This window comes from Trachurus japonicus, chromosome 20 (assembly GCF_045865225.1).
Source record: "Trachurus japonicus isolate A0001 chromosome 20, Traja_1.0".
NCBI lineage: Eukaryota > Metazoa > Chordata > Actinopteri > Carangiformes > Carangidae > Trachurus > Trachurus japonicus.
Window position 1 is genome coordinate 12,147,110 of NC_140926.1, and position 144,113 is coordinate 12,291,222.

At 41.1% G+C, this 144,113-nt stretch overlaps 3 protein-coding genes across 6 annotated transcripts; all 3 read right to left on the reverse strand.

The window, feature by feature from the left end:
* Nucleotides 1-18,192: 18,192 nt before the first annotated feature.
* LOC146966513 (uncharacterized) lies at nt 18,193-27,731 on the reverse strand. The gene is made up of 5 exons (XM_085763640.1): nt 27,389-27,731; nt 27,049-27,148; nt 26,256-26,415; nt 22,732-22,864; nt 18,193-20,529 (listed from the first exon to the last, which is right to left on the reverse strand). Exons 2-5 carry the CDS (start codon nt 27,066-27,068, stop codon nt 20,309-20,311), a joined length of 534 nt encoding a protein of 177 aa, XP_085619766.1. The 5' UTR covers nt 27,069-27,148; nt 27,389-27,731; the 3' UTR covers nt 18,193-20,308.
* Nucleotides 27,732-29,244: 1,513 nt separating this feature from the next.
* On the reverse strand, nt 29,245-31,005 carry timm21 (translocase of inner mitochondrial membrane 21). The gene is made up of 6 exons (XM_085762860.1): nt 30,386-31,005; nt 30,106-30,168; nt 29,927-30,024; nt 29,728-29,801; nt 29,449-29,554; nt 29,245-29,350 (listed from the first exon to the last, which is right to left on the reverse strand). Exons 1-6 carry the CDS (start codon nt 30,747-30,749, stop codon nt 29,258-29,260), a joined length of 798 nt encoding a protein of 265 aa, XP_085618986.1. The 5' UTR covers nt 30,750-31,005; the 3' UTR covers nt 29,245-29,257.
* A 1,350-nt stretch (nt 31,006-32,355) lies between these two features.
* On the reverse strand, nt 32,356-98,150 carry neto1l (neuropilin (NRP) and tolloid (TLL)-like 1, like). 4 transcript variants are annotated; one of them, XM_085762858.1, is made up of 12 exons: nt 97,440-98,150; nt 96,598-96,654; nt 96,357-96,491; nt 95,714-95,962; nt 55,672-55,713; nt 55,252-55,379; nt 48,617-48,699; nt 47,419-47,564; nt 41,027-41,140; nt 36,514-37,141; nt 35,562-35,636; nt 32,356-32,524 (listed from the first exon to the last, which is right to left on the reverse strand). In XM_085762858.1, the coding sequence occupies exons 1-11, from the start codon at nt 97,465-97,467 to the stop codon at nt 35,576-35,578; spliced, it is 1,671 nt and encodes a 556-aa protein (XP_085618984.1). In that variant the 5' UTR covers nt 97,468-98,150; the 3' UTR covers nt 32,356-32,524; nt 35,562-35,575. The 4 variants fall into 4 exon arrangements, with proteins under 4 accessions (XP_085618984.1, XP_085618985.1, XP_085618983.1 ...); XM_085762857.1 differs by lacking the exon at nt 32,356-32,524 and adding an exon at nt 33,377-34,542 and having other exon boundaries at nt 97,440-98,143; XM_085762856.1 differs by lacking the exons at nt 32,356-32,524; nt 35,562-35,636 and adding an exon at nt 34,304-34,542 and having other exon boundaries at nt 97,440-97,525; nt 97,763-97,898.
* Nucleotides 98,151-144,113: the final 45,963 nt, after the last annotated feature.

Genomic DNA, 144,113 nt, shown 5'->3' on the forward strand with positions numbered 1-144,113 from the left:
CAAAAAAAAAAAAACGTAAGCCGCGCGCCTGTCGTCTTTTTAAAACCGCCTGTTTGGGTTTTGGTCATTTTCTCCAAAACCACCGGCCCGATTTCAACCAAACCTTCTGCGTTGGACTCCCCTCGGACCCCCAGATGATATATCCGAGTTTGGAGAAATATTAATTTTTGGTCAAAAAAAAAAAACGTAAGCCGCGCGCCTGTCGTCTTTTTAAAATCGCCTGTTTGGTTTTTGGTCATTTTCTCCAAAACCACCGGCCCGATTTCAACCAAACCTTCTGCGTTGGACTCCAACTCGGACCCTCCGAGTTTGGAGAAATTTGAAGAAATTTTAATTTTTGGTCAAAAAAAAAAAAACGTAAGCCGCGCTCCTGTCGTCTTTTTAAAATCGCCTGTTTGGTTTTTGGTCATTTTCTCCAAAACCACCGGCCCGATTTCAACCAAACCTTCTGCGTTGGACTCCCCTCGGACCCCCAGATGATATATCCGAGTTTGGAGAAATTTTAATTTTTGGTCAAAAAAAAAAAAACGTAAGCCGCGCGCCTGTCGTCTTTTTAAAATAGCCTGTTTGGTTTTTGGTCATTTTCTCCAAAACCACCGGCCCGATTTCAACCAAACCTTCTGCGTTGGACTCCCCTCGGACCCCCAGATGATATATCCGAGTTTGGAGAAATTTTAATTTTTGGTCAAAAAAAAAAAAACGTAAGCCGCGCGCCTGTCGTCTTTTTAAACAGCCTGTTTGGTTTTTGGTCATTTTCTCCAAAACCACCGGCCCGATTTCAACCAAACCTTCTGCGTTGGACTCCCCTCGGACCCCCAGATGATATATCCGAGTTTGGAGAAATTTTAATTTTTGGTCAAAAAAAAAAAAACGTAAGCCGCGCACCTGTCGTCTTTTTAAAATCGCCTGTTTGGTTTTTGGTCATTTTCTCCAAAACCACCGGCCCGATTTCAACCAAACCTTCTGCGTTGGACTCCCCTCGGACCCCCAGATGATATATCCGAGTTTGGAGAAATTTTAATTTTTGGTCAAAAAAAAAAAAACGTAAGCCGCGCGCCTGTCGTCTTTTTAAAATCGCCTGTTTGGTTTTTGGTCATTTTCTCCAAAACCACCGGCCCGATTTCAACCAAACCTTCTGCGTTGGACTCCCCTCGGACCCCCAGATGATATATCCGAGTTTGGAGAAATTTGCATTTTTGGTCAAAAAAAAAAAAACGTAAGCCGCGCGCCTGTCGTCTTTTTAAAATCGCCTGTTTGGTTTTTGGTAATTTTCTCCAAAACCACCGGCCCGATTTCAACCAAACCTTCTGCGTTGGACTCCCCTCGGACCCCCAGATGATATATCCGAGTTTGGAGAAATTTGAATTTTTGGTCAAAAAAAAAAAAACGTAAGCCGCGCGCCTGTCGTCTTTTTAAAATAGCCTGTTTGGTTTTTGGTCATTTTCTCCAAAACCACCGGCCCGATTTCAACCAAACCTTCTGCGTTGGACTCCCCTCGGACCCCCAGATGATATATCCGAGTTTGGAGAAATTTGAAGAAATTTTAATTTTTGGTCAAAAAAAAAAAAACGTAAGCCGCGCGCCTGTCGTCTTTTTAAAATCGCCTGTTTGGTTTTTGGTCATTTTCTCCAAAACCACCGGCCCGATTTCAACCAAACCTTCTGCGTTGGACTCCCCTCGGACCCCCAGATGATATATCCGAGTTTGGAGAAATATTAATTTTTGGTCAAAAAAAAAAACCGTAAGCCGCGCGCCTGTCGTCTTTTTAAAATCGCCTGTTTGGTTTTTGGTCATTTTCTCCAAAACCACCGGCCCGATTTCAACCAAACCTTCTGCGTTGGACTCCCCTCGGACCCCCAGATGATATATCCGAGTTTGGAGAAATTTTCAGAAATTTTAATTTTTGGTCAAAAAAAAAAAAAACGTAAGCCGCGCGCCTGTCGTCTTTTTAAAATCGCCTGTTGGGTTTTTGGTCATTTTCTCCAAAACCACCGGCCCGATTTCAACCAAACCTTCTGCGTTGGACTCCCCTCGGACCCCCAGATGATATATCCGAGTTTGGCGAAATTCTAATTTTTGGTCAAAAAAAAAAAAACGTAAGCCGTGCGCCTGTCGTCTTTTTAAAATCGCCTGTTTGGTTTTTGGTCATTTTCTCCAAAACCACCGGCCCGATTTCAACCAAACCTTCTGCGTTGGACTCCCCTCGGACCCCCAGATGATATATCCGAGTTTGGAGAAATTTGCATTTTTGGTCAAAAAAAAAAAACCGTAAGCCGCGCGCCTGTCGTCTTTTTAAAATCGCCTGTTTGGTTTTTGGTAATTTTCTCCAAAACCACCGGCCCGATTTCAACCAAACCTTCTGCGTTGGACTCCCCTCGGACCCCCAGATGATATATCCGAGTTTGGAGAAATTTGAATTTTTGGTCAAAAAAAAAAAAACGTAAGCCGCGCGCCTGTCGTCTTTTTAAAATAGCCTGTTTGGTTTTTGGTCATTTTCTCCAAAACCACCGGCCCGATTTCAACCAAACCTTCTGCGTTGGACTCCCCTCGGACCCCCAGATGATATATCCGAGTTTGGAGAAATTTGAAGAAATTTTAATTTTTGGTCAAAAAAAAAAAAACGTAAGCCGCGCGCCTGTCGTCTTATTAAAATCGCCTGTTTGGTTTTTGGTCATTTTCTCCAAAACCACCGGCCCGATTTCAACCAAACCTTCTGCGTTGGACTCCCCTCGGACCCCCAGATGATATATCCGAGTTTGGAGAAATATTAATTTTTGGTCAAAAAAAAAAACCGTAAGCCGCGCGCCTGTCGTCTTTTTAAAATCGCCTGTTTGGTTTTTGGTCATTTTCTCCAAAACCACCGGCCCGATTTCAACCAAACCTTCTGCGTTGGACTCCCCTCGGACCCCCAGATGATATATCCGAGTTTGGAGAAATTTTCAGAAATTTAATTTTTGGTCAAAAAAAAAAAAAACGTAAGCCGCGCGCCTGTCGTCTTTTTAAAATCGCCTGTTGGGTTTTTGGTCATTTTCTCCAAAACCACCGGCCCGATTTCAACCAAACCTTCTGCGTTGGACTCCCCTCGGACCCCCAGATGATATATCCGAGTTTGGAGAAATTCTAATTTTTGGTCAAAAAAAAAAAAAACGTAAGCCGCGCGCCTGTCGTCTTTTTAAAATCGCCTGTTTGGTTTTTGGTCATTTTCTCCAAAACCACCGGCCCGATTTCAACCAAACCTTCTGCGTTGGACTCCCCTCGGACCCCCAGATGATATATCCGAGTTTGGAGAAATTTTCAGAAATTTTAATTTTTGGTCAAAAAAAAAAAAACGTAAGCCGCGCGCCTGTCGTCTTTTTAAAATCGCCTGTTGGGTTTTTGGTCATTTTCTCCAAAACCACCGGCCCGATTTCAACCAAACCTTCTGCGTTGGACTCCCCTCGGACCCCCAGATGATATATCCGAGTTTGGAGAAATTCTAATTTTTGGTCAAAAAAAAAAAAACGTAAGCCGCGCGCCTGTCGTCTTTTTAAAATCGCCTGTTTGGTTTTTGGTCATTTTCTCCAAAACCACCGGCCCGATTTCAACCAAACCTTCTGCGTTGGACTCCCCTCGGACCCCCAGATGATATATCCGAGTTTGGAGAAATTTGCATTTTTGGTCAAAAAAAAAAAACCGTAAGCCGCGCGCCTGTCGTCTTTTTAAAATCGCCTGTTTGGTTTTTGGTAATTTTCTCCAAAACCACCGGCCCGATTTCAACCAAACCTTCTGCGTTGGACTCCCCTCGGACCCCCAGATGATATATCCGAGTTTGGAGAAATTTGAATTTTTGGTCAAAAAAAAAAAAACGTAAGCCGCGCGCCTGTCGTCTTTTTAAAATCGCCTGTTTGGTTTTTGGTCATTTTCTCCGAAACCACCGGCCCGATTTCAACCAAACCTTCTGCGTTGGACTCCCCTCAAAAAAGTCCTCTACTTACTTGTTGTGGCTAATTTCTGCACTTTCCTTACTTTTTTTTTAAGCAGAAGCCAGTGATCCTCTTATCAAAGGTTTTCTTTGCCCCTCACATACTGTCTCTGTCTGTAGCCTAGTGGTTAGCTTGCTGGTCTGAAGACCTTAAGGTTGCTGGTTCAAATCTTGCCTCAACAACAATTATAGTGAATTATTTTCCCAGTCGTCCTCTGTTGACTTCTGATAACTTGCTTCATGTTGAAACTGCTGCTCTCAGCCTGAAATTCACAGAAATTTTCATTCTAAGTCATTCAAGCTTGACTCTTAAGCTTTCTTGGTGTTGACACAGTGTGTTTCCAACAGGTGCAGCTTTGGGCTCGTTAACTTCAGAGTGAAACAGAGTACAGCTCATCAGCAGACAACAGTCTTTGCAACTGTGTGTGCACTGTGGCCTAGAGGCAAAGTCAAAGTCTTCTGATCATGAGGCTCTGGGTTCGATTCCTACCTCGGTCAAACATTTGTATGGTGATCACTGCTTGCACTACTTGCTAATTCTGCAACAGCGTTCAGCTGCTTTCAGCATTCACACCATTTCCATTCTTGGAAATGCTTTTGTTCTTCTGTTCGGCCATTTTCTTCCGCCTTTTTACGGTCTTCTTCTAGTCCTTCATACTGTGCTATTTCAACAATTCATATATCAAAACGTGCAGCTTTTTTTGAACTTTATCTGCATTACTTTTCTCTTTTTAACTATTTATACTTTTTCAAATATTTAACTTTTTCTGATTTTTTTCAGCTTTATAATGTGTGTGTGTTGCGTCTAACGAGCAGAGCTAGACTGGTGCTAGAGTGGAGAGAGGCAAAAAAACATTCTAGAGTTTTTCTGGCTAAAATGTCAGCATGGCCACAAATTAAACTCTAGACAAATTATTTTCTCCAGTTTTGTAGCCACACTTGTCTTCTGGCTAAAATTCTGGTCAAAAATGCAAAGAGACTTATATAATAATCTAAAATATTTTTTAAATGCAGCCAGGGAGCTCTCTGCTCTCATTCAGCCCAATGCATTTTTTTCACAGCAGCAGGAGAAGGAGCTCAACTTTGTAACTTGCTGTTAAGTGCTTTTTAAATCATTTTAATTCACCAAAAAATAGTCACAGGTCACAAAAAAGTCCTCTTCTTTCTTGGTGTGGCTAATTTCTGCACTTTCTTTACCTTTTTTTTTAAGCAGGAGCCAGTGATCCTCTTATTAAAGGTTCTCTTTGCCCCTCACATTCTGTCTCTGCCTGTAGCCTAGTGGTTAGCTTGCTGAGCTGGAGACCTGAAGGTTACTGGTTCAAATCTTGCCTCAATAACAATTATAGTGAATTATTTTCCCAGTCGTCCTCTGTTGACTTCTGATAACTTGCTTCATGTTGAAACTGCTGCTCTCAGCCTGAAATTCACAGAAATTTTCATTCTAAGTCATTCAAGCTTGACTCTCAAGCTTTCTTGGTGTTGACACAGTGTGTTTCCAATAGGTGCAGCTTTGGGCTCGTTAACTTCAGAGTGAAACAGAGTGCAGCTCATCAACAGACAACAGTCTTTGCAACAGTGTGTACACTGTGGCCTAGAGGCAAAGTCAAAGTCTTCTGACCATGAGATTGTGGGTTTGATTCCTACCTTTGTCAACCATTTGTATGGTCATCACTGCTTGCACTATTTTCACAAAAGAGTCCTCTACTTACTTGTTGTGGCTAATTTCTGCACTTTCCTTACTTTTTTTTTTAAAGCAGAAGCCAGTGATCCTCTTATCAAAGGTTTTCTTTGCCCCTCATATACTGTCTCTGTCTGTAGCCTAGTAGTTAGCTTGCTGGTCTGAAGACCTGAAGGTTGCTGGTTCAAATCTTGCCTCAACAACAATTATAGTGAATTATTTTCCCAGTCGTCCTCTGTTGACTTCTGATAACTTGCTTCATGTTGAAACTGCTGCTCTCAGCCTGAAATTCACAGACATTTTCATTCTAAGTCATTCAAGCTTGACTCTCAAGCTTTCTTGATGTTGACAGTGTTTCCAACAGGTGCAGCTTTGGGCTCGTTAACTTCAGAGTGAGACAGAGTGCAGATCATTAACAGACAACAGTCTCTGCAACTGTGTGTGCATTGTGGCCTAGAGGCAGAGTGGAAGTCTACTGACCATGAGGTTGTGGGTTCGATTCCGACCTCGGTCAAACAATTGTATGGTGATCACTGCTTGCACTATTTGCTAATTCTGCAACAGCGTTCAGCTGCTTTCAGCATTCACACCATTTCCATTCTTGGAAATGCTTTTTCTAGTTATTTTTCCACTTCCGGCCGACTTTCGATCCGCTACTAACTCTTCGAGTTGCAGGACTAGTAGCTATTATATATCAATTATATATCACTATTATATATCAAAACGTGCGGCTTGATCGGGATCGGTGTGCTATTACTTTTCTCAACAGTTTACGAATTTTTCGCGACATAAGTCGCGAAAAACTGCGCAAAATTTTTGCATGTAAGTCAATGGGACGGGCGGAAAAAAAAGAGCGAAAAAGACCAATCATTGGAGTTTAACAAACGTCTACTGCTCAGGCATACTTTCACCTAGAGACTCCATTTAAACTTTAAACAGTAGACACAAGTCTTGTGTATTGTCGTATTACTCCACGTTTTGATAGGTCATATAGTTTTTGATCAATCCCTGTTCAATGACCATGATCATTTTTGGAGAAATTATTAGATTATAATGGGTGTGTATTGCACGGAATGTTCGTGTCAGAGCACGTGACATCATCGGTTAGAGTGGAAGAGATGCCAGAAAAACTCGAGAATTTTTCTCTATCCAAACTCCAAACGGCCACAATTTACACTCTACACACATTATTTCGGCCACGGTTGTAGACGAGCTCATCCTTGATCTCTTAATCTGCTCAAAATATCAGAGAGACTTACAGAATTTAAACTCTGAGCCTCTAAGTGCGGCCACGTCTGTCTCTGCTCCTCATTGAGTCCAATACAAATATTTTCTGAGAGAAGCAGAACGGCCTGATGTTTTAAAACTGCCAGCGTCGCCAAAATATTTACTGTAGAAACACCAAATCGTACCGAAATTTTCAGTAAGTCCTTAGAGCAACGTTGATCTGTGTTTTGTTCTGATAGGAGTTACCGTTTTCTCACCCTAAGCCTAAATGTGAGACCGGTGCAGAGGCAGAAAATGGCTCTTTTTCTCCACGTTTCTGTCTGTCTTAGCCTGCGGGGGCCCCTATCGCTGTGGTAACCTCTTTGATCCTCAGGCCAGCGCTCGTTAACTTCATAAACAATCCACCTGGCGCTCGTTTAAATGTTTATAAACAGAGACACAGCTAAATCAGACTGACACAGGATGCAGCTACTAACTAACTATGTGTCAAGTCAGTCACACACAAAGACTCTAGAGCCAGCTTCATGTGATTACAGTCACACAAACACACACACACCTTCATGTGATTAAAACACAGTTAACGTGCAACAGAATTTAAACGTAAACCATGATTTAATCTGGTTTTAAAGTTAAACCTTGTTGGTGTCAAATGCGTCAAATGCCTCTCGTGGGAGCAGCTGATAGAGTCCCCCCCCAGCTGAAAGCAGCCCACCCCACCAGCCAGAGGGTCCAGGACCATAGGGACTGCAGTGGAGGAAGACTGCCTTAACACCCTGCACAATGGCACCCAGTACACAGAAGTTAGACAGGACCAGTCAGCCCATCACCTGGTCCGTTCAACAAATCAGTTTATGCTACTGTGATTTATGTAGCCTAGTTAAATACTACAGTAATCATCATAGTGTATTGGCAGGAAAGACCATTTAAATCTGTATCAAATATCGATTAATGAATTAATTGATAATTTGCATGTTGGTCTTGGTTAAGTACCACCTTGAAAAAAAAAACAATGTTTTGTTGCTTAAAGCTGGGGTCTGTAGTCCTGTTCAGAAGCACTTTTCGTTATACTGGGGGAAATGGCCCGTCTAATTTCAGAGGAATCAGTACATTATGTCATCAGGAAAAGGAACGGAAAAAAACAGAGCTTTGTGACAGCCGCAGGACTGAGAAAACTCCGCCCAATCCGTGCTCTTCAGACCGAAGGGCACGGATTGGTCGAAGTTTGCTCGGAGAGTAAAGAACCAATCAGATGCCACCGTGTCTCGTTCTGCACCCGTCCCCCTCCTACGCGCGCGTGCACAGTCTTCACGTCTCGCTGTTGTTGCCCGGCTGGAAAAAGTCAGCACTGCTCTGCAGAAGAACGGATTTCATGCTCATTTCTGAGCAACGGCTGAGAAAATGCAGCCCAAATCACCACTTCCACGGTTACTTGTAACGACTCGCCCTGAGAAAAAGGCAAGGAAGAGAAAGCCGGAGGAAGAAAAGGCTGGCTGCTGACAAAACGGCTCGGGATCAGTCTATGCTCTGGATGCAGCAAGAGGCTAAACCAGAGTACATCGGTGTAGCTTCAGGTCGGTGGAAACAACGGAGGGATCTGGGCCTGAAAAGTGATGCCGAGGTTGCTGTCTTTCTGCTGGACAGGTAATTATTTGTTTTGTTTCGGGGAGGATTTCTTATTTTCATGAAATATGTAGGCTAACTTTTGCTAACGTAGCTATTGTAGCTTGTATTAGCCAAATGCTAATATTAGCTTCTCTGTGGGTTTAAAACTGGTCGGTGACGCTAGTATTGAATAGATTCTACCATTGTCGTCAGTGTCTGCATTATTATTGTGATAAAAGACGCACATATGTTGGCTTTTACGTTTTACAACTGTTGCGTATTTATGTTTTCATAGTCATGACATGAGAAGGATCGATCAACCTCGACGCCATCTAAACACGGATTGATTAGCCTGCTAGCTTCAACTACTGTTTCCAAGTCTCTGTCCACGGTGAGTTCAACTTGCTGCTGCTGCTGCTGCTGCTGCTATTGCTATTGCTATGAATATGAATTTGACCAACGTTGTCTTTGGTGTGGTGTAAAAATCTGTCTTTCATATCTAGCCCTTTCTGTTTTATGTGGCTCAAAGTGCTATTTGAGGTACTTCAGAAAAGTATTATTGCACATATAGTATATATACATTATATGAAGTGATATCTGCCGTATCATTATACAGACATTGAGTAAATGTTAGTGATTATCTTTTGAGAAATATGATGGCCTGAGGATAAAACCTGTCCTTCACCTTAGGAGGCCCAGCACTCCACACAGAGTTGTTAACATCAACTACAACAACCACCAACACTAAAATAAAACACAGCTACCTTAGGTTGTACCTCTAACTTTGTGTGGTGTTGGTGGAGTAATTGATAATGTTACAAGCTTGTCTATGGACTATACTCTGTTAGCTGCTGTGCAGAGAGGATAGGGGAAAACTGAGGATCTTCTCAACAGTTTATATCAATCTTTATGCCTTTTTGTTCTGTCAAAACATCTTCCTTTCAACTGCCAAACCCAAGATTTCTATTTCTACATATAAGCAGTTCTGTGTTTTGTGCTCTATGAATGAAGGGTAAATGTATGTTGATGCTGCACTGACAGTATTCTCTAATTTTGCAATCTTCACAGAGATGATGACTTCTCAGTAGCTGGGGTTCAGGAATCAAGACATTAGCTGCCCAGAGGAGACAGCTCTTCAGCAATTGGATGCAAGGTATGTTACTGTGACGACCATCCCTGCTGCCTTGCTCTCTTCTCTCCTCACAGTAGCAGGGTGGTCAGTGGCCGAAGCTGCACCTGGGCTCTGGGGAGGCTGTGGTCTACAACTCCCTCCTGGAGTCAGCTGCTCTCCCTCTCTCCTGCCTGCAACACCTCCTGCTCTTTGGTTGATGTTTTGGTTCTGTTTTTACACTCTATAACACCCCACACACACATACTCTTCCATCCATACACCCACTTACATTACTGATCTTACAGTCCACACACGCCATGCTTAGTTTGTTCTTTTTCAATCCTTTTTAATCAGGAAAAAAAGGGGCAAAAAATATTATTGGCATTTTTGAAGAGGACACTTTTGTCCCTAAATGATAAGAACGTATGTTTTTCATAAGGGTGTAGGTTATAGGTTGTATCACAGCCACCACACTAGACAGGAGTTACCTCCTGCTCCTTATGATGTTGCTCCTTTCAGACGTTGTTCAACTGGGGCAGAGCTTTATGCTTCAGACCTTGACGCATAAAACTCCACCCCGAGTAAACTGTAAGCTAATATGAATGTATCACACAAAGCTTATTATCTTTTCTCTTATTACAGATACAGCAAGGTGTACAATAAAAAATCGAAGAAGTGGAGCCTTTCCACAGAAAAGGTGGAGATGGACTACAGTTACATTGCAGGCCAAAGGAGCAGATCAACAGAGCTGACAAAACACTCCTCACACACAGCCTTACCTGTCTGCCTTCCCTGGAAACACCTTTTCCATGTAAACACCTTCTCCAATGTGTAGATATACTCATGTTGAAAATGTACAGATACTTATGTAACAATAAAGGGTTATACCAACTTTGTTGTAATTTTTCTGTAATCACTTATTTTTGTTGTGGTGGTGAGAAAATGTATAGCTTCTTTTGCAGAAACACTAAAATGAAAGGCATTCATCACTTTCAAATTTTTATTAAAAACAATATAAATAACAAAAGACAAAATTTAAATATAAGTCAAAAATATAAATAAGAATAATAAAATAACTTTGGAATGTACAGACTGTAAACTTCAGTGCAAATTTGACAGGAATCTAATGTAGAACACAGTATAAACGGCAGGGCTCTAGTAAATCTTACAGTGTGTTTACACTCTACAAGGGACAAAACCTTTATACTGTCCATGAGGATCTGGGTAGCGGTCTCTTTATTTTCCAGACACAGGAACTAGGTAGACCTGAAGCTGGAGGGCCTGGTGGAGGAGCATCTCCTGATGCTGACATCTGCAGGTATCAAACAGGAGGTTTGGGTTGATGAGATTCTTCCAAGCTCAAGTCGTTCATTTCTAGCCTGTAAAGAGAATAGTTCATCAAGGAGATTAGACTTTGTCATGATGTTGTCCTTTATTATTACTAATATTACTGGAATTTCATTTATTATTTTTTGTATGTTTATATTTTTCCTTTTACAGTTTATGAATGACAATGAACTCTCTAACAGAAATGTTGTGTTCACAGTAAATGGCATGTCACTGTTTACAGTTGTTTACAGTTCTTGATTATGTTGAGATCAAGAGAAAAAAAAAAGGCTCAGACTGTAGCTCGGTCTGAGCCAGTGCTGTCATCGTGTAAACTCTAACAATCAAACAACAAAGATATCGTTATCCTATTAGCATATCTGCCTAACTAATTTATGTAGCCAAATTGAGATATTGGCCTAAATTTACTTTCCTAACACTTCTGCATCACCCTGCATAATTTTCAATGAAAAACTGAGTTAGGCAGATATGCTATGTGACTATTAAAAACACTAAATACACGTTTGTCAGTGAAAAACACATCACAATCAGGCAAACTGTTACAATGTAATTTAGCTGATGGGTCTGAATCCAGCCGGATCCTCGGGAAGATTCAGCAGATTCAGACCTTCAGACCCGACCTGCCCCTGGGTCTGCACAGACTGATATGCTATAAAAAAAACAAAAATAATAATAATAATAATATAGTTTACTTACAGGTACGGTAAGTGAGACATGACTGTTTGTTGTCGTCCAAAACTACTCCTAGCTCGTTAGCTCGTAGCTCGTAGCCCTTAGCTCGTAGCTGTCCTCTCCTCCGTGCTGCTTCTGTGCTCGTGCTAGTGTGTGGGGGCGTGGCTTGGACGGACTCGCTGACGGGAGGGGGAGCAGGGGGGAGGAACTTTAGGAGGTGCTTTTTTCAAATCTTGCTCGCTCTCTTGCTAGTTTTCCAGAATTACAGACCCTAGCTTTAAGCTATTCAGTCATAGCCTCGTAAACCCGCCTCTCCCGGAACTGCATTTCATTTCATTCTGAGGGAGAGTCTGGCCTCATCCCCATTCTAAGCGTCTGGGGTGGGCAGGAGCTGGGCGGGAGTAGTAGCAAAGACGATTTTAATATCTTTGGTAGTAGCGTTGACAGACAACCCCATTCAGCCAATCAGCAAGTTGGTGTAGTGACGGGGCGTTACACCAGTCGGTCCCTGATTGGCCAACGTGCTGTGTCAATGACAGCGGGCGACGCTGATTGGCTCGGCCTTCTGAGGGTTTCAGTCCAAACGCTTAGAATGGGGATGAGGCCAGACTCTCCCTCGGAATGAAATGAAATGCAGTTCCGGGAGAGGCGGGTTTACGAGGCTAATTCAGTCATTCAATGGTATACTAAAATCCATGTGAAAAAAATGCTTCTCACTGTTCTCAGGTCAAATATTTATATGCGATTAAAATGCAATTAATTGCGATTAATTAATTACAAAGCCTCTAATTAATTAGATTAAGTGTTTTAATTGAGTCCTGGCCCTATTACACAAGATAAACACACACACACGCACACACACACAGTTAACCTAATGTGGTTACAGCTCCTCCATATCAGTGCTTATAGAAAGATGATCATGTGTCTGTCTGATCAGCTCTGTCTTGACCTTAAGATCGTGGGTTTGATTCCCATGTTGACAGAGATGGCACAATCGGCAGTAGCCCCGTGGCCCATTCAAAATTTCCCGAGAGGAAATTTTCTAGTACATATTTAAACTCTGAGCGCTCTGAGCGCCGCGACAAATAAAGGAAACTCCGACAGCTTTTTTCCGAGCTCCATAGGATCTGAATGGAAAGTAGACGGTGGACACGGCCCCTTTGCATATATAAAGAGAATGTATTCTATGAAATGTCAGAAGAGGTATTTTTTTCACGGCACCCTTGACGCAGTCAGACGGCACCCCAGTGTGCCGCGGCACCCACTTTGAGAAAGACTGCTATAGGACAATCTAGATGGATCATTTTGCTCTTACATCCTACACAAATACAGAAGTAGTATCAGCTAAAAGCACTCTCTTGATATATTGTTATATATGACATTGAGATTGTTAATGCTGATCCTACATTCCCTAAGTAGTATTTTAGTGGAGCTCATTACACTGGTTGTTTTAGACCTTCCAAAGGGACACAAGATAAACCTGATGGGCCATGAGATGATTTGTGGGGAAGAAGAAAGGGACAAAGAAAATCAGAGTTCTGCTGCTCAAACCTGGATTCATTTCCCCCAAAAAATTATTTTCTGTCTTTGCCTTTTTTCTGTGTGAAACAATAGGGAGTTACCCCTTTGAACCTCAAAGAGTTATTCAAATGAAACAATGTGAGACATTCGGAGGAGAAACGTCTCCTCGGTGAAGCTGCTTTGCAACGTGACACTGAGCTCCAACCAGACACTAATTTTTTCTGGCAAAATTTTATTTCAGGCACAGTGAGACAGAGAGAAAGAGAAAGATGGATGAGTTGGGGAGAGAAAGAAAAGAGGGTGACATGAAGCAAATGACCAGGGGTCAAACTATGTTTTAACTGCCACAACTGAAATTGTTAAAATTCGTTTCTAAAATAGATTTTGCTTAAAAAAACAAACAAAAAGTGATGTGATTTCTACACAGTGCAACCACCGACAGAGGAAAGACTCAACTGAATGAAGACATCAGACTCCAGTGCTGACATAATGCACACACTCTGACAATATTTGAGCAGATGTTAAGATCTGGACACCTTGGGAGAGATGCATGGCAGGCAATCAGCCTCTCTGTACAGACCACAGTAGCCAATAAACATACAAATCGCTTTACTATTACACCCACAGACTATATTTCTGAAACAAATATGGTGTGAAAGTGGAGGCTGAATACCAGAGGACCAGCTGAAGAACTACCGCTTATCAACTCAGCTCAGTTTCCCCACATGTAATTATAACGGAAATGATCCATATCATTAAATTGTTTGCATATTCCAAACTGTAATTGCCTGGATATACGGCCAAATAAAAAATGAACCAAACAAATAAAGAACAGATGAAGATGGGGAGATGGAGAGGAATGCCATCAGTTAATAACCTGCTGAACTCATTATGGTCCCTTGTGTTTGTGTGTTTTGATGTTTGAACTGTCATTGCACAAGCGGTGCGGATGTGCAGCACGGATCTGAAGCGAGATAAAAAATTTAAAGAGTGTTGGTCAGACTGGTGATGGGTATCCTCCTCTGAAATGACTTTGAGGTGGGAAATCAATAGCAGAGGTATTTTTGACATCTTATCCGTCCTCACCCATGTCTGGAATGCGCTTTCTTGCCAAATTTAAAAAAGGTGTGGCTTTTTCCAATGGCCACTGCAACACATACCGAGCCTCCGAGTACTTGTCATCTGATACTGCACCTGAATGCAGGACGGTGAGGTGCGATACATCTCTGACAGACAACACACAGTAATTGAGCTATCTGTTCTGTCTCTGGAAAAAAAAAAAACGGCCTCCAAGACCTCAATAATCTTGAAAGAGGCTCGGTGAGTATCCTTGAGGAGAGTGTTTTGTGGTATATGCATTAAACAGCTGTTTATACCAAGATGTAATGATTAGTGAAGCGACTTAAATGATGGATCGTTGCCTGTATCCAAATATGCAAATATTTCCCCTGAAAACATCAATTACTCAAAGCAAAACCAGCGCCATGAATACAGCTGTGACAAACAGACACTGACGCAGGATACACGCTCGCATGAATACATGAATCAGTGAGAGAAGGCTGGAGTCTTTGTGGATTACTTTCATTTCAATATTTAAAGTGATTTTTGAATAACAGCTTCAAAAAACTAAATATTAGACTAAGCAAATGTGTACAAGGCTATTTTGATTACTAATTAAAATTTATTTTTCTAATATTCATACGAAGAGTGGATGAGAGTTTGACCAGTTGCCCCACAATGACAGTAGTTTTACTTTATTTTTTCTTTTGTTTCTTAATTTTTTTTGCCTTTCCTGGTAAATTTCCATTAATCAGGTGAAAGGCACAGCCAGTATTTTTCTTACCGCAAAAGCTCTATAATCAAGTGTATACACACAGTGAATTGTTCATGCTCAGCTAATTTGTATGCAGCTTAGTGAAGCAGTGGCTGAGAGGCTAAGATATGAAAAATGAATGTCCTTGAGTATCTGCGCTGCTATACATTCCACAAGAGGGCTGCACAATTGATCTTGATCGAGCCCAATTATTTTTTCCATCTAAAGTGTAAAAGTTTGGAGCAGAAGTCAATGCCATTTTCTGTCTCTAAGATATGTAATAAAAGACATCAATCTACACTGAGGCGATATCAACCGGCAGCAGCTTCTTTCTTTCTTTCTTTCTCTCGCCAGCTCAGCAACAGGTAGCAGGAGCCTTTTAAAACATATGGTCCTGCTCATCAGTGGTGCAACACTGCTCTCTAGTGGCTCAGTGGTGGAAAGAAAATAGGAAACTGCCTCAAAACGATACCCATAAGCCCATTTGTAGAGTTCAACAACTTTGCCACGTGATCATCCATCCTGTCTATAGTATCTGTGAAGAAATGTGGCCTCAGGCTACAACTGCACAGGTTCATCCAGAGCTCATATAAGGCCTGAGCAGTTTCACTTAAACCTATCACGTTACTCTATTTATAGTTGTGTATCATTCCACTGCAGCTCAGCAGTAAAACGCGGTGAGTAAACGAAAGAAAATACACAGTAAATGTGGATATGGTTTTGTTACTGCTCTGGGCAATTAGACATTTCTCTAATGAGATGGTTGATTGATTAATTAGGAAAAGAAAGAGGCAGAATTCTCTACAATGAAAGCAGTGATTGTTTGCTGGGAATTAGGTGTCTTGTGATCTATAATTGATTACACTGATGAGATGATGTCTAGGTTTGGACTTTGAAGGCAGATATTTTGCCCTCAGAATTTATACATTCATACATGGCAGATAATTAATTTTGTGATATATAATACGTTGTTCTACAGTTGGTTACACATTAAAAAAAAAAAAAAAAAAAGGTTAATTACAGAGAGTGTTTTGACACTCTGGATGTGAGATCATCTGTGTTGTAAGCGAGGTGGAGTCTGAGGCAGTAACATGACAGGCCAAGATATGAATAAGAATGACTGGAGATTTCTGGAAATCTGAGTCAATAAAGAACAGCCACAGCTTTGGACACATTGCAAAACAAACAAAAAAAACAGAATATGCAGCACTCCTGCAGGATCCTGCCTCTCCAGTAGATGACACACCGAGTCTGACTGTGGGTAACAAGCATCAACATGTAAAAGATAGAAGCAGTAAGAATACTTAAAGCAGAAGTAAGCGATCCGGTCGTTTTGGCTAATGCTGCGTTCCAGGCAGGCTTTTGAAACCGTAAATTACAGCTTCAAGTCACAACTTACGACTTTGTAGCGTTTCAGGCAACCCACTCGTGTTTTTCCGACCTGTTTTACCGGTGAAAGTCACTATAACGGCCACTCGTAACTTCTGACCCATGAACTTGTACCAGATCGAACTGGTATGACTTCACAGGTCGGAAAAACACGAGTTACGAGTTTCCTTGAACGCACCATAACAGTCCTCGTCCCTACGTCGCCACATTCACAGCGTCCCTTGGCTGCACACACAGCCCTGCATGCCGTTCTCTCTCCTCATTGGATAAAAACTGTAGGATACGATAAATGTTTTCTCCTCGGCTCAGAGCAGAGCAGAGTGACTGACAGACCCGTGTTTCGGTCCAAACACTCTATGTAAGTGATTGCTGTCGGAAGATATAACTATTTAAGACTTATATTAACACAAATATATCACTTACTTCTGCTTTAAAAATGTGCTGCTTTCGAAGGAGATGAAGATGGCATTTTCTAGAGGCTTCCTAGTGCCCATATGGAGCAGTGAGGGTGTGAAACAACATAATCTATCACATCTGAATTACCGAAACAAGACGTTACTGATCTATTGAATAGAAATGGCTCATTGAACACCAAGATGTTCGTCAATGGCCCCTCTGCCACCAGTCAGAGGACAGGTTGAGAGATTCAGCCGATTGTTGGCACTGAACGCCACGGTTGTCACTGCATGTTCCCTCTACACCGTCTTCCTTTTTTGACAACTTTTCTCTGGAACAGCAAACATCTTTTCAAGGCAGATGGAATTTGCCTCAATGAGTTGGGAGTAAAACTGTTTATCTCCAACCTATTTTACTTCCTGCGTCGCCCATCCACTCTCTCTGCCAAGGACGGGGGAGACAAGATGCATCAAAACAGCGATAAGACGCAACGCAGCGTGCCAGAAACCTTGACGGAGAGCCACCTCAGCCCCCACCTGAACTCAGTTTAAAACATGAGGGACATCGGAGCCAAGAGAGACAGTCTGTACCCCACACGCAAACAGCCATCTGTGAGGATTTGTTTTTTCTATCTCCTGTACCACATCCAGTTCTTGGCAAAAAAAGAAAAGAAAAGAAAAAAGGTAGAAAGAAGAAAACTTGATGAAAATGTAGCAGTGGTGATATTGATGGAGCTGGCATGGCTGCCCCAGTTTTGTTTAACATAAAGGGGGTGGGAAAAACATGTCATTCATTTCTGCCTAGTTTACTCCACTTTCCCTCTTCCCTGATTTATAGTGACTCCTGAAAGAATAAAAACGCAGTCCAGCTCAGATCTTTTTAGGAAGCAGTCAACTGTTCGTCCCTCGGGTCAGAATTTAACAGGGTGAAACTGCTTTTAGATACAAAGCTGCACACAAAGTCCTGGTGATCTCCAACGCATCCCAACTCCAGCCCCTATCACTTTTAAATAAAAATGCAACTTTTTCCAAAGCCATTGATTGATGAGTTTCTATCTACAGTCATTTAAAAAATAATATACAATATAACTGCACTAGCTAACTAACTTACTTTGACTTAAGTTGCATTTATTTCATTTTGTTGATTTAAATTTCGTTCTCTGTACTAATTTTTACTACATTGTTTTTGAATGTCATTTCCTTTACAATTTTCATCTGTTTGTCAAGTGCCACATCAAAAAAAAAGCTGCTTTGCGATCAGTCGTGCATGCTGTTTACAGGAACCAGTTAAAAGCTACAACAAAACATGAGGTATTTGGTTATTTTGACACACTTTATGATTTGACCAATGCACTCAAATATGCATTTTAAAGGGGTGGTCTCTATGATTTTACACATCGAGTTCATCCAGTTGAACGATAAATGTGAAATATACAACTTTATACCCAAGCCACAGTAAGAAAATAACACTTTCAATATTATGAACAACAGTTTAATACAGGAAACATATTTCCTCCAAATCAGACAAAAAAAACAACAAAATACTTCCTCTTCAGTCACAAAGCTACTCACTGGAGAGATCTGATGAGTCACCCACCACGGGAATGAACATGAAGTGAACAAACAGGACGTACGTTACTGTTGAGAAGCCTGTGACACTAAAGTTTAGTTTGTCAATCGTCATCGTGCTGCTGCTGCTGCATTTGAGGCTAAATTCATATTTGTACGTTGCAGCTTCTCTGTCGCATCCTTCAGATTGTAAAACCACAGGAGATGTTTGTGGGAGACATCACAGACAGATGCTCCACGATTTGTCATCACAATACAAAATGATTATCATTGTAACACATTACATTTGACATTTCAAATTCTGATTCTCCACAAAGACCTTTTTATACTTGGACCAAGAAAAAATGCATTTATACAGCATTAATCGTTTTTCCCCTTTCTCTCTCCAAATTATTTTTTCTTTTTATCAGAAACTGTACACAGGTTATATTTTTGCTGACACAAACATGGAGGTTGATTACCTGGGTTTATCATCTTAGAGTGTTATTTCCAAGTTATCAACAACAAAAAAAAAAAAATGCTGTGACACAAAAAGCAAAATGCACAGTAATAACCTTTCCAAAAGCAATACTATAACAGAAAATACACAAAGATGGCTGACTTCCACCAGCCTGTGGCAGGTTAACATGAACATTACAAGGAACAGAAATTGTTTATAAAAATAAAAAAAGACAACAACTTTTGGTTAGTCTTCATTCTGCAACAATTATCATTACTGAATGGACACGAATGGTGATGATGATGATCCAGCATGTTCATGTTTGGAGCCTTAGCTCACAGCTGTGGCACTATTTTTTCAGGATTGTACCACTTAATTTAAACATTTTTCACCTTATTCCACAGCTCAGTGTTAAAAGTGAATAACATCACATCTGATTATCTTACAGTTGGGTTCAACTACTTAAAATGTAGTTGAGTTGCAATGCGTTTTAGGGTTAAATTTGGGTTTAAGTTACATCTGAAGATAGTTCATCAAATTCCAGAAAGACACAGACATAAGATGAACATCGATACCGTTTGCACAGAAACTTGCGACCAAGCATGTGGAGCAGAAACAGCAGTAACGGTGATTACCAACAGAGAACGATCTCTTGTCGTCTGCTGTGGTGTGTTCATTTATTTCATCCACCCTTTTTCTGCTCGTCCTCACTCACTTCCATTCACAGATGCGATAGGCACTTGAGTTGCCTGATGTCCCCATATAATCACCATGATATATTAAACAAGAGCAGTAATGCTAATGAGGTCGTCATTTAAGACAATTAGTGCATTCATTTCTAAAACAGATCTCCACATGACAAACTGCAAGAGAGACAAGAACACACTTTGAAGGCATTAACAATTAATCTAACATACACATGTACATCCCAAAAAGACCCAATATCTACCAATTAGACACTACAAATTTCTCATTATGGCCTGTTACTGAACTACTGTGTTGTATGTCTATAGATAGACACAAAAAGATGAAATTATGTCCCACATATTTATCACAGTAGCAGGAACTAAGAACAAGCATCTGCTCATTTCCCCAATCATACTTCTTCAATGAGTAATCTGTGAAAGGAAGTGGCCTCAGACTTACAGATGAAGGCAAACTTTACATAAAAATAAGAAAAAAAAAACTGAACACACTCTTGAGTCTCCATCTCTCTCTGCTTATCTGTATCTCACAGATTCCCTTTGAGCTTAGAGGTCAAGGGAATAATCCTCATTGTAGCCGGGAGGCAGGTTCTGCGGTCGTGACTGAGGCACACAGGCTTGCTGATGTCATCTGTTATTGCCAAACTCATCAGATGACCATCACTACTTTTTTTTTTAAACAATACAAAGTAGAAAAAATATCTTGGTTCTAAAAACCACCACACACACGACTCATGCGCACACGCACACGCACACGCACACGCTCGCATTCAAATAAAACATCTGCTCTCACATGATGAGAGTTAGGCTGGCAACGATCACTGAGGTTGAATGTAGGAAGGCAGTGCATGGAAAAAGGCAAACTGGCATCAGGGACTGATTAAGTGGACCTGCTCTCTGACTGGGACTCACTGTGGCTCACGGGGCCGTCTGGTTGACTGACTTGTGTGGGGGGAGTCGGCGTGTAAGGGGGCGGGGCTTCGTTTACGCAAGTCGAGTCTCCGCCCTCGGAAATGACAGGCGCGTGACGGGAGGGACGGGGAGCGTCGGCCTCGTCGCCGTGAGCACACTCGCTGTAGGGAGGAGGCTTCAGATCGTCCTCTGAAAGGAGAGAGCAAGTCAGGACAACCAGTCAATCAGCTGTCAAGAAATATATATTCAAGCACAAGGACAAAAACAGCTGCGCGGCCAAACCGAGATCGCAATCTGGATCAGGCCTCTGTACAATCTCATTTTTATGTGACAACGATTCTGCTGTGTTTGCACTCGCGGCATCCACTGCATCAAAAAGACTCTCCCTGATTCTCCTTTCTGCGGCAAATGACAGGTGACAAATTGTGTGCTAGAAGGAAGGACAACACATTGATCTGAATAAGTCTCTGTAATGAGAAAGATAAAGCTTGACCAAAGATGGCGAGGAGGAGCTCAGCAAACATCCATTGCAAGGTCTGACATAAATAACTGATCCCAGAGCAGTGGAATCACCTGAAATGACCCTGTAGGATGTTTTTTTTATTTTTTATTTTTAAAAACATCAGTTGCCACACTTTTTGATCTGGAGATTTGATAAAGACAGCATGCACAAGTGTGTCAGCACAGACGGGATGATAAAGGTTGAAACTCACATGCATTAGCAGAAAATACATCTACTGCCCCCTCAACCCCCACCCCCCACCTCAGGATGAGAAAAAATAAAAATGTGAGAGCGAAAATGCGTCTGCAACATGATGTAATACAATTAGTGGTGAACCCATTTCCACCCTCTTGAGACCACATCCTGCTGTCAGACGAGCACTTCACATCAAATGAGACGTGGCTTACAAAAGAGAACACCGAAACTTAAGTAGTCATCTGACATGTGAAAAGACACACAAAGTTAGAAGCATAATGGAAAAACAACGACAAGCTTTATCCTACTTTAAACATTACTGTTGAGAAGCGGGGAGACCATCAGAGTGGTGGTGAGGGAAATAAATAAAAATGTAAAAATAGAAATGGATTGGGGAAGGCGTGGGGGGGAGCGCAGAGAGAATTAATTGAGCAAGAGGGCAAGATGTGACAGCTCCCAAGGCATCAGCTGCGTGTTGGGGACGCGAGTGCCCCTTAATGGAAACAAGTTAATGATAATAGTAATAAATGTATTTATACAACAGCACATTTCAAACACAAAGATTACAAGGTGCTTTGAAACACAAATCAAACGCAATGAAAGTCAAAAGCAAGGCAGGGATAAGTCACAGCAGCAGGGTAAACAACATGAGGTCAAATAGAGGGAGCAGCCATGCACACTAAACACACACACAGACACACTGACATGCAAACACAATAAAAGCAACAGCAGAGCGATATGGAGATGATAAAAAGTCAACATCACACAAAAGCAAGTCTATCAAAATGAGTTTTAAGAAATGATTTAGAAGAAGTCGCCTCAAGTTACGTTTGCAGTTTCCTCCATTTGTCCACTGACCACGGAAATGAGTTAACTCTGACTGACTCACTGACTGATACATGAGGCGTTGTTATAGAAAAAAAACTTTGGAAGTACTGTATTCATTATAAGTTACTGACGCACACAGACAACGTACTCTTTGTGCGTGTATCAAAATTTCAAACAGAAACGCTCCTTTACACGTGATGCGTTCTCCAGAGTCGTGCTTTAAACTCCATCTGGAGTTAGTTTCCTGGTTGTAGCAATGACCCCCATGATCAGTTCTGCTCATAAATCTCCGGTCTTGCCCTCATGGTACTGATTCTGATGGAGTCCTGACATAGCTGGGTAATGAGGTAGCTGGAGTTTGCAGACATATGTAGGTAGCTGGATTAATAAAGCGCACTCTGATCCACATTTGACCTCTGTGTGGTTAACGGGGAAGGAAGGAGTAGCAGCAGTTGAGCGCAGAGCCTGAAGTGACCAACATGATGTGGCTAAAGCAGCAGCAGATAAACCACAGAGGGAGAGCAAGAACCGTGATTGGCGAGAAGCCGGTCTACATTATTCAGACAGTGTGAGTATAACATGAGGCAAATTAAAAAAGACAAAAAAAGTCTCACTTATCATTGACCTCAACGCTCAACTATTATTTGAAACCCACGGTGTCTGCGTTTATAATTACAAAATAATGTGGCCAAAAATTCAGAGTTAAAGGAAGTTATGTAACAAAAGAGGAAAAAATAACAATGAAGAAGTCTCCCTCGGCCCGATGAATGAGGAAGCAGCAAGTGCACGATTAAATATTCTGTGTACTGTAGTGTTTAGCTGTGTGTGTGTGTGTGTGTGTGTGTGTGTGTGTGTGTGTGTGTTACCTCCAGAGACTGCCTCATATGGCGGTGGCATGTCCAGGTGGGAGAAGGACGCGGCCGGTGGCAGGGCTGTGGAGGGCTCTTCTATCGACAGGTCGTCCTGAACGCCATACCAACTAGGCCACACAGATGTTTGCTGTGGAAACAGAGAAATGTAGAGTTACTCATGAGTACGCAAGTATACACAATACACAATGCTTGTCTTTCATGTTGAAATTTAAGCTTAGTTCTAGCTTAGTCATCTTTTTACAGAAGGTTAAGAAATCTGTCACGTTAAAGCAAACTAACTCTGTTACTACACATTTGAGACATTATCAGGGTAATACTGCACTGCAGGTAGTAGGGCTGTGTCTGTATCAAAAAGCCAAACAAGTACGAGCAGCGCAGTCTCTCCAGAACTAAACCCTGGAGCGGGTTTAGTTTGAAGAATTGGACGGAAAGTCAGAGCAAAGAAACCTGCAAGTGCAACACACTCGTGGGAACCTCTACAACAGTGCTGGGATGAACTCTGAAAAGCTAACAGTGTGTGAGTCAACACTGCTGGCACTGCTGGGATACTAACTGGGCTGGTTTGACTGCACACACACTTCAGGAAAGGACGGTGCTGCTGCTGGTTGAATTTATGTATGTGCTCCTCCAGTGTGCGTCCCTCTGAAACGCTCTGCTCCAGGCCAACACTGACACACACAAATCTAACCATGATGACGTACAAACGTCAACAGTAGGACGATATTCTTAGAGAACAAAGAGACGGCGTCTGTCTTCCACCTCTTTTCTGTGTGCAACAAGTTTTCCAAGAATCGGCTAACCCAAACCTGATATGAATGCATTGTTTATACAAAATGCAGGAGTGTGACGGCTGCCAGCTGATAACATAAATAAGCAGTGGTTGTATTTATGATGTTAGCCTACACTGTTACTATCGTTTTTCCAACTTAAATTTTCTTCTGAACAAAAGCGTCAAGAGTCTGACAACAGCTGACGAGGAGAGCGAGTGGCTACTTGTCAGTTTTAGGGCTGAGCTCGAATTACAAGTCACGTTTGTTTTATCTCCACAATCTCCTCTGGAGATGATCTCAATCCTTTCTACCCTTGTTATCCGACTAATTGCAACGGTAACAGGAAGAAGGCCCATGCAGATCGAGCAGGGAGTCCAGCGATGATAGACTGATGACCTTGGAGATTGATGTCTTAATTAGTTCAAAACTGCCATCCTGTTGTTGTGGGTGTGATAGAGAGAGATGGGGAAAGATGCAGCGCACAGACAGACCATGCAGAGTTCAAGGTGATTAGCACACAATTAACCTAAAATAGTTCATAAAGTAACAAGGTAGTGAGCGCTCTGCGGCCTGGTACCAGTCTGGAGGATTTGTATTGGAAATCACCACATTAAAAGAAATTAAAATTCATCTAGGAAATAAACAAGAAGCCAAAACTAATTAAGCCAAGGTCTTATAATTTGTAAACTATCAATCTCTCCCATCTTTCTCTGTGCAGACAACATGCATCTATTTAGCCCATAGCTCTTCTGGGTTCATTTTGTTTCTTCAAGTAGCCATGAGTAAAACTGTCCAAGAGGCTTAGGGAGTGATACTACATCAAGACTTTCCCCTACTGTGTTTGATTCATTTAAGCCCAGGACTCGAGATGTCTTGGCGTCTCTCCAGAAAACTTTCAGTTGCCGGGTTATGGATGACCGTGGGGCCTCCCTGCTGCACATTCCATTAAAATCTAAACAGGGAACATTATACAGCTGAGATGTCAGAGGGAACAAGGCAAGAGGGGGAAAGGAAGAGGAACAGTAAGAAAGCAGAAGAGGAGAAGAGAGAAAACTGCATGGGAGGAAGTGGGAGCTGACCGAACGGTAGCAGGACAAGGTGAACTCAGGTCCTGGTGGAAACCGAAGAGGAGAAAAACGTCTCAGACACAAAAATAGAAGCTCAAATGCAAAAAGGAAGTGGAAGGGGTCACTGAGCAGACACTGGACATGTAACCACTAACTAATATATGCATATCTCTGACACCACAAAGTCTCAGGCTGCACTGGACATTCTCCAGAATAAAACACTTTAGATAACACACAGGATGTCGCAACTGGTCCGGGGAAACCCAAGGTCAAAAACCACGGCATTTCTTAACTTTCAACTGCATCGTTTATTTTTGTAGCATTTCCTGTTGCATAAATATTCCAAACGTAGCTAAAAAATATCATTGTATGTTCCTCTTGAATGTATCAACCACGATTAAAAGTGGGTGAAAAGGAGGTGCGCAGTCAAGATCATGATGAAATGGCTACGCTGATGCAGAAAGCCATGCAAATGAATCTGATTTTGGAAGCGTGTGTTGTTATCATTGTCATTCATGCAACGTTTTGTAAAAACTACAAAGAAGTGGGCGAATGTTCAAAGAGCATTTCTGTGCAGGTTCTGAATCGTGGAGATTGCTTCCAGGTGTTTTAGGGAGGCAGTAAAGTAGGCAGGTCCTGGAGGAAGCACGAACAGGATGACTGTCTACACCTGTGGCGTAGCCCAAAGAAAAAGCATTATTATTCTAGATATATCTCTGCGAACACCCGGGGGTGGCAATAAAACAGAAACCTGCATTTTACAGCCAATTTCAAAATATATATGGATAGCACAAATTCCAGCAAAATGGAGAAAGTTGCAAACCAAACAGAAACACAACTATGAAGTTCATTTCAGTGCCAGCCGAAACAAACTACATTACATAAACTGTTCACAATGTCAAGCTAATTAAATATTGGAGGAGACTATGCTTGTTGTTCTGTGGCTTATGATTTACATGGGACAAGAGATAGTAACAAAACTAATTCAGTTCAAGAAATGCAGCATCAAACATAGCATGTAGCACAGAAAATATCTGTGTCTGACATTTTGGACGTTGGGGAATAAATAATATAAGACGACCTCTGGAGGGACACACACTGCTGTCTGTAAATCAGTCTCCTCCTGTCTTTCTGTCTGTATCTTTGCCGATCATATTTGCACAAAAACCTCACATGCAGGGTTAAAATTTGACAAACTTCCACTCACACACTCACAGTTTCTGTCTAACCGAGGAGCTGTCAAACCTGTGACCTGCCCTTCCAGGCCTCGAACGTCAACATGGTCGAACAAATTTCACAGAAGTTTGTCAATGTACAAGTGCATGCAAAAGCAGATGCATGCACCAATTAAAGGCAACCCCACAAAGTGAGTATGTGACTGAAACTGACACGTAGCCCGTCTTGTCATTTCAGTGAAAGTGACAAACTGAAAACCACATGTCCTCTCATGAGCGCAAACAACTCCTCTGCAGAAATGTAACACGGCCATGGCCTTATTTGACTTTCTCTAGCTCACTCTTCTTGTGTGGTGTGTTGTACTCAACTCTCTCAGCTCTTTGATACCAAGAAAAAAAAGAGACACAAACCACAATAGAGATATGTGCTAAAGGGGCAGAGCCATGTCAGCTAGATAGTGAGTTTGAAAATAATACTTTGCTGTGGTCACATGATGTGTACTTACACTCTGTCTCTCACACATCTGATGAAGGTATGCCCTTCCTCCAACAATGACTATCTGAGCATTGCGAGGGTTGCTCAGGTATGCTGCCAGTTGCCTCTGTCTGGATCGGTACCAGCACACATAGAAGAATATCTTGATGATGATGAATATGATGACAACTCTGTAGCGGGGAGAAGAAAGGCATAAAGAATGGGGAGTATGAGAGGAGTGGACTATGCATTTCAGCTATGCTTCTATTATTAAGGAGGATATGTACAATGCATGCAAAAGTTTGGACACCCCTAGTCAAAATTTATGTTAATGTGAACAGTTAGGCTAGTGGAAGATTAAATGATCTGTGGAAGGCATACATTTACACATGAAACACACTTTTGCAATACTTTAAGCAATATCAGTGTATAATTTTTGTTTTCTACAATTTTGGAGTAAGCTAAACAAAACAGCAGCCTGCAAAACAATGAGAAACCCAGGGGACTTGAGCTCTCAGATAACTTTGACCAAGGTATCAGACAAGCTATTCATTATTTACACACTGTGATAGTTTCCAAAGTGCTACTAGGTACTAACCGTGAAGGGTGCCCAAACCTTTTCTGTAATTTTGAAAATGTAAAAGAGGAAATGAAATGAAATGAAAAGGTTAAGTGTAATCTGTAACTTTATGCCTTTTGGAGATCATATCATCTTCTGCTTACCTATCTGTTCACACATTAACAGAAATTTTGACCAGGGGTAAGGGTTAACCCAAACTTTTGCATCATGCCACTGTAACTATAAATACATGAATTATACTTACATGTACCAGTACAGCTCCATTTTTTGTGAGATGTCACTGAGCAGATGTTCTCATATCTGAGGGGGTATTTTAGCTGGTCCCTCCAAAAACACAACTTGCCCTGAAAACAGTAACAATTATCAGTACTTATTTATTTTATATTTATATTATATTAAATTCTTTGTTTCACATTACATTTGTAAATCCAGAGGCATCATGTATCTAACCATCAGAGCTACGACCGAGTCAAATGTACTTGCACTTATACACAATAACTTAAAACAGATGGTAACCGACGTCCTGATCGTTTAACTTAGCTACAAAATAAAATAAACACATTAACAGGATTTTGTGAACTTACGTCGTAGCAGCTCCTTGACTTTACCAGTTAGGTGACAAGATGAGCCGCTTCCCGTGTCATTTCTGGGGGTTGTGATGCTAAAGCTACTTTAGCTGCTAAGCTAACGTGTAGCAGCAGGCCACAACGACAACAACAACAGCCGTTACTCTGTTTTACCCACGCGGGGAATAAAAAAACAACAACCGCTGTCGACCTGTTTTTATAAACATACCCTCTTGTTTTTGGTTTTATCTTCACACTCACTTTGAAAGAGCTGCTCGTAAAACTCCAACACGGAAGAAACAACTAAACTTCAGTAAATTAGCTAGCGTTTACTGAGTTAGCACATCCCTGACTGCGCTCATCACGACGGCGGCGGCGGCGGCTGCTGCTGCCTTCGGTCGGTTTCAGTCTCACAGAGGTGGGCGGCGTTCACGGGACGGGTTGCTTTCGCTGCTTCCCGGAGAGCGGCCACTCCCACACCAGGGTCGATACATTTAATCTGATGGTTTGGTTTCATGAATTAGCTACATCCAGAAATGACGCTTTGACTTCCGACCGTTGACAACAACTGTATGGTAGTTTATGCCTTCACGGAACAACGGAAATTAGAAAACCGACAACATCACGTTGGTTCATGATGTTTTAAGTCAGAGAATAAAACATTTCAGCAAACAATACGATTCAGGTTTCGATTAGAAATAGTGATTAAGTTACCTTCCTTTATGAATATCTATCAGTTAAAAAAAACAATCTCCGACTTATTACTTGAGCGTTTTAAACTGTGGTGTAGCATAGACTGCAGTATTTCCGAGGGTCTCCAAAGGCAGCATAGCTTTTGTCAGACAAAGGGCTATTAATGGGACCAAATATGTACATAAAATGTCAGTGTTTGTACACGATTAATATCAATACACGAAAAGTCAGAATAAAAACTATTTTTTTCAGAGTGATCCAGGTGATCATTGTTTAAAATCAGATTCTTAGTAAATAATCAACTCAAAAGTACTTTATTATTCCGTTAGGAACTTCGTTCGTCTTCCTCCTGGTACTACTATTACTACTATAAAAACAACTGCAAAAAAAGATAAGAATGAATGAGGGTTAATAAAATAACACAAAAGGTCGTATGAGGTTGCTGCCTCTGTTGAGTCTTTGCTTCCATCTAGTGGCCATTGTTTTGTATTGCAAACGACTGTTTCAGAAAATAAAACCAAATGCAGAATTTTGCATTAAATAAATACTAAATTAAATATGCAAATTTTAATAAAGTAAATCTAGGAAAATATATAGAGAAAGGGCATGTGACTGAGATCATGTCTGAGCAGAGTAAAAGGGATTCTCAATTACTTTTTGGCTGAATAGAGTGGCCTGGCCTATAGTATGCAAGGCTATTTTTGTGCATATAAAACCAAAAATACCACCAATGTGCAAATCCAACTAAACATACCATACAAGAAGGATAAATTATAGTGACATACGTACATCATTTTAATTCAACTCTGTCAAAAAACATAATTTTGTTGTATGTGACCAACATTTTATTACAATTTAAAAGCATCTTGTATTACACATTGCTACAAGAGTCATCAAAAAATAAAAATCTGAAACCAAACAACAAAATATTTGTAGTGGATCTGTACATTTTTAGAAAACAGAAACACTTACAGGGTCATTTATCTGTGAAGAGACTTTGATTTGCAAAGCTCTTCACCAAATGCTGACCAATGTCATAGCAAAGTCTAAATCAAGGGTGTCCATTTAAATCAGGTACATTGTTTATGTTTGACATAACAACTTTTAATCACAAATTTGTCAGATGACTCAAACCTGACTCTTAGAAGCACATTTTTCACATTTTTTCATCCTTCCTTCCATCCATCATTTCTACTACCGGTTATCCTCCACAATAATGGTCCGTCTTGGGTAGGTGTCGATGTCCACAAATATGTAACGAAACTCATACTTTCCAGTTTCATTATTCTGTAAAACAAAAGGAAGTTATTTGTTTTTGTACCTAGTGCCACCTTTGTTCTGGTATTTTAAGTTGTCTTTAAACAAAGAATTAGAAAAATACAAACCTCTTTTGATTCTGAGTGTACGGTTCCTTTGAGACCTGGTTCTGAGCCTTCGATGTAAAACTTGAGTCTCATATGCTTCAGTCCGTCCTTCAGATACTCCACGTGACTAAGTAACAAACACACACACACAAATAATACATTAATACCAGCACCACACAGATGTTTACCAAGTGACTTATTTTAGGTTCAGCTCCCTTCCTCATATTTTCAGTCAGGGATTATTGGACACTAATGTTCAATTTATATACATTTGCTATTTCAGAGTAATTTAATTCGTACCTGACTTGCTGCCTCCTTCCTCGGCGGGTGGTCTCACCGTAACATTTGATTGGCTCTCCAAATGCACCAATCACCTACATTTTCAACAACACCAAGTATGACACAAGACATATGAAGCTGTATTTGTCCTGGTAAATCTACACAATCTGTGCAGCAATATACAGTGATGATGCTGTTTGCCCTCGGCAGTCATTCTTACCTCTGGGTGTGACTTCACTTTGTCGAAGGCTTTCCCATAGACTTTATTTGGACTGGAGGAAGAAAACAGCTCCTGAAAGACCACATACAACAGCCCACCTGACACACAAACACAGGTCAAAACATTTACAATCTGATTTGATTTGACATGACATGAGAATCTGCTTGATTATCTATCACCTGTCACTCCAAGTCCAATGAGTACAACTATCAAGTAGGTGAAGTCTCTGCCAGCGTCCTTCACTGCAAAACACCATTGGATTAGTGATTTAATTTCCTATCATTTTATATTGTAACATAGCTATTACATATGAGATCTGGCATTCTTCCTCTGGCCATTGAGGTTGGTCGATTCAAAAATATCCCTAAGGATAACAGAATATGTGAAATGTGAAGAATGATGAAGTTTCTTTGGCAGAGCTGTAACTCCAGAGAGGACAGGACAGTGTGTCTTGCTTACCTTTCTGAGCAGCTGATGGCTTTGGACTTCCCCCCTGATACCTGGACACTGACTGGTCTCTGTCCCCGGGGCTGCTCTTGTTTCTGGCTGAGACGGTGAGACAGACCCCTCTCCGTGTCTGTGCCCCGCTGAAGCAGCTCAGCGCCGCCGGCGGCAGGACACACGCAGGAGGAACCCGGGCTGTCCTGAGGCTGAGGAGGGTCCCACTCCCTGTGGACACGGAGGACACTGTCCTGTGCGTGTGGACGAGCAGACTAAACGTGTGCGTGTGTTTGTAGTGTGTGTGCGCGGTGTAGTTTGTCGTTGTTGTCGCTGCCTGTTGCACATGTCGGTGCAGGGCTTGGAGTATCCGTGTGTAAATCATGGCTGTGTCCTCTGTTGGGTTGTTAGCTTCAACTCCTGTCACCAGCCACCGCAGCCGCTTAGCAGCTTAGTTTATCTGTTGGCACGAAGACAGACAACACGGATAAAGCCGAGTCAAAGACCTACCGCGGACAGTGAGGACATAGATGCATAATTTTCAACGTTAACTACTAAACTGCAGCAGCTTATCAAGCTACATGCAGGACTGACTGTCAAACTAATATGTATCCCTGAGTCGCATTCTTATGTCGTCACTCATCCAAAGGCTTCATGGGAGATTGAGTTTTGTTGATTTACACAAAAAACACCATAGTACGTTCACAAAAAGAATATAGGCTAGTAGCTTCTTTTTACAGTCTATGGCTAGTAGTTTATTGATGTTTGCTAAAAGCTTGTAAAAGCTAATTTTAAACAAAATAAAGACACAATACGTTTAGATCTAAGAGTATTTTTGATTTTTTTTTCAAAAAATATTCCAATATTCACATTTTATCTATTGTTAGGCTATTGTCACAACATCCATTAGAGCAGCTTTAAGTAGGATGTATGGATTTGTACATTTTATGTATTTTGTAACTTTATCAGATATGTTTGAGTATAAAGTTAGTCTAAATCTATGAAGGACAAAAAGTGATATGAAGTAGCCTATAAAAAGACAAATAAACACAGAAATAGCATTTTTAGCTAGTTATTTTTTGCATTTATTTAGGCATTTTATTATTTATTTCCGTATTCATTTATGCCTCAAGGTCTTCACACATGGTTTGGACTTCTGGTGAGAAAATACAAAATCTATTATCTTGTTTCTATTGGCCTGAAAACAGTCACATTCACATGAACTAGGCCTACCTCAAATTGTACCATATAGTCTAATTGTAGTCTAAAAGTGTTGTGTGTATTGTTGAATAACTGAAATTAGTTTGAAAAAGAAATGAGTGAGTGTTAGTCCTAAACAGATCAGAATAGGAAATTAGACACAAGTAGCAAAATCACAATAAAATCAGTAAACATTAGTTTATTGAAAACATTGTGTCCAGCATTTTCTTTATGTGATATCAAATAAATGTTCAAATGGGTTTAAAAAATACCACAGTGCAATGAAACAAGGGAAACAACATATAAATAAGTCATGTTCAGATATCAGTAAAAGTGGGAATAAAGAAAAGTTAGTTGAAGAGTCATGTTTGAAGTTTCACATCACTTTATTTCATACATCCTGTTCGTTTTTCTTCTCAACAGGGCTCTCGGTAATTCTTATATATAAAAACAACCTGATACTCTACTATAAAGACATGACATAAAAAATAAGAAATATAATGTAAATTCAGCAGCTGAAATGTGCAATTTCATATTTTGATGGTTACATGAAAATGTTTAAAAAAGAAAACCTGATTCTGTTTTTTTTGTGTGTTTTTTTTTCTCTCAATGAACAACTTTACATTAAAGGTACTCTATTTCTCAATAAAACAAACTTTCAGTCCCGTATCTGAAATGATCAGTGTTCCAATGGCTCCTCAATTTCCAGCCAGTCGTGGAGCACCAGAAGGGAAAACGCACCTCTGCGGTCCAAAGCAAAGAAGAAAAACTTGATGCTTACATCACAAACCTTTTATTTTTTTTTATTCTTTGTATTTTTTTTTCTCATCACAACACTCTACATTGGTAAAGTTGCTCTGGGCAACAGTTCACTCAAGATGCACAAGGGAGAGAAACCTTAGCTCCAAATGCTGTCAAACTTGGCAAGATGCAGAGGAATGCTGCATCTGTCTGATGTATCTGCAGAGAAATGAAAACACTATTACTTGAAGTCTCTTCTGGGCCCTACACTTTTCATCTGCTGCCGGGCCGCGTGTGATCAAATTGCTTCAGACTTACTTAATTACTGAGGTGTCTTCCTCCATCTATATACTGGCAGATGATTTGTGACTTAGTGTGTGTGTGTTGAACGAGTAAAAAACACAGAATCAGAGATAGAGGAGTGAATGTGTGCATGTCTGAATTTCTGTCGGCACAGATGTGAAACGAAGAGACAACACGCAGGGCAACAATGTTCACATAGAAAAGAAAAAATATATATTTTATTCAGTATCTGCAGGAACACAAGTTTGTGTATGACAGGATCTGAATGAAAGTAAAAGAAAGTGAAAAGTATGGATGTAAAGAATACATAATTCATAGATATATATAATACTAAATAATGTATACATAATGGAAAAAATACTCACTGATACATGACAGAGCTGATGAAAAATGTGCATTATGGAAGACTGTGTGCGTTGTATGACTTTATGTTATGGTGCTCAGCTCTGATCTACTTTTATAACTTTCCACTTAAGATTTTTTTCTCAACTTATTCCTACAGAACCAGTCTGCAAACACTGAGTGTTAATGGAGTATTAATATGGTGCTGATTCTTCTTACTTATGTACTTAGATCAAATTACACTTTTTTTTGTCCTGTTTGGTGAAATAAATCTTTTCAGTTTGGTTTTGGTTTCTTCTTCTGGCAAGAATCAGCCACAACAAATAGACAGACATCTAAAAACATGACTTTGAGAAAGATGTGGATGAAATGTGCTGACGGTCTGAGGACGCGCTAAATAGAGAAACTACTGACCAAAAGACAATAAAACAAAGAAAAAAAGTGAAGCTTTATTGTTATTTATTTTTTTACAAAGCATCAATAAAATCAGCCCTGAAAGATAAATTTGAGTAACTGTAAAAACTGTCATCCTTTCAATTTGCCCTTGTAGAAAAGTCTGTTTTTAATACAAAGATATGAAGCTCTTACAGTAGAAGAGGGTTAGAAGACAAACAGACTTGAAGTAAATATGTTTGCCAAAAACAAACATCAACAAAAAACAAACACACAAATCAACAAAACAACAACGACAACAAGAGAGAAACAAAAAGAATACTCCTTGCCGAAATAAAGCTGCTAGTCAAAAAGTTAGTCAACATATTTCAAAGGGAGTTTGACTTCAAATGAAAATGGTGATATTAATTTGCATATTTCTCTTTATCTAATGATTTAGCTAAGCAACTGCATGCAATGCAATTAATGAATTTAAGGATGCTTTTTTTTAAATCGCTTCTTATGACAATATGACTAATGTATTAGTGGAGGGGGCCTTTTGTACTTTAACGTTAGTATGTTAATGTTTCAATGGATATAAAGGAAGCATGCACAAGCCATACAACTGGACCTCGAGTGGTTATTCAGATTAAACGGCTTCTGGTTATTCCAACAGTATTACATTTTTACTAGGTTAGTAATTAATTGAGTTTAATTCCAATTTTCACTAATAAAGTAAATTTCCCAACTTTGACAAACTGCAAGCATCTACATTGTGCCATTGAAATCATAATATGTATGCCACTAATTTGAAAAACACATGCTACAAAATGAACTCGAAGATGTTGGAATCACATTAATTTTGTTATCAGCGAGGAATCTATGATAATGACAGGTAAGTTTTCTGACTAACGTTCAAAATTGAAATTTCAATAATCAATAATCATGTTCATTTTAAAGGTCCATATCTTTCCATTGAGACAAAAAAAAAATCTGGACTGACTACAGTACGTAGAGCACAAAGCTGACCGAATTTTCCTCTCAACAGCACTGCAGCTGTCCACTGTGTTCGTCTTTGCACATGAACACATATTCAGTATCCTTTCGTCATTGTGTCCCTTCATCATCAGCATCATGCTGGTGTAAATCTCCGCTCCGCTTTTTCATATGTCAGTGACGCCCGTTCGTACTGATCCAGGATTTCACTATTCTCAAGAAGTCTACATGATGGAGACAATGCAACATAATGTAGAACATAAGCAGACACACACACACACACACACATACACACAACAGGACAGCACATTTTTCACACCAAAAGACACAACAATGGGTAACACTTCATGTGACTGCTCCATTATATGCTGGCACGAAGCTGCAAGCAGGACCTTATATAGCTCTCCACTGATTATCTTTGTATTTAATTAAGTTCCAAAATGAAGAATTGGAAGAAAAAAAAGGTTTCTTATTAGTTCTTTGCATTTTTGAGTTTATGCAACTAATTTGTAATATTAATATCCTAAATTGTGCTTTACAACAACCTCATGAAAGCATAGTTGTGGAGCATGCACATGAAATGTTACACACAGGCATAAATACTATGCTTCACCATTAACCAAACACAAAATCAAATACTACAAGAAGTGACATCAATCATGCAGAACTACAGAGGAATTCTGTATGTGTGTGGTCAGTAAAGATCTGTGAATTACAAAGAGCTTAATAAAGTATTTAAATAATCTCAGTGTGCTTTGTTTAATGTGTGCAAAAAAATCCCACTGATGTTATTTAATGAAAAATATCTGGGACTGTGTTTGCTTTTAAATCTGTGCTTTGACTTTTACATTGTTGATATAAATTATTTGCTGTGGGCCTTGTGGGAGAAAAAGAGGTTAGACATATAAACTGATAACAGCTTCAACTAAAAAGTCCATGCTAATGAATATTTATGATCAAATGTATGTCCTCAGGAAAAGAGGACATACAGTAAACTTGAGCATCACAAAGACTTCAAACAAACTCACTATAGGAGGACAAGATGGCTGCAAGCAAGAAAACCATCTTGGTGAAAATGAACAATTAAAAAAACATAAAAAAGAAACAACAACAAACAAAATAGAAACTTGTGCAAAAATCACAGAAAGGAGGAAAAAAGAACTCACATAAAAATATATACTGACTGGGCAAATGATGACTACACAACATATATAGATGTTGATTGTTGGATAGGGGTTCTTACCTTGAGATTGTCTCTTAGACCCTAGTTGTGTTGTACTCTGATTCATGTTTGCTCAAAGAGCCAATGAGGCAGAACCTGAAATGTCACGGCTCTTTCATTTAATATCAAATTCCTTTTGCATAGAGAGGTCAGAATGCATACTGTGCTACATAACAGCAACAAACTTCATTAGTGCTTTGCTAGTCTCTGGGATCCTTGCATGCAGACTTGTAGAAAACTAATAGTCAGTCAAGAACACTCTGGAAAGAGCACATAGAAAGTGCATGCAGGAGAAAGTATTTTGTATTCTGATACCTTCACATATATTTTTTTCTTTTTTTGGAAACATATACAGTTACTTTTCAAGCAAGGTGCAAGTACACATTAAAATATATATATTTTTTCAAATATAGAAAATCCTGTTCATGCCAAAATATTAAGCTATATAGAATATAAGTCATAAATATTTTCAGTATCACACTTAGGAATACAACTGCATATTTATGATACCAGGCACCAGGTTAAGCCCTTGGGTTAACAGTCAAAACTGGTCTGATTATAGAATTAACTAAAAAAAATATGAGGTCTGACTTTTTAAGATTTATGACAAACCTCAAAGTAGGCTACAGTAGTGTTTATAGATGCAGGTATGTGAGGGAAGCTAGCAGCTACAGTAGCTTGACATGTTCAAGGATGAGCATGCAGGAGGGGGCAAATTTATCTGTTGTAATTTAGCCCTTTGTGGAAAAATTGAAAAGGTTTTTAATGATAGAAAGGGAACAAAGAACAAGGATCAATGCAAAAAAAGAAGCTTATCATAACCTTAAAAAAGTAATGAGGGGAAGAGGAAGAACAAAGCTAAAATAAGAGGAAAACTTAAATAAATGTAATTATCCCACACACATTTCAAACATCCCCATGGTTAACTCTAGGGTTGTTGTTCTTCCCTCATCAGAAATCTATAGATACTGACCGCTGTACTGCCTTTTCGTGGCGTGAAAGCCGGTGGCTGGTGGTGGGAACTTCTTCCAGGTCGTCGTCCAGGTCGCATCCATTGTCCGCTGCCTCTTGCGAATAGCTGTGCTTCATGACCAAGATGCTCCTGCGGTTTCCTGTGGCCGGCAGCAAGGGCCGCACTGCCATCGGCGGCTGCGGAAGGTCTGTGAGCAGCGTGGCGGGCCCCCCGTCCCGAGCGCTCAGGTTTCCGCGGCTTCCTCGTCCGCTGAGGGACAGCTGGGATATGTGGGCGGAGCCGGGATTGGAGACGGACCCGCAGTGGTGGTCGTGGACGCAGCGCGAGGAGGCACGGCGGAGGGCGTGGTAGTTCTCGAAGTCTTCCGCCAGGTCCACCAAGTCCGCCGTGGCCGCCGCGGCCGTGGTGGCGCTCCGTAACGTGCACAGCTCGTAGTGAGGCGGCTCGAAAACCTCCTGGAACATGGTGGGGTCAAAGTCCTCGCGCCGCAGGATGTACTTTTTACGTGGCTGCTTGATCTGGACGATGACAGAGACGATGAGGAGGATGAGGACGATGCAGCACGTGACACCGATTATGGTCCCGTTGGTGTTGTTCAGGTTGTCGAGGATGTTGGCTTTCCTTTTCTCTGTACAAAGCAGAACAGAGAGAGAGAGAGTTTTCATAAGAAAATGACCTGAGTCTTTATAAGATACGAAGATAATTATCACTATCACAAAACAAATTACATCTGAGAGTGTGATTTTAACTGTGATTGCCAATGCCAACCGTTTCCTAGTTAATTGAGCATTAGTAACCATAGGTGCAGCAGACCTGTCCAGCTCTGAGTCAGTCATTCAGTCTGTGATGCTTCTTCCACTGTGAAGAAGCGTTTCCTCATCAGAGTCTAAGGGTGTATTCAGACCTGTGGCTCGTTTGCTTTGTTCCATTTCAAAGGCTAAAACGATACAATTGTTGTTCTTGCTGACTCTCAGTTGTTGTTCAGCAATTGTTTTTCTTTTGTGTTCACACGGTAACAGTCCCAAGCGGCTCAAAGTTGTAAACAAATGCCATGTGTTCTCTCATCGGTCAGAAATCTTACCCAGAAGGATGGGATAGAGTTCTCAAAGGGCATGAAAATAAAACCCGACATGACCCCAACTGTGGTTGAAGCCCAGACCTAAACTGATCTGAGTCATATATATAATGAAAAGTAAGCCAACCCGAGTCATCCTATTTATTTTCGGCCAAAACCCGGCTCGAACCAGCGTACCGTTTGGGCCGGCCTGGCTCGTTGAGAGCCATGGGACATCATCAGCAGGTTGCATGTTGTGTCGGTTGCTGAGTCGATTACGTTCTCACTGCAAAGAACCACTCCAGGACTTGAATGGAAGCGAAACGAGACCACCCCTTCTGAGCAATCTTGGCCCGCTTGTTTTATCCCACATCCAAGTACCATTGCTGTTTTCACATATGCCCAAACAAACAGAGGTTTTTTGGGGGGGTTAACCGCTCCCTGTTTGGGAACAACTGCTCCAAACGAGCCACCCTAAGATAATATTACCTACTTTATTCCCTGCTCAACTGGATTTTGTTTACACTCCAGAAGGTCCAGTCAATCTGTCTCTATCTAGTCTCTCTTCCCCAAGATAGTGTTCCGTTCACCAGTCACATGATCGATTCCTCATCCTAAAAGTCTTTTCTCTTGTTACTGTCAAGTGAACCAACCATTAGGTTCATTAGGTAACTTTTATGAAAACAAATTCCCTCTGGCTCCTTCTTAAACCCACAAACCTCATTAGCCAGACCAAAAACAACCAATCAGAGCCATGACCTCGGTCATTAAACACTGATGCTTTGGTGGCCAACCCCAAGTGTCTAAGCATCTCCTGCACCTTTAAAGAATCTGACCTCTGTTTTTCTAGCCAAGTATGGATCAAACAGGGTTATGTTAAATCTGACCTCACAATTTACCTAATCATACTTCGACTATAGGACAAATACTTGGACTACTTGGCTCTAAACTACAGTACAGGTCCTGTGCTCTCCCTTTTGTTCCATATCTTCTACATAATGTAATCACCAAGTGCAGGTTCAGGAATATTTTACAGATTTCTTGTTTTATTTTAAGTCAGGTCCACTTAAAAAATTAAAATGTCATGTAGAGACTGGGCATTCAACCAACTCAACATTAGTTTAATTAACTGCCATTGATATTATAATTCCAGCCAGTAAAATCAGCTGTCACTGGCTAGAAACGAGAATTGTAGTCTTCTGTCGTAAAAGGACAAATTAATTATAACATTGCTCATACTGTATTACTAATATTTCTATTGAACAGTAGCATAATCTGCAATTATCATTATTGTAAACTGCATAAGAAGACACTTGACAGGCACGGCAACTGAAACTGAAGGGGTGGGACTTGTAAATGTAGGGAAGGTGTCCTTAGCAACAGCTCACAGACTGAGACCAACCACAGCTCACACGGAAAGATATCTCTGCACAAATGGTTCTTATGATGTACAAGGTTAAGGCCGCGACCTTCATGAGGTATCAAACAGAACAAAAGGTCATATTGAGTCTCAGCTAGAGTCTATTTATCAGCGGAGAAACCACGGAGGGTAGCGCGGACCAACGGTGTGGAGAGAGGCAATCTGCGGGGAGATCTGTGACATTTAAATGCTGGATGAACTTGTAGCACAGCACGCTGAGCTTCAATGACAGTCGATGGTTACATTCTGAGATGTAAAGGAGAAGGGAATAAAACTTGACATTTTACCACTAATGAGGACAAATGTGGGCTCTGTGGTGGACCTACGCGGTACTAGAGCGGAGAGTAAGCAGAACAGGCCGAGGAACAAGGCCTCCACTTGCTGAGATCTGCACATTTTCAAACACGGCTCAGACCGCAGGGTGGAAAGGTATCTCGGTCTGAGTGAAGAATTGGCTGTAAAGGATTTATTTAATTGATTCAATTTGTCATTGCCTCTGTTTAAAGCTTCAGAGAGTTACAGTACAACAGAAAACACTTTTCCGTCTGATTTGAAGAGCTGTGGTTGAGTGGAGCCGGAGGTTTAGTGTAAAAGCTTAACTAGGTTAGAGAGAGAGAGAGTGTGTGAGTGTGTGTGGAAACAGTGTACATTAATGATCATCAGACACACATTGCTCCTATTGATGTAAGAGGGCCCAGGGGAGCTACAGTGTTGATCTACCCTATGTACTTGGATTACAGTGATGGGTCAGAAAAAGGTCGAGGGACAGAAGACTAATTAATCGGCAATATAACGCAGAGGAAAAAGTAGCTTATCCCAAGAGTCTTAACACATCACAGATAATTACTGGAAAAGCGTCATATGAAGATGCTGCATCGAGGAAATCTCAAGTCAGAGGTGTGTATAAATTATGAAGCTGCCAGTACTGTAGCAAAACACCGGGGATCGATGTATAGATCCAGTGGCTTTAAATTCTGAATGGGGAAGAAGAAATTGATGGGATCACAAGTACGCAAGAGTGCACAGGACCTTGTCTGCCTCGAGGCAGAGAAACAAAGGTAAGGTGAGGGCACCTTCAAAGACCATAACACAAAGCATCAGTCAGGACCAAGACCTGGATCTGAGGTTGAACTCAAACTGTCACGTGTCTCATACAAGTTAGATTATAATGGTGAGGGTTTTTATAACTTCAATACCATTTTTATTTCTGAAACCATCTCTGCAATACAAAATATTAACACAAAAACTTTACATTCCTTAAAAGACATTTGATCTGAAGTGTTAAATTAAGTTTTTTGGATATTTAGATTTTTAAAAAAAAGGCTAAATGGGAGAAAAGCAGAAGAGTTGTGAATTGCACTAAATGCCTGATCAAAACTCAAGTGGATGAGATTTTTACAGTCCACGGTTGTTGCTAGTTTGTAGTTGTCACTGGGGAAATAACGGTGCCTATGAACCTTGGCTGCGCTTGAAAAGTAAAACTAATCTCCTCTCCTACGCACTATTTCTTGACCTTGATGGAAAACGTCATGAGGTCAAGGAAAGATGTGAAGGAGACCTCATAAGGAAACCCAGGAGAGAAGAAGAAAACCCAACTGCTTTAAAACTAACTTTAACTGAAAAGTTGCTCTGTTGTGGTGAAACTACATTTGTGCATTTAAATGTTGCTGCAGTAAGGAATTGTGGGACAGCGTTTCTTCCTCTCTTTCATCCAGGAAGGCCCAGTGTTCCCTATGCTAAAGGAGATAAGATAGGAAGCACTGAAGCTCCTTTTCCTTATCTTTGAAAGACTTCGACCAGCTCTTATCATGGCTGCTGCTGCTGCTGCTGCTCACAGACTTCTGGGTAATTTCCCTCAGTTTGGGACCTTCCTCAGTTAAAAAGACCCACACAGACCCGGTGGCTCACTATCTGTCGCTGTCCGTGGTGCTGAAACATTCAACCTTTGTTTCTTCTCATGTGCATCAGCTCTGTGTCATCAACTTACAACCTTCAGTTCATGCGGGATAAACGAGGAAGGCTGGAACATCACATCTTACCTTTGCATTGGTTCTCATCCCAGGGGTACACGCAGTTCTGCATGCCGTTACACACCAGTGTGTTGTTGATGCACATGTTACTGTGACAGAAGAAGGCATCTGCATCGCATGGAGCTGGAAGAGAGGAGAGCAGATTAACACAAGAGTTGTAAGAGCTTATTATTTATTAATTAAGGGATTACAGAAATCTGGAACAGTTTCAGTTTTTCTTTTTAGTGATTTTCTCTTAATTAAGAGTAGTGAATGAGTAGGACACTCGCTGCAGGGATAAAATCAGTACTTGAGGTGCAGCTGAAGAGTTTTTCCAGTGTGCCAGATTTTGAAGAAATAAGTCTGGATGGGCATTACTCAAATCAGACCTGTTCCCCTTGAACCCATCTGTTCTTCATGAATTTTCATCCTCATCCTCCCTCTTCAAACATTTGCAGAGACAACTCGTGGATATGAATGGATTTCTTGAAATGTGTGTGCAAGTGTGTGTTTGCTGTGTCTGGAGAGAAAGAGAGCCATGACATTTCACAATCATCTGCATACACAACAACCCCCCGAACAAATCCTCTCTATTTATGCAAGAAGTTGTTTATTTGTGCACAGCACTTGTCAACACAAATCAAAAGCAGGTAATAAACATGAGCGTGTCCTCAAGCACACAATCCATCATGACACCTGCCCCCCCGCCCCGCCCCAACCTCCACCTTTCCATGACAACAGAGTGAGAGTTAGAGCCACGCCACCCATCAACGAGACATGGTCATAAAGTCAGCGTGGTAATGTTACAGGCTCCGTCCTCCTATAGCCACATAATTTAAAGCCAAGGTGCCCTTGCTCTCAGCTACCAATCATACTAATGCATAAGCCATCTGATTGGCTAATTCATTGCTTCCTGCTGTCAATCACAGCAGGAACAATGGCACTGCAAACTAACCACAGGCTGTAACAGCTTGTCCTATTGAATTGAACTGAAAGTTACTCACAGAGCTCTAGGATTATTACATGATTTATACAACACGACTTATTTCAGAGGCTGATATAGGGAATTTTGGGATCAGTTTAATGTGATGTATTTAACTAGATTGGCTGAAACCACATTTAACTTCTGAATTCACACTGTAGTTAGGAAAAAGTATCAACAACAGACTGTGAAATCTTCCTTCTTAGTCTTAATATTATCAGCTAAATGTATTTACACATGTTTAAGGAGGTCGTTTGAACTATTTGATTAAACTATAGTACAGTACACTACCAGTCCAAAGTTTGGACACACCCTTTCATTCAATGTTTTTTCTTTATTTTTATCACCTTCTACGTTGTAGATTCAAACTGAAGACATCAAAACTATGTGGGAACATATGGAATTATGTAGTAAATGAAAAAGAAAGCAATAAAAATAAAGAAAGACCATTGAATGAGAAGTTGTGTCCAAACTTTGGACTGGTAGTGTATACGTGAATAGAAACATGCCTGCTAAAATTGTGGCACTTGAATAAATGTACTTCGTTAGGCTCCACCATTGTGGAAGAGTATTAAGGAGCGAACCATGTATTATCCGCCTGGGGGGAAACATATAGCCACGATAAATTCCCCACTGTTCCCAAAGTTGCTTATTGTGCCACTAACGTGAACATAATGGATGGCTCTATTTCGTTGCTAGCAGTTTGGTAGAGGGGGAGGCATCCTTCCCTCTCTCTCTTCCTCAGCGTATGTCTCTCACTCTGTCTCTTTATCTCCCACTCTCCCCTCTGTCACATACAACACTGGCACTGCGAACAAAAGCAGCTTGCCAGTGGTATGGCAGAGCTGGGGACTATTTGACAGTGTTACCACTGTGATGTATAGTTGTTTTCATCCCTGCACTCATCCCAAGTGAAAAATAACACACCAAATTAGAGTGACTTATCGCCATCTCTCTCTGTATCCCATCCTTTCTGGGCCTTTGCCAGCGTTTCCTGAGTCATACTGGCTCTCTGTGTGTGTTCTGACACTCCTCTCATTTTCTCCCCCTACCTCAGTTTCTGTTCTTGCCCCCCCTCCCCTTTTTTTTTTCTTTCATACGCTATCTGCCAAAAGTGCAACATTTATCTAAGTTAATAACCACCAGAGGGAGCTCACTGCCTCTCGTTCTCCTGGCTCCCTCCACACACACATACACACACACACACCACAGGGCGAGACCAGACGTTATAAAGAGCGCGATCCACACTAATCTTCTGCAAAATTAATTCCAAGACATTCTGTAATAAAAGTGCCCTCTTGCCCACACAGAAACATTCACAGTCACTGCTGGAAGCATAAATTAACTCCTAAATGAGTGGCTGATGAAAATAGTCTGGGTGTCTCTGCAGAGGGGAGCTCTAAGAGCAAAGAGGCTTCTGCAGTGAAGCACTGGGAGCCACACATCAAGGATGCTTCAACTCAAATAACCGTTACACATTTGTCTTGCATTGTGTGGATGACGTGTCTATGCCCTTATTTTGTCTGATGCTATCAATGTTATTCTCATTTTTGCAATAATGATAGTAGTAATTATCCCTCGTTACACATTTTCTTGCTATCACTGTGTAATTCGGCGAACAATTAATTAACAATTCAAATGGATGATAATAAACACTGTGTGAGAGTGTTTATTATCATCATCTATTTTGCCTGCAGCAAGTTCAAAATGCAAATCGCTGCTACCAAATAACGACAGCCCATCTGTCTGTTTGATGAAACTACTGGTCTCCCTTCGCAGGTTACCGCGGTGACAAATAGCGTGGAAAGGATTTTAATATTATTTTATGTGCTTTTACAGCACAGCACAGCAAAGAGCACCAGATTGTATCTCCTGGACACCTCACTCCATGTCCATGTCCAGATGCCTCTGACCTTTAAAGTCCAAAGGTGAACGCATCTTCGTCATCGCTGTCTCCAGACGGTGGAGCAGTTTACCTCCGCTTTAAAACCCAAGCACATTTTTACAATTGCCCCTTAGAGGCACTTTTATAATTATTACTTTTTAAATAATTAATATATCCATGAGCCTGGTTCAATTTTGTCTGTTCCTCATTCATCCCATATTTTCTGTCTTCTTCTGTCTGTGTTTTCTGACTTACTCTGGCTCATGTGACATGTACAAAATTCAGCTTGTATTCTGCTTGACCTCTGTTGCAGAGAGAGTTAATCTGCAAGTGTTGCCACGGATTACACTACATGTAGTAAAAGAAAATGTGCAAGCCAAAAACAGTGGGCTTTGTCAGCAAATTGAATGGATTACATTTACCTAGTGCGCAGTATTCTGCTTAATCCCAAAGCTACCGAGATAACAAGGGAGTAGAGATGATGTAATCTGATCTAAGGCACAGTAAAGTCCCATATGTTAGCAGACATCAGCATATTATGTTGGCCTCTAATGCTTTCATGCATACAATAAAGAGGCTTTACAAGAAACCAGAAGTGATGTGTGTAGTGAAGCCAGAGCAAATTTCCATCTACAACCCCAGAGACTGGTATCCGTTGATGAGGCGTAACAACGCTGACAGCTGAGACGTCACACGAGCAGATTCATCACCTGAGACATAATTGCTCTGTGGGTAAGGATAGGTTTCACTTTCTTCTACTTCACATAGCTAATCTCACACTGTAGCCCTGCATAAGATTTTTAAAAAAAACGAAGCAAGACCAAGACCAGTATCAGTAGGCGTGAACAAAGCATGGGCGATAAAAGTGGATGTGAGCATTTGGGAACGTCGGTCTCTCCCATTGGAGCAACTCGCTGGGAGTCAGCAGCTGTGAACGGTTCTCTAAAAGCTGCTGGTCCCACTGGGAACCAGCAGCTGTGAAAAAAAATATAATGGCTCAGGATCTACTGCAGCAAGGGAACACTTATTGTAAAAAAAATGGTCTATAAGCTGCAAACCCAGCTAGTGCACCTGTAACAGAGCGCACCCACACACACACGCTTACACACACTCGCTTGTAGTTGTATAACACCTTCCTTCCACCTGAGTGAGGGGAGCAGTGCTTTAGTCCTACAGCTGTCAAGGAATCACATACTGTCATACTGTCAAGGTCCCCTTACTACTTCTTCCAAAAGCTTTTAACAGCATCTCATAACTTAAAGTAAGTTCAGTGAGTGCAACATGTGACTTCTTAATACTTACATACTTATTGAAAAACAGTGCATTTTACACAGCAGATAGATAAAAGGTTTGTTTTTATCCTTTAAAAGCTTATTCACATAAATGTCAGGTGGAATCTAGTTCTCTTAGTTGAGTCATTAAAATACTTTGGTGACCTTTCAGTCCCTGAGGGAGGAGCAATGTTGCCAAATTTAGTAAAACCATCAGTCTGTACTATGTCTGCCTAAACAATTGATTTCTCAGTTGAAGATTATGGCAGTTAAAACTCACTTTACTAGAATAATAATTTAAAAAAGTCAGTGCGTGAAGAAAAAGAGAATAAACTGATGTGGGATCTAGAAGACATCTACAGCTCAAGGCTTCTGCCCTGTTCCTTAAATATTGTAAATGAACCTACAGGGCATCCTGCTGCCAGTTTTGTCCTTCTTCCCTCTGGCAGACAATATCTCTTCATGAAATGCTGTAGCTCCTGGTACGCTGGTATCTATCTATCTATCTATCTATCTATCTATCTATCTATCTATCTATCTATCTATCTATCTATCTATCTATCTATCTATCTATCTATCTATCTAGTCAATTTAATGTAGTATTCTTTCTAATAAACCCACTGTACTTTCAGCCTGTTTTCTTTAAGCCAGATGCTGCTCCATAAATGAGCTGCCACACTTCACAAGCACCAGTAAAGTATTGTGATCTACTCTTACAGAATCCATGAAAAAAGTTGCTCCGTCTGCACTAAAAAACAAGTTTCGGAGTTGGTAAGAGTGTGGACTGGACTGAATTAGCTGCTCTGCTGTGTCTGCTCTCCACAGCTCTGATACACCTGTTCATTGACTGTTGACAGGTTTGGTGCAGTGCTGCTGAGCTGTGGTGGATGTTGCTCTAAAGGCTGAGGTTTGGCCGGGGTTCGCCTGAGTGACTTAGACAGAAGCGTTACCCCGGCAACAGCACATCTTGGCTGTGCTTGGTGAAAAAAGGACTTTACAAAAGGGGACACTGACTTCACAACACAAACAACTGAGCTGCCGGTGTCACCTATTCTGAAGAAACTGGTCCTTAGAGCTGAATCTTATCTCATCGCTGCAACATGCACATACAATCCCCTGTAGACATGTTGTAGTTATGTAAGCAGCATCAACTGATTGTCCCTCAGCGTTTGATGGTTCCTTATTGGTGTGGGTGTACTTTTTGACATTTAGTAAATCCAATCAACCATGCAGGATGAGGGAAAAGCAAATTCAGCTCACTTTCAAATAACCATTCTCTGTACATGCCTTAATCCAAGATGCATTATTTCTGCTCCTCTGTAGCCATAATCCCAATATGACACAGTGTGGCATTAATAGAGCATTCTGAAAGGAGGCATCTCACATAGAGAGTCCTTTTGTCACAATATAAATAAAAACCAAAGCGCCTCTTTCAAATATCAGTGGAACAGTGTTTCTTAGGAATGCATTGAAAAGATTTAACCCGACTCCTGTGTTTGTATCAGTTTGAGAGATTTCACTTAAAGCCGGGAAGATGCAACGTTCAACAGTGGAGTAGGTTTGTGTGTTTGTGGCACTGAAGGGCCCTGAATGATATTGACGTAGCGTGTGCGCACAGCAAAGCCTCAGACCCTCTTCATTCACCTCACTAGTACAAAGAATGCCCTCTGCAACCCCTGTCAAACTACAAGCTCCATCACTGAGAAGCCAGTGAATGAGAAAGAGAAAGGCTGTGTGTGAGCATTTGTGTGCGTGTGTGTGTGTGTGTGTGAATTTTAATCTCTCCTATGGTGTTTGGCTCAAAGATGCGAACAAACCGTAGCTCACCCTGATATGCCTTTGTCTCAGGCTCGCTCTCTCCCTCGCTCTCCCTTCATCTCTTCACCTTTTTACAATAAGGGAATTAACCAGTGCAGATGCCCCCACCTGTGGTGTTTCTATAGAGTCGAGCTCAAATCCACCAATAATGTCATTCACAATCACCCAAAGGCAATGCTCATTAGAATGGAAATCATGTTCCTTGGTTTCCTGCCTGCCGCAGTTTAGATGGTCATAAAAATAAATGGAAACCTGTGACAGCACCTTCCCAGTGAATGACATCCGCTAGAACGCACCATAAACGTGGTCACTATGGCTCCATCTCCGTGTCTACCACCCCAGACTGAAGCCATTTTATTTGGGCCGTCAACGTGTGGTAGTAAAGCCGATAGCTATGCCTCATTAGGTGGATCATGTTTCAGTAAACATCTTTACGATAAAACAGTCCGAGTGCAGTGTGCCTTACGTTCTTGGTAGGTTGTGAAGAGGATGCGGAAGCGGCTTCTGCGGCTGGCCTCGTCCGCCCACATGCGGATGACGCCCAGCGTGGAAACCAGCATGATGTCGTTGGCCACCGTGGAGCAGAACTTGCTCTTCAGGTCTTCCACCGAACTGGTAGGAGTTGGAAGGAGAAAAAAAAAAACATAGTTTAATATCAAGTGACTTGGAGCTGATATTTTCTATGTGCATTGTAGTTAATGATCACATTACATAACATATGTCATCATATCAAGTGCTATTTTCTTTAAGCATGATATTAACATGAGTCTCCTGCATGGAAAAACAAAGTTACTGCTCCTCCAGTGAACTTGTTAATGTGTATTCTAGCTGTTCTATTAAAGAAATTGTTCGATATCTGGGGGATATGACATTTTCCCTCTTGCTGAGCATTACTGTAGATGAAAAGATTGACACTCTCTTACTTGCAGCAGCAGCTGGTTAGTTTATCTTAGCGTACAGACTGGAATTAGAGGGAAACAGCCAGCCTCCTTTGTGAAAAGATAATACAATCTGCCTACCAGCTCCCCTACAGCTCACCACTTAACACATTAAATCTTGCTCATTTAATAAGTACAAGAACTGTAAAAGTTACAGGCTGCGCCGTTACAATCGGGTGATGAGTATTTCTTGGACGGGTGCAGTGCTTGCCTAAGGGCTTCGCTAGTTGCCTGAAAATATTACACTGACAAACAAAACTCCTCGTTTCTGTTCCCACTTCAAAACTTCTCCAACTTTGTAAAGCTATAAGCTAAGTTAACCAGCTGCTGCAGGAGCTGAAGATTTATTCTCCAGGTGTTGGGGTGGTGTTTATCGCCTTGTCTAAGTCTCAGCAAGAAAGCAAATGAGTGTGTTTCCTAAAATATCAAAAGATTCCTTTGACTGAAAAGGAGCTCACTGATGAATCTCAGTAGTGCGGCCAATATAACACACAGGGGCAGAGATACTGTAACTTGTCAAAATAATAATGAGAAGCATTAGTTGCTTGTCTTAATATAATTATATATTTAAATCTTGCTCACAAGAAAAGCATAAAATGTAAGTCGTTACCGCAAGATAAAGAGATGATTAAGTCATGATTATGAGATAAAGAGCCTAAAAATTAACTACGGCGCCTTTGAGCCTCTGTAGGATTTATTAAAATGAAGAGATTCAACATGTCACACCTGCCACCATCATACACAGCCACGAAGTTGCGCTTGCATTCATTGGAATTGGCCATCTCATAGTCGAGAAAACGCAGGTAGATCTGTCCAGAGAGGCAGAGAGGAGAGGAAAGGTGAAAAGAGAAAAAAAAGAAAGAAGAGATCAAGTGAGGATGCTACAGCATTTGGACATGACAGTGGAGAGAGGTGAACAGAACAGAGGAAAGAGGAGTGAGAAACAGGATTTCAGCTTTCTGCATCTTCCTCATTGTACCAGTGCCTGATATAGCAGCAAGCAGCCCTGTAATGAAATAAGACTGACAGACTGCAGCTTGTACAAAGTCATTACAGACGCATATCAAATGAGGACTCAGAGACAGACAGAGTCTATTAGCTTTAGACTCATTATCCATATCTGTTGAGATAAAGCATTACACAAAAACCTACACCCTTGTTAAACTTTAAGTAGACCTTGGACATTTTGCCACAAGCTTTGGGTGTTCAAGAGAGAAAATGTCATCCACTTAAGAGACCATTCCTTTGAAATTCAAACATATAGCCCACAGTATATAACAAAGACTTTAATACCACGACATTTTTCTACAGCATAAGAACTATTTTATCATCCTAACAATCCCCCTATTACGTGAAATATCCACCTTGCTATCCACCTTGACTCATCCGATTGCCTCTGCATTATTGTCTGTCACTCATTCATCAGGCCGAGATCACCCAATCACAGCTCTGGTTCCGGTCGGCCGCGCACAGCACTTGCCATCATTACTGTTAATGAGTGGACCACTCCCGAACTGTGACAGGGAAATGTGATGCTTTAAATGCCCAAAGACGAAAGCTGCAGATGGAGCAGGATAATGGACCATGCAATGTCAACTCGGCTTCAACAACATGACAAGTGAAATGGATCAAAGGCCGAAAACAAGCTCCCAATTCCCCAGAGGTCTCATACTGGTGTCAATAATCTTCCATCTAATAAAAATATGTCACATTCTGCCAGTGTCTTGGCTAAATTGGCTTTGTCAAAGAAACAGGGCCTTTTTTTCATAGTGCAACAACGGAATGAAACACAGCTAAATATCACCTGCTGGCTTCATGATGCAAAGATGGACGTTAATGGGGAGTAAATGTGTCTTTTCCAAACATTATTTGCCCTCCAAATCGTCTAGACTATTGTCAACCAAGAAATGTGCAGAAACTGTGGTAGAAAACGCAAAATTCAGCCCAAGCAGTCTTTCTTTAAAAAAACAAACAGTTGTACAGAGTACTCAGACCCTTTGCTATGAAACTTGAAATTCAACTTGGGTGCCTCCATTCTTCATGATCATGTTTGAGATGTTCCTACAACTTTATTGGTGCTCAGATGTGGTAAAATCCATCAATGGAACATAATTTGGAAAGACCACACCTGTCTAGATTAGGTCTCACAGAAGACAATACATTATAAGAGCAAAAACCAAGCCATGAGGCAAAAGGCAATGTCACTTGACATTGTAGCTAGTAAAATAAAAGTAGAATTACAGCCTATGATTGTATGCCTGCCAACCAATCAATGAAGACATAAATTAAATACAAGGTATTAAGCTTAGCCAATAAAGATGTTACTGACAGGACACCAGGTTGAAGCCATGACAGTGTTTCAGATGTTGATGTTGTTTCTGTAAAGAAGCCATACATTTTAAAACTTGGATGCTTCACATCCATCTTCAGTCTGGCAGCACAGAAGATCTATACAATCACCACAGTTTCAAGGTGGACCCTCCATACTGCCACCCATTCAGTGTCTGACCAAATGTGAAATATAGTCACAATCATCTTGTGTTATGGTGTGGAAAAATGGAAAATGTTTTTTGTAGAACATTTTTGATATCACAGTGAAGTTATGGCCGAACATAATGCTCCAGGCCACAGATGTCGCCGGTGCAGATGCATTAAAAATCTGTTTTTCAGATATGTGAAACATTTAGGATGGAGGGCAAACTTTCAGAAATTACTTTGACTATGAACAAAGTTGCTCTGGGTGGATGACGTTGCAAAATGGCTTCGCTCCATGCGGCACTTTGCCAAAGCAGTCAGATTTAATGTGTAATTATTAAGGTTGTAGTCAAGGTTAAGGTTATGGTTAGGTGGCCTCGCCAAATTTGTCTCCATTTGTTTTATAGTTCAATAGGAAAATAAAGGGGAAAGTAACAAGCGTACTAATTAGGACATTTGCTCTGTCATTGCATGGTTAGCAATAAGCCAACTAGCTTCTACGTAATTAGCTTATAGTAGACTGATTAGACTTAAAGTTTTCTACCCACAGCACAAACAATTTATTAAAAGCGGCCAACTGGCTAACTCAATCAGTCATCTAATCACAGATACAAAGCAATTCATTTTTTGGTTTACAACTGAATAAATTTAGGAATAAATTAATCATTGAAGAGAAACCCAGAATTATCACAAAATTATAACTCCTGTTGAAAAACTCAACAGCTACTGACTAGATTAGCACATCCACTAGTGTGAATACCCTCCATCTATGTTTTCAGGCCATGCACGACCTGCTTGATTAAACAGAGCTTAGTCAACTTCCCTTAGCTTCGAAGAACTGCATTAACATCAGAGATGAGTTGCAGGTTTTTGCTGACTCCTCACGCAGTTCCACAAGAAGGTAACGGATCATAATTGTTCTCAAAGCAGATGAGAATAATTAGGCCTCCTGTGCTATTGCCTGGAGGTGTTGCAGTATACCTCATGCTACAGCTCATGTTTGTACTCCCATGAGGACAGTTTCCTAGTCATCCTAGTTCCTGGATGTTTTAAGTGGAATTGCAGTGTAATAGGAGCAATGGGACAGAAAAATACTAATTTCTGATGTGCTCATGCAAAATATACCAATCAAGCACACCTCGCTGAATCTATTCATTGGGTTTTGTACCCAGAAGACACCAGAGATAAATTATTAAAAGTATTTTTTATTTTTTACTTAACTGTTGTCTTGCTGCAAATGTAACATGTAAAACCTAAAACACTAGTGAAGGACGAACAGAAATTAGGCTTTGGGATATGGCCGTGACTTCAAGAGATAATAGTTACAGGCTTAACCGAGTACAAAAGTGTTTTCAGCTAGTGCTACTTTTGCAGAGTGGGTTAACACAGTGATGAAAGAAAAAAAAGCTTTTAAACCATGATGCTATATTGAGATGACAACCTGATTAATAACTGTAATTCGCCTGCGATATCTTTGCTCAGCATTTGCATTCACTAAAGCAATGCCTGACAGATGCTAGTAAAAAGAAGTCCTCATCGCTGAATGTGAAAGAGACTGAGAAATACAAAAATAATCGCTCTCGAGGTTGTTTTTTTCGGCAGCTTCCGTTGCCGAACTCTTCTATCTGACCGATGATGAAGAAAAATCAGAGTGCAGATGGCATCACAAAGCTAAATGACGGCAATGGATCAGATAGATACAATCACCAATTTGTAAGGCACGAGATTGGCTGCAGCAGGAAAATAGGCTGCCTCTTCATTGATTCTGCGGCGCCCAATAATGGCGCTGAATCCATCACTGACTGGGGGAAGAAGATGTTCTCACTGTTTTTTAAAAGGCGCCTGTAACAGTGTTCGTGCTGTTCATTACAGTTCGAATGAATGTCCATATTCTGGCCATTATCTTCATGAAAAGGAACAGACGGTGTCAGATGGCGCAGGCAGGTGTGGTGGAGAAAAAAAAATAAAAATCCAGACAGGACACAAATGATGCCTGTGGATAACTGTTAGGAGTCAAAATGAAGCGGGTAAAAATATTCTTCCACACAACTGTCAGCTGACTCCGGACAGCTGTCTAAACAGAAATACCACAAGGAAGACAAGTTGCTACATTATTTATGTCATCATTTACTAATTTACTCACACCATGGGCTTTTATTTTGGAAACATGTTTAAAAAAAAGTGATACTCTGGGTTTCCCAGTAAAACCAAATTAATTTGGTTATTTTTGTGAGAAATCTATGAATAAGAAAAGCTGCAATTAAAATGACACATGGTGGTGTAAAACAGTCACAACCTGATATAAAAATTGGTGCCGTGCTGACACTTCTGGCAACAGTACCTGGTCATTATTGCTAACTTGCAGGTATATCCCCTTTCTCTTTAACTCATGTGCCATTCATCGCTCTGCCATTTGCCATCTCACCCTAAACTCCATCCCTATATAGATCTTCGATAAGATGCATTATTAAGTATTTCTTTCCCATTTTTCCTACTCTGTCCCCCTCTCCTCCTTTCTCTCTGGAGCGCTCCGGTGCAGTCTAATTAGAGCCTCCGGTATAGGAAGTCATTATCTCTCTGCTGTTTCTGGCACACTGCGTACGGTGCAGCACTGTATCAGCATAGGGAAATGAAAGCCCTGCCCCGCATGCAGCGCAACCTCACGCATGCAGACACACACATGCTTCTCCATCATCTCCGTCGGTGGAGACATATGTGAGCATGAATGTGTATTATTTAGTTAGTGGGATGAAACGAGAAACCAAAGGAGATAAAGGAAGGATACTGCAAGTTTCATATCTGTGGATGTGAGCGGCGGTGGGGGGAAGTGAGGGCTTCAGGACTGTGTGATAGATTTGTGCTAAAAATTTTATTTGCTGCCTTGTCCATCAGTGCCAATGACTGTCAGCCTGTGGCTCATGACTCGCCTTGTGAGACACTCCTGCAGGGCGAAATATGACACTGATTCAGACCAGGTAAAATACATCATGCTGCCAGGCTCACTCACTCTGTTGCTCTTTCATCCACATACCCAGGTCCAGCTTCACACACATGGATGCATGCATGTGACACACACAAAACTGACTTATGGGCCTCCTTGGCGCTGTTGCTGCGATGTAGCAGCTGACTTATGTGCTCCACTTGGAGAGACTGAGGAATCATTGCTGCCTTTTTGAATCAACCACAACATTTAACCAGGGCCACGTCTAATACTGTTTCAATGTTACACTTAGCTGCCCTGTGCTTAAGATAAAGAGAATGAATCCCGGTAGGTGACGTAGTCTAGCAGCTAGTGTGGCCTTGAGGCTTAAAGTAGCTGAATCTGAAGGACGTGCCTGAAAGGAATCAAGGGCATTAGCTGTAAATATGCAGCCCAAAGAATACGCCAGATAAAAGCAACTGCTGTCGCTGTGAATTACAGTCACTGCAATATTATCAGCCAGACATATCATAAACCAGTGTGTGTGTATACGGTGCGGGAGCCTGCAGAGCCTGCAGCGCAGAATGAAAAAACCTGCGTGAAAGTGCTGAGATCCAAATGAAAGTTTTCATCAGAGGTGGAACGTAGCTTAAAAAGCTTCCTAATGTGTGCTGTATGACTTTAAAGAGATCTCTCAGTTGGCCACAAATGGGAAAAGATAACATGTCGTAGTATTAACAGGCGCTGAATTAGTGAAACAAATAGTGGCACGGTTAAGCTGCCGTATCAGCTACATTATCACACCCCTGAGAGGAATATAAACACTGTTTCTTATGTACTGGCTCCAATAACATTTTGCAGTACTATGGTTGGAGGAGGCTTTAAATCTTTATCATAGATACACTCACACACATATGTTAGAAATATCAAAATAAAAAGGTTTATGTAGTGATACAGAATCATAAATATAACTGAGCCTTTTATATCTTTGTGTTGTGGGCTCATAAAATAATTCCTGTCCTTGAAAGAGTTGTTCAAACCTTAAAAGTCAAAGAAAAAATGAGCTCTTATTTTGTTAAATTAAATGCACCCAGAAGAGAGCCAGCACTTTTTTTTTCCAGCAGGGGATTTACTGCAGTCATAGACTGGACTGGGTATGGGCGTATATGATCGAGCCATAGACTTCTATGAGAAGTTATAACATTTATAAAATGTGGCCTTTTCCTGCACTGCTGCTCTACCCTCGGGAAACTTTTAATCCTGCAGCATTAATGCAGCACGGGTACCTCTGCTAGATAAGGAAGCATGTCTAGGGTTGTATTAGAAGCAGCATAGGTGTGTGTGTACGAGTGTGTGTGTGCATAAGCATGCGTGTATTTGTATATGCATGCAGGACAGCGTGGAGAACACTGGCAGAGAAAACAAATAAAGGCTGTTGCAGGCCTTAGGGTCAGACTGCATGGCAACACTATTTCATCAGCGCTAACGCTCCCTCCCTCTCTCTGTCTGTCCGGTCTACCCCCACTCCCACTCCCACTCCCCTCCTCTCCCTCTATCGCTCTCTCCCGTTCCCCTTCCATCCCTCTGTTCCTCTTGGCAACAGCTTGCTGATTAAAAAAATGGGCCTGACCCCAAGTAAACCCTTCTGCCTATCTGTCTGACCCCAGCAGAGGAACAAGTCCCCCCGCAGTCACGAACACTCACATTGGGATACTGCTGACAGCTGCAGACAAACCCACATGCAATATCAAAGCTTCCTGATGCAACGCTCCAATCTCGCTGCGTGTGCGGATGGATGCTGAATGGAAACAGCAAATTAATAAGGGTTGCTGTCATCAACCCAGCTGATGGGAACACAATTTCATTTCCATTTGACTTTACGTGACATTTCTAAATTTGACTCTAAATCTAATTCACAGTTGGATGCGAACGTACAGTACAGTACAGTACGGCTCATGTCACTAACCTTGGAGCGCGGCGGAGCGCGGATGTACCATTTGCAGTCGACGGCCTCGCCGGCGCCAGCCTTCCCGTCTCTGGTGATCTGATGAGACTCAACGATACCTTCTGGACCAACCATGTCATACTGACATGCTGAAACACACACAGATGCATGAACACACACACACAAACAAACAAACACACACACATGCACACGTATATACATGTGCGGTTCAAGCAAACTCACACATTGACTCACAAATATGACACACGTACACACCAGACATTAGACAACTAAGGCACAGGGAATATATACTATATGTAACTGGAGGAAACACAAGCGTGGGCTTTAGTAAGATAAAGAGTGAATGTAAAGACAAGAGGGGACAGAAAGATAGAAAGGAAAAAACAGAGGCAGAAAGAGAGAGAGAAGGAGTATACCTACAGGGTAGAGGTGGAGGTACTCCCAAATCTGCAAAGTCCGGATCTGAGGAGAGAGCAGAAGAGGGGGCATTCATTTTTAATACATGATTACAAAATCACAGAGGGAAAAACAACCAGGTGTAACAATATACCGAGGAACTTCCTGCACAGAAAACTACAAATAGCTGGGATCCTTTTGGAATCCTTAAATGTTTTTTTGCCCCTCTCTCTTCTTTGGAGTCACCGCTCGTCACAAGTCGGAGGCTCATGCTCTCAGGCCATGAAAGTCCTAAAGGTGAGATTCTTCGTTTGAACCTGCACTCGCGATGCACGATTGTTGCACCCTTTGAAGATTGAAGATACACAGATCAAAGTAGCAGGGAAGAAAATGATTGGTGCGGATAAAACAAACAGGTTGACCAGTATTGTTTTCTCGAGGAATAACAGCCAGTGATATTAAAGGTCCAGATTTATTTTTAATGTGTAAAAATACTAAGGAAAACTGAGCCCCTAAGGTCATCCAAGCTTACTTTCTTGTTATAAAAAATATGGATCAAGACCTGTCTATCAGGAAAAACACTGGACTGAATTCAGACGATCAGAACTGTGAAGTGCAGTTTATTTTAAGATTCAACTTGACAGTGGTCGACACGGTGTTAGTGGCTGTGTTGAGGCAAACTCTCAGCACATACTGGCGGGGTTTTGGGTTGACAAGATCGATTCCTTAGGTGACATGACGTATGAATCCCTGCCTGACTAAATCCATTATTATCAGTCTCCCATTGGTTCATTTCAGTTACAAGGTGGAAAGGCTCAGTCATGGCGTTGGCTGTTTTTTTTCTGCACAATTTGTCTCACGTGTCATTAAAAACACTATTTAAAAGATTAAAAACTTGATTTTCACTGGGGTTTTTAAAGATGTAGGTGTGGTCAGGTGTTTTGATGGCGAGGTCGCTGTCATATGACATCTGACCTGCTGACTGATGCGACCGATGACGCTGGAAATCACAATAAAAACACAACAGGAATAATGTTTTTGGACTGCAACAGTAAAAATTGAGTCAGAGCTCCCCCAGTAAGTTTAAGTTCTTATCTTTGTTCTATTTTGCAGCGTCAGAACAAAACAGAGCTGAAGCTTAACAGAGATAAATGAAAGAGCAAAAACATTAAAAATGTCCTAAAGAAAGGTTTCAGAAACATTTAACAGACCGCTGGGGACTATGAATCTAATCCTTAACCAAACTTTTACACAGTGAGAACTTGAACAAAGCCGAGTTCAGGCCATACATTAGTCGAGTGAACGAGATAAGAGAAGTGTCTGGTGAAGTTATAAAAGTCAGCTTGAAGCAGAAAAGGTTCTTAAGAGTTTTTCTGTATAATATTGCAATAAATTACATCAACAGGCCAGGCCTGGCTGAGGTGTGTTGCTTCATCTTGCCGGTGCAACATCACAGTTTCATCTTATCTTGAAAGATAGCTACCAATATACAGTATATATATATCAATATAAGATAGAAGCTGACTCTTGAACAATCTGAATGGTTTTCTAGAGTCATCACTTTAGTACAGTATGTGCTCCATAAGGATGTTTATATACCACCCATAAATAGTTTGTCACATGATTAAAAGGAAAAAAATAATACAAATGAATGATCACTGGTTATTACTGAGCTTGCAATGCATATTATATTGCATACAACAATGAAATTTAACAACTTCCACAGCATTAAATGCAACCCTGCTGATTGTTCCAACCTAAAGTGACAGAGCAGTTGTGCTTTCACAGCCTTTAGCTGAGAGCTCGGGGCTGCATTCATTTGAGGACAGACTCTGCAGAAACAGGAAACACAAAAAAGGCTTCACATTAAATTTGATTGTTCCTTACCAAACCGAGGCATGGCTACCACTGACTGAGCTCACTGTGGAAAATGAACTCTGATTGCACAGCATGAACACCTTGCCTAAATGTCACCATTCTTTTGTGTGTGTGTGTGTGTGTGTGTGCGTGTGTGTGTGTCTGTACGTATGCCCTAATTTTTCTGTCTAGACATGAGTCAGAGCTTCAGTGTGTGCACAGTAGACATGAGGGGCAAGACCCATATACCTGGCAACGCCGTGCGCCTGGTGATAGAAAACTAGATGAGAGAAAAAAAAGTGAATGAAACAGTGGGTGAAGGAGGATGAGCAGTCAGTGTGTTTGATGATGACATTCGCTGGATAAAACCTATAATCAAAGGAGAGCGATTCTTGGCCCGATTTCAGCTGTGTTCTTGTGGGGATTGAGAAAAGATGAACCACCCCTTACGTTGAAAAGGAAAAAGAGAAAGTTGAATACCTGTGACAAATCTAACAAGGCTACAGAAAAAACCCTCTCCCCTTGGTGCTTTCAACGCCATCCGGGACAAAGTAAAAGATTCGTGTGAAGACAAAAGCAGTCGCGAGAGGTGCTTAGAGTCTGCTCAAGAGCTTCTGCTCAGGCATTCGCTACATTTCCCCTCCCGATTAATTGTTGCTTTCAAGTAAAGCTTCAAATGATTCGATTTTAAAAAAAAAACTGAATGGGGAATACCAGTGAATTGAAAAACACAAGTGGCTCCTCTGGCCTTGGACGGCTAAGTGGTGGTGAATAACTTTTTGGGGAAAGTAGTGCTTTGCTTGTACAGTTCAAACAAATGCACTCGCCTAGATTTCTTTCACTCTGTAATTCCATCTTTATGAGTGGATCAAAGCCACCCAGCCTCTTTCTCTGGCCAGACAAATGCACAGACAGTATTGATTTCCATCACTCATAAAGGTGACTCATCAGTGTCTTCGCATGAACAAGTGATTGAATATTTGAGTCAGAAACCACACACACACCACTGCTGCTACAGCCACTGTAGGGCTGCAACTAACAATTACTTTCATTATAGATTAATCTGCTGATAAATTCTCTATTAATCAGCTGTTTTCAGTCTATAAAACAAAAGAAAACAGAGAAAATGCAAAGCATCATCTCCTTAAACTGAAACATGTTCAATTTGCTTGTTCTGTTGAACCAACAGTCAATATTAATTGACTTTTAAATCAAATCAGGACAAACAAGAAAACAGTAGATTATGAAAATTGTTCTTTTTCTTTCTTCCTGTTAATTGACAAAAACACTGATCAGCTGATGTTTATGTTAATAGGATGACAGTTAATATGTTTATTCACTGTTTGACCACTTGACCACCACCACTTCCTTCCTCTGTTAATTTAAAGGTGGAGCCAGAAGATAGTTAGCTTAGCTTAGCATTTAGTCAGCATTAAATAAAAAAAAATCTATCTGTCTGTGTGGTGATCTTGAATAATTAAAACCACAACTACTGAGTTTAAAATGTGTTGCTCAGTGGACTTTTAGACTGAGCAAAGCTAGCAGTCTGTATGCTAAGCTAATATAACAAGTCTTATCCCAGATTCATATTGAATATTCAGATATGAGAGTGACATTGATCCTCTCACCTCACTATCAACAAGCAGGTTCATCAGTGTGCAGGTTCTACCTTAAAGCACATGTATTTGTACCATAAACGAAAACCTCCGTCCTCTATCCACATCTGTCCATGTTACCTTCCACTGGATGTTTAGGGGTGTGTGTGTGTGTGTGTGTGTGTGTGTGTGTGTGTGTAGTGGGCAGGTATAGGCAGGGAGGCAGACAAGCATGAGGGATGAGAAAATCAAAGTGGAAGACACTTAATGAAACAGTGACCTTCAGGTCATCTGTGCTGGTTGCGCCAGAGATTTATTATTGGGCTTTGGCATCACTTAACCCGCCACGATCACAAGGCCAAGTAACCTCACAGGAAAAGATGCATGTACTCACACACACACACACACACACACACACCATACACACACATAAACGCACTTTCTGATAAAGGCTAGTCTTAACATGGCAACAAAGGTCCCACTGAGAGGCTGCTCTGCCTATAAATGCCTCCCGTGCGACCCTTGACCTTTTTAGACTCTGGCTCCTGAATTTCAATCAGGTCGGACCCATCCCCTCCGCCATCAATCACATCCTCCCCTTCTCTGTCCTCCTTGATTAATCGATTGAATCAATTATCTGGATTGATAAAATGATTGATGAACTACATAAAGAATGTGTATGTGTTATGTGTGTGTCTTTTCCACGGCGGGTGATTTAACCCCGTTATTAATCTGGATGCTTCAGCTCAGTCACACTATATGATATTTGATTACAGGCTGAAAATCGCACGTCTACAGCATCCCAACACCAAACACACCACGGTGAGGGCATTGGCAGGTGGTTCTGTATCCTTCCTGTGTGTCCTGTGTTTCCATTGTATTCCTACTGCAGCTGCTCTATGGTGTCTGCCTTCTGCACGGCTCTGTACAACTGCCTCCGCCTGAACAGGCTGAATTCAGAGCACATCCACACATGGCCACGCCCTCTTCCCTCCTCATAAAGCTCTGCTAACAGTGTAATCTTCTGAGGCTTACTGTATTTACCCTGCTACACAGAAAATGCTCACTTTAAAGCTCGGGACACAGACTTTAAGTTGCCCTGCAGCACTCTCCACACACACACACACACACACACACACACACACACACACACACTGAGATACTTCAAGAGCAAAACACCGTCATCATCCTTGCAAAGCATAATCCTGACAAAACAATTACACTGACTCACACCAGTGTATACAGCAAGGAGTGCACCTGATTGTCGAAGCAGAGACTCGCGGTGACAAATCAGAATTTAGAGGAAATGATGTGCAAAATGCCCCCAGAAACAAACACAAGCAGCTTGCAAATGGCAGCTCCAATGTGGTTGTCACGTTGGCGGCGAAAAAAAAACAGCAACAGCAGCAGTGCAGCAGCGGTGATTCAGCTAGGCTGGCAGATGCAAAAAAACAATCATTAAGAATTTGTTTGAGTACAAAAAAAAAAGAAAAACTAAAATAGATGATGAGTGGGTGATTAGCCCTGTTTAGCTGTGTCGTGGGAAATGTCCTTTGTCGGGAAAGAATACGCACACACAGACACACAAGCGCGCACAAAATGAAACCGAGCATTGCAGAACTGTCAGGAGATGTAAATTTCTAATAACTATTCGATCCCTAAAGTATTGTATCGCCCTTCGTAATACAGGCACAACACTATGTATTATTAATGAGACACTCATCTCATTTGGAATTGAACATTAGGCTCCACTGCTACATACACATCCCTTCAGTATTAGCTGCTGAGCTCGATGTATGTAAAACAGCATGTGAATGAGGCCCATGCTTATCACTGTGTGGCAATATTCCCGGATCCAAAGGACTCAAACATGCAGAGTGCCCCCCCTCCCCTCCCCTACACACACACAACACACACACACACAGACAAGCAGCCCACACACAAAAACTCAATTTCCCAGTGGCCTCATTTCCTCTCAGCTGCTCAGCAGTGACATTTAAATAAGCATCTGATTAATAATCTCTGCTAAAGTGGTTGATCAAGCTAATGAATGGCTGCCATTAATCACACTAGGCACAGCTGTGGATGGAGTTGGAGAGACAGATAGAGAAAAGAGGTGGAAAGAGAGAAATAGGGGGAAAAAGGAAAGATTTCCTTCAGTTTACTGAGATTACTTCCCGTCCTTTCAATCACAGCGAAAGAACTATTTCGGCCGAGGGGATTGTCTCCGTCGTACTCTCACAGCTTCCTGTATTGAGTTTGCATCTGCTGTTTTCCTCTCTCCACTACTCCCCAAAAAAACAAATATACACATTACATAGTGGACTATTCAAAAACACTGCCTGACCTAACAAAGGGCTATTGTGAAAACCCTTTTTGATCAAACAGTGCCGTAAAGATTAACCATATACGTAGCTAATACCCACTCAACAGTGCTTTGTTGACCCAGCGGATGACGGCCGTAACTCTACAGAACGGTGGCGGATGGTGAAGAGAAGAAGAGGCCACAGGATCTGCCGAGGACTGATAGGATTCACCACACCCTGGGTGTCATGGCCAGTGAGCTGGGTGTGTGCCCCGAATGGCGATTAGCAGCGATGTGTACCCCCGATGCCACGCCACGAACAACACCAGCTACACACCAGCGAGCCCACTAAGAACCGTACTGAACTGCGGTCGGCAGAGGGAAAAGAGGCAGAATAAAAAGGAGCGCGCCTTGTGCTTATGGTGCGAAAAGTGACATGATTTGTTTCTTTTATTTATCCAGGCGAGCTTAACTCAGTGTGTTTTATATTCATACAGACAGCGTGACCTTGACCTCTATTTATCATGGAAACCACCGAAACCAAACGCGCTGAATCCAACAAATAGTCAGTGAGGTGAGCTTGTGACTGGGAAATCCTCAGTGGAATAAAAAAAAGGGGGCTTCTGAGTAATCCCCACCTCTATTTCAACCACCAATGGTTCAAGTGCCCTTGAGCAGAGCACTTAACCCCAGCGGAGCTGCTCAGCATCCAGATATATCAGTAAAAAAAAAAAAAAAGATCGTCTGTCAGGTCAGTGAGTGCTTGGAGGACGGACTGTCCCGGCATTTCAGAGGCATATACATTACAAGAACTGTGTGATCTCTGCCCTTGAGTGTGAACTAATGATTCATATGATACATTATTGATCTCCATAAGGGCAGCAGCTATAGAAAAGCTCTCGGAGCGGACAGCCATGCAGGGATACAGTGTCTCACTCAAGGACGCCTCAGCAGAGCGAACTCACGACTCTCCGGGTTCTAACCTCGCCGCCGCCGCTGCTTCCCGACCGACTTAGCACCACCATGCACGGCCTAACCAGCAGAACAACAACAAGCTCTTCATCAACACCACCTACTGTGTTCTAAATGTGTTTATTTGGATGTTATGTAACAGCATTTATTATCCCACAGTGCCTACTTACAGCTTCGTCATGGTTTAGATCGAGTCAGGTTATGTTTGCATTCAAACTATGAGTTTTAGAGTGAACATAAATTCAGCCTTTGATATATTACAAAATACTTTTGATCTGTTTCAGCAATTTCAAGTTTATTCATTATTCTTTAGTTTACCGTTTCAGCTGCTCTGCTCACTATCTAACTAGCTTTAATGCTCATGCTCAGGGGTGACAGCTGACTCAGTAAATAGTCGAGCTTCTCCACACACCCTGGGGTGCAACTACCCTTGTTGACAATCACTGCACTAAACCCCTGTAATCAGTATACAATAGATTGCATTATGAAAATACGCTGATGGGCTTTAATGTCTTTAATAGTGTGTTCTGTTCATTTACTTCCTTAATTAGTTTTGATTTCAATGACTAAATGTCACCGAACGTCTCCAGCTCATTGAGCATATTGGCGTTGAAAGAGCAAACCTCTTATTTGTTCATTAATCTGCTTATTTGTCCATTCATCCACCTCTCTGTCCTCAAATCCCCCTGTATCACGCTCCGACAAAGCAAACGCCGCAGTCGACTTAACACTCGCAGTGTATACGCAACATGGAACGGAAGATTTTGGCTTTGAGGGGACGGCAGGGAATTTTTTGGTGGGATGGAGTTTCACTTCATTTTGCACCTTTATTCACGGTGATGGATTTGAGAAATCTGTTTACGGCTTTGTGTCGGTGTGCACCCACATCTGTTCGTATGTGTGTGTGTGTGTGTGTGTTTGAAGGGGTGTGAGTGTGAGCGTTCTTCCATCTCTTCCATTGATCAAGCTGTTAACTGCAGCTCTCCTCCTTCCTTCCTCCCAGAATGCCCTTGGGGAAACAATGACAACGGCACAAAGCTGACACTCAAAACAAGGCTACTCCGGCACCTTGAGAACAATGTTCACAGTCCTGTGTGTTAACTGTATGTGCACGCATGTGTTGGATAAGCGCTGATATACTGCAGTAGTGTTGTGGTGTTTGGGTAGGTGGATACGCTGTGGGGCTTTTTACAGCTTTGCCATCGGGTAGCTTATCATAGCAGCGCTTTTCTGTTCGTTAAGACGACCGAATGTTTTGTGTGGAAAATCTTTTATCTGCACTAGTGACTAAAAACTGTCATTGTAATGAATTACTCATTACTCTGCAGCAAAAGCAGCAGTTGCAGTACTCGTTACTTTGCTTTCATGATTCTGTCAAAAGGTGCACCCTTAAGCTCCGGATCCTCCAAAACCCACACATTGCATATTTTGCATTGATCACCTGCAAAAATAGAAAATGAGACTGTGTTGCCTTCACCAGCCGGCAACCCTACTGGAGGGATTCACTGACAGCTGCTTTAGCCTTGGAGTATATACACAGCTCTCCAGAAGTCCCACCCTCAGAGGATTTCACACCATCCAACTCCATGCACAACAGCCAACCTCCAAATGTCAAAGTAACATCACTGGGATTAGTAACAGTGTGTTGAACTGAAAATAGTAATCAAAAACACACATACATTTATATACACTGCAAAAACTCAAAATCTTTCCAAGAATATTTGTCTTATTTCTTGTCAAAATGTCTCATTTCTAGTCAAAACAATCCCTTTCCACTTAAAATAAGACTCATCACCTAAAAATTAACTTGTTTTTTAGATAATTTCCACTTGTTTCAAACACATTTCCACATGAAATAAGTAGAAAAATCTGCCAGTGAAAGCAAGTTTTTTGTGCTTGCTCCACTATCAGATTATTATAAGTGAAAATATGCTTGAAAGAAGGAAAAAGTGTCTAAAAACAAGCTGCTTTTTAATGTGATGAATCTTATTTTAAGTATAATGAGATTTGTTTTGACTAGAAATGACATTTTGACTAAAAATAAGATAAGGTAAGGTATTTGATTTTTTGCAGTGTATAAAGGTATGCTACACACTGCTTATATGTGAATGTGAATGACTATGGAGCTTTATCAATACAAAGTGCATCTTGTTTTGCTTGACCCTGCTTGTGTGTCTGTCTGTGTGTGTGTCTGTGTGTCATTGTGCATGTGTGTGTGAGATACACTGATGGCTAAAGCGGGAACCCATTCCTGACGGAGCAGTTAGGCGTCCCTAGGCATCACAGGTGTTTCTTTCTAAGTGACGCCCCAATGACAGACACATTCCATCCAGGTTCCATTTGGGCAACCATGCAATAAATCAACACAACATCTCCACTCTGCCACTCATTACTGCACACAGAGAGTGTCTGAGGGGCACAGAGAGAGAGAGAGATAGAGAGAGAGAGAAACAGTGACATAAAGGGACAGAGCGAGGACAGTTCTGCTGATCTGCAAACAATACCCCCCCAAGACAGGTAATTTGAGAGTCTGATTGCTTACTTGAGATAGTGTTGCATTTCACTGTCATGGAATTATGAGGGGTAGCAGACTCCTGTTTCAATTTTCACTGCCGCTCTGCCTCTGTTGCTGAGGGCCCAGGGGGGAATCAATGGCTCACAGACTTTTTCTAAGCCAACAACAGGCTGCAATTTGACCCAGTGGGGTGATAAACTGCAGCCAAACACACTTTAGCTAGTAGCCAATGCGAAACAGGGAGGGATGCTGAACAAATTGCTTACCATGTTAGCATAGTAACAGTGATGGTGTTAGGTTTATGGTTAAAGATTAGAAATAATGTGATTTCAAGGAGAAATTGTGTGAAGTATTAGCATTTAAATAAACAGAATAAGCGAGCGGAGGAAAAATAAAGGGGAGAAAATGCGTGGAAGCGGAAAGAGATGGAGAGACTGGCAGGCAGAGAGAGATTAAGAAACAGAGAGAGAAAGAGAGAGGGGGAGAGATTGAGATAGATTTTGGTCCTTGAGCTCCACAGTTTCTTACACTTTTCCATCACCAAAGTGATTGACAAATTCTTGAAAAGGACTGTAATAGGATTTAGAGCTGCATTAAGAATATTACACCACCAGTGCAGCTGTGTCGCACAAGAGCCCTGAAGGGAACTGGTCATTAGACCGCAGGCTGAGCCGAGCTATAAAACCTTCAGTTCTGGTCACAAACACAACTGTCAGCTGTGCCGGATACATTTCTAACATTCATGTTCCCTTTGAGAAAATAATCCCTTCAGCACACGGACTTCACATCTATTTCTAATATGTGTGTGTTTGTGTTTCCTGGAAACAAAGCTGGCAGCGTGAAGTGTAGTTTACTGGCCCACAAGTGGGGCGTTTACAAAATGACACATTTCATTTGAGGAGTAATCTAAAAGTGATTTTCAAGACTGAGCACTTGAGAAAACAGCAAATGTCACCCAGGAAATGCTCAGATTGACATTTTTGTATAGTGGAGAATGAGATAATTTAATTAGATGCTGTCTTTGGGGAATGGCTGCTAAAACCTGATAATATGACTTTTAAAACAGCATTATTGTAGGTATATTCCACACATGCTACAGCTTTCCAATCAGTGGTAACATTTGAAAGGGGAATACTTTAGTTTACTGGGCATGTGGCGTATAACTCAGCCTGTGAAAACAGTTATATGATGATGATGATAATTTAATATCCAATTAAACATCCACTTCCACCAAAACGCTACTTCAAAATGGGGCTAACCTGTGTGCAGCTCGCAGCCTGGCAGGTCAACCAACACGCTTCGACACATGTCAGCAAGCCGCTGCGTTCTGTTGTCACTGAGGAGATGTACTGTAGCTTCCCTTCACACCCCGACATCGGCCCCTCTGAACACACAAACACTGACTGGACCAAGTGAGCATGTGATGGGGAAAGATGCTGTGAGGCTACTGGACCCTGACATGGCGCAAACCCACAAGGTTCGATCTTCTGTCTTCTTCACTCTGACCTCTGTCTGTTGGGACACAGCGGCCGTTAAATTGGCTGAATCACAATGGAAATATTTGGTGTGTGTTGGGCTACCTGTGTTAGGTCTATTTCCCCACCACCACTGAGCCCCGGAGGATAATCCGTGCAGGGCTGGTGTCTCCTCAGCCAGAAACTGCACAGTATGAGGACACATGAGCCTGTATTTGACCCTCTTGTTAATTCATTCCAGTATTCAAATTGAATCAAACTGAGCTGGATTAGTTTCCTCCTTTACATACAGTATTTTTTTTTTTTTTTACATAATCGTGGCTTCATAAACAGCAAAAGTAGGTTTGATCAGCTTGAATTGGATTCAGTTGGATTAATTTCCTCTTTACAAAATCATAAGCTCATAATAAAAGTAATATACCGTCCTCATTGTTCTGGGACTAAACCATGTGGCACTGTCTCGCTCTCTGTCTTGCTCTTACCCTCCCTGACTCCCCCTTCGCAGCCTATTTCCAAAACACTTAAGCCTGCTAAATTTAGCCAAGCAATTCTGATTGTGCATTAAGGCCATAACAAGCAGAAAATATTTCCGCCAGTCAGCAAATTATTCTTGGAGAGACTACTTGATGGAGTGACTGGCAGCAATCTGCCAAATCTGGTTTCGCATTCACGGGAACGCTCATTTCATCGGGTGTTATTTGGAGATTAAGAGAATTCACTTTGTGTACATCAAAGATTGTTGTCGGTTCCCCCAAAATGTCACATTAAGTATGAAATTGCATGAAATTACCAGGTAAGTAATCACCCCGTGAGCTTAAACATAATGATGGCAAATATCCAGTGCTGAGTGCTTTCCTTGCAGCATGGCATATTTTCCAGCCATGGTCCTTTACATCCAAATAAGTAAATGCAATCAGCAGAGGCAGCGAGAGGGAGGGATGCTGAAAGAGGGAAGGGTGGTACTGTAGTCAGTAATGGGAATTATATTTCTATCTGCACGCCGAAGACTGCATTTACACTCGAAACCTCAGGTTTTACTTCTCCAAACAATTCCCAGCAGAGAAGGTAATGAAGGGCGACTGCAGTGTTGGACATTTTTGGAAACAATGAAACAGCTACAAAAGTCTGAACAGTGAATTGAAATGAGGCTTGCTGTAGAAATCCACACAAAGTATAAGCTTCACAGTCCTAGATTTTATTTTATTTTATTCTGTTACTCACTGCGAGTAAAGGCAAGGACGTATTTTTTTAAGCTTTATGCATCTGCCCTTAAAAAAAAATCAGAGTACCAGCAAGCAAAGCAGAGCCACATTGTGAATATCCAATAAGGGGACATATGGTGAGAAGAGAACACGTTGCTATAGACAAACAACGCATTCACACTTACATGCACTACAGGGTTACCAATTGACCTAATTTGTCTTTGGACTGTGGGAGGAAGCCAGAGAACCAACACAGGCACAGGTAGCACATTCACAAATTCAACCCAGAAACACTAACCCAGACCCGGGGACTGAACCCAGAACCAACAGTGCTAACCGCAGAAACACCCTGCTGCCCACACAAGTGTCAAGCAAAGAGGCTGTCATAATAATCCCACATGTTTCTTAGCTGTTGCCATGAAAATGACCTGTTGATTCTCTACAGGTTCTCAGATTCTCTACATTTTCTAAAGCAGCGACTACCCAGGCAGCACAGCAGTTCTCACCTGGACTCACAGTGGAGCAGAGCAGGGCAGCAAGTTTAAGTATCTGTCGATTCCTCTGTCATAATGATCCAAGTCTAAAAGCTCAGCCCTTCTGTCCTCCCACAGTCATGGTTACTCTGCTATCATCTACTGAGCCTGGAGTTAATAGTAAGACATGGGCACTTCAAAGCCATTGACATCCACATGCACACGACCATATTGAGATACGTTACGTTACAGAGGAACTATGCAGGATTTTTTACCTTAACTATGCTATATTTTTACCTTAGTTAAACAGCTTTGGAGTAATTGTGATGGTTTAATAAATGACATGTAACTTGTTACAGGGATAATGGAGGCTCTCTGCCTTCCTCGTCACATCTTGCAAGATTAGCGCCACCGCCCCGGTGTCCCAGCTCTCATCTCTGCAACACTGTGATATAAACGCACCCCGTAACCTGTAATCTCTTGTTTATGACAGATAAGACTACTCAAATATAGGCCTACCTACACGTCATAACATCGTATATGATATATAATGTTATGTACCACTCTATCGATTGCTTTCTCGCTGGCTTTGTTGTAAACAAATGCACATGGCCAGGAGGAGGGTTAGCAAAACAGTGGAAAAGCGACTGGACTTGCATTGTTCCTCTTTAAGTTGTGATACTACAAATACTGAGGGTTTGGGGTATGCAACAGGTGTGAATGAGTATTTAATTTGCTGTATAACATTAGCTACAGTGTGTATATTTGTAAATGATTATCTACCAGCAGTTTGGCAGCATATCTATCTTAAAATATATGAGGAATACTTTGACATTTTCATGAAAAATTGCAGTTTCATTTTCTTGCTGAAAGCTAAATGAGAAAATCAATACCATTCTTATATGTCCAGCAAATATGAACTGCCTGCAGACTGATAGCTGAGCTTAGCATAAAGAGCAAACCTGGCTCTGAGTTCAAAGATTTTCATAAGGATGAATCAAATGAGATACATCAGTCAGCTTTGGGGAGGGGGGGCTGGTTTCCTTTAGACAGAATCAGGGTAGCTATTTCTGATCCTGCTAATGCTAAACTAAGCTAAGCTAAGCAAACCAGCCGGTAGATTCAGCTTCATATAAACTCTATAAGACATGAGAGTGGCATAAATTTCCTAGTCCAACTCTCAGTAAGACAGCAAATAATCAAAATAAACACCCTCGCAGTAGAGATTTATCCATTACAACTAAGTCCCTCCACTTTCTCACACTGACACAAATAGTTTCGCACACATAAATATACTTCCACTCAGCGCAGTGACACTTGATTAGGTCTCTGTCGGCATAGAAACAAATATCAGCATGCACACAGGGGCAACGTGATCTGTTGAACCCCACCCACACAACACTGTGTCCATCTTTTTTTTTTCCTCGCACACCTCTCCTCACCATCATCATCATGCTATAAGGGAGGGAGGGGGGTGCTTCAGTGTCGCACACCAGATTTCATTACACCCTCATCTCAGCACATGACTGATCGTTGTCAGCGCTGACGGATTTTTATTGAGAGGTGGATGAGATATGAGGATGTTATGGTGTTGTGGTCAATCAAACTGTGGGTAACACGTCCTGGAGGGAGAGTTCATAAAAGGAACTGTGTATTTATCTTCATGTGTCCATAAACTGCACGTGTGCAAGTGTGCATACATAATAAGCACCGACGACATCCACTTACTGTGGCTGCATGTGCACTTTCAAGATTTGCATGCACGCCTGGCTTTGAGCGCCCAGATGTTCCATTTTGTTGCCCTGCACGCTGTGATTGCTTTTATGACTGCTCTGACATGCTGCCATATGGACACACCTCTAATCTAGTGAAGGGCTCCGAGTCCGCACTTTCACCGCTGATGCATCGCAACCACACTCAGTGTTCGTGTTGTCAGTCTAACGATCTGACAGCATACAAAGCGCAGACACTTCACTAGATCACAACATGGTCTCTCCTTTATTTTCCCTGAGCTGTGAGAAACTGCTCGTGTTGCTGTTTAATGAATAGATGCCGGCTACAATGCAGAGGTTTAAGGTCGCGTGTCTGGCAGAATCAAGACATCGATTCACGCGTCTTAAGATGCTCTGCTGTTGATAACCTGCACTCTCACCTCCATGTAGAGGGGGGGGGGATGTGAAAATTAAACCCTATTGGAATCATAGACATTTTACATTGCATATAATTTTCTTGTCATGTAGGTATGACAATGTGTTGGTGGGTAGAAGAGATAGATAACTTTTTATTTTGTCTTTCAAAAAGCTCACAGACAGGACAGAGTAGAAATAGAGCTCGAGGTTTGCCTCTGGCTCAAAGCGCACTGAGCGCAGCACTGGAAACCGACTTCTAAGGAGAGTAACTAAAGTTTGTTTAAACAGTTTTTAGATTTGACACGTATAAACCTTATAAAAATGTCCTGAATCCAATGTAACTGCCAAATGACAACATAATAGAAAATGTTCATGCCAAAACATTTTGACAGCGTGATGTCCAATGGGAAAAACCCTTTACTTGGCTGACCAATCCATCACAAACTCAACTTTGTCACTCACTCACTCCGTCACAGACATTTGGGCATGTAGCAGTGGACTGTGGCCGCAGAAAAAGAAGGAAAAAACAAAAACAGCAGGTGCAACTGGTCAAAAAGGTTAGAGAGGCGGGCTCGAGGGCTTCTTGTTGATATCTGAGAGAAGAAAGTGAATAGCTAACACTCTCTCCACCTCGCCAACAGCTTGGAGTGAGATCCAAGGAAGAAGAAAACTTTATTACTGCATACGAATGTAAAAGTAGGCTGTTACTGAAAAAGAAAAAAAGAAAAAACCTTGTCAGGATGGGCAAATTGTGAAGGTAGGACACCGGTGACAGCGAGTGGTGAAATATTTACTAGACTTCACTGTGACTTAAGGGAGCAGAGTATCCAGCACCATTGAGTATTGTCCCCTTTTACAGATATCCTAAGTCGAAGCAGAAGCAGAACAGGCTACCTACATCTATAATCAGTCTGTACCGAGGGCTCGCCGTGAGACTGCCCTTGAGGGATAATCTATATGTGTCCCTGGTGTTTAGGATGTCCATGAAATGTAGCAAAACCAGGTCTGGACAGTCAGAGGACGCAGAAGCTTGAGAGAAAAGGGAAAAAGGTCTAATGACTGAATCATAGTGCTGCCTCTTTTGGACTTTTGTCATATCCTGTTCCTATTTTTTTTTCATTTACCCCTTCCCCACTATCTACTTTCGATCTCGATTGTAAGCCACTGTGCTCAACCCCTCAGCAGCCAACTGAAATATCCGCTTCTGCTGTGGATAAAAAGAAAGAAATTGTTGGATATGAGTTTCGATTCAGTAATCCTTTTGGGCAGATACATTAAGATTGCAGAATTTCTTCTGTAACTTACACTGAAAAGGCACTTTATAATGGAAAAATATACATAATTATATGAAACTGAAAATTACAGTAGTCTTCAGGCTTTAAAACCCCATATCAGAAACAAACAACACAGACTGCTTCTTTATCGTCTTCACTTTGTAGTAAAAGTTTGGTTGATTTTAATCTGGAAAACAGTGAAAAAAGGGAGATAATAATCCTCTCTGTGGGCTCTGTGTACTTTTTAGTTTTAATAGCTTTGCCCTCCATCAGCTCCTGCAGTTCACTTTTAATATTATCTTGCTAAAATATTTTAACAATGCTCTTTAGGGAGCTGCTGGCACACCTTGCATCCTAAAAGCCCAACTTTATAGTTCACTTGTCAAGGTGATAGTGTTGACAGGGCGACTACTTTTGAAAGCGAGTTTTGATGAGAAGCCGTTCGCCTGACCTCAGACAAGAGTTACACAGTACAAATGGAGTGCAACCCTGTATCCTATATGTCTTTCTTTTTTTGTGTTAACATCCGCTGCAACTCTGTTTATATACATATTTGTGTGTATGTGTATGTGTGTGTGTCAGGGGGAGAGAGATTGCAGCTGTCAACATGCCAACCTTTCCCTCTCCTGTCCTGTCATCCTCTCCCCACTCGTGCTCTCTATCCCATGGTGCAGAACAGAGAGGGGTTAGGAAAGCCTTTCTTTTCCTCTTTCATCCTTCTGGCTTTGCCCATCATTCTTGAGTTGGAAATGTCAAACAGACAGTCACTGTTCAGTTGTATGACACACTGTCAACATTGTCACCCATCAAATTGAGAGTCCAACGTACGCATTGTATCGGTTACTGCTTAACATCCAGGCTCCATATCCTGCAGTTCACGTATTTGACATAAACACTTTTAGCGTAGCTTTCTGTGGCTGTGGTCTCTGTGCTCTACTGTCATTGTGCAGATCTAAGGTCACTAACCTTGGACCCACGAGAGCAATGGCAGCGCTGAAACAGAGACACCATGCTCAGACCCTGAGGTTTGCATCATTTCAACATGTCACACACATTTCTAGCATCGCTGTTAGTGACATGACATCTGTGTCAAGGCACCCAGTGTGATGGGCACCAACATGTACAAGGTTAATGCTATACAAGGCTGCAATGGCTGATTCTTTACAGATGTATAGATACTTTATTGATCCCAAGGGAAATTTACACATCCAGAAGGACATTGGTATGGACTCTGTACAAAACTTCAAAAAGTAGATGAAAGTGCATTAATATAAAGGAAAAGAAAACGTGTCTAAATAAGAGTCAGGGTCGCACTTTCACTAACACATCACATGTTCTAGGCGCTTGAGTACACAGTCAAAATGCCTTTTTCCATCTAACAATAATACTGATACAATAACAACAACTTCTACTACCACAACTACATGTATGAAACATGTCCCAATGTATGACTTGAGCTAGACCCCTTCATTATTACTATTATTGCATTACATTAATATAATCATATCATTATGACAAAATGCTGAATTGTATACTTTTGTTAACAATCATGAATTGTGATTATAGGCCTAATAAAATAAATGCAAATTTGATGGAAATCTGCGAATAATATATTGCACTGTCAAATTCAAATAAAAGTCTGTGGTTTATCTTTTTCTCATGTGATAACTCTTAACACTGTTCCTCCTGTGGCCTTTCATCGACTTTATATCTGCGTAAAAATATAGTGGGCTGAGCTCTGACACCACTTTCCCATTCACTTGAATGTATATAAAGTCTAAATGCTAACGTGTGTGAGGTACCGTTTGCTTCCTGCTATGGCCAACTCCAGTCTTTAAATCAAGCTGCTTATAGTAGTGTTAAAATGTGTAGTGCTCATAGGTCTGGGTCCAAATGAGTCTCACAGACCAATAAACTCCAACAAGTCATGCAAATGTGACAAAGATATGAGTGTTCTTTTTATTTCATTACATTTTCATCATGGAGACTGGTGCAGAGTGTAAATCAACAACTTTATATCAGCATTTGTTTATGAGTCTGAGGAAAACTTCAATTACAACTCCCTTCAATGTGTGTATGTGCAGATAGATGTTGTTATACTACTTTCTGAGTGTAAACACAACAAGTTATGACCACACAGAGCCTTGTGTGGAAGTTTTGATGACACAATATTCAGATATTAGTGTGTGTGTCTGTGTGAGAGAGAGAGAGAGAGAGAGAGAGAGAGAGAGAGAGAGAGTCCATTAAATGCAACCGCAGCTCCTCTTGAAGTGATTAATTGTAGCTTTAAGTTTAAGGTTTCCTCTTTAAGCTCTGTGAAAACACACAAGGAACACAGTGTTCACATTACTGGACATCCGCTATAGAGATCCAGAGGAAAACCACTTAATGTAAAGGAAATAAAAGAACATTTACAACCTCCTCCAGTCTGAGAAACACACAATTTATCACAACTAACACAATCTCTGCAAATATCTGCCTTCTGTTCTGTCAGTGCAGATTCTGATGGAGTTCGTGTGACAGGATCTGTTCCCAGTGTCTGTGCATCTGTGTCTCTGTTTATGTAAAGAACAGCAGGATATATAACAGACAAAAAAAGAAGAAAAAAAGCCAACATGTGAGCCCAGCTGAAGCTTAGGCTCTCTTTTCAGCTAAAAAGATTCATAAATTCAAATGTAACTTATTTTCCTCTTGCAGTCGTTGGAAATTCAAATTTGTTAGCAGTCGCTATTTGAAGTAGGAGGTGTTGATTTCTTGGATTGCGCCTTTCTTTTAATTAAATCATCAGAGCTTGAGAACACAAACAAGTGAGACTTTATTTGTGGCGTTAAAAAGAAGATAATTTGTAAAGAAAATTAAGCATAAACTCTGACATTTTGTAACACTACATTTACTTGAGTGCTGTACTTAAGATAATATAATTAGTATCAGTAGTTACCGTCAGTATTTAAAAAAAAAAAATAAAATCTTTTATTTTGTAAATGTGACCAGTTCATCACAAGAGAAAAACCTGCAGCTGTTTCACCAGAGCACCATGGCCACATCTTAACAACACAACAAATAAAGAGAGTCAGTTTTGCTGTGTTTACCACTACCAATCATCAAAAAAGGAAACATGTAATTCATCGAAATGTATTGATTGTTGAATCAGTTGTTTTGACTTTGTATCATAATCTACAAGCTTTTTATTCTACAGTCCATTGGCCATTCAGTAATGTAGGTTGTTTATAGGCTCTTCAAATGTGGAACAATCAAAAAATGTGTTGACATGAAAAGGTGATTTTTTTTAAGCAAGTCGTCAATATTTAACTCAAGTAAACATTTGATTGCATAACTTTCACTTGAATTTGATTAATGGTTTTTTTTTTGGCTTTAGTGATAATTACACAGGAGAGAGACAGTACAAAGGGACTTGGCCACCTATACGCAATATACACCAAAGCACTCTAAAAACACGGCCATCAAAACACGGCAGTTAGTATCTCCACTCTCACTCAAGTAATAGGGCTGTGAACTTTGTCCACCTCTTTTTAAGTACAACTTTAGCTTGAATGAATTAAATCTCTATCCAACCCCCCAACCACAGTACTTGCAGCTTTAAGTAGGAATAAGGCCTACTTGGCAGTGGGACTCTCGCCTGCCACCAGCACAATAAGAAGGCAACAGGAAGCTAGCCAAGCATTAGCCTTCAGCACTTGCTGTAGGGTCTAAGCAGTGGGAATCTGTACCGCAACATAGCTTTTGCTACATGTCTGCCAGATTTGGGCATGAATAAATAAACTTAGCAAGATCTGTCCAATTTTCCCCCTCGCCCCAAGGCTTTCAACCAGAATACTTCTGACACCTGCTATGATCATTCATTATCCTTTCCCCACATGCATTATTTCACAGGTGCCAAGTTAAAAATAGTTCTATCTATTTTTGATGGGTGCCAACGAATAAGTGAAATAAAGCACACTTGTGCTCGACACATAGCACATAGTGCCAGATGAGGAGATTAGTGCTGGTTAAGCTGCTCCAACCGTGATTCCCACAACCAAATTACTCAACAGGTCACAGTTCACTTGTTAGAAAACAAGGAAGCCTGGGGTGAAGAGGGACGTCCACCACATCATTTACAACTACATCAGTGGTCAGGCTGTTTGAATGTGCTACCATTTTTTTCTTTGACTTTGAAACAACTTTCTCGCATTTAACTGTAATTGGTAAAAGGACAGTGGTCAAATTGCCAAATTCAATATTCACTTGAGTCAATTATGCAGGCCCCATTACCTCTACAGCTTATTTCCCGCAAGCAAAATAAGCAATGTAAAAAAACAGCTTGTGTCTCTACTCAAATACAAACAAGAACCTAATACACCGGCATGCTGTCTATTCAATAATCCAACAAAATGCTACATATTCCTCCATACAGTTGCTTAAAGCCACAGGGCTGCCTGAGTTGGATTTACAGTAAGAAGGAAATGTCAACGTCACAGCATAGTGCTCGGTAACACCTTGCTGAACCCAGCGAAAGCTTCACCTGAGTCTGGATGTGCTTGTCAGAGGCTTTGCAAGCAATCAGCGACTCACATCCAGCTGAGATGACTTTCCAAGGAACTGGTGTGACATACAGGAATGTGGAGAAAGTGAAATTCTGGATTCAGAAGTTCTTAAATGTATCCTACCGTACAGTACAGACTCCATGTTGTCCCATGGTGCATGGCATAGATATAATGAAAGCATAAACGGTAAATGTGCTGCACTTAGAGAGAGTTTCTCGTCTTATTGACTCAAAGTGCTTTACAATACTCACACATTCATACACCACTTTTACACGATGAGGGAGCAGCCATTAGAAGTGTGTGGTGGTGTGCTCTCCCGCCTATTTATAAATAATTTGAATTTCCCTTTATTGTTTAACTGTGTTTTTATTTTATTTTATTTTTACTTTTATTTAATTATTTATTTTTATTGTTATGGATTTTATTTTATTTATTTATTTTATTAATCTTGATTGTTGGTGGCCCATTACTGTTTTTATTGTTTTAACTGTGTTGTTGAATGTTCTGTAAAGCATTGTGCTTCCACATGGAATGAAATGGGTTGTATAAATAAAGCTTGCTCGCTTGCTTTTTCGTTGCAGAAGCCTTTTTTCAAATTTGCTATTTTTGGAATTATTTTTGTATTAAAATGCAGTGGACACACTTATGTTGCAATTTGCCCTGAAATACTGTGTGATATACTAAGTAAACAGAACATTTAGATGATGCAACTTGTAAATGGGATCCAAAGGCATAAGTAGAGCAATGTCTCTTTGCTTGCACAGTGGAAGCCTTACTTATGCTTAGTGGTCATATGTACAGTAAAATGAATGTATTTTTTTAAATTTTAGACACATGTGCATCACTGGTTTGGGAGTTTAAACAAATATTTTCTGAAGACTTAAGACAAAATAATCAAATGGAAAAATGATCATTATTATCATTAATAAAAAAAACAATTGTTACAGGAGTTAATAGTCAATATAGCGGTCATGCTAAAAAACAAAGTGTGAAAAAAGAAGATGGTAAACCAAGTAGTGGGATCATAGTACAAACTGAGGAGGGGCACTGAGTGGGAAGCCAGGGAGATGGCCAGCACGGTGCTCAAACAGGGTACAACATGTCCACTGAAAAATGGCAGGAATAGCAGGGTGACACACAAAGACGGATATGGACAAAAATGAAATCGGTCTTGGCTGTTGAAAAAGTGAGAGGCGAGAGAGAGAGACAGAGAGAGAGAGAGAGATGGAGGGGAAAGAGAGAATAAGGAAAGAAGTGAAAGAAAACTCGTTGTTCAACAGTATCGAGAAATGGGAAAAGCAAGTGATGGGGAATGTGTAAAACAGAGTCTGACGGAGGAAAAAAAAGACAAATGTGAAGGACTGCAAACTGTCTTGACTCAGATGAGAGAGGCAGGTGATTAGTAGTGATGTGATGACTCGAGGTGTGTGTGAGTGTGTGTGTGTGTTGCGTGTGTGTGTGTGTGTGGCTGCAGATGAAGGATAGCTGTCTCACAAGAAAGGGGAAAGAAAACGGCCACCAGCCAAGTGTTCTCGTACCATCCTGGAAGAGACAGCATCTGTCTCAGCAAAATAGAGAGGAGCAATCAATAACTACACAGTTAAGGTGTGTGGCTGGCTGCGCACGTACACACACACACACACGCACACACTCCTAAAAGTGTGTGTGTGTGTTACTGGTGCATTGACTATTACAGTTTGCTTACACTGCATCTATGTGGCAGATAGAAATATATGGTATATGAGCGACAGAGGGTCGAGCATGTTTGTCAGTCTGTATCTGTATCTTTGTAGCGATGCTAGCAGCGAGGCCCTGGACGGTGATGTTGCTCCTGATCGCCACGGTGATACTGGATTTTTGCGGCATGATATTGATATTGATTTGGGGATTTTACCATCTTGAGATTAATCGGTCTTTTCTTTTTGTTTCTTTTTTCACTTTTACAGTGTACTGTATGCTGTTGCCAACTTTCAAAATCAACTTGTCGTGCTCTCTCATGGTTAAACTAGTTGATTACCTGTAATGGTGAGAGAGAGTTTCTAATTTACTTCAAATATAGTGGCATTTTCTGGACTGACATTTCTCAGCTGACCTCTGGGGTTTTTCTATAGTGGGGAGGGGTAGCTGCACTGAGGCATAGGATGGAAAGCTGTAAGAGCAGCAACAGCCAGAAGTTCAGTTTATTAGCAGTGACTTAATAGAGCTACAATATGGCTGGGCACGTTCGGTAAACAGTAAAATGAAGCTGACTTTGCACAAAACAGAGAAACACTGAGACATATTCCAAAAGGAGATGGCAGTCCTGGCAGTTTACCATAATGCTTAAACTTTGGTTTGTGACAAATATGACTCGGACGAATTTCGATCTTTGTTCAAAATAGCGTATTTTAGCACTCACCTTAACTATTATGGGGACCATGAACATTATACTTGCTATACATTAGCTTGAACTGTTATCTTTTTTCCCTCTTTTGATTATAGTCGTTTCCATTATCCTGCCTATAATATACCTGCCTGTATATGGAGGTGCAAGCAATTTCTGCAATTCCTTTTAAATGATTAAGACAGATTTTAATGCGTCTGTTCAAGATTGTGCAGCTTCCTTCTCCACTCAGGCCACAAACTGAAGCACACGGTCAATACGGTCCCTTTATCTCATCTCAAACCCTCTCCTCTCACAATATTAATGCACCCAACAAGGGGGACTGCAATCTCACTGAGCGGCAGCATAATATCAAAATCCATTTCTATTTGGTGCCCAAGCCTAACTAGAAAGCCCCATTTAACAGTGGCAAAATATGGCTGCTAAGAAGATGATCTGTCACTATGCAATTCACTATGTCACTATTCAAAGTGAGGCATGATCTACTTTATGCAAATATGTCTTTCTGTGACGTGTGGAAAATGCAAAACACAATTCACATAATGGAATTTCTCCCGCGCGCAAGAGAGCGTCAATGTTTGTTAAATATAGAAATAGAGTTTTATTTATCACCGCCAGGAAAAGTACACAGACTGCAGTCGACAGCCAAATGAATAGACGCTCACATTTATGATTGACATAAGTATGTCCACAGTAATCAAAAAGATGAATATATACGCTGTATATTATACACTGCATATATTTCTGCATGTAGCCCTTTGAAGTCTAATAAAAATAACGTGGAGAAACACTCTGATCTCCCTGAGAGAATAACACTGTTGGTCAGATTCACTGCATTCAAAAGGACCGTCTGTTTCTCAATGCGTGTCAAAGGGAATTAAGACCCCTGAATGAGAAATCAAATCACACAGCATTTCCTTTCATCTTCTCTTGAATCGATAGCATGTCATAAAGTATGTTGGAGCAGAGCTCGCAGCATTCTGCTATAATCTACTGTACCAATGAGGATGACTGCCTACTCTTTTTTTTTTTTTTTTACCCCCCCCTCTCCATGTAGTTTCAAATAGAAAGGAGCTTCTCGTGGCACCTTCAAGCTAACTCTCCCATAAATGTCAGGTTCATTCACAGCCACACACACACACACAATGGGATTAGACCTTCATCAGAGTATCTGTCCTTACAATACAAACATTTCCGTCATCCAATTTAGCTTATTTAGGCTTTCCCTCAGCCTGGGTGTTTGATGGATGTCCAGAGTAGTTGGCAGTGGAGTGGGGAGTAGGGCTTTGATGTTCAGGCCCAGACTGTTAGAGTATTCAGGTTGACTTTGATAAACCCCATTAGAGTGTTGCTATCTCTCTCCCTCTCTCTCTTTCACATACACACACACACTTAAAGCCTATGAGCCTCCGAGGGATGGGTGTGAGGGCAAAAACACAAGGTTGCTCCGCTGCCACGGCACAAGACCGGGGTAAAGTGGGTGAAGAAGTGGATGATGAAGAAGATAAATAACCCGCATCTGCTGCTCGAAAGCGGAGAGGCAAATTGATTGAGATGGCGGGGAATGAGTGGAGGAATCAGATAGTGGCACAGGGGGTGTGTTACAAAAGATTTACATATGCAATTTCAGGCTTTAGTCACCAGAACAGATTGAGAGATGTATATCACCGCGTCAATGAAGGCGGCTCAGGGGGAAAGAGTCGCAGTAGTAGGTGGATATCAGCTTAATCATAAAAGAATGAATGATTCGTCAAGAAGTCTGGCGGAGGTCGGTACTCTACATGCATGCCAACGCAACGCCCCATTCACCACTCACCACTATCTAAATTGAAAAGAGTATTTATACCAACTTAGGGATCAGAAGTTAATGGAAGCAGTCATGCATCAATTGAGTTACATAAAAATGTCCGTTGGAAAAGGGTGAGATAACTACATCCTTTAAAAAGATTTTTAATTTTCTCAAACTGTCTTTTTGTGTCCGATGGAAAGAAATGTGTGTGCGAGTGTGTGTCGTTGTGCATGTGTGTGTGTGGGGGTAGGTGGGGGTTTTGGGCACATTACTGTGAGAGTTTTAATCAGACATCAGAAAGGGTATTAACAGGCAAATGTGATAAAAGTAGGATCAAATAAAGATCTCCCTCAAATGTAATGAAACGCTGCTCTTTGGTGTGCGGGCCAATCACACGGGCCAAGTTGCAGCACAGGAAGCGGGGGAAGTCGTTAAGACCTCGGTGTCCCTCCGTTATATCACATGTAATGAAACCTTTGGCACAAAAGAAGGACACATTGCCCCCGTGTAAAATCTTTTGTCACTGCTTCACATTCCCATCTGCTGGTTTAGGGGGGAAAACTCTGTCGTTACTGTTGCTTCACACCGCTGAACCCCGGGCAAACTGTTGCCTCGGGCTGATGAAATCCTTCACACATTTAATGAAATGAAAAACTCAGTCCCAATCAGGATCGCGCAGAGAACATCCAAAAGAGATTTTGAGGCTTGTTGACAAAACACAAGCTGTGCCAAAACATTAGCACTACACTCGCTGATAAAAAGTAACATCAGTTTAACTACAGCGGGACACACTGAACCAAAAATACCTTTCAGACCGGTATCTCAAATGTCAATGACAGACAATGTCCTCCTGTAAAAAAAAAAAAGCAGCCAATAAGTCGTCCATGGTTACATTTTATTGTTGGATGACTTCTAGCGACCATAGTAATTAAAACAGGAGAAATAAGGGGGAAAAAAGAAAAAGGAGCAAATGTCATGTTTTGTCATTGTAACCATGACGACTGTGACGTGAAGTCCACAGTCAAACTGTGACTCTTTAACCTTAACTATGTGTTTATCATTGTTACCATGAGAACAACCCATAGGGGGTTTAGGTTGGAGAACTTGTTGTAAAAGGAAAAAATACTGAGTTTGTGCTGAAAACTATTTTAGCACACTTTTCTAGCTGGCACAGTTTTTTATTTTTAGCAGACGCTAATTCAGTACGCACCTGCTAAAGCATCCTTAATGCCATAGCAACAACCCACATGCCATACAACATATGGACATGGCAGCATCATTACAGTTCCCCATGCTGCTGAAGACGGGCTACGATGAGTGGAAAGTTATGGGTTTCATCTTCAAATAAAGCTTTCTATAGTTATGCAGTTCAATAAAGCGATGGGAATCCATTGAGGGATTTTGTCTGGGTAGTTGAGGTGAGTACTTGATGATCCCACCATAACCTCTGTTCATACATATGAAATCAAACCCTCAAGGTGCAACAATCTGCTTTTCACTGTGGGAAAAACAAAACCCACCAACTTTTGTCTGAGATGTGAAAGCATGTAATCCAAATTCACTCCTGACTCTGCAGTCGTCACAGAAATGTACTGGCTCTAGTGATGTAAACACGTCGCCCATATCAGATCGATTTGCTCATTTTTGCCCCCTTTTCCACGCTGTGACATCTTTCAGAGCGCGAACACAGCACCGTGCTGTTAAAGCAGAAATGCTACAGATACTAAACCATCTGCAGCCCTGAAATAAGTTTGAAAAACATGCAAATACGGACACTGAAGCGTTTCACATGTGAGCTCCAACACTTGCAGGAGCAGCGACCCAAGGATAAAAGCAACTGATCCATTTTACCCGTCTACACAGGAGCTAGCAGCTTGCTATTTGAAACTGTTAAGATATTCCCACCCCTGCGTCTGTTTCTGTGTGTGTGTGTGTGATAACATTACTCCCCACAGTTGTGTGTCCGTGTCCTCTCAGTCCCAACAGAAGGCAAACTCCTCTGGCAGTGTGAAAAGAGTCAATTGCCTTTTTTTAGCAGGTTTACAAACGACTTATACACGCTAATTTAAGTGTAGGCAAGGGTATTACTGTAGTCCCAGAAGTCACCCGGTGCGACATGACGCTGGCGGCAGAAAGTGACACCCGATCATGCTCGTTTTGATGTCCTCAGCTGTTTTCGCTTCGACTCAAAGGTGTAAAAGCATTTTATTGAACGGATGGAAAAAGAAGGTTGTCACGGCCGCAGCTTTCGATTTAAACATAAAAGATCCTGTGACTCGAAAGCAATGCATGGAAACACAATTTGGGAAATTAACTCCTTGAATTGTTGCCAAATGTGCATGAACAGATACTATCAGAGAAATATGTGTAGAGTTGACAATGACAAGGACTGCAGTGCAGATTAAACCGCACAAATATATGATTAAATATACAGCTGTGAGTTATTTGACTGCTGTGACCAGAATTCAGACTATTGCAATAATATTTCCTGTAACTCGCCCGATGCAAGACACTTCATTAAAGCCAAGGCTTCCGTCGAAAACAGATTCCTTCCAGGAAAACAACAAATGCTGCGCTGCTGCTCGACACTTAAAATGCCAGACTGTTTTGAAATCCGCTTTGTTTCTGTGAAAAAGGCAAAACCCACAGATGTTTGACAAGCAGTGTGTTGAGAGATCCGCTGTTAGGAGCTAAAACCTCACCGCCGAGCTAGCGCCACCAGCAAATGAATATTTAAGCCACACCAAAGCCCTCCACTCCACATACTCAATTTAAGAATTTTCACTGAGCTCTTTCAACCACAATCTAAGTATCCACAAAGCCTCGCCTCTTCACAGGCAGAGCACGATAAAATCAATGACTCAGACTTCCCTCCCCGATCACAGTCAGTCTCTCTTATAAGCTACAAACACACAATGAGGTTTTTTTTAAGGGGGTTTGAACCTAATCCTGCAGCCATCTCCCACCCGCCACCTTTCTTTATTTCTCTGTATGATGTCTGACCCTGTGGTTTTGTCTCAGGTTATCTTACCTCTCTCTATGATGTGGTGAGATGATGTCTGTGGCTGTAGAGATTAATTAATGGGTGTGTGGGCATAAACACAATAAATTATGCTTTGAATGTGTCTGTGTGTGAGTGGTGTTACATAAAAATTGAAACTTTTACACCGCTTTTCTACAGTTTTTTCCGCTTCACATCAAACAACAGACTCAAGCATGACTCTGATTTTGGAAATGATAAGTGAAGTTCAGTTCACACAAAGACAAATTACTTTCCAGTTGGTAAAGCCACACACATATTCCCCTCTTCTATAACAAAGAGATGGGGAGTTAAAGAGAAACTGTGAAATATCAACTAAATCAGAAGGTAAAGTTGGAAGAGTTTTTGAAATACTAGGAAATAAAGTGTTGCCCGGGGGGTGACAAAATTCTCAGCCGAGCCTCCCAGATTCAACCTAATCTTTTCTAATTTAAGAAAAAGAAAATGATGTCCTTGTGGCACACAGCTATCTAGGGAAGGGATGATTTCAATCTCACTTGAATTCTACATCTTACCAGAAGAGCCCCAGAAGGATTATGCCTGAATATTTAAGATTGCTGTACATGGCACTGGTGGTTATGAATAAGTATTTTGATGGAAATGGACAAAATGTGTTCAGTATTATTCTCTGCTGTGTGTACATCCCGCATGAATCTAAATCTCTGCTGCTAACCAAGTTCACCTTATTTTCTCTCCACGCCTGTTTTCACTTCTGGCATACAAACCGAGAACCATCGTGACACCTCCAAACAAACTGGAGAACAAAATGAGACAGATTTTTTGATCTAAGAGTATAGCCGTAGCTGCTCAGCGGAGGTCCAGTGTGGAGCATGTCTGTGTTTGTGCAAGGGGATTAGGAGTAGCATACAGATTTGAGTGGTTTCCTCCAGCTAAAATCCAGCTTGTCTCAAGCCTTGGATGAGAAATGTCCTCTACGCACATTAGGATACAAATAAATAAAGAGAAGCCTTGTGTTTTTGCATGTGCATGATTCCCACTCATGTGCATGGTGAATACAAAAAAACAAAAAAAAAGTACTTCTCTTATTTACACAAACAAACTCAGTGTGGGAGATCATTGCAGGGTGTTCTATCTGCAGAGTGCAGATTTTTCCAGAAAGCTGATCCTGGTTCAGCATTGTCAGCCTCTGTCCTGTGCACAGTATTAGAATATTGTAAAATGTTGCATTACTCCAACTCTGACCATCCATGATTGTGACTGTTTAAAATTTATATAAATGTGCTGAACGGATGAATAATCAACTTTTTTGACAAACTGTAGTTTTTCCAAAAAACAATTTCATCCCCCCGCAGCAGATCAGACATTTCATTATACAGAATGAATAAACAATCATAGTGCACGCATAAAGGGAGATAAAGTCAGGAAGTCTCAATTTCAGTCCTGGAGATATGAAGCCAAACAACCGTCACAGGGAGACTGTTATCTAGTAATGCATTTTTCGAGCACGACAATTCAAACATAAGGACAGCAAACTGTTCAGGCACTTAAAGCTGTTTAAAAGCTGTTTATATGGAAGTGCAGGAATCACTGTGTATGCCTCAGTGTTAGGAAGAGTTGTTTGTATGCATGTTAGGCACAGAGGCTTATTAGAAGCCACAAGGTAAAAGCCAATTGGCATCCTTTTATAGACGGTGGCGAGAAAAAGCCAGTGTCAGCTCAATGAATATTCAGATCGAGGCAGAGCCTTGAGGGGACATGGAGCAGCCCCAATCTTTTATCAGTCTTCCTCACAGCATCGCCATAACCTATTCACAGTGATCCAAATCTTCCTCTCTATCGCCGAATCCCCGGTTCCTTTCCTCCTTCTTCGTCTCTTGTTCCGTTTTTCTCCTGCCACATTTTTTGTCCCCCACACGTACAGTCTGTGCAGCAGTGGAGCTGTGATGTTCCTCTTGCTCTTCCTCTGCCTCACTTTCCCCTAGCTGTACATTTTCCTGCAACGGGGAATAATGAGAGCCAGCGCTGGTGGGTGGCCATGTGCGTCGCATTGTATAGGAGCGCTGTGATTAATCGAGCTTGCCAAATGGAAAATGAAATGCCAGCAAGGCCATGCTGCTCAGCAGGCTGTTAGTGTTTGTTTGAGAGAGAAACAGATATGAACGCACATGATCGACTTGCTAACTTTTCCAGGTCCTTGCTCTCGGCAATCTGCCAGAGAGATTTCAGTTGTCCAACGGAAGAAGATGGTCTTAATTGACTTGCTGGACTCTGCCGGTGTACAGTCAGTGGTCTGAGGAGGAAATAAAAATGTTCTCTCACACACCCCTGCACCTCAATAATCACAGATGGATGAGCAATTTGAGCTTTGACAAGGATGAAAGACGACTAAATGTGCGAGCAAAGCGGACGGAAACCAACACCTCGCTGTCATCCTGACAGTTCTTTTCAGTCGCTCTGACTCAAGGTCTCAGAGCCGAGCAAATGCTCGACACCTTCGGCAAAATGGAGGAAAAGTGTACTCAAACGACTGCATAGAACATTGCACAATCTGTTTCACACCTCGAGGACACCAAATGTCACCTGCACCTTTGGGACGCCAAACAGTAAACATTCAAATTTAACCTGGTCTTTGCTGTAGGAACTGTTTAGCAGCCCGCAAGCTCACATAATGAATCTTCTCTGTGCAATGGCAATCCTTCACACAGACAGGGCGAAACAGATGCAGGCAGAAAAAAACTAAGCAGGTCTTTTTGTGGAAAATTTAGTCCCCGGCCTGCTTGGAAATCTTGCCATTATGGTTATAAATGAGGTGCAAAATAAGGCGTCACTTCATCCACCTCTCCAAACACAGAACAGATACAGACTGATATTGGCTTTTGTGTTCTGCTTTGTATACACATTTTGTCCTATTATCATTACATTGAATATTTCTTCCTTGGCTGAACCCGACCGACCCCGGAATAAATAAAATGTGATGGACTGAGAGAAGCTGCAGATTTACTGTCAGCAGTAAACCCTAAACCACTTGTCATGGCTATTCTATAAGCCTATCAAATGGTAATGATATGCATTAACCCTCCAACACAGTCCCAACAGTACAGTGGCGTAGGACAGGCATTATATGACCAAAGCTGCACTTTCATTTCATGAAATGTATACCATCAACTCATTGCATTGTCATGCCCTGCAAGGGGGTATTACATATTGCTGTGAGAGTCTGCTTGAATCCACAACTGTTTTATCATTGTGAAATGTTTTGAGGATTACTCAAATTCCACATTTCATAATCCCATCATGGTCTTGCCCTCTGTCATTGTTGAATGTTGACATCCTTTTCCCAGCGGCGAAACAAAAGCTCGCCATTACCTATTAGATTACCCATGATGCCAAATGTGATTTAGGCCCCCCTTTGGAATCAGACATTTGCTCTTAGACGATAAGATGGCGAGTGCAATCCACTGCCAGAAAGGATGGAAGAAAATGGGAGAGAAACATGTAGATAATGAAAACAGAGCATTCATCATTCATACTCCTTTAAAGCCAGTTACACCCTGTATGTTAATACACTAACTCCCCGAGGAGGTATCCCACTGATGAGGAGATGAAAAAACAAAAGCAAAACTCGTCAAGCATGGAAAGCAATCTGCTCTGTGATGTCCTTCAAAATCAAGGCTGCAAATGAGAAGCCCGAGCCAACGTAACTCACTCACGTTCCAAAAAGAAAAAGAACAAAAAAAAGAAAAAAAGACCTTTTCTATCAACCCTTTGGAGAATAATTCTCCAAGACATTTTTGATGGGTTGAGGCCTTAATGTGTGCAGAGATAAAACACACAGCTCAATCTCATTGCTGCCTAATACAGCATAATGGAGAGAGTCGGGCTCTCAGCATGACAGCCAGGGATCTACCACGGTGATAGGCTAATGAAACAAAGAGCCCTAGGCAAGCTGTTATGCCTACTGAGGAAGGGAGCTGTGGAATAAAAGGCACTTACAGCAGCCCGGCTAATTTCTAATGCAGTTCAGAGAGCAAAGACCATGCGCAACACGTGGAGAAAGAGGCATGCCTGAATACACAATGGGTCACTCCATTGTGGATGAAGCACGGGAAGGACGCAGGGGTTTGAATAGGAAAGCAGCCAAGGCCCTGCTACTGATGGGAAAGATGTATGATGTACAGCACAAACATATCCAGTGTGCTGCATGCACACATGGGTATTGATACATACGGTGTGTGTGTGTACACAGTAGACACGCACACACACACATACAACCCCTCTACTCCAGTCCCTAAACCAACCCCCACACCACTATGGTATACTGCAGACTTACAGTTACAACAGTGCAGTGCCCTGACCCACACAGCATCTGCAGCTGAACAGCAGGCCTGCTTAACAAAGTGCCACAGAGGATGCAGGCAGGAGGCAGGCTGAGTCACTGATTGATCTGCCGGGTAATTGGCTAGAAGCGACTGAAAAAAAAAAAAACCAAAGGACGTAAATATCAGCCACCTTGCTGCACAGTGAGTTAAGTTCTCCGGAGCAATGCACTCTGACACCCTTGCTGACTGATAAGCTGGTGAACATCCTCGGCTGAGCGAAGGATGGAAGAAGTGGAGTAGGAAGAGAAAGATGGAGAAAACCGATGAGAACCATTCATCAAAACTCCACAACGTGAGGTTACTGTATGTGTCTCTGGAAACTTAGTGATGCACTAACAACACACAGGTAGAACTGGAAAACTAAAGGTAAAGGTAAAGATAACTGCTAATAAGCTAGCCAGCCAGTTTGAAGAGATGTTTGGTTCCATCGATTTCCATCTCAAGCCAAAATCTGTGCATTTCCCCAGAGTGGGGCAGAGTGTGATTGGTCAGGAGTGCAGATAAAAGCCTTGCTTTGTCCAACTTGTCTGTCCATCATTAAGATCAGGAGACATGGAAACTCCAGAAGGCAGGTTTATCTTAATTATCTTTATCTGGAGGTGAAATAAAAAAAGAATAAATACTGCATTGTCTGTAATGATCAGGTTCAAGCACAATAACCTGATGGTTAATAATGGAAAGTTTACTGTTCAGGAGAGCAAATTACTTTTCTATTTTTGTTTGGTTTGTTTGGTTCTGGTAGTGCAACACTGAAGGCATGAACCAGGCAGGAGAGGACAGGAGAGAAGAAAAGAAGTAGTGTTAGCTGCAAAAGGAGAGAGACAGAGAGATGAGCGAGGGGAGCGAGGGGAGTGAGGGTGCGACCGACCTCCTCCACAGCTGCAAGTGGTGTGCCTGCAATGCTAACTCCCTCCGTCCATCTCGTTTTGCTAACAGAGGCAGTATGAAGGGAAGCGTGTCGGCTGAGCTCAGACGCAGCGACTGTTATTCTTCCTCACCACATTTGAGCGGAGGAGGGTCTCATTGAGATGAGATTGGTGTGAGCGGCCAGATCGCAAAACACCTGAAGGCTCCATGAGAGAATCCCCAGTAAAAAAAAACAAAAGAGAGAAAGAGAGCCAGTTCTCCAAACACAGGTCTGTTTCTTTCTCTAGACCGCTATCAGCTGTTTTACATTGAAATGAGTCATCTGAAAAATAAACACAAAAAGAAAGGAGGGTTATTTTTGCTTCGCCAAGGCCCTTCAAGCTGATAGCATTACTTTAGGGAAATTGCATTATACACCAGAAGCAAACCTAAGCTGTGAGAAGTGTACACCTACACATTTTCCCAGCGGAGAAAAGACAGACCCGTAACAATCAGAGAAACAGTATGGCAGAACTGAACAATCAGTGAGAGAGCTCCCAGAAAATGTGACCTGCACCACAGGGAACACTAATGACAATAAACATTAGAGCAGAACGCCGAAGGGAAGATGGTCTTGTATTTTTTGGTGGCACGGTTTATTAGGAGTGACTACATGCAAGCAACTCATTCGGGCAGACACACCCTTCACACAGATCTTGGGAGAAAACCAGAAAATGCACCACAGGAGAATTCTCTCCCCATTTCTACTCATGAATTTCATCTCTCCTCTGCTCCACAGTGAATCTGAGCCCCGACCAGTGTTAGGCCATGGCAAATGAAATTTTACTCTCAATGCCTTGGGTGCTATACCAGTATGGGACAACAGCTTGACAGTGTATTTTTTTTTCTTTCTCTTGGATTTAGAAGGAAAAGCAATAGAAAGAGCCAGATGACATCTCGTGAGCATGTAGTTGTGTTGACAAGAATTAAATCTGTTTATACTATGTGTCATGCTTCTGCAACTGCATGGAGCGTTTTACCCTTAAAAGACAGACTGAGTTGGGTAATAGTTTTGTTTTTGCTTTTTGAAAATAAGCAGCAAATGCCAATGACAGCTCAATTTTGCAACACCAAAACAAAACACCCGGCTTCTAACTGTCACCATCTACTTTTGGATAGAGAATAACTTACAATGCAGTAAGTGACAATCTTTACTATTGTACCAATTACTATAGGCCTCTCTATAATGGCAGTGGTATGGAGAATTTAGTGGATGTGACTGAATGAAACCGCTTAAAAAAAAAACTTTTAAATGTTAGGTTTCCACCAGCAAATGACTTTGGAGACAGATGCGAAACCACGTAGGCAGTTAGTGAACTTTCTGTCCAACCCAACTATAGTACCTGTGAGTTCCCTCCAAGAGCAAAGAGTCAATCTCTTTGGTTCAATTTTCAATTTTCCAGTTTGAGTCCATCTAGGTTCAATCTCATGACTCTGCCTCCTTTATGATAGGCCCATATATCCTATTCCAGATATAATCTTAAATGTCATTTGACTCATTTTATTCCAAAATGATTCTCATCCATTTGGAGCTTGGTGGGGCGATGAGGCACCTGGAGCAATGAGTGTCACCTTGATTAAACTCATTAATGACGGCCTGTATTCTTACAATGCAAATCAATGTAACATACTGTATGAGGCTGTATGACAGGCTGATGAGTTTGTATTTTACTGTTTCCACAGGATCTATTTTTACATATTGGTGTATATCAGTTCATGTTTAGTACAACTTTTACATTTAAATTACAAATGTTAAAGATCCAAGGAATTAAATATGATGAAGCATTCTCCCCAGTCAAAATTTACATCACAAATGGAAAGCAACACAAATCCTATAGAGAGGATGTCATTTTTCCCAGAGCACAGAGAGGTGAAATACTTCAAGTCACAGCACACCTAAGAAGTGCTGCACACACACACACACACACACATATATATTTGAACAATATATTACCAGAGAGGAAAATACAGTTTCTCCCTATGGCAGCATCTGCCTCAGGATCAGGTCTCGACTCTGCAAACAGCATGTTCAGCGATCAGAGAGCAGGGAGCAAGAGTGGGAGAACTTGCAGCTTTTATTTGCTCTGGCTTTGGTGCTGAAACACCACTTAATCTACCAGTCCACAGGGTCCTGAGGTCAAGGCGCCCTAGGACGACCTGAATACCAGACCGCTGCTCAAGTCCCCCAAGAGCCTTGCACACACAAACACACACACACGTGCACATATATATTCACACACACCATGGTTCCATTTTCTCTGCTCCACATGTTGTGTCCAATGTGAGATTTCAAGTTGTATTCCACTTGCAATTTTATATTATGTGTCATTACTAGAGTGCAGGGCTGACTGTCACAAAATAACCCTTCTGCTTCGTCGCTGACCTCTATAGAGATGATGTGAATCTGAGCGAGGTAACATCAGAGCTATGAAGAATATGGCAGACAGCAAACATTTTTACTCATTATGCTTTGGTTGCATTTGCGTCACCATGCCGCACAGACAATAGCTCAATGTCACACTTTTTACAAGTTGCAACCATTTCCAAACTGAATTATTGCTTCACTATGAATATATTTGGGCAGAATAATGAGAAAGAAAGACTTAAAGTATACAACAAATTATCTCAAGAATTAATTTTGTAAATTCAAACAGTCTTCCCCCACTGGCCCGAGGCCTCCTCTTCTTTCATAAAACACTGTTCTAGTGGATGGTTTACAGCTTCCTCCTCAGTCCCAGCCAGGTCTGCCTATCTCTATTGACGGAAATGCTTTATATATATATTTTACATGTACACGATTGTTCAGCATTTAGTGCATGATTACTCTTCCTCCACTCACTGTAGCTCTGCATACTGCTTCAAAGTGGTATTGGGATAATATGTTAAGGCTGAGTCTAATGCATAGTGGCATTTTTTTTTAAACACCCTCTTATTAAACATGTTTTCATAATATGTGGTGTCTGTCTGAGCATTAAAGGAGAAGATGCCTGATGTGAAGCCACTGCTATTAGGGTTAGGCCAGCTCCCAACAGCCTGTTAGCTAAGCACAAAGACTCTATAACTACGACTCGACTCAACTAAAGTGTGTGTGGAAATATTTCTTGGACTAGTTCTGTAGTGTTTTGTTGGAGTCTTTGTCATTTTGACGTTATCAGGGCATCAGTGGAGAAATAACCCCCTTACAACACAGTACTGTCTTCACACTTTGGTTTTATGCACCGGTTAGGCCTTTACAGATGAGATATGTTTGGTGAGCTTCAAAAGCACATGTTGGCTGATTTTTCTAAAAGTCAAACATAGCTGTGCTAAGCTACGCTAACCAGCTGTTAGTTGCACCGTTGTATTTACCATAAGGACACATGAGTGGTGTTGACATTTGAATAAGTGTGCTTCCTAGAAAGCTTAATTGTTACTCTGAGTGTACTCTTGTTTTTTGTAGATCTACAGCTGTCAGCCCACATGTGATAGCTGGGCGAAGGTATTTCCTTTTTTTTAGTGTGAGGTATGCTCATTCAGTAGGGTAACTGAAGTGAGTCACACATGCAGCTTGCCAGATGGAGTCTGCAGCCTAATAAGCTTTGGTGTACTGAAGACTAAAAAGGTGCCTCACAGTCTTGTTGCTGAAAGTGTGTCTTGGATAATAATGGATCAGATTGTATGATTTTAAACATTTTATCAAACTGCCCCATATATCTAGCCTGGCTAACACCAGACCTCATCTCAATGTAGATTGAGATTCGGTCTGGGAACCATTCATTAATTTTTTTGTGGTTTACGAAAGCCCAGAACTGTTTATTGGGCGCTATGAATGTCTATCAAATGTGTCTGTACGTAGCTTAGCCAATTGTATCAATCATACCCGATGATGTATGTAGAGAGACAGAAATCCACTCGCTAAATGTTGCAAATAAACTTGCTGTCTAAAGTTTAAACTACTTAAAACACTTTCTAACGCTGCATCGAAAGCGTCTGCCGCCATGTTGGATCGACAAGCTATCAACAAAGTCGCTTCGGTGTGTCGTCATCGTCTTGCTGCCCCTCCCCTGTTCTGTGATTGGCTCCCTCATTGAGGGAAAAATTGGGTCCATGGTTTCCAGGCTGACTTGCAGAGCGAATAAAAGCGTGCGCAAGGCAGCAGGTATACAGTACCAAGGCTACCATATACCTTTCAGACTCTTACATAAAGTTACCTACAATATGTTTTTCTGAGGTGAAAGAAGACTGATGTCTTCTGTGACGTAAAAGGAGACCAACTATGAGGCATCTGGGTGTAATCTGTTTGACAAATAAATTACACATCACATCACTGTGGCAGCCAAGTTCATTTAATCACTGCTCTGAGTGAATCTCTCATGTCTGTATCAACAGCAGCTCCCTCCTTCCTCTGATGCCTCATATAGACTGAATGAATAGCATCTGCAGACTTTAAGTGCTTCGCATATACACGGATATTGTGAGATTCCAGTTGCTGTTTCTTTATTCACTGCTGTGGTGCGGGCCGCATTAGTCATCAAGCGCACGAGGCTCTGAAAGGACACTGGCAGAATGTGAAGGAGAGGCAGGAGAGTTTTTTTTATCTCTGAGCTACTAAAATGACTGAGGAAGAGGAGTAGTAGGAGCTGATTCATGTCACCTTTGTTGCTTCTTTTTATTTTTTTCCCCCCGCTCCCATTCATCAGAGGAGGGTTGTGTGAATTAGCATGGTTAGCAGAGCAGCTGCAGATGTGAGACACTATTCACACTGCCAGATTCTGCTCGAGTATCAAGTCAAGTGAATTCAGGACTTTTATCTTCTTTAATTATGTAAATCATATGCCACAGATATTTCCTATCAAGTCGAGAGGCAGAGCTTCTTTTTTTTTTCTTTCCTCTCAGCAAAATTTCAATGAAACTCCCAAGAGAAGCAGGAAGATGCAATAATACTTCAATTGCACATTAGAGAAAATTTAGTCTAGATTCTTTGTCTGACTATCAGAGCTGAAAACAACAAATTATCTCTCTTGTGTAGCTCTGATTTTTTTTGGAGTTACAGTAGTGATGTTTCTGATGTAGGCGCCTCATTTTTCACAAACATCCAGTAGGGAAGACAGTTTTGTAGAACATCCCTTACTCCCATCACACATTTTAGATGTTCAATCCAAAATGTGCTGCAAATGTCAACAAACAAATGCTATTGTATTAATACTTTGGACAATACGCTTTATTTCTGACACGTTGAGAGGTAAAAAGATAAATATCACTGTCCGTGTACTGCTGGCAGCTGGTTAGCTTAGCAACTTAGCTGTAAAAGAAAACGTCAGATTGATTTATGTATGAGAAATGTGATGTGTTAATCCTTGAGTTTCAAGCTGTACAGGTATGTCGAGCTGAATTTTAGAGTTGATGTGGTTGCAAAGTCCTAAAAGAAGATCGCTTGAAGATGCATTGAAGATGCATCGCTTGAAATGGAAATCCTTCACCTTGAGTGAAAGATCGGTGTTTATTCTCTGGTCTACCTCATGGACACACAGAGAGGAGAAGAAAGAGGAAAGAAACTGGGGGTGAAATAACTTCTGAGGCTGTGAGGTCAGTCACGCCTGGGGTGGGTGCGCTTTGCTAACATAGCTCAAAGCTAACATCTCAATGGCTTTAACATGGAGTGTTTGGGGCATAGCAAAACAAACCATCCAGTGGTCAACTTTGTAAAATAAAAATAAAAATAAACCCCAAGGTAAAAATTCTGTTTTTGTTGTGCCAGAAAACACCTTTAGATGTGCTGATAGACAGAGTTCATTACCTTTCATTACCCCACAAAGCTCAACAAGCTGTTCCCTCTTGGTTCTATAGACTTACAGTAAAGCCAAGTTAACTGGGTATTTGTTGCACAAACACATGGGTGGTATCCATACGTTCATATCTAAAGCTCAATAGAAATCAGTGCTAAAATCAAAGGAGGAGTTCACTCCTTTAATGGTGGCATAGTTTATATGAGCTACCTGGTTGTAGCCTATTGCCTGTAACAGAATTGGATACTTAACTGTCCCTGCTGATGGAATATATCACAGCACATTTCTTAAGAGCAGAACAACTGAAAGCTGATAGAGCGAATGATGTGTACAACCCAGCAGCAGGATAAGAGTTTCATGCCTCGGCAGGCAGCAATCTCTAAAGCAGAGAACATAACCGCGCCTGACACTCTTGAAATTTGTGTTGATTCATGTTTTACTTTTCTAACATTTCTTTTTTTCTTCCCAGCCCCTCTCTGAATTGTATGGAAAATATCATATCTGACAGTGTAACTGTGTAACTCAATGCATTTGAGCAACGACACGTTCCCTCAGTATATTTTTACATTCTGTAGCAGTATTTCTGCTCAACAATCCATGGTATAAGGCTCTTCACTTCATTTCTCAGTAGATTTCACTGCGACCGAAAGCACTTTTTCACCGTAATTTCCAATGAAGAGCTTCAGCATTCTGATTACTTGATAACAGCGCGCACATAAAGCCGCTACACATAAATCTACAGCCCCTCCTCACCTCGCCTTCTTTGCTTTGCAACGCCTGTAGGTAGTAGCACGTGTCACAGACGAAATGCACAAGTGTTCGTCATATAAACAATGAGACTCTCAGATCTTCGTCTGAACGTGCAGTGGATGTGGAGACAAATTGGCATACTGTTCATGTTTCCTGGCACGGTGCCTTTCAAGCCTTCAACACGCTAAAAAAGTTGACAGTGTTATTAAACCCAGTCAAGTGTAGGTGAAGGAATATTAAATCATGGTTATGCCCTGATTCCTTGTCATCAATCCTCACAGAGCCTCAGTAATGGGATCTCAAGCAAAGATGAGGCAAATTAAGAAAGTCAAGCTTTTACACACAACCGTAATTGCCATGATTGTGTTCAACAATACAGATTACTTTGCTACGCTCTCTCAGCTTCTTCCTGGCCTGTAAACTAAGGAGTGGTGCTGCTGAACTGAATTAAAATCTAACACTGCTCCACATCACTCCAGATCCAGAGAAGGGAGGAGAAATAACAGCCCAGCCAGTCACAAGAGTGCCCCAGCCAATGACAGTATATTGCCAATGGAAATACTGAGTGTCTGTAGACAGAGAATCAATAAAGCTGCAAGAGGCTCCCACAAGGCCGAGTTCCCTGGATGATGTTTGTTATTCATTTGGAGCCTTGCCGTTAGAGCTATAAAGCATGGATATGCCTCCAAAGGAAGAAACGATCTGACAGTGGCAGTAAGGCAAAACAACTACCAAAAAAAAAGAAAACATACCTGCAGTGAAGTTGTAACTTGCTGAAAATCCCACCGCTTCCAGTTCACCATCTGTTACAAATTTTATCCACAGGTATCGGCCGCTACTCCTGATGTCAGGTGGGCTCTGCTGACCGCAGTAGCGTCCGAGAATTGGGGAGAAGCCAAACGGTCCATCCCGAACCTCGATGTTGTCAAATTTACATTCCCAAGACGACTCGATTGAATAACTCTCCTCAAAATGTAGATCGATACACTGCCTTGGGGGCGCTAGAAGACACAATGAAAATAATTACCACCTAGCACAAACCGGGGAGTAAGACATTAGTCATGCTTTCATTGATGGATCCTCAACCTCAACTTCATTATTAGAGGCTCACGCGTTCAATACACACCAGCAAGGACTGCTGTTAGTCAATTCATCTCTAAAACACAGTCTCCTTGTTCACGTGTAAAAAAAAATTAACCTTATTACCTGTACTGATTTGTGAGCTCTATCAAATGGCTTCTCCTAATAAACCTGCTCAAATAAACCAATCACTCCCTGAACAGCTACTGTGATACCCCCCTCCCCACCCCAGGATAACCCCAGGAAGGCCTCGGCTCAGAATAAACAGCTGGATCACCTTGCTTCTTTAGTGAAGTGCTTAAAGAGAATATTTACCTTCAAGGATGTAGACGCACTCTGTGTCTGGGGGGTATTTGTTTGGGTAATTGGGAGAAGTGAAGAGCCCTCCTTCTGATTCTTTCACCCACGTTCCACATTGACCTGCAGGCTTCACTCCAGAGTTGTTTTTCACTAAATCGTAGAAAGCAAACAGACAGAGACTGAGGCTCAGAGAAGAAGAAGGAGGAGAAGGAGAAGCATCTGAACACAAGAGAGAGTTGGTGATGATGATGATTACCTGCTGTGTCCTTCTTTGTTGCCCCAGACAACCCAAGTATGAGAAGACTTGCAACAACTGTAAGAATAGAAAGGGAAATAAATGCATTTGTGATCAAGACCTGTGTGACATGAGCTTCTTGCTATTTTTCTGTTGTTGTGCGCAGCTTTGATTTCAGCTGAGAGAGGCTTGAGTCAGCGAGGAACACATTTCAGGTTTGGGATTTCATGTCCTGTACATCAGCATTATGCTAATGCTGAACCTGCCCTGTGTGTGACCTCTGTAAAGAATCCCATAATGCCAAACAATACCTAAAATAATCATCGAAATGAGCAACGACAATCTCAGATAAGAGGATTCAAATAGTCTGTGATATAAAAAAAAAGAAAGAAAACATGCAGGCTTTCATTGTAACTTACATATACATAATGTTTATAAATCACGTGTAAAATCATGTTTTCCAGTTACATAATAATGGAAAAATTAAAACTAAATATGACTAAAAATGATCAAACATCTGCAGTGAAAACAGTTTTCTTAATTAGTATGAGTTTTTCCTCAAAAAAAAGAGACAAAAATGAATGAATAAAAGAAAAACAAACCCTTTAACAACTTACTGCTTGACCTTCAACAGTGAGTTTACAGGTTGTAGGATGCAGGATGTCAGTGTTTCACCTCATACTGTCTGTTCCTATTTTCACTCATTTTCAATCTGTTGCTCTGATATTTGGAGTTTTAACGCAGATTTTTTTTAAAAATCACTGTACGCTACTTCTTTTATTTATTTTTTTCTTCAGGGTGTAAGGAAGCAATAAGAGCTTGGACAAAGTGAGCTTCAGCTGATGAATCCATGGATGTCTTACCGTGATGGAAGCTGTGTCCATGTACCATGTCTGTTCCTTTCACAACCGGCTTCAGACTCAACTAATTCCATTTAGATGTAGGAATACTTGAAAAGAAAAATAAAGATTGAGACGAGAGTTTGTGGGAAATTTCACGCCGGAGGGAACAGGCTCATATACAACCATACACCGTTCCGCTGGAAAAAGACGCAAATTGACTCCTTAGAAGAAAAAAAAATCAAAAAATCTTTGCAGATGTGTCACAACAACTAATCACCAGTTTCATATAAAACCAAAAACAGTTCTAAACACTCGCCCGATTTCCATCCAAACGTTTCTAATACCCTTTGGTGCTTTTGATGCACTGAAAGGATTAATAGTCCCGTCATCAGCCCTTCTCTAATCGCTCCACCTTTGCGATCTTCTTTTTGGGAAATACAATGGACAGCCTTGTTTTGTCCTCTTTGGTCCCTTTATCAGGAGAGGGGATCCTTCAGGAGCATGTAGAGCCGCGCAACACTCATCTCTGCAGCGTTTTCTCCACTCTTTTTGCGGTGCGTAAAAATCCCCTGGAAAACACGGTGTTGCCAAATTTGAAGAAGAAAAAAAAGAAAAGAGAAATTGAAGAAATCAAGAGGAATCTCCTTTAGGTTTCATCCCGTGCTCCTCTGAGAAGCTGTCAGTGTTGTAGTGAGTGCATCCCTCTGTCTTGGCTTGTATCAACTGGAGAGTCCCCGCAGCCAGCAGGAGTTAATGTATGATCTCCCTCCTCCTTCCGCTCCTCCAACACTGACTACAGTCGTCCAATGCGCCACTGTCCTCGTGCACTCCACTCCTCCACGCACGCGTTGAAAACTTCTCCAGGACACGACTTCATCCACGCACGAGCACACACCAGAAAGGAAAGAAAGGAAGAAAGACAGAAAAAGTGGAGGAGGAAGCGCTAATGTGCACGTGTATGTGTATGTGCGCGCGTGTTATTGGAAGCACGCGCCGCAGAATTCATTACAGCTCGCTGGATCCTGGGCGCAAAGAAAATGGAAAGGTAAGCAGAAAAGACAATAAATGGGAGAGGAAATGGAATAAACAAGCAGAAGAGACACGAACATGTCAAAGACTCTATCAGCGTCATCAAACGTGGAAAAAAACCTGCAGAGGGAAAAGAGGCTGGAGAATTATAGCTCTGTTTTGCATAAAGAGATAGAAAATCATGCCTTTCATATTTGGTTTTGGTCAATCGCAGTCACAGAACTCAAGCTTTTACTCCTTCAAAAGAACCATTATAGTACTATCACTCTCCTCTTATGGCTGCATCCCAAAATAAAAGCCCCATATGTCACCCACTTCAAGGTTATCATGGATGGCATCTTCAGATTTTCCTCTTTACCTCTCCATGTTTCCAATTTCTACAAGAACCGGAGAGATAAAGTGAATAGACAGAAAGAGGCTGTACTATTTTTCCCCCTTTTCCCTCCTCACGTGTTTTTTTTTTTTCTTAAGGAAATGACAAAGACACATTATAGTTTCCTGAGGTGTGAGTGTCGAGATGTATCCACGCTCATCCGCCGAGTGTGTAGCTGCTCTCACACCTGATGACAAAGCTGATCAGAGGGTGCCCAGGGACAAGTCAGGGGCCTGCTCCTAAAATAGTCTTGGCACCCAGCAGACAATATCCATCTTCAGATGCTCCTGCTGCAGAGGCAATCTTGGACCCGGGCCGTCTGCATGTATGTTGATGTCACCGGTTAGGATCCGCTGGACGATTGGGATCAGATTGAAATAAAACGTTAATGACAGTGGATGTCTGTGTGAACTCTTTTGGAGTTGTGCCAATGACAGACTTGACTACAAAGATGTCTGCTCTCTCTCTCTCTCTCTCTTCTGTCTTTCTTTCCCTCTGTGTTTTGTTTTCCAGTGCAGAAACCCTCTTGAGATCTCAGAGATAAAGACTTACAATTGTGTCTGACACCCTCCTCTTAATTACATCCTGTGCCACAGATTGGCCTGTTACTCATCACTCGCAGACAGTGTTTGGTTTTCATAGCAGGTAATGCAGACACTGCAGGTGCCACGCTGACTTTGAGAATACGTATGGGAGTGGGAAATCACAGAACTCCTTTCAGCTAATAGGTTCCTGCTAATCTGTTATACAGAGTGATTTAATGGACTGGGGATTTAGACCCCACCCCCACCCCCCAAAACACAATTCCATATCTTAGTCAGTCACACTCTTGCTTATGTGCAGTCCACTTCCACGAAGCCTAGAAACAAACAGTGTAGCGTAGCGCGCTCTGCTTTCTCCGAAAAAAAATTCACAAACGCAACAAAAACATGGACGAAAAGAATTTCAAATGTCAATTTCCCTGCAAAGGCAAAGCCTATTATAGATCTTACAGTCTGAGGGGATGTCAATAATATCTGAGCCAAAATACAATGCAGCGCCCAAAGCTTGTTATTGATTAACACTGGCGCTGCGTTGTCTGACAACTTTATAAGCGCAGCGCCACACATTTCTGATGGGTAAACTCCCGAGATAAAGGGAGCACAGCTATATGGGAATTATTCAAATGAGTCTTATCAGGCCCACTGTATGCAACAGTAGCCCTGGAGAATTCAACAGCAGCCTCCAGTTTAGCTCCTTGGCATGTATAAACTGTGTTTGACTGAACCGCACCGAGGCAGTTGTGGCGCATCTCTAAGAAATAATTCATTCAACTGCAGTCTCAAAGTCTGCCATTTTTAATTAAGGAAGTCTATCGTTTTTGCTGTTGATAACTATTGTGCTGCGTCGGCCTCACCTACATTTGTAATTGGAATCAGTTTGGGGAAAAATAGGGCATCCAGGCCAGGAAGCACACATTTTACATACATAACTATCCAGCACACACACACACACACACACTGCTGTACATATAACCTCCAGCTTGTTTGTCTAAATCAGTGCTGCACTTGTGTTTTACTTTAAAAAAGGTACAGTAAATGCACTGTCACAACAAGTTTGTCATCGTGTAGCATAAACAAAGCGGTAAGTAATTCATGATTGCATCCTGTTCATTTGGCTCAACCCCGATGGCTAAATTGGGCATTCACCTTCTACTTAGTGTCATTCTAATGACACTGCAAGCACTGTTTCTTTTTGTCACTCTAACAGGGGACAGTGCTGAAGCGGATAAACACTTAGGCTAATGCCTCCTGTCTGGTGGGACTCAAATTAACCTTATTAGTGATGCATTGAGCAGTTTGTTGCACCCCCACCTTCAAAAAAGAAAAAAAAAAACATCATTTATTTGTCATTCAAGGCGCCTTGTAGTTCATTAAGCAGGACCTAGTTACAAGAAAGGGTCGCTCATACTACAGGCAGAATTTGAGCTGCTCTTTATGCTACATTAGCCGCCCGGGTCTCTGGTGTCTTTATCCTGGCCCTGCACCTGGAGCCAGTCAGAGAATAATTCCATCAAATGATAGCTCATGAACTACCTGTGGTATCAGTTTTTGTTGAGGCGCCTTTGTTAGTTTGCAATGCAGCTTGGCTTTTTCGAGCTCCGCGCGCTCTCAATCTCTCAACAAAAAGCATTAGACCAACTTATATTATGCAAATTGAAGAACCGAGGAAAAAGAGAACCAAAAAAAAAAAATCAGATAGACACCAAAAGCCTGAGACGAGAATATGTATTTGCTACTTGTGCAGCTATCATGTAGAAAAATCACATTAGTGGTGTAATCAAATAATCTGCCAATTATTTGGGCAGTTAATTAGCTAATGATTTGGTATTTGAAATGTCAGCAAACAGAAATATCCCTAAAATAGCTTGTTTTAACTGACTGGCAGTTGAATTCCTACAGTAAATGTATCTTTATTTACTAATTGAGATTCACAAAAAGTGGCAAATATTCACAACAATTGAATCTTGTAAATACTCTAAGCTTGAGAAAATTACTTTGAAACTTTTTCAATAGATCAACTATTTACCTTTTACACAAATAAATATAAATTATATTGAATTTAACAAACCTGACACATTTGAATTGAAAAACTGTAGAGTACAGCGATGGTTAAAGCTGAATATTGATGAGATGGTTGGAGGAGGCTGTAATTACTGTTCAGCGATTGTAACCTGTGATTAAAGGTTACTGTCTGATGCTTTCACTCCTTCTTTAAACAGGATTTCATTACAGGTTGTGTTTCAGAACATCAGGGAGGTCAAATGTCCTTACTTTGTTCTTTGTACACGTGTACAATTACAGATGGAGGCAACATGAGATACGTGACCTTCAGGTGAACATTTCTAACAGGAAAATACTGAGCACACAAAACAGTGCACAGGTAACAAAGCCAAGCATCAACATAATCTTTAGTGCATGAATGCGCAACCAGGTTTGTCACAATGGTTTTAGTTAACTTTCTTTTTCAGGAATCCAAAAGGACTCAACATTTTTTTTTTAAACTGCTACACGCCTATTCTCTCTCTTGTCTCCTCAATGCTGCAAGTCATCTGTCAATCACTGTGGCTTTATCCATCCAGCAATTAATCTCAGCCCCAGAGAGGCAGCTGCACTGTCTATGAACCTAAATGTGTGCAGAACTGCCGGGGCTGGTCTGCAGTTTCCTGCTCTAGTTGTAGTATGGAGAGTAGTTATACGAGAGAGGGCTGTCTTTATAGTGCTTTTGAACACATCTTTTGTTTTCTTGTTTTCTCTGCAGGCCTTTCATGCTGCCTTCCTGTCCTTATGATCACACTTGAAGGAAGCAGTGACTTGCTGCATCACAGGTGTCCTGGATTTGGGCTAACATACCCTCTGCAATCTGTTCTGTGTATGCAGTCCCAAGCCTCTGGGTTAAACTGACTGTGTAATTCATCATTTGACCTCATTAGCCACTTGGTGGGGGGGTACCATGGATGCTGTGGAGTGACACTCTGTGGGCCATAACACCCCTGACGGGGGAGTTAGTCACCAATGTAATACCACCAGCAAAATACATTTTTAGATAGACCCCTGTGCTTATTTCCTGCATTTGGTTCAAATCGGATGGATTTCAAAACAGTTGTGCGAAGCTTATGCAGTGTAGTTTGTGGAATCCAATTTAGAAAAGGCAATGCAATGGACTAAATACCCAGTAGTCTAGCAACTGGTCTGCTGAAACAGAGAGCTTTATTGTTTCTCATGCAAGCTGCAAATGTTAACATGCCACACTGACTTGTTCACTACACTATTTTATCAGTCAACAGTTTACATTAAAAAAATCAATGTCCAGGACTGGAATATCGAGTTACATTTAAGTCCATCAAGTCCAAGTGCATATCTAAGATTCCTTTACAACAACATTATTATTTTTTACAAAATGTGGAAAGATTCAAAATTCAGCTGGGGATTGTTGGTTTTATCATCAGCATTAGCTTATGTTAACTAGCTATGGTTGATGCAAGAGAGATTTAGATTTTCAGTTACAAATAAAAACAACCTGCTTTTTTTTTTTTTAATATGCTAACCTAAAGATTAATTATGTGTACTAAACTTCATTTAGAAGTAGAACCACTGCAAACGCCTTACAGAGAGGAAAGCCTGACAGGTGTAGCAGCAATTACAGTAGAGCAGATTAATAAAATAGTTAATTGCAAACAAAATGTCGAGGTCATGCCAGTAATGACCCTTGCAAATTCATATTTAAGTGTTGTTTTTAATTTACACTCCTGTGCTGAGGTGTGAAAGTGTTATTCGTCCTTGTCTTGTGTTGAAGAATCCCGCTGTACGTTGGCAGGGAGAGAGATCATTTCTGCTGGAATGGGCTCAGTGTAGTGGGCAGAGATGACCTTTCAGAGCGGCCACGATGTTTGAAGACAGAACCTGGCTGCTGAGATCCTCTCACACTCACTTCTAGGCTCTGCCATCCACATTGTCATTTACCTCGCTGTTTGCCCACGGTACATTTCATTCACTTTAACTGCAGTGAGGGATGTTGCTTTGGAAAATGTCACAGTCGAGTACATGTTCACTTTGGGGAAATAATTCAGGATTCAAAGAGATGTTGCTTCTGAAGAATATAAGTTGGATAAAACCAGAAATAAGAAGTGCTGCCAGTTATTATCAAGAAGGGTTCATTTAATACAGCACTCTAACATAGCATTACATCCTGTATGTATTTTAAGTTATACAACATAACTTGACTATCCAACAAGAGCTTTCTCATTTTCCTTTCAGGAAGTGCTGTGGTTGAAAAAGTCCTAACCTGCTCATTGAAATGTGAAGTCAGGCATTGATGTGTGAGAAATTCAGCTTTCTGGGGCACAGGGCAGAAGTTAATGTCTATAATGGAAGAAATCATTTTGTCTAAGTGAAAGAGGAAAGTTTGAACTTTGAAGTTGAACTTCACAAGTTTGATTTTGTGGGGACGAATATCTGAACCCAAAAGAAATGTATAGTCATCATCACCACTGTGGATGTTGCCTCTACCTCCATTATTGAAGCAGAACTCTTTACACTGACATTTATTCTTGCTTTAAAGTGGTCATGCCTGTGGGGATGTATTCAACACAAATACTAAAACTACTGTCACTGTGTGCAGTTGATCAATGGACACTTGTGCAGTTGGGAAGCAACAGAACAATCAAAATCCAGAAAACTGAGATAGTTCAACTCACTACTGTTATAGCTGTTGCTTTCATGACCAGACACAACAATAATGAGTGATGAACAAACAAAGGACATAATCAGAAAGTCAGCAGCCATGCTTGGTGGTGCTGACTGGCACTTTAATTGTAGAGTTACCAACTATGTGTTGTTGCACACCAACACTGTATCCTAAATATTTCAGTGCAAAGATAATTGCCTCCTGGACTAAGATCAGTGGAAATGATTCTGAAGTGAAAGAGGTTGTAGGCTGTGTTTTAATTTTGCAGGTAGTGGGATACAGAGCGCAGGTCTTTGATACGGATGTGGCATAGCAACAAAACGTAACCACAAGTCACGATCAATGGGCTTGTTTCTCGGGACTCGAACTTTAACTAAACTGATGTGTTGTCCCTGACTTCAACCATGTGTTTTGTTGCCAAACCATAGCAACAAAAACGCTAAGTATGTTTTATGTTTTTTTCCAGACACATTCAGTTTGAACATTTCGCTGATGATTTATGAAAATCTCTACTGCTTGCATTAAAGTATGTAGCTAAATACCGCTACACAGATATGCAGTAAGTTAAATAAACTTCAACTAAAGGTTATCCCTACAGGAACGTATATTAGATTTAGTATCATATTATCATATTAGTTTCTAGGAGAAAGTGTTGCACATACAGTACTGTAGCTGTATTCCCTGGCTACCTCGGCCGGCGGCATGTGTGCAGTTAGTAATTGCAACAGTTTGTTAAATTGAAAAACAACAAGAAAAACATGAACTTCCTTAAATTATAAGTTATTTTCAGCAAAAACACAAAAGGCTGTGGAAGCATATGGATTCATGAGTGAATCATGGGTCTGGCCTTATGCTGCAATATGGCAGCTCAATAATTCATCTAGGTGGCAGGCTCTTGCCATATTGCCCTAATCTACTACCATGTTCACTTCCTGAGATCCTGGTGAAAATCCCTGTGATCTCTCATTTGAATGAGCTGATGTTCCCTGCAAGAGTTGACCCCTTCAACTCCAACACATCAAATGAGAAAACCATTAAACTGCATGTTGAAGTGATTAAAAGGGTGACGGCTTTTTGATTCTGTGTTATGCTCAACATTTAAGTGTGCAGCCTTTAAAAAAAAGAGCTGCATCATGAAAAAAAAATGCAATTAAAAAAATGTATATTCATGCTGGAGATGGGTTATAGCACTAGTTAATAGTGTCACAGCAGTGTCGCAGCAGAACATTATCTGCATTATTTGTCTGTCCTGGGTTCTTTGTTAACTTTACTGCATTCTTGCCATTAGGCCTGTTGGTGCTATCTCATCACTGCAGCTCTTACACACATACTGGAGCACCAGGCAGCAGAAGAGAGGAGAGAAAATACTCTAGGAGAGGAAAATAAAGGGGAGGATGTGGGGGAAGGGTGGAGAGTAGACTAGAGAGCGGAAAGGGAGAGGAGATAGGAGGAGGGAAGAGGAGAGGAGAGGAGAGGAGAGGAGAGAGATGATTAATGATGACTGTAGAGAAGATGGCCAAGGTGGTTAGTGAAATTAACAGAGGCTTAGCCAGCAGCAGACCACAGGGAGCAGGAGGCGCTTCACAGGCCCATACCAACTCTGATCCAACTTGTGTATGTGAGTGAAAGAGAGAAAGCATATGTGTGTTGGTGCAGGTCTACAGCTGCACAACCATAACCACAAATACGAAAGAGGAGCTGATCGTTTATGAATGCCTTCTGTTTGCACACAGGGCATCTGCAGTTTTAAGTGATTAATCGAATAATACTCCATGGGTAGATTAAAAAAAAAAAAAAACAGACCTCACTGGTTTAAGAGGAGTCTGTTGACTGTCACAATCTTGCTCTTGATGCTATGATGCTAAAACACCGAGGTTTAAGCCCCAACATGTTAAAATAAAAAAAGTATTGTTCTTTCTGTGCTGCACAGCTAGTTAATCCTTACTGTACATAGCCTATAGGATACAATATTAGAGTTATTTCATTCAGACATAACATTGTTTGAACTCCTAGATTAACTTAGACAATAACATACTGTAATAATAGGCTGAGCAGCAGAGAGCTTATAATTGTGAGACTTTTGTATACACAGTAAATCATTCCTTCAATGTATGCTCTTCTGCTAAAAACAACGACAAAAAATACCAATTACTGCACATGAAGCCATCATCTTTCTTGACAGTTCACGATTTTCCATGTGAGAATCGGATGAACCTGATGCACAAAGCTGCACTTATCTCATTGAGGTGTCATCACCGCCAAAGCTTCAAATCAATCGAAATAATCAACAAATTGGAATGGACAAACAATCAATGAGGACAGAAAACACCTTTTAGCCACCCCCTGGATAATCAATGATTTTAATTGTGCCGTGAGACATATAATTCTAGTGTTTTAATCAATCAATCAATCTCACCGGTATTCAGCAAAAACTCACAATGAAAGCGGCGGGACTCCTTGGACTGGACGGGAGGATCGTGATTCGTCAGGAGCAGATTTGGGTTTTTTGCTCACTAACAGAGGACGTTAATTGCTCAGATGTTACTCTGATGTTGCAACAAAGCATCATGTTGGAAAACCCTCCCATTGAGCAGCTAATGAACATCTGAGTAGTTAAATGGAAAACATTTGTAATTATGCTTTTAACATAATGGGGGAATCCCATTACCCTCACAGATAAGGGCAACACACACTCTAAAGTGGATAAATGCCATTTAAACTATAAACTATATTTTCATTTTGAATAGCAAACAGGAACTGTTCAGCCGGTTTCAGTGACTGAGTCTCTCTGTATCACTCCAGTCTACTGATACAAATCTGGCTGATCCAGATCTGGATCACGCTCCTGACAGGCAACAGTAGTTCACATCCATAATGTGAGGAAATAAAATGTATTACTTTATCCAAATGTCTTCTCGTCCTGACTGCCTAAGTAGAATTCATTAACCCAAATGCCCCAGTGCTGCATTAATTGTAAATTTCACACACAGGAGAGCAATACAGTGTGAGGTATTTACTATTCCAGTTTGATTTAAGGGCCGGCCCTATATTAATGTAAAAGGTTATTTTGTTAATTACTGTTTGGGCCGACTGTGGCTGTCGACGGCTCAGACCCAGGAGACGGCAGCGGCGGAGACCTCGGTGGTCTCCGTGGTGCTGCCTGTCGGTAATGAATTGGTGTCACTGAAGACTGAATGCCTCCTGTAGTTGAGCGCTGATCGACAGGTCAGGCCACAGGCCGGCGCAGGCGTTTGGGGAACGTTGCGTGATTATTTGGAGGCATTCAGTTGGAAGTTGTTGGTAATTAAGTGTTTAGGCATAGACAAACAACCTGTTTACTTCTTAATTCATTGCCTTCAGTGGTGCTGGCACTGAGAGGGAACAAGCAAATAACAATGTCAGCTGCCACTCTTGGCCCCACTGTTCACAGTCACTGACTCCAGCACTGGCAGGAGGTTCAAAACAGAACATGTGGAAATAAACAAAGCCAAAATATACATAAATACATACACAAACAAAGACAGGAATGCAAATAAAATATCCCGCCAAGCTTCAGAGTATATTCTGATTATGTGGCTCAGTTAAGACTGAATTTATAATAGCTTTTCTAAAAAAAAAAAGGGAAAAAAAAGGAAAACACATTTTCAAAGCTTTTTTGTTATTTTGCCATAAAAAGTAGGGGAAATAATCAAATAATTATAATGTGCTTTCACCAAAAGTACCACATGATTATAAGTGCTGAATGTTACATCTTGTTCAATTTTGTGGGTGTTTGGTTGAAAGACTTTCAAACTGAATTCATGCAATGGAGTAGTTCCCATTCCCAGAGCTTGTACTGATCCCAATAATCTCTACAAACAAAATAAGGAGTTTTAGATGTCATACTGGAGCGAGGAAGGGCTGGTATAGGCTTACACATCGTTTCTTAATTGGAGGGGCTTGCTAGGAGTAAACACTGCCTGTGAAACTTTCTGGAAAACGTAAGTCTGGTAGGTAGCAGGAAAGTTGGTTTGTTAACGTTACAGTTGACATTATTTGACCTGAGCTCTTGGTACTGAATCTGGTCATTTACTGCAGAAAACAACGATAATTGCTAAAACCTTCCCAAATAACTTGGACATCTCCTGCAGAAACATTTCAAGGACGAGACAAAACTGAAAAACTTTTGGAAATCACACACACATTTTAAGACCTGGGGATGACTTGATAACATAATGTGTGGAATTGCTGCCGTGGGACTAATGCAAAATAGAGAATAAGGGGAAAAAGCAGCCACTTTCTCTTGCACATTTCTTGTGTGCATTATAGTCAATTTTAAGATTTTAAGGATTGCTATTGGCACAGCACACTCAAGTCTAGAGCAAACCCATCCAGTCTATTACCACATGCAGGTTAAACTACAGACCAAAAGAAGCCAGACCATATTCAGCTTCAGAAGGAGCCTGGATCCATTTCCGGCTTCAATATGTTTATTCAGTTCTGGAGACTCTTTGGCTGTAATCAGCTTGCATAAATCTCTTTGATGATAGCCACTAGAACATCTGCTGGAGCAATAAAAAAAATCCAGGGAGGCAATAAAATGTCTGGCTGAAAATATGATAATGGAAATGTGAGTTGTTCTGAGGGGTTTGTCCCAAAGTAATCGCCACAACGTGACTATGTATGAAATCATAAAAAAGATCGTGAGAAATGTAGCAAGGCCGATCTTAAATTCATGTTCTGTAAGAGCCATGATCGCCACAAAGCATGATGAAGTCACGTGGTTGTTGGAGTCACTGTACTGGCCATGGCTTTGTCCTTCTCCACTTGTTTCACCCACACCGCCTTTCGCTCTCCTCCAGCACTTCTCCTCTTTCACTACCTTCCTGGCCACATACACACACATATGCATGCACAAGTTCACGGTGGGCAACACGATGGATGGCTGCACGCTTTTTTACCTTTAGCTGCAGAATCAGGGTTGAAAGGGACAGCCATTCATCAGCTAGGCGTATGTGCGAGCAGTATGTCTGCGGATGTGTGTGCGCTCAGTATATAAAGCGAGATGCTTCACAAACGTCATTAATTACTCTTTGAAGGAGCGACAATACCTCACAAGTTACGACTGACTCGTTAATTTGCTTACATTAGCGCGGCTCCCCGAAAGGTGTTTTTTAAACAACTCCAAACACAACCTCGATATAGCCTCCGCAATAAACTTACATCTGCTGTTTTGCAAACACAACAGAAAATGAAACATGCAGGTTCAGGAAACAGCCAAACTGCATTTCAGACAGCTTTCCTAACAATTAACAACTAGCCGGCAGGGTTAACTCACCCTCCACCTCTGAATAAAATCATTTAACAATTGGATTTAGGCATATCAGTGGTGGTTGAATAAGAATCAGAACTGTGTTCACAAAAAACAAGCACAGACCGGCTCTGGCCTTGTACGCACTTTCAAATCTAGCACTTTTGGGTAGCTCTACCTTGTTAGCACTGTATTATTCTATTGCAGTTGTCATTTGTATTGTATTTTTTATGTGATATTGTACTGTCTCTATGTTTGTGATATTGTTTTTATGTCTGGGGATTACTGGGACTACGGATGGAAACTAGCAGTTGTACTGTAGCCTATTTACAGCAAGGTGTAATGTACATCCATTAATATGCACAGTCCCTGTCAAATAAGCAGATAAATTAAATGAATATAAACAAATATTAAGAAAAAACAACAATCAATATGAATAAAACAACTTCAGAGTTACCGGCGGTGGACATACAGTATTTTCACTACTAGCCTACTAGCTAAAATCATTACACTAACTGTCAAAATAATAAAACATTACTGGGCTATTGTTGGTGTAAATGTAAATACTGAATTTCAATTATAATCCTTGACAATGGTTACTGATTAGTATTAACCACAATACTTTGCTAAGGATGGGACTTGAGTTGCGTATCGTTAAGCTAGCTGTCATTGTAAATATACAGTAAGATGGCTGCTTAAGCTACAGCATCACTTGTCATTTTGTATTTCAAATAGCCTACAGAATTTCTGACATCAGTGGAGAGGATTTGAAGTTGTGAAGAGCCTGGGCAAAGAAACCAAATTCAAGCTACCAGTAATTATTTTTTAGTTGAGCAATTATTTTTTCCAACAGTGATGTATTCCTGTCCAACACAAGATCTGTAATTGTACGAGAGTCTGCTTACTCATTCGGAGCCTCACTGAAGGACATGCTCATAGACGTCGGAACTAGGGGTGCGGGGGGTGCGGCCGCACCCCCACCCATCCGCCCCTCCCGCACTCCACCAGCCTCCCTATATCCACAGAATTAGCTTAAAAAATAAATAAATAATAAAATCTGAAAAAAACTGAATTTGTCTGACTTACACTTATCTCATATAACGCAGATCTATGCTTTTGATGTGATATGCAGCCTGCCTATGGCTCCATACAGCAGCCTGGCATCTGGCGTATGGAGTCAGGCTGCTGTAGCGCTTCACTCCCTCCATTTCAGTAGAAAACGCTGTAGTACTCCAGGCCTGTGTGGAGCGTGTGTGGCGCTGTAGCGCTGCCACATAGAAACATCAACAACAGAGAAGAAGACAGAAAGCTTCCCGCAGTATTCAAACTCCAGACATATGAGTGGATTAAATGTTGACTGGGAGTCGTGTCAGTGCAAATATGACGGTCGATAATGATTTAACGGGCGAGATTCAGCTGCAGTGTCCGAGGGACCGAGTTAGTTAGACGCTGTTGTTAAGTTACGTCCATAGACTGTTGCTAGGCTACACAGCGGTGTGTCTCGGTACAGGTAGAGCGGTGGGGATATGACATCATCGTTTCAGAAAAGATCCGTTTTGGGTGTTTTCGGACCACAAATGTGCAATGCTTCATAAAAGAAAAGTCCAGGTGCTTCAGCTGGCCTTTGAGAGAGACTGGACCCGAAAATGTCCAACCCAGTGGAAAGACGCTGTTCTTTAATGGCCACACTCACCGCATAGCACTCTTCTAAAGGTAACGCTAAGCCCCATTTAATGCATTTTGCCCGCCGTGGCATTGTTTATATTGTTTAGGCTATATCTTAAAGCTGAGTGTGGTTTTTTCCTGTCTGAATGTATGCTGCATCTGGCTGTGTGGTCTAGTAGCTTCAGTTGTTTCAGTGATGCGCAATGGCTGCGTGCGTGCGTGCGTAAAAGAAAAGAGAGATGGCACACTGTGTGTGTGAGTGAGCGAGGGAGCGGGGGGTAATTTTCAGACAACGTCCGACTCTCCCAACAAAAATCCCGCACCCCCTCTCAGAAAATAGTTCCGACGTCCATGGACATGCTTGTTTTTCTAAGCATGCTTTTATGTTTGTTCTAAAATAAATAATTAAAAATCTAAAAGAAAAAAAAAAGCCTCTCGTGTGAACACATTTTAATCTAGGCCAAACAAGGTGAGTAAAACATGTCAAACATTTTGACACTCAAAGCACTGGTGAAATGCGTCCCTGCCTTCCTGCCTGCCTCCATGTGTCCTCTGCATCTCAGCACAGAACAAAACAGCAATTAAAGCAACATTGTGTTCTCTGTCAACCACATGAGAAGAACCACCTGCGGGGGAGGGAGGGAGGGGGGGTGGGTGGGTGGGTTGGGTTGTTCACATTCAGAGCATATCACTTTGTAACGAATATGACTTTGCCAATTGGGTCAACGCTGGAGACTGTGCAAACAACTGCGCCCGCTCAGTCTGAGAGCTTTTTACGCGTGTCTAATTAAGTCCAAGCAGTTTTGGTTGTCATAGTCCTCTCTGGTTGCCTTTACTGTTGAAACATAAGGCAGTCACAGATGGTCTGAGTTGTGATTGAAGGAGAGCCGGAGTGAAACAGAAAACAGCTCTGTTAGATTTGGTAAAGGTTGGGAGGGTCTGCATTTAGATCGATTTTACGACTGAGGGGAAAGCGTTTCCCAAATCATCCAGTCGTCTTGTCATGTGTCTGGCTGAGTTAATTGTGTGAGAGTGGTGTGGATGGGTGTCTGTGACTGGATAATTGATCCATTTTGTGGGTGTGAAAACCACCCACGGTGCAGGGTGAGGATTCGGCTTCAGAAAGCATACACAATGCTATAATCTCCACCCCACTGCTGCCGCTGCCGCTGCCGCTGCTGCGACGGAGCTGTGGAATTCCTGCCATGTAGAAGCAGAAGCCCTGCTGAGGGCTGAGGAACAATTAGGATGCCTTGCTCCCAATTTCAGCCTGAGTTCTCTCAAGGGAGCTGCCAGCGCATCTTTGTACAAGAGACCCCTAAAAATAAACTAAAAAAAACTTGTTCTGTCATTAACTAAAAGCAGCACAATGGTTACGCAAATGTGCTGTGTAAATTGTGGAGCATGTCTTTGTGTTTTGTTTGAATTACTAATTTGCTTTGTGTTCCTCAGCCGCCACCTCCCACAAATCCGCAACACACAGGGTTGTTTTCTGAATGTGCAGCACTTTTTGTCCCCCTTTTTTTTTTGCTGAAATGTATTTTCGTAAAATTTCAGCTGGGCATTCATCAAAGACTATAGCTGCAGTGTGGTGTCAGTCTGCCCTGGCTCAAACAGGATACTTTGTTTCCATGTATTTAATGTCTCCACCACAGCACGCTCCCACAGTGCCTTTGGAGAGTGCTAGAGAGAAGGAGTTTGTATTTACTTTTATTTTATTTTATTTTTTTGTTTGGGTGTGTGTGTTTCTGTATGAAAGACAGAGACCGAAGCCAAAGCACAGAGGGAGGTGCATATTTGTATTTTGCATGGATGTATGTGTGTGTGCACACAGAGGGGGTGATGCACATGTGAGCCGCGGTGTTTTCCTGGAGAGCTGCAGACAGCGGCGTAATAGATGGTTGATTAGGGAGGCAAGAGGGGAGACTTCAGATTACTCACTGACACTGGGTGACAGTGTGCTAGGCAGCCTCCCAGGTTGGCGTCCTGGTGCCAGCTTTGAAGGAGTCACAGCGTGAGGTTCTCATGCTGTGACTCCAAAAACCAAAATTACCAATTTGATCTGTCAATTGACATTACAATTCTCTCTGTGTGCGCTTTTCCTCATGTATACTTTAACTAATTGTGGCATAAATCTTGGGTGTCTTGTGTCATGCTGTCATCACAGATCTTGCCTGCTTATGTTTTTTTTCCTACATCTGTGTTCATGGCTTATTTGATCTATTGTGGCATCTGTACTTTATCAACCTACACACCCAGCATCTCAAATATCCACTAAGATGCTGATTCGCTCAAGTTGTTCATCAGATTGATTACATTTTAGCCAGACTGGATGTCATGTGTTTTACCGACTTGTGCGCACTGGTGTGTGTATGTGTGTCTGTGAAAAGACACCAAGCGTGTGCGCATGCATGCATATTCGAGCCCATTCCTCTGCATGGCAGTCTCAAGGCCACATCATTAGAGTAAGAGGGCTGTAATTAGTGAGTCCATGCATATTAAACAGCACCCTGCATCTCCAGGCCCGGCAGCCTTGAAAAACAGCACTCTGCTGTCACTTGCAGCCAGTAAGCCACTGTTAATGTCCAGAAGGTTCAACATATTACACACAGTGCGCCGAGGCTGATTAGCTTCCAAAGTCAGTAGTCAAGGATTCTGCCTTTTTGCCTTTCGCCCTTTATGTGTAGTATGTGAAGTATCTGATGATGGTTAGATTAAAAGGAAGGGAAGAGAGTCCTTTCATATACTGTAGTTCCACTAAGCAGCACGGAGGACTATCAAAATAAAAGCAAAGATATGGCAGCTAAAACAGCAATGTGTCAAATTATGACAGAGGCACATCCATCTGTGTTCTGCTTTTCTGTCTACAGCTGCTCTAAGAATAATAAGATGGCAAACAGGCCTCGATATACAGATTCTTAACTATAGGAGACAATAGACGGATTAAAAACTCTAGCGCACTGTAGGAGCAGTCAAATTAAAGCAGGAATTGAGCTGTTGGGTGCTTGTATTTCCAGACACTCATATGCGAGTGTCCACATCCACATTTCCTTCCCATATTTATTATCTCAGCAGACCTCCGTGTTCAATGGAAACGGCCCCTAATCAAACTCAAATTATTGGGGTCAAAGGACGTGGGGAGAGGGTCACTTGTAATTTCCATACAGGTGGGAAGATATGATAAATGCATGCACACACACAAACCATGGCACACACACTCCTATGGATGGATGGAATCAGAGGGTTGAAACTAAACTATATGGTGGTTGCAGCAAATGGAGTTAGGCTGCAAAATTAGCAGCTCGGTGGTGTGTGTGAACAGTGTAGTCAAGGATTAAGTCAAATTCCTGTTAGACAAGGCCTTTCTAGGGAGTGTTTTGAGTGTTGAAGGCAAATGTTTCATTTTTCTTCGTATTTGATGCTACTTTGAGTTTTTAATAAAACCTGGCAGCCTGAATATGATGCAATATGTTTTTGTCAGCCTCGGGTTATTTTTGTTAAACAAGCTCTTTGGACAGGCAGTTTTGGACAAATGACAATCACTGTGGCTTTGTTAGTAACTAGGTTACAAACACAAACACCCCAGTGCCGTGGAGGTTTGAAGGTCTGAAGTCATTATTGTGGCTGACTCATCGCTGTTGACGGAGCTGTCTGCTAAACTCAAGAAACAAAATGCCTGTGTGGCTAATAGTACATATTTGAGGTTACCTCTCCATCTTCTTCCTGTCATCTCCGCTGCTGACTGTCTCCTCAAAGCAAACACACACAAACACACTCAAAAACAAAAAGGGTCAGGAGTGAAGCTGAATCAGAGAGCAGATGTAAAAGCCTTTTCTTCGTGAGTCACCATTTAAACTTGAAGCAGGAGCTCATTACAAACCAAAACCTCCTGAGAATATCCTACAGCAAAGAGAGAAGAGAGGAAAACAACATGGAAGCGTTGTAATTTAATGGCTAATGAGAAATCAATGGAATAAATAGGTTTCACAGAAAGAAGAGACGGTCGGACGAGATGGATGACGCTGATCATTTAAAAAAGAATCCCAGTCCACTCCAATATTGTATGACATCATGTTATAATAATAGTATTTAGTAACTCAATCAATCATTTAACTGTAGTCCTGGTTGAAACAGGCATTAAATTAGAGGCAGCAGAGGTGACAACAGGCTGAAATGGGCTGCACACACAATCCCATTCCTCAGTGCGTTTTAAATAAATGGGTGTTTCCTTATTACCTGCACAGTTGTTTTAGCTCTACATGATGAATAGCTTCCTATATCTTTATGCTGTTCACTCAAATGTTCCTGTAATTGGGTAACTAATAAAACTCATCACTCAACACACAAACAGCACCGAGCCATGCTCTCTCTACAGCTCTCCAAACTTTACCACCCTCAGTTACTCCTCACTAATCCTGTGTCCCAGAGCCCGTTGCTGTTACGTTGCTAAAAAATATCGAAAGCATAGCATGAAGCAGTCTGACATATGGGTGTACATAACTTCTTATTATTCACCGGAAAAACATGATGTTCTCCTCATATTGCTTCATCAAAAATAAGTGGCAAATAAGTATTATGGGCTAAACAAACTGTTAACTCTAAATATAATTTGCAAACCTGTAATGAGCTTGTTGTTGATACTGTTCACACTCAAATGATTTCTAATTAAACGTGGCTTCAAAGAAAAATACAAGGGCCATGAAATTGCCACACATGGTATACATCTTTTTTGCAACCTTCAGGAAAGGAGTTTATCCAGTTGAAGTTAGTGCGAGGAGTAACACGACGGACTCTTTTACTATCTTAAAGCTGGTAGAATAGATATGGTAATTGACAGTACTACACGTTGTTAAAATCAAATAAATCTCTCGACAAACAATATCCTTTATTTAACGAAATAAAAACTTGGTTTTTGCGATTTAAAACCTCTTTTCCAAGAGTGACCTGACTGCAAAAACCTTAAAAAAAACAACAACAAAAAAACAACTCACGGTGGCTAAATCAAGATCAACTCAACTTCAGTTAGTACAGAAAAAAATAAAGAGAACAATAAAGCACCGATACAATCAACTACAACTATATAACTATAAATCATCCTGTAATTATCATTTTAAACAGCTATAAACTAAAGAACCGTGGAGTCACTCAAAGTTATGTACCTACAATGACACCTAATTTATTTTCGGTCTGTGATAAACTTAGCTTGTACGCTTTGCGTAGTATTTAGCAGCTTAAGAGTTGAGAGAGACCAACAACAGAGCTAAAAGGAGCCTCAATACTGGACACACTTTCATCAGGTGGACACAAACATGAATCTGAATGAAAGCTAATGGTTCTCATATCTACATAGGAAACTGATTGAAAAAATTCTCACATCTGGCTACTTCTAAAGGGGATACTGTACTGTGGCAGTCTTGTGTTAGTGTGTTTCATTGATTAAAAGGGAGCTGTGAGTTTTAAGGAAAAATCTAGTTCTTGCCCTCCTTAAGTCCCCATCATAATCCATTTTCTTGATCATACTAGGTCAAAATATGACGTGCCTATAGGCCTACTTGTTGTAGCCATGCTGCCACAAATCATGGATAGTGTGAAAAAGAGACTGGCTGTTGGCAGGAGAGATAAACAATGCTTTAAGGCATATGCCACCTCACTGTCTGTCCTTTCCCATCCTTTGTGATAAAGAGCTGCTGAATTCCTCTTGGTCCACTGTGACCCGCATGATACTGTATCCGTATCCCAAGGTCCGCTGCCTCCGCTTTTGTAGCAGCTCACGCTCCAGCACGTGCAACACGCTGGCAGAAGTAGGCCGACTCGAAGCTACACCTGTTCTCACTGAGCACTGACCTCAGCTTTCCTCTTCAGTTCACCTTCATTAAGTATTTTGTTAAGTCCCTCCTCGTACTGTACCTACCGGTCTGAGGTGAAGTAGGTAATGGAGGTTGGAACCGCTCAAACCATTTTTAGTTAAGAATACTTGGGAAGGAATTACAAAGGAGAGGTTAAATTGATTAGTCTTGGAAGTTGTTAGAAGAAATTGGTTTTGATGTGGGAAATGTGGCGAGTTCAGCTTTGGAGATTTAAATTAGATACAGAAAAATGTTCACTTTTAAGCCGGACACTGCGTCTGAGATGAAAATGTGATGTTTTGAAGTAAAGTCTTATCCCAGATTATCATATTTGATGCTGATATAATGTACGTCTCCATGGAGCGTAAAGACCCAAATAGCACAGACACTGGGAAAAGCCAAGCTAGTTTGTTTGATCCAACTTAATTGAACAACATAAATTATAAATTGGGAACAACGCTCCATGGTGGATTAGGGTGACGATTGTCTTTCAGAGATATCGTTAATAATACAAAACATAATTTATTGCCCCGAGTGTATATGATAAATGGGTCAACTCAAACAGATAGACGTACTGTCATGGGAAATGAAACATAAATCATTGTATTTGTGGGTTGTGACGTGTGTTTTGTTCACATTGTTTGGTGTACAGACTGCACGACATTTGCTCCTCACCATTTCTGCTGTTTTGGGGACCATGGATCATTAATAAGTCTCGACCTCATTGTGAACCCAGCGCAGTGACGAAACAGGCAGTCTGGCTCCCTTTAGTTTGGACTTCTCTCTTATTTATGGGTCTAATTGCTTGCTCCTCTTCCTCACTGGGAGATGAAATGTTTGAACTTCTGGGCCAGATCACTGATGGTTGTGCAGAAGAGCTGGGAAAGGGCAGAAGAAAAGAAAAGAAAATGAAGAAAAGAGCAATAACTTGTGACATAATCATTACCCTTGGGCTTTTCTCTCTCATGATGGCCACTTCTGAATTGCAGACTCAGCTGTCCGTGGACACCCTCTATTAAAAGTTATCAAGCTGATGAACAAATGATCACTAATCAAATGGGCAATGATAGATGTCCAAATGGCAAGGTTTGGCATTTAACTGAGATCGCTCTCTAAATAATTAATTTCTAATTGAAAAAGGTGGATGGGATAGAAACACTCCCCTGTGTACCATGTATAAGTCATTAGTCTGAACTGGAAGAAGAGAACAGAGAGTGAGAAATCAAGTAATATGATGAAGAAATCAATGGGCAAAGCTTTAATCATGGTGCTCAGAGTCCAGGCAACTGAGAGCAATTTCTCTCTGTAATTCTTATTTAATTCAGTATGACTACTGTATGCTGAAATATCCTATTCAATTATTAGTCCTTAAACCTAAATGACACTTTTTTTTTTCTATCACAGAACTGGATCATTTCTAAAGCAGTCGTCAATCTTTTGAACTAATAATTCAACCTGCAGAGTTTCATACTGTGTGCCATCGGTGAGTGACCTAAGATTGGCTGTTGCAAAAAAATAGTTATGACTTTTTTCTATCAGAACCAGCAGTGCCTGAAAATACTGTAGCTCCCCAACTACTCCTTCTTCACAGATCTGTGGTTTAAAGAAAACCTGTTGTTGGTAGGAAACGAAACAGACTCCATGGTCTCGCCCATCAAAATCTACCAGTTTGTTTGTCTAACTGTCCTACTCTGACCTTGCAGAAACACTATTCCCATCTTGGCATAAATACTTGAATGAATAAATAAATAAACGCCTTAATATATACATGTAAAAGCATATTTTTATTTTTGCATTATTTAATTATTTATTGATTTATTTATACTTGTGTCATCTGTCATCCTTCATAATATTTATCCAAGTAAGTAATGATGTACTGTAATTAATTAAGTGGCTGGCGCTCTCTGCCCTCCTCTATGGGCCTTGAAGATAAAAGCACAGATCTTCAGATGTAAAACAGCAAGTGAACACAAGAAATGAGGAAAAGCTCCCATCACCCTTGAAAATGTCAACACTCTCACACAAGGATATGGAGATGAGGACTGACTGACAGGCTCTTCCTCTCTCTGTGCTTATAGAAAACAATACAAAATGTGATTTTTTTTCCCCGAGCCCCAACAGAAGACGCTCTTCCTCGTTTCTCTCTCCAAGACACAAAAAAACGCAGCATGTCATTTGAATGGCTGGGATGGTTGCTGGCTGGTGTGTTCAGTGTCAAAGCAAGCCAAAAGGAAAAGACGATACTTCTTGACCCCTTTCATCCGAACCACTTCCTCTTTGACATCAGAGAACCATATGTGGTGCATTAGTGTCGGCAACACCACCTGCAAGTTCAATTCTCATGAACCCGTATGAAAGAGCTCTCCATGGACTCTATCCCTCCCCGCTGCGTGGAGCAAGGAGTCAAGCTCTTCGCTACTCACACACATTCACACACATTCACACACATCCTTCAGCTGCACTGCTTCTGCCTTGCAGAGAGTGCGTCCTTGGTGTTTGGTGGCGCTGCTTTCTATCACAATATTACACCAGTTACAGCATGCACCAAGGAATAAGAAGAATATTGAACACATCAGCAGCACCTTCCCCCCTGTAAACTGTGTACAGTTGATGGTTAGATTCAATCGCCTGTTTTTTCTTTTTTTTGCTCATTTAATATCAGGCTATCATGCAACCTCTTTCATGTTTATCAAAGTACACTGGGATTTGTTGAGGAGTTCAAACACCAACAAAAGCAGGAAAGTGCTAACAGAGGTCTACCTTAGGCAAAACTTATACTTGACTAGAGTTGTGTCTTGTGGTGTTCATCTGAGCGCAACCACTAAAACTAACATCAAAATAAAAGCTGTTTGTGTTCTTTTGTTGTCACTTTCTTAATACCAGAATGTAACATTAAAATATACTGTTACTCATTTGAGAATAACTGCCAATGTTTGCCCCCCTGAAAGCAAAAAGTGACAAAAATACCCAGATTTCAAAATTAAAAGAGCGATTTTCTGGTGTAATATGGGAAAATCCACCGCTATCCCCCTGTTGAGGGAGGAAAGCCTGCTGCAAATGAAAGAATCTTCTCTTGAAACCAGGCATCGAGCCAAGCGCAATGTCTGTTGGCGCTGCCAGCCCTAAGGATTCTAGCTATTTATTTTTTCTTCTTTTCATGTTTGGCACACAGGAGACAAAGGAAGGATTCATACAAGACCAGCAAAAGGGGGTTGACTTTTCAAACGGGGCAATTAACCTACGGCAAAAGAGATTTTTGGTGCGGATTTTGAATGTTTCTAAAAGGAGAAGCTAAACTCCTTAGCTGCTGTAGTCGCTTGGTGCGCTTTGACGGAGCAAAGCAGAAAACCTAATTATAAAGCAGATGCAAATGGCTTTAACAACACGGAGCGCTTAAGTGAAGTTAAACAACACATTACTACAAGAGGGAAACTTAGGGCCGAGAAGAAACAGTGGATCAAACGGGGAAAGCAATTAATTTGAGCTGCGTTATAATGATATTATGTACATAATGCACTCTGAGGTCCAGCTGTTCTGTCACTATAACGCACATAACAGTCATTTGATTATAACATTGCCAGCAGCAAAGCATCTTTACATGAAATAATATCACCGCCAACATAATAGGAAATAATAAGAGGAACAATCCTTGGACGTACCCACTGGGTGTGTGGTGTGTTGACTGCGTACAATTCAATTGTACAAGGTATTCAATTTAAAATAACCTTGGGCACGTTCAAGTCAGCCTCCCTTGATTGTTGGCTAACTTGCTTGGTGTACAGTGCTACATAAACAAGCTATGTACACTATGAAAGGAAAAAAGTAAACCAAAGCCACCTTTCTACCTTCACTGATTAATGATGTTGTTTCTGTTTAGCATCGAGCATCTGGCGCCGCCTGTTCTCCACAGATTGCGCACCCCCGGGAGTCAGAGCCCGGGGCACCACACAGGTGACAGCAGGTCAGGGGGCACATGTACATAGCTGGGCGTCATGCTTGGCGAGTTCCCCCCTCTGCACTTCTACTTCCCCATTGAACAACACTGTCATTAACCTTCAGTCACAGCTATCTGATGGCAAAGCCCGCTGGAGCAGCAAGTCATTTGCTTAATAACAGACCCTATCTAAGAACTGGGGCCAGAAATAGGAAGCCAATCAGCAAAGAACAGAGAGAGCGCCTCATTAACACCAGGGACGATGTTGTGTATACAGGAGGCATCCGCTAATTTAGCGCAATAGTTTTTCTGAGCATTTTTTTCTGTTCCCACACTGTTCCCCATTGGAGCATAGTCTGGGGTTTGCTTTTTCTCCTCCCCTCTGCTCATGTTATTCTGTATTTCTTACAAACTGAATTTCCCAGCAATGGGATCAATAAAGTATCAATCAATCAATCAATCAATCAAAATGTTTAGCAATACGGTTCATAAAAAGGCTTGGTTAGAAGTGATGAAACTCTGACTTATGGGCTCTATTTTGACTTTTTCAGTATCAGGAAGGTTAGGCAACTACAAACAATTTCTTTCCCTTTCATATCATTATTTGATGTCAGGTTCAAGAGGTTGGACTGTCACCTCACCAATAAGCCAGATTTGCGAGTGGCACGCCGTCTGGCTGCAGCAAGAAAGCATACAGCCGTGGTTTGTCACAGACAGACGCAGACATTAGTCATCAGCCCAATCTGCCTCTGATGCCTGATGAATTGGCAAGCCACGGTGGAGATGGCAGACGGGCAGCCACAGTACAGCAATTATCAATCACACACGCTGTTGGACCGCGGTCATATTTCATGCCACCATTGTCAAACGGGATGGATGTCGTGCAGGTGGATTGATGCGCAGTAAAAAAAAAAAAAAAAAAGAGAGAAAGGAAAAAAACTCAGCTTTTTGTCTTCTTCATCTTCAAAAGCAAATCTCTGCAGTCAGGCTCTCTGCATTTGAAAGACTCTGTATCTCTCTGTTCTTTTTTTAAACAAATGCCACATGAAACCATTGTCCATTAAGCATGACAGCATCAGTTATATTGACCAGATCTCACCAAAACAGTTTATCAACCAGTCGCTACACTGGACCCACACTTAAAAGTCTCCCCCAAGGCGCTCTATCTGACAACAGGGAGGCACTCAATGTCACTTGTCTCCCTGGCCCAGCAGTTACATCTGACAGCCAGTAGATAACTGTATTACAGTGCGCCACACAACAAGTGAGAACAACTGAGGCGAATACTTTGGAATCACTTTCAGCCTTCACAAAGTGTAATTCCAGCCTCATTTCAATTAGCAGACTCGCATTTGGGAGAGCATCAGAAGTTAATAGTAACATAGCCTACATAATGGAGGTGGAAGGAGTAATCAGCGGCAGTGTGGCAAATGGTTAAAAGTATAACTGACACTGAACAAGAGAGACAGTAGAGGAACTAGTGCAGGGAAAGGAGTGGGAGCAGGCTTAAATGACATGCTTAAAAAAATGCCAACATAAGCACCATTCGAAGTTTATTATGAACTACAACTGCAAGATATGAGGATTAGTTTAAAGGGATATTCCAGCATAAATTTAATCTATGGTCTAACACACCGTGATACAGAGTAAGACCCCCCCTCGAGAGATCAAGTCTGCTGACCGCAACTTCAGCAAAGACCGCATGATAGTTGCCTCGTATTATGTGCTGGGACCCTTTTGTACTGTTTCTGAAGTATACGTTCTGAGCATTATTTGGGCCTATGAGTGGCTTTTTTGATCGGCGTTTGCTCATGGAGATACAGACTGCAGTGTTTTGCTATCGTGCAGTCTTTTCTGAAGTTGCTACAACTAGAGAAGTTTGCGGTCGGCAGACTTTATCTCTCGAGGGGGGGTCTTATGCGGAGTCACGGTGTGTTAGACCATGATTAAATTTATATCCCTTTAGTATTAATACGACGCAATGGTGTAAAATGATTTGTGGTGGATGGGGATGTTTTTCTAAGGGTTTTAAAGGGGAACTATGCAAGTCTGGTTGCTTTTCCACTGTTTTGCTAACCCTCCTCCCGGTAATGTGCATTTGTCTTCAATGAAGCCGCAGAGAAACCAATCCATGGAGCGATGGATAACGATGGATTTATCATAAACAACGTGCCGACGTGTATATTTGTGTAGTCTTATCTGTCATAATCAAGAGATTACAGGTAACAGGGCGTGTTTGTGTCACGGTGCTACCGAGACGAGAGTATAGGGACACCGGGTCAAAGGCACTGATCTTGCAGGGTTGGTGTTCAGCCAAGACAACATATGTGGAAGGCAGAGAGCCTCCATTCTCCCTGTAAAAAGTTACAAGTAATTTCAAATCATAACCACCACAATTACACCAAAGCTGTTTGATTAAGGTAAAAATGTAGCATTGTTAAGGTAAAAATTAATTTTTAATCCTGTTAAACAGGTGGAGTTCAGTGAACTTCAGTGGCCTCTTCAGGCACCAGATCTGAACCCAGCTCGACACCTTTGGGATGTGGTATAACAGGAGATTAGCAGCATGAACGTGCAGTTGACAGACCTGCAGAAGTTGTGATACAATCATGTTAGCACGAGCCAAAACCTCAAAGGGATTGTGTGAAGTCCATGCCACGGAGAATGAAGTGCTTTGTGTATAGAGGTGAGGGCAACATAAGAGACAGCAGCCTTAACAACCTCTTTCACTTTATGCTTACGCTATGAATATCTCCTCCTGTCCTTACACGACATTGAATGGACTAAATATAGACTGTGCGAGCAACCTGATTATTGCTGGAGAGCATAAGGAAACTTAAGTGATAGATGTGGGCATCAGGGAAGGTGTCACACGCCCTTATAAAAAAAATAATAGGATGGCTGTGAACTGGGAATAACTGACAAACAGTCCTTATCATTTGTCTGCCACTTTCCCCTTGTTACACTGGTCTGGGAATTAAAAAAAAAAAGAGAAAGGTATTCAAAGGTTATACAAAAACGTGTACACAGGCAAAAATAAATGAATCCTGTCTGAGGTTTACTGCGGAGAAAGACTCTCAGCTGCAAATTACACTGAGCAGGTGGCAACAAAATAATTCAGCCAGGCTATTTATGTGATAATAATCAGTGCTATTCAGTTATACATCAGAGTGAATTCAGACACACTTCAGAGGGGTGTAATTGAATACGGCAAAGAAATTCAATAGAAAAAAGGAAATGTCGTAAACCAGCTCTTCAGCACTGTTCTGCTATATCCTTATATTAACCTTTTGTTCCTCATGCCAATGGCCGATTATGCACATTTACTTTCATGCTGTTGAGCATAGTAATGCGCAGAACAATTGCTTTGTGAGTTTTGTACATTCCTTTATCTCTAACTCAATAGAACTTGATTACATTGAGTTATAACTGATTTGATATGACAGATCCACTGTCCATCGCTATTTGAGAATGAAACTTTATACAGGACAGAAGCCCTGCGGTGTCCTCGCGGTTGTTAAATTCTTATGACCTTTTAATAATTAGCAGATTGAATGCATTATAGAAAAGTGGTGAAGATTTCAATGGATTCCGGGCATTTAGCATTTCTCTTCCATGCTGGGGAAACCTTCAACTTTTTAATATTTTAATATCTCATTTGAGCCACTGGCTGGGTTGGATCATTCCTTACAGTCCAAGTGACATTTCAGATGTGCTCCATTCAAAGTGAAATGAAATAAGCAGTGCTCTAATGGTAAGACAATTATAAAAGAAGCTATAGAGTACATGTGGAGTATACTTGTGTCATGTTACTGTGCTCATGAATAAAAACTTGACCATAAACCATGTGGGGTGGAAAATCAACAGAAAGCATAAACATCAACGCTCACTGATGATTTTCATCCACTAATTTGGATTTCATGTGATGTAATGAAATATAACATGGCCATTAAACTTGTAATCTTGAGGATCTTTATGAACTCAAAATTGTGATACCTATTTATTATTTATTTATAAGGATATGTATGTAGTATATTTTTATTTTTGTAATTATATATTTATATAGATATTTATTAAGTGTATATATTTACATAGGTGTATTATAAGGATATCTGTGTGTAGTTACAAACTGAAGAATAGTTCAAAAGGGGTCGGAAATTTTAAAAAAAGTTTTGTACTTCTTCCCACTCCTTTTTCGAACAATGTTTGTTATGTCTTGGCTCTATTTTTATTTATTTTAATTTTAATTTTTCTTTCTTTTGTATGTACAAATAGTTACATACGTGTTTTTTTTTATACATGTTCGAAAATAAAAATTCATTCATTCATTCATTCATTCATTCATTCATTCATATTTCTGGTTAACATTTTTATCTACAGGAGCAATATGATGTGTTTACATTCAGCACTTGTTTTTTCATGTAGTACTTTTATTGGTTGTGGTGCAGACGGCTGCAATGGATTCAGATTGAAAGAGGAAAGGGACTTTCACCATGTCATCATCATATAGGAAATGTGTTAAATTGTATAATAAGATTAAAAACAAACTAAGAAACAATAAAACTGTGGTCATGAGTGTGTGTTGATGTGTTTAGTCCATTTGTATGAGAGTAAAGTGGGTCCCATTCGGTCCCATTATTGACAATGATGTGAAAGCAATGCAACAATGTGTGAAGGTGTCTTGTTATGACAGGTTTTCGCCAACTTCGCCACTCTACTTGAGTTTTTACAGAGCTTTACTTTTCAGCTCATTGTAGCAATGAAAGAAACCACACTGAGATGCAACTTCCACTGTGTGTGTAGTATTACTGTATACACAAGACTGAGGCGTCTCTCTTTCACACTACCTGCGTGACTGACGGCGGTAAACTGAGTCTGACCTGTAGCTGAACCAGACGGCTGCGTATTTCTGTTGTCAGACAGCACTGGAAGCTGGCTCGCAAACAAAAGATGAACACGATTATGTTAAGGAAACACTGCCGCACAGCCTGCTGCTCAAGACTGAATGAAGTGCAGCATATAGTATTTGTGTTTACAGAAATTTAACTACAAAAAGGCTTTGCAAAAAGATAAACGCATTTGATTCTGGAAGCAAATTTACTGTGCAAAGTGTTGGCGGGGTGTGACCCTAGCCTGGGTTTAAAATTGGCCATAAAATTGCCTGAGAAAATGTGGCAAATATATAAACACTGTAAGAATCCAGTACTGTAGGTCCTAGATCCTTAATCCCAAAAGATGTTTTTGACCAGATGGAAAGCTTAGCCAATGTTTTTAATATTCTGGAATGGAGATAATCGCATAATGAGGATTAATGAGGATTAATTTGGCATGTGTAGTTGTGTAGTTTTTTAGATTACCTTGGTGACTTAGTTGTCTTATCGTTGTTGTACCACAGATTAGGAAGTTTCTTTTCCCCACCTCTTTGCTCTCCATCCTACTACCCTCATTTTCCTATGAGCGACACACCGCTCCGACGCCAACGTAATTTGAAATGGCATTGGACCATCTTTCACATTAGGGTTAAATCATCCATTTGATTGCAAGTGACATAATTGGAAATGATTGCAATAATGTCTTTCCAAAATAGCAATTAAGAGCAGTGAAGCCACAGGCGACTCGAGAGAACCAAACTGAGGAGGAAGGCAGAGAAAATGATGAGGAGGAGAAGGAGGGAAGGGAAAAGAGAAAAAAAAAAAGAGAAGAGAAAGCTTTTTACGGGGCCAGCCAAGCAGCAATTGCTCTGCACAGTTGAGCAGTGGAGATAAGCCACAAAACAGATGCCTGCATATCAAGTGCTTGCCTTAGTTGCCACATTTCCAATAGCTGACTCACAGCTCCGATTCGCCAGAGGACAGGGGGTGTGTGTTTCTGAATGTACTGTATTTCCTCCACATGTGTGTGTGTGACGGTCTTTGTGTCGCGGTCTGAATGTTTGCGGGATTAGGAGGTGTTCAAGACAAAGGGGAGCGGCTTTGAGAGGGTCATGGTCTGGTTATTGCCTTTGCTCAGCCTCTGCGACAAGAACAGTGCAGGAGGCATCGATCATGTGTGGCTCCGTGACCGCGCAGGAGCCTTTGGAGATGCTCGGGGAGAGACAGATCAGTGGTCCTCTGCTGACTTTAATGATTAGAAGCTGATTGAAAACTGAAATATAGTGGCTCCTTGTGCTGACATCTGTGAAAGGCACCATGACGAACAGACCAGAAGATCCAGGTATGATGTGGCCCCTGTACATATAAATCAAAGCAAAGAATGTAAATCATATTTGGCAAAGTATCGTGCAGATGTGTCAGTGCTTAAAAAGAAAAAAAAAAAAAAAGTTTCCGTGTGGTTGGTATGCAGAAAGGGTTTTTGTTTTTCTGTCTGCAGCATTGATGCTTCCAATCATGTTTTCATCCTTGTTCAATTTCACCAGTTGTCAACAAGTCCTGGTGAGGCTGGTGCCCCCAGTGCTTCCCTTTAAAATGCAAGCGCTGGCCACTTTTCATAGAAGACGTGCACTGCAGAAAATTAAGAACACGATTTTTCTTGTGGATTATGTGCGCGCTGTGCAAATGCAAATGCTTTAAAACACCTGTCTGATGTGAAATAATCGCCAGAGAAAGGAGGACGCAGGTAGGAAAACTTATGATTCCTGGAATCCCATTTTTCAAACACTACACAAAGTAATTACCAGATACATGACGTGTGCACCGCGGCGTAAATGATAAAAACTACATGTACATAAATAAAGGTAAACTGGCTGCATAGAGATAAATTCTTCTTCCTGTGCCTTATACTGTAGAAACATCGAGAGCCTGAATGGCTGATTGCCTAAAATGCTCATGCGTGAATATGCTAATTAAGGAGTGAGGACTGAAGACATGAGGAGGAGACAGAGGTCTGAAGCTATAGCTTTAATAAGCAAACATCAGGGCAGCACGGGCAATTAACAAGAACTCTGCAGCAGAAAATGCCACAACACATGAGATAACAGATTAGCATTAGCACACAGCATCATTACTGAGGGGGCCTGTGAGACTTGAAGAGAGTGCCAGTGATTTTTCTATTGCTGATTAGGCAAACACCAAGATGAACGTTGTGTGGAAAACCAGTTATTGATTTTGCCCATCAAGAGAGACACTCTCCGAGGGACTATTGAACCACTTCTAGGCATCGGAGACGCTGGAGGATTTGTCTTTAAAGGTCAATGAAGATGATGCATCCTCAGTCGAGTTCACATTAAGACGTTTCAAAGAGTTATTCCAAACTTTGGAGAAAGCTGGGGACATTATAGAGAAGTGTGGAGACAATAATTAAAGAGGAAGTGGATTGAAACAGCAACCATATGTTACTTTGCTTGTTTATTTACTTACAGGAGCGTCGCCGCCTGAGCTGACAGTCTCGTCCTTCATCTTCATCATGAAGGTTTAAGTGCTGAAAACTGCAACTGTTCATCTAAGCCTCTCTCACATGCATTTGATAAATTGGAAATTGAGTCCTTCCATCTGCCAATGATACAAAGGAGAGGAAAACTTGAATGTAAAAACTTGGGCTACACTAACACAACAAGGTTTCAGTGCAGTAAATACTGAATCTTAAGAAAATAATGAAATTACACGCGTTTACCTGTAGCAGCTGCTTGCAGAACTCAAGGATATACTGTACACAGTGTAGTTTTACGAATTATATGGAGACTTTAAACCAGCACTAAGTAACTTTTCAACCTTCATAAAATATTTTCATAACTTTTGTGATGGTACATCGACTTACAACAAGTTGAATGACACCTCTCTCGTGGTCTGAGGGGGTCTGTATCTCTTTCTCTGGCACTAAGCAGCTTTGAGGAGCATGGTAGGAACCCGGCTCTCACTTAAGTATCACTTTCACTTTTGCAAGTCACAACAAGGAAGGAACAGGCAAAATGGCACTTTAGCAATGGATTATGTTTGTGTTTTCACTTTGAAATGATCCACTGGAAACAGAAACTTAGTTTTGATGTCTTCTGTTAATTTTAATGCAGGATATTTACAGGGCTTCACGCTAGTGTTCATGGGAAATGGAGTCTTCCTTCAGGCAAAACACTACCGCTTTGGGCCACTGGCGCTGCCAAACTCAACCAAAACTGAAAGTTCTTTAGTACTGCTTTAAATGTATGTCTGGTGAATCGGGGAAGATTCAAGTAGACTGAAAACAGTTGATTCAACATTCATGAGCTGGTGATAAATGGCAGCAGGTATATTCACTTCTGAATTTTAAACCTTGATATTTATTAATGCCATTACAACTGTTGTTATTGTAAGAGTTGTCATCATATCTCCATATTTCATCTTGATTAAAATCACACCTTCAATTATTTATGAATACTTCTTAGTTCATCATGACAGCGGAGCTAATGAAGGCTGATGAGGTGCAGCTGAAAGCCCCAGAAGAATTTAAGCAAGCGGACCTTGAATTAAAACAGTTTTAGCTCCGAGGTCGAGAAATAATTTAAAGTTAAGTGAGTCCTCAAGAGTTTTGAAAGATGTGCCATTAAATATCATCACAGTTATGTTAGAATGTTAGAATACAATGACTTATTAAATCCATATGGCAGGTTATAGTGATTGATTAAGAGGACTTGGACTCCTGTTCAGGAGGGAAACACCTCGGTCCTGAGACTGGAGGGAGGAGGGGGGAACCTAAGCTCAAGAGGAGATTCAGAGGAGTTTGCATATGTGAGATAGAGCAGAGATGCTCCATCTCCTGAATAATGCATGCTGGTGCCTGTCCACAGGCTGCACACGTTGCCTGCCTCATAAAGACTGGCCTTTCTTTCACCACTTTCAAATACATGGGAGTGAAGTAAGGTCATTAAATTACAGATCTGACCTCAACCAAACAAATGTCAAGTGTAATCACTGAGTCTGCACTTTATTACTCTGGTGTCGGACATCACTGTCAAAGATGTTCTTCTTCCCATCAGTTTTTTTATTATTATTTGGGCGGGGTGGGGTGTGGGAATCATCTATCATGACAGTTAGTTCTTTTTTTGTAATTTATTTTATTTACTAAAATGAAAAGGACCATAACCAGAAGTGAAAACCATATTTTAACAGCTACTAAGTTACCATATAGCTAATCAATTATTGACTTTTTCCTTCTGTACACACATGAATGCAGTGACTTACTAACCAGGACATGACAAAGAACAAAATACTCAACACTGGGCATCGCTATAAACCGACTTAAAGGAACAGGTTCATGTTTTTTGGGAGGTTAGAGTTAGGACTTGTGGACTTGTGTGGATTTGTTATCCTTCAATAGTAAGTAATGTAAAGATGCTTAACTTTCCGTTACTGCCTGTGTCCCGGCCTTTTCTAATCTAATGCTGAATAATCAAGTTTAAAAGATAGGGCGCAGCACACTGTGTGCATCACTTTGACGTTATCTCCCACTTTGATTTATTTGCACAGCCACAAGCAGACAATTTGTAAACAAGTGAAGGCGGCATGGGTTTAGCCTTTTGATCTGACAGATCATTAAATGTATGACTTTGAGCAGAAATTTGTGCACAGCTGTCAGCCTATGGAAAGATTAATAAATGATAGCAGCGCTGGGTGGAGCCCTTATTCAAAGAAGAGGGGAAAAAAGGGGGCAAAACAGAAGACTTAGGAAAATGCCCATGTGCACCAGGCACTGTGTGTACTGAGATATGTTTTTTAAATGTACCAGTGACTTCCTTCCACAGCCGGCGTTTTTCAGTCTGCTCATTCATGGAGAACGGCAAAGATTTCACTGATCTTTACAGAGGAAGGATTAAGAAGAACATGATGAAAATGACGTTTGCACAGGTGCGCACACACACACGCACACACACGCATAAAACGCTACTAGTAAAACATTTCCATCGAGTAAATCAAGTTAACAGCGCATTTTAATGGCCACAGTACAAAAGCATTTAATTGTCCTAATTGTACTGGAATGTATTTTTGGGCACAGGTACAAAAAGATTCAAAGTTTTAATTCCACGGCCAAAATCACATTGGGATATTTGCATATACGCAGGCTTGTTATCTTTCTATTGAACAAGTTTATTTGGCAAGCAATGGAACATGATGCTAATGAGCAGCAACACACTGATGCCAGGGAAATTAATTTGGAAGTTGCTCCTGACTGATTTGAAATGATTAATCATCAGATTAATGGTCGAGACAATAATCAAGTGGAACTTTAAAGGGTAAAACCTTGATGACATAACAACAAGGGGCAAGGAACGCAGATATAGGCAGGTAAATTGGAGTGGTAGGACCCTTATATTTTTTATTTTCATCTCTCAGATGATTGCCGAAAAACCAGTCGCAAATTTCCTTTCAAACGATGCAGTCCTGACTGTATTTTAGTCTTAAATTACACAGCGGTGTGAAGCTGTGTAATTTGATTCAGGAACATTTTGTGGCTCTTAGTCAGACTGTGTGAGTGACAGCAGCAGGGAATCAGAGAGGATTAACTCAGTCTTTAATGTTTCCACCCTGCATGCAAAACAGTTGAGCTTGTCAGTTAAGATAAGCACAAAATGCTACATGGGAGGTCATGAGAGGGAGATCAGTGGATTTTAAGCAGTGGCGATGCATGCGAAGCTCCTTTACATGCGGCGTTGTGGTGATGTTGCTATACAAGTAAATATGATACAGAATGTGGCGTCGGGCTAAATTAAGTCTCCTGTCTTAAGACAAGGCGGTATCCGGTTGCAGTTCGCAAATCAATATGGCAAAGCTTCGAAAGAAAACTGATTCAAGTCTTTGTTTCGAGGGAGTGCTGATCCTGTTGAGTTACCAGAGGAGATGACTGAGGAGAGGGAACGGCAGTGACTCATCCTGTTTAGTCATCGACAGACAAACAAAGTCTGACGTCTTTGAACAAAATGTTGAACTCCTATTAGCTACTACATGTGCGCATTATTTTTAGAAGAGACGCATCTCCGCAGCTGGAGATTCGGCTCCACTGAACCACAAAAAGGCTTAGCTCTTCTGTGCTGCTTAGCCTCTTGTGAGTGAAAGACTTCAAATATGAGGAAAATATTCTGGCTTTGTGTGATGTTCATATGTGTGAAAATCTAGCGTTTAGATAACCTTTTACACATACACATGTTAAAGTAATGCATATTTAATGCATTACTCGTGGTTATTTAAAGAGATAGTTCAACATTTTGGCAAATTGGCCCATTGCTATAATCCCTATAGTCATAGCAGTAGGTTCGTTATCTTTAATTGTCGGTGCAAGCTACTTTTAGAATGGTGGAGCAGAGCCGCAAGCTGCTCAGAGCTACGCTACGGAGGTTCATGGGATTTCTTGGTTTCCCTCATCAAATACACAATCCAACAACTCCAAAATGCAAATTGTATATATATATATATATATATATATATATATATATATATATACACAATATATATATATATATACAATTTGCATATATATATATATGCTGCTCCTCAGGGATGGGTTAAATGCAGAGAAAGAATTTCACTGTACTAGCTGTATATGTGACTAATAAAGTACCTTGACCTTTACCTTACCTTTATATATATATATAGGCCATATATATATATATTTTTTTTTTAATATATTTAAGTGCTTTTTTGCCTTTAATGGACAGGATAGTTCAGAGAGAGACAGGAAATGGGGGGGGGGCGACACGCAGGATAGTGCCGCTCGGCGCGGGATTCAAACCGGGGTCGCCTGCAGTGACACATGGGGCGGGTGCTCTACCAACTGAGCTAAACACCGCCCCTGCAAATTGTATATTAAATTTGCAGGGGCAAATTGTATCATCAAATTTTGATGAGTTTGATGAGAGAAACCAAGAAATCCCATGAGCCTCTGTAGCGTAGCTCTGAGCAGCTTGCGGCTCTGCTCCGCCATTCTAAAAGTAGCTTGCACCGACAATTAAAGGTAACGAACCTACTGCTATGCCTATAGGGATTATGGTAATGGGCCAATTTGCCAAAATGTTGAATTATCCCTTTAATGCAGGACTAAATGCACCGAGCCGGTATGTATTCATACTCACTTAAAAACTTAACTGTGCAATCATTAGCATATTAATATCACAACATGTCTGGACCCAGCGTTCACGGTGTGGAAATGACCGTCTACAATCACAATTTTAGCACAGAAGCCCGTACATGATATAATCATCATGCATCTAATTTGATCTTTTTAAATCAATGGATCTCTGAACAGAGCGGCTTATCACATGTAATCAAGCATTAATTATTTTAGCCATTACATGCATATTAGGTATAATGAATTTAAACAGGAAGAGTCTTGTGGTCTTTTTTTTTCCCTCACTTGCTTATCGATGTTGCAATGCACAAGGACCGCGTATACTAACCGTGTCATAGCAGCAAGGTAACATCATTAAATAATCAGAAGATCGATATCAATCACATTTTATCATTACAGAACCAGCAGAGGAGAATGGACGGTGGTGGGGGTTATCTCTGCTTTCTTCCCCGAGAGACGAAGAAGGATCATCTAATCCTGTTTATGTTTCAAACAGTTCAATTTCACCGTCAGCCGTCTGAAATTCAAAGAGCCAAACCCAGAGGTGTTGGAAAACGTTTAGGCCTGCAGTAGGCAGCCATGCAGCTTACATCAGGCGTTACAGGTAATCAGTCAGTCGAGCAGCAGGACAGCGCTTCTGATACAAATAAACTTGGGCGGGTTTCACGCCGGCGTGGCCGATTGCATGTTCAGTTTGCCAAGAGTCCCGGGGTCGGGGCTTCGCTGAGCAAGTGCCGCATTAAACTTTCTGACAAATCTTGAGTCTCTCCCTCTCCTCTGTCTGTGCCTTCTGAACACCGCCAGCGTCTTTGAGCACATCTGCAGACGGTATCCTACAGAGGGACACCGACAGTTTCCCACTCTGTTAGTCATTTGCCGACTGTAAATCTCACACTTTTGCCAACCTGCTGCTGTCGGAGAGGTGTCGGCAAAACATGGACATTTTTTTTATTTATCCTATAAAAACAAACATGAAAAGGTATGCCGTCACGCAGTATGCTCACTTCACAGCCATGCCACAGCACATGCTCTAAAATATTGAGTATTAATATAAGCCTGTTGAAGTCATCTTTAATAATCTGACTCACATGCTTCGCTCAGTGTAGGATTACCATATACAAGCATTTACGCCTCCCTTATTTCAGCAGACTCTTTGTTACTTGAAGCTGATGGACTGATTTGCTTGACAGGATAACGCCCTTTGATTATTTAATTGTCATTTATTTCCCTTCAACACTCATTAGCCTTACCAAAACCAGACTCTAGTCTTGTTCTGATATACTGACTGTGATTTCCTTTATTTAAGCAATATGTCATATTTGAGGGGATTATAATGAAAGTGTGAGTCAATCTATATCTTGACATAAAGATTGTGAGATTTTTTCAAATCTGGTGAGTGTTACGGCAGAAGACTGTCTTTTTGTCTTTCTGCTTTCTATTGCGTTGTAGAAAACATTACTTTCTTATCAGTTTAAGATTACTGTGACATCTTGTACACACATGCCTCTGCTGCGACTCCAAAGCCGCTTGATGCTGTCCACTCCTCTGCCATCAGCTTCATTACTGGTGATGCTTATAACACTCTTCACTGCATCCTGTACAAAAAGGTTTGGTGGTCCTCTCACTCAGAGAGGCGTGATTTGCATATGTATTTGTTCATTTACAAGGCCCTTATTGGAAAGCTGCCTCCGTGGTCGTTTCGTCCACTGGACCGCATCGCACCACGACTAATGACTGGCAAACGCTTCATGTCCCTCAAGCTCATGAGGTTGGAAGAACTGCTTCTGTTTACCACCATCCACCTGGATCAGCACGAAGCACTTTAAAAATGAATTTGTTGGTACCTCTTGGTCATTTAAAAGCCATTATATCTAACATTTAATTATCTGCACATGCTTTGATTTGTTTTGTTGTTATATTATTTACTACTTGTAATTCTCTTTGTTTTAGTTTATGTTCTTTTATCTTCTTGTTATTTTCTCCTTGCCCAATGTCTTTGCCCTAAATGGTTTTGAGTTTAAATGAAGGCCTAATGTAAAAAAGTGGGTCAGCAAGATGTTTGATCTCAAAGTTACTCATCCCTACAGACTATAGTCTTTTATTATTACTATTATTATATAGTCTTTATTTTCTTACTTTACTTGATCTAGTAATTCAATGTCATTGTGCAACACAAAGCTCCTGAATGCCTCCATTTACTTTAAGTCCAATTTACTTTAAGTCCTTAAAAAGTGTCAACATGGACCTATAACCCTTTACATAGCAAACCTATTGTTTAGCTATAGTGTACTATTTTGTTTTTTTGTGTAATTATTCAGCCCTAAACACTGCTTCCTCAGCACCACACAACACATTGACACCTACTGTAGCAAAAAGCTGGCATACACACACACACACACACACACACACACGCATTTAGAAGCTGAACAAAACACCTGGACAGGTTGGTGCATGGAGCCTAAAAATGGAGCTCAAAGAATGACTACAATCTGTAACAAAATGAAAATAAGCAAATTAAGTTCCACAGATCAACTTTAAAGGTTATATTTTATCGGTGTTGTGCTCACAACTTATTCATTCTGCTTTCAAGTGGTAAGTAGAAAAGAAACAAAACAAGAAAATGATTTTAGATCACTGCTCTTACTCCTTAGGCTTAGTAAATGAAGCTTAAATAACTGGCCTGTCAGTTCCCGGGTGGGATTTAATGATATCACAATAATATCTATACTTTATTGCTTTTTATTTACCCATGGAGGAAAGTTTTCACTTCAGCATCTGGAGGGAGATTAAGGACAGGTTCAACTGTGGGACACAGACTGGAGGTGGGGGCTGGAGGTACCTGAGCGCTTAACACTGCCAAAGTACACTACAGTATTTTGTGCTAATATTGTGTGGCGTGAAGGATATTAATCAAAAATGAAAGGATTCAGTCTGATTCTGCACAGTGAACAAACTATCAAGATTTTGTTTCTTTCCAATCTGATACATCCCAAAAATACCTCTGCAAAACATTACAGCAGTCAACCTGTGTTAACATGCAATGCATTAAAGTGGTAGGCTATTTCACCTTTTCTCAAGGTTTTTTCTTTTGTCCCTGTCAAAATTAGAGTTATTATGAAATACATTTATCATAAGAGGCAAAACAAATGCACTTTCCTGATGCTTTATGACTGAAGGTTAAAGCACTTTATCATCTAATCCTGCTCTGCTGGCCCTCACAGGATGGAGGGAGAGTAATAGCTTCCCCTTCAGCACAGTTCACTCTTAATACTCCCCAAACAGGAGGGAGAAAAAAAGGACTTTCACTAAATCTTGTTAATAATTTAGCTTGGGGGAAAGCTGAAGCACAATGTGTTCTACATTTCAAAGTGAAATACTTTTATGGATTCAATCACGAACAACAGGTTAAACTAGAAAAAGGATTTCCGAGGAAAATATGTTTGAATGCTGAAGACTTAATGATATTTGCTGAGGCAATGGTGAAGTAGCTGAAGAAAACGCTAAAGCAATGCTGAAAAAACTGAATCTATAAATGAAAAGCAACATTTTACAATGGAAGCTGGATGGCCTTAAATGGTTTAAAAAGTAGCAGATTGTTGAAAAAAAAAAGAAAAAAAGGAAAAACATATTAAAAACCCACAAGCTCAAGTGTTAACAGCTGAAGAGTTGGAAAAGTTGAAATCTGCTTAAATACAATACAAACTGACAGCTGAGGAACATTGCTGAAGCAATAGCTTAAGATTAAAAAAATAAAACTTGTAAGCAAGAGGTTCAATGGCATAAAATAGTTGAAATTTGTTATAGATGAGTGTAAAATAGTGTAGAAAAATTTCCAAGAGAGAAAAATGTGAAATTGTGTGAAATTTACCAGCAAGATATGCAATGCCAAAACAGAAGCAATAGTCTGAAGCGATGTTAAAATGGTTGAAAAGCAGCCCTGAAGTACTACAACAGAGAGAAGCGAAACATGTTGAAACAGCTTAAGCCAAACAATTCATTGCCGAAGGTGGAATAGCGTCAGAGAGATGAATTCTATCCGAACATCAGATAGTTTGGGAAATTTTTGGAAATGTTGTACAAACACTAAAAATCTGACCTGAGACCTGTATGAAAGAATGTGTGCAGTACAATCTGATCTGAGAAAAGCTTAGAGGCCTGAGTGTAAGAAGTGTGTGTGTGAGTCCAGTACTGTATGTGTGTGTTTTGCTGAGAGGCAACTGCACCACTGTGCTCTACTGCTACTAATTGAATAGCCTTCTACAGCTGCTATTAACTACTGCTGCCTCTGGCCTACTACTAGGCCTACTGTACTTCTACTCCTACCTACACTTCTTTATAATTCTACCTCTATCCCCACCTTCTTCGGGAATCGAACCAAGAACATCCCAGCTGAGTGGCGACAGTATAACCACTGTCCTGTATAAAGAGAGTTCTTGTTCTTGATCATCCTGAAGACATAATGAATGTTTTCAGCGTGCTGTACTGTACAGATGACTGGTTTTTTGCAGCACAAATGGTGTAGGAGGAGTTAGATGCTGAAGAACGGAAGAATAAGAATAATAAAAAGAAAGATTTGAATAACAATACTGTTAATGTCTTCAGCGTTCACACTAAATAATGTAGCTTTGTAGTGGTGGGAGATAACACGGTGAGAGAATTTGTTAGGTGTCATGTAAAATGAAAAAGTGAAGCTTGTGCAATATCAGAGGCTGTTTGTCAACTCTGTGTCATCATTTGCTTCATGCATTTGCAGAGAACTGAGAAGCTGGTGAAAGAGAACAAATGATGAAGTGTCACAGAGGAGGAGGGGGGGATGCCAAGAGATAATTCAAGCCCAATTGGATTTTGTTCAAACAAACAATGTCTCTCTGCTACAGGATGTATTTTTTGGCTACAAATGTGATACAGCGCAAAACCTAAAAAGGTCAAAGAAAATATGCTGAGTTTATCAATGCATAAGAACATGACTTGTGTCAGTAAACTTAGATCTCCATAACTTTCATGGCCACAGTTAAAGGGAGGGGAGGAGACACTGGAAAAACGTTCGAGCAGACCACTTTTTTAAAATACACAATCCAAAAGTCCAAACTCCAAAGCCACGCCACCAGGGCAGGGGAACACACAGTGCTTCACAATAAAAGCCACCCTGCATTTCTCCAATTGATTGCATTTTATATGAATCTGTATACAAAAACTATTCATAAACTCCATCAAAAAACACGGGCTAATTAAGTATTAAATTAGTAAAAGTGCTAATTTAGTAGAAGTGGGCTTAATTAGCGGGATAAATTAGTAAAAGTATGATTCATTAAAATCAACATGTAGAAATAATTATCTCAAAATTATACAAGAGCTGTGAAAGTAAACACACACACACACACAAACAAATGACCAAAAATCTATTTTTTTCTCTGCGACCCATGTTATATTTCCTCATGTGTTTCTGTGTAACCCTCATTCTTCATATTCCCTGACCCCCTTCCGCACATGTCTCAGGTTTTCCGGTCCAAGGTCAGCATATTACACCGAGCCCGCATGTCAGCTTCCTAAATTCCAATTATGGTTTTGACCTCTGCACTGAGTGTGTTGTGAGGAGTCCTTGACAGGCCCAACACAATCAACCTGGGAGTCATTATCGTATATCAACCACATTGCAGCATTACAGTGTCAGCACTCCCAGCAAAAACCTCCATTTTATGAATGGTCGTCCTGACAAGTATCACATTACTGTGTGTAGTGTACAAATTTAGTCATATCTACCAAATGAATAGCCTAGGTGTTTGCAAATAGGCTGTGATCATGGAAATAATGGGAACACAATACGGAAGTCATAACCACGTTATGTCTCCTTAGAATTAAATGGCGTGCAAATCACATGTGCCATAAATAAGTAATGCAATTTCACAGCTATGTGTTCACTAAAAAAGCGATGCGATGAATGTCTTCCGCTCTCAGAGAGCTAATATGCAACCTCACCTGAGCTGCGAAAAACAGGCAATCACATATCACCGAAAAATTAATCAAACAGTCTGCACTATGAGTAATATCCATCAGTTTGCCGTTCGTGCTATTTACTGGTTTGTGTTTGTGAATGGGAAATAATATGACCTTCCTGGTGTGAATATTTTGGTACAGTAGGTGCTAGTAGGTAGGCTATGTGCTTATTTTTTTAATTTGTTGCTCTGGGTTTGTCTTTTTTTTGTTTTGTCATCTTAATGCATTATTCCTTTAAACTTCACTATTCAAGGACAGTATATGTTCAAGAAGGTGTAACACTGGGTAAAAACCCAGTATCCCCAAGGATGAAATCTCCATTTAAGTACCACGGACAGCGCCACTCTGCCCGGCATGCCCAAACACTTCCACTCTGATTTCATTGCTGTTTGCACTCGACTTGACCACGGTAACACTGGCCATCGGGAGCACCGGGAGAAATCCCAGTGGGCCGGTCAGAAAATCCATTAGGTTTTTACCACACCTCTCTCAGTGTGGCTGCCACTCACTCACTGAGAACACGCTGCGTGTGTGTTCCCAGACTGAGCTCATATCAACCCTCACTGACTCAACCTGACTCACCGCTGCCATTATCACTTTGGGGGATGATGAGGACAAATTTTGTCCCAACCAGAGATGAAGATAACTCAGCAAAAGGCGTGGGTATATAGACCGGAGGGGGATAACATCCTGTCTGTCATATAAAATGCATGCCAATTATGCATAATGCAAATTCAACAATATTGTTGTTTGTTGGCACAGTGGAGACGTGAACTGTTCACATTGGGCACATTTTCTCTTTCACAGACTACATTGTGCATTTTTTCCTGAAGGTCATGCTTTACTCCTGGGTTTACTTGCATTTATTGTCAACAGCATGAAAAATTAAGCAACTATAGGTGTATTTGGTGTGCTGCTATTACTAGAAAGAGACCGTTCTTGCCAACTAAGTCTCAGGATGGATGATTTAGTGGACTCTGTGCTCTCAGTCATCATATCCCAGTACCAAATTTCATAAAAAATGCAGTTAGTAGGCTACTATGGGGGGGGGTGCGTCCTGACTCTTGTCTCCAGGGCTTCATAAAATGTAGGAAACACTCCCACTCTCACACTTCCAATAATTGTATGAAGTCCTTCGGGCAACAAGTTGGACTAGGACAAATGTGTGTGTTATTTGAAGTGTGTCGAGCCTATGTTGAGTGTTTACAAAATCTTATCCCAGGAAGCCGGACAGGTATGTATATATAGTGATTATCCCAGGTTCTGGGAGAGTGCCCTCGGCAGAGACAGTACTCCATTGATTTCTGTAATCACTTTGAGGTAATTATGCAGAAATACGCTGAATGAGCTCCTTGGGGGAAAACACAGAATGCTTTCTGTAGCGCGACTGTGTGATCGCAGCTCCCCAGTGACACCCGCTGTGCTCTGCTGCAACCCTGTGACACAGAAAAGCTCCAACTCGACACATTAATATGGGCATTGAGGGATGGATCTTTATGCAAGAGAGCAGCATCAAATACGGAGGGACGCGCATACATTACTGTACTCTTTAAAGTTTACTTCTTGCTTGTCTCGCTAACCCTCTGCTTTTATGTCGGGGGGGAATGGCTTCAGTTCAGACGGTATGCACCCAGCCTTAGGTTTGTGGTGTACTGTCAGGCTCCAATTACATTGACAAGATTTATTTCACTGATCCCAGAACACAGAAATTAAATAAGGAGGGAGAAGAGTATGCAAAATCTTGTTAAGCTTTTGGTGGAGGAGGTGAAGCTAATGAATACACTTGGCATTCATCTAAGAAAAGGCAAGAGAGGGAAAAAAATACAAAAAAGAAAATCTATAGGCTGATTCACTTGTGTATTAAGGGGTTAAATCACATAAGCTAAACCTCCCTCCCTCAGACAGCAATTTCCAACAGAGGCTAAGATACTTTGGATTTCTCCACATGGTGTGTGTGTGTGTGTGTGTGTGTGTACTAATTAGTATGTTTAGCTAATTAGTTTACAATTTTAAGTAGAATTTTTTTTCCAAGGCCAAGCAGCATTACACACACAGGTTTGTCAGATTACAGGATACAACAAAAAAACAAACAGCAAAACAGTGTATGTGCTGCTTTCAGAGGTTATGGCGATGTTGGCAGCTCCCTACTGTTCTTTATTGGATTTGGGGAAGTTAACAGCCCCAGCCAATAGGCCCGTTTGCCAAACACACCGCTGCTTAGTCATCATCACTAAAAGCCATTTATTTTTTCTCTGGTAAATTACCGGTAAAAGTGAAGTCACTCCTTACTCCTGTTTTTGTCTATGTCCTCTTTCTGAAGTTTGTTGTTTGGTTTAAGTGTGTAGAGCTAAAGCTAAACCCAACTCATTCAATGTTTCCTTGTGTTTTAGACTAGAAAGCGTAGGTATCTCACAGGCCCGTGCATGGACCCATTAGTTATTAAGTTCATTGTCCACGAATCACAATCACCCAATTACGAGCAACAGGTAGGCTACCAGTTATGTTCATCCCTACCTTTAGACGTTTTTCTAGAAGATTTTTCGTCCGTTCCTCCATTGTTTAAACTCCTTTGTTCGTCCACAGGTCAGAAAAATCATAAGGGTTTTTTCATAAAAATAAAAAAATAAAAAAGGAGGGTAATCCAAGTTAGTTAGGATGAGTTATATTCATGAGAATCCACTTCAAACACACCTTAACCTGCTTTCCATCACCGCTCATTCACTTAGGCCTACTTTCTCCCGCTGCTTCTGCGCATGCGTCAGTCAACAGGTGCGTTTGTTTTTGATACCTTTCTGGCCCCAAAATGGCGGCGTTAGAGCTAAACAAAGCTCATTTCTGACGAATTGGAGCGAGACAGTTACTGTAACATACCCAAAAAGATATGATATATTTTCATTTCTTTTTATCTTTATTATATTTAACAATAAACAAAGTATTAAAAAATAAATAAATAAATAAATAAAACAAAAGAACAATAAAAGACAATGAAATAAATAAATAATAAAATTAGATAAATAAATAAGAATAAGAAAAGCTATATAAAGTGGCAGACAAATATCATTCACTTTTAAGTTGGACTTGTGACGTTTTAGTAGGAAGATGGACGTCTCGGCTGACCAATCAGAGCAGAGGGGGAGGCCCTCTGGCCAATAGGATGCAGGGGGTGTGAAATATGGATGCATAAACTAAAACATAATACATTTCAGGAGATGTTTTATATGCATTTTGGGTTTACAGTTGTTCTGTATTAGGTGTGCCTGCGATGTATGCAAATTAGGTTCAAACTGGTGGGTTTAAAAAGGTTGAAAGGTCATAAAGGTCATTTCATATACACATGATGGCTACATTTGCCTGTGTTATACACAATTAGGACTGAACCTGCAAAAAGCATCATCCTCCTGATGATCCATGTATAGAAAATAATACAATTAAAGAAATGCCAATACAAGATATAGGCTACATGACATAGTAAAATAGAGCATAACAGCTCGTAAAATGGGCACAGGACTTACGCAAAGGCCAATTACACCACAGAGGAGAATATGCATGGCTCTGTCTGACAATAGTAATAATACTAATAATAATGACATAATAAATATAATGGATGTGTGCTGACAGGGATTGACAGAGCGTTTCAGGCATATGTGACGAACGGTTTCCGCTCAGTAAGCAGCAGTGATTTTGAGATGAGGACTGCGGCTGTTCCACTCAAGCTGTCACAGGAAGCTGGCAGCATCAGTTCCACTGACACATCTGAAATTGGCTTTGGTCTACCTGTGTGTATACACCAGGATCCAGGTCGTCTTCTTGCTGCACTGATCAGCCACAAGAAAGGGCAAAGCAGTAAAGGACACAAAGCAAGATGAGTTGTGGTGGAAAATAACACGCTCTGCCTTGTTATTACTAATTTCACCCAAGAAAGAGCCCTTAGTCATATGTCATGTCAGTAAAGTGGAACATTTATATCATAAGGGAGAAGAACAGAGGTATTTATATGCCACATAAAACCCATTTTAATAGTTGCTTTGTTCATCCCTGTGATTTCATATTTATATTCAGATATACTGCAATTATTTTCTCTATCTTTCATGTGGTTTCAAAGGGATCCACATATAACTCATTTCCATAGGGTGAGGAGCTGTCTGGAATATCTTAGTCATACTCAAATCTCCTTCTGTCTCATTTATCATGGTCCAAACACTTTTTGTCCCTTTTGTTCAAAACACTTACTGTATATTCAAGATTTACACCTACAGTGTTTAAAAACGCCAAGGACGCTCACTAGTTAAAAGGGTTTACGTGTTTGTGCTTCTTAAATCAAAAGGCTTTCTAGTAGTTAATGTGATTTTCCCTGCATTTGTGTGTTGGCTGTAGCTCTTACGTGACTCTCGAAGATAGCAGGATCATTGTAAATTCCCGAGGGTGGTTTTTGGACGGCTGTTGTTCTTAAGAGGCTCTGAATAATATACAGCCCCCAGAGCTGTGCTTATGCCATGCCTGCCTATGTACTGATATAATAAGTGATGCAAGGACTGCAAACTAAGTGGACTTCTGAACTAAGTATACGCTTGCCATTCAAAGTTATGGTGATGTTTGTGTACATGCGCTCATGAAAGTTTAATGTCTAACATGCTTTTAGGCATGTTAGGTGTTGTGTTTGGGTTCAGACCACTATTTATACAGCAAAAGTAAAGAAACTCTGGGAAATATTAATATTGAATGTGTTATTTTCCATCTGGAAGGATGTGATAGTTACACCCCTGTTTCTGTTCATGAACATATTTGGCTCAGATTTGGGGATCAATTAATTCATAGATGTAGGGTTTGGAGACTAGTCAAATCAGGTTTTGCATTTTAGATATGGTTTATTCCTATATGCTGAGAATTTGTCTGTAAGCTACACAGAGTTCAGGAGTTGTTGTATTTTTTTCTTTTTCAGAAAACAGGAAGCAAATACTAAAGAAATCTTATCTCTAAGGGGTTTAGCAAATTAGGAAACCATCAGTGTCTTAGCGGAGGTTTGTGGTGTAGCCAAATTATTGCCCTCTGGTTTCCTCGTTTCATTATACTGGCCAATCAGCTCACAGCGTATCGGCTGGGGTGATTTAGTCTTCATTATTTCAGTACTGAATTTCTCTCACTTTGTAATTTACACTGAATGCTCAACTGTGAGTCCAGTGGAGCGGTCCACACACACTTATACACCACTGACATGTGACTAACTTTTGCTAACAAGGAGGAAAGGCAGAAAATAGCAAAGCCAGCTTTTCAGTATCTTTATGGAAACACAGAGAGGCACTGGCTGAGTAGC

Bases quoted from the DNA above. Each gene is read 5' to 3' on its own strand.
- timm21 (XM_085762860.1), bottom strand. From the start codon at position 30,749: ATGATTTACACACGGATACTCCAAGCCCTGCACCGACATGTGCAACAG. The intron at 30,169-30,385 runs GTAAGCAAGACA...GGTGTTTTGCAG, and splicing joins GCCATCAGCTGCTCAGAAAG to TGAAGGACGCTGGCAGAGAC. The intron at 30,025-30,105 runs GTGATAGATAAT...TTTGTGTGTCAG, and splicing joins CATTGGACTTGGAGTGACAG to GTGGGCTGTTGTATGTGGTC.
- neto1l (XM_085762856.1), bottom strand. From the start codon at position 97,467: ATGGTACATGGACACAGCTTCCATCACG. The intron at 96,492-96,597 runs GTAATCATCATC...TCTACGATTTAG, and splicing joins AACAAAGAAGGACACAGCAG to TGAAAAACAACTCTGGAGTG. The intron at 55,714-95,713 runs GTATGTTTTCTT...CTCTCTCCTCAG, and splicing joins AAGTTACAACTTCACTGCAG to ATCCGGACTTTGCAGATTTG.
- LOC146966513 (XM_085763640.1), bottom strand. From the start codon at position 27,068: ATGGAGCTGTACTGGTACAT. The intron at 26,416-27,048 runs GTAAGTATAATT...TCCCCGCTACAG, and splicing joins ATGGAGCTGTACTGGTACAT to AGTTGTCATCATATTCATCA. The intron at 20,530-22,731 runs GTAACACACACA...CTCTCCTTTCAG, and splicing joins ATATGAGGCAGTCTCTGGAG to AGGACGATCTGAAGCCTCCT.